A 144,179-nucleotide genomic window follows, 5' to 3' on the forward strand; every position below is an offset into this window, starting at 1 on the left:
CAAGAAAACAAAAATGAAGTTTCGGAGAGAGAGAGACGGAGGAGAGAAAATATAGGATAATACAAATAAATTCAGATGCAGAGACCCAATAGAAATTCAAAATAGATTAAAATTATTAGAATTGTCAGGCGTTGCTCTCCCCCACTAAACACAAGTTCTGGTTTTGAATTTGCCACATCTAACGGGTTAGTAACCTTTCTTGAGGAAAAGGAAGACTTCAATATTTTCATCACGTGTGAGTAAATTTATGAAAAGGTCAAAAAGGCTATGCACCTCGAAATTACAATGATAAAGGAGAACTAGTTTATAGTTTAGGCTCAGCAAAAATGGTTGATAAAAATAGTGATAAGATGGGAAAGCTCATTGTAAAGGAAGAGTTGAAGAAATGAATCTATATTGATGTCAAGTTTTATCTTGATGAAAGAAAACGTGAAAATTGTGGAAAATACTGCTCGCGCAGATGATGATTATTGACTCATAAAGTTTAAGTTGTCAAAAACTTTTCCTCCCAGAAGTCGTTTGGTCAAAACCCATTAGACGAGTACTTTCAAATCTCAGTATGCAACACGTTTTAGATATCCACGTTTTGAAAACAAAAACTCCTAGTGAGTCGTGCATCACATAGATATAAGACTGAATAGTAAATTATTTTTCAATAGTTTCACCAAAATGTTCCCTCTCTATAGTTTACATTGTTTTATTTTTGGACAACAAGAAACATCTACTTCACCTTGTGGGCATAAATCTACGTTAGTTTTGGTTCGAGTCTTCTATAGGTGGGAAATCGTACCTAAGGGAACGAAACAGCGTTGTATACTCCTATTTTGAGTAATTAAATTATTATTTCGTGTTTACACCTGACAGTTTTCTTTTCTTTTTGTGCGAGTATAACTACTTTTAATCGTGTAATGCAAATTTGTTGTAAAAAGAAAAATGTTAGAGTATAACCGGTGACCTTTAAATAAATCATTACCTTAAATATATTCGATCAATACCATTTCATGATGTGTCCAAACAAGTTGTTTTTAAAAAAAACAAGAAGACAATACAAATATTTTATATAAATAATTATGAAACTTTACAATTAACAAACTGGTATAGCACGTTGTTCTCGAAGTTATTCTTCGGAGACATGTTGTGCAAGAACAATATTTGCTCGAATCTATACTTATCATTTATTAGGGCACTAAATAACAAGTATTAATTGTTTTTAATGCTTGTGCATTATTATAATTATTATTACTATTATTATTATTATTATTATTATTATTATTATTATTATTAGAGAAAATTGAAGAGAAGAAAAAATGGCTATCACTTTTGATAAATATTTAAAGATATATCTGAAAGTATAAAATGCACAATTGACGATGGTAATACTATTTTTATGCATTTGATAAGAAAAATAGTTATATTACCTTCGTAAATAAAACCAAATAAAATTATACGAATACCATCTCAAATTAATACCTAAATAATATTTCATGACTTGAAAATGATCGGAAAAAAATTAACTAACTGCAAAAGTGAATAATTCTCCAAAATGAATCTTTGATTGCTAGTACAGTTAAGTTCGTGCATTCATAATATACCCTTACCACCGTAAACAAATAACAACTTAGTCGAAAAGCATTTTAAATGATGGAATTCAGTGTTACTGTCGTCAATGTATCCCCTCACCAACAAAGTCTCGTAATGGAACACGGTCCCCAAAGAGTGCGATTTTGTATATCGAAACGTTCAATAGGATACATTATGCATTGCAATATCTGCTTTAAGGTGACCCTTTAAGCACATCAACGTTTGTCATAAATAGAAGGACATTATAATATTTTGAAACTTGTCGGTTTCATAATTCTTTAGTTTACTTATATTAAGATCACAGAGGCGTGTATACATACATACATACATACATACATACATACATACATACATACATATAATCACTACTATGAAATATCTGTTGATGCGATGATTTTGATATTTCTCCTTTCATCTTTATATAGTGGGTAGTAAGTTTGTATAACAAAAACATTCATTAGTCATTTTCGTCTGCAAATTGTCAATACTTTGCAATATATAATTTACGTGTTTTTACAATTACTCAGTGTGCTAGAACTTCTGAAAGGTAGAACAGACATGAAAAACCCAAATGTTATTTGTTCTATGGAAATTGTGTTGCCTTTTATTAATAACATTGTACGAACGTCAAGTTTGCCCTGGGTAACGTGTTTCACTGGTTCTGTAAAAAAGTGCTTGCTTGGTTTTAATACTTTAAAAATTATAAAATGATTTTTATCAAGTATATTTGTGTTGATTTAGATTACAGACTCTTAAAATTAAACGTTAACCACATCTATATATCAACACCAATACACCCAGAAAGGTAAACTGGTGAATTAACACTAAACTGACAATTTAAGTAATTAATATTGCAGGCTGTGTTTTAGAACGAAAACTAATATTTTAACGGCACCTTTCCTTTTAAATACAGAAATATTGTAATATGAAATTGTCCACGCAGTTTGTTGATGTTTCTAAATTGTTACATTTAATTACTGTACTTGACAATTTTGCACAGACTACATTCTTCGATTTCACTCAGAACCTGAACAATGAATTAAACATAAAACTTCTGTATGATCGAATATTTTCACATGGTATTTATAACGACGTTTTAAAAATTATTCCATGGAGATAAAACTGTTGTAGTTATTATTATTATTATTATTATTATTATTATTATTATTATTATTATTGTTAATGTTATTATTGTTATTATTTTACTGTTCTTCTTTATATTACTATTATTCTTATCGAGAGATCAGAGACTCAGAGACTCAACTAAAATATATTAATTTATACTCAATAGGTCAAATGTTGGTTTTGGTTTGGTAATATTTTACGTGGTTCAAATTTCCAGATGCATAGTCCTACGATGAATGAGGATTCATCCATCCTTTCAAACCTCAAGCCAGACAGATAAATTACAGGTAGGCATATAGCATGGACATCACAGCTGATAACTGTATTATTATTACAAGTAGTAGCAGTAGTAGTAGTAGGCATAGTATTGTTTATTGTCTTTTCAAAAAGAAAAGAAATCAATGTATTTACACGATTTCCTTTCATTGTTCATTATCTATATTCATCGTCAATGCACAAATAAGTTATACATCCTCTGAAAAACTGTTAAAGTCTCTTTCAATCCTTATCTGCCATCAGTTGAGCTTGTCAGTAGATGACCACATAAGTAAAGTGTTTTTAAGATAAAATGTTATCGCTAGCAACGCTTTTCCTGCTTACGTCCTTAAACATATGCATACAAGAGTCACATTCTACTATAACTGAAATTGTGAAATGACTGTGACAACATATTTTGATACGTGATCTATCCTATTAAACAAAGAGACCTTTATCTCCTACTAATAGTTAAAGTGATGTTCGACGCTTTGAAAAAACAGGATATATGCCTGAATTTCAGTCTAAACATTATAAATTCATAACAAACATGGTTTACATATAAAGACTGAAAATTCGACAATTAAAAAGGAAGCTATATAAGATTCATTAATTGCATTACAAGTCCATGCTTCGCACTAAAAGTAGTGTTGTTTTTAAAAAAGAAATTCGAGAGAATTTTTAAACTTATTTCTTATTGTAATATGGAAACATATTTGCATTTAATAAGAGAATCAAGTCCATTTCGAACTTATGTTCATGAAACGAAACAAAATGAGCTCGACAACGCTAAACATAATGTAAGATTTGTTACATATTTTAGAATCCTTAAAAATATCGAAAATATTGGCTACCCGTTGGCTGTTATTTTGTGAAACTTAAAAGTCAGATCGACAAATCACGAGTCAGAAGTTTTCATTCGTGATCTTGTTTGGATATATCGATCTGTTTCATTAATAACTTTATTTTTGATTAGTTGTATCCATGTGTGGCATAATCAGCGGAAATGTAAAATTCCTTAACGTACACGTATTTCTTCAAAGAATATTTTAAATTCAAGTTTAACTCAAACATTTAATACCATGTTCTATACAATTCGCTGGAACCATTTTGCCTCGGACGAAAACATCTAAATTTATGAACGTTAGCAAATATACACATTTAAATAATGTTATGTCTTTTTAGCACCAATCTCTTTACTAAAAGTATTTTTTAAAAATAAAATGTTTCTTTTTATTACTCATATAGAGATTGCCCTCAGTTAATGTGGATGGATGAATATACCTCTTCCTATGTGTGTGGGTGAATGGGCATTTTACGCCACTATTTGACTCAGTATTGTTTTGCCCGTGTATTCGTAATCATTGCAGTAACGAATGTAACTTAACACGTCCTTTAGAGAAAGATCATTTACACGTTATAAATGAATCCAGCATTATGACCAATGTGGAGCACATCCCAACGTTTTAATGACCTTTCTGCGTCCCCAACGTCTACCTTTGTCTGTGTGTTTTTGTTTGTGTTTGAGTTCTTGTATGATGGAGAAATGTGGATGCTCTTAAATTATATTGATAGCTCTAAACGTATTCAACCGTGTGTGATTATTTGTATTTCTGGATGCACAATAGTATGTTGATTTTGAGACTAAGTCTTGGAGGTCTCGTCTTACCACCTCCTATAGATTAAAGATTCCATGGCATGGTCAAGTCATCAATCTCAGGAAATATTTGCATAGCAGATGGTGCAAAGAAATACAAATTGAATATTAACCAAAAAGTGATAAAATAACGTAAACATATATTCTCGATATTCTGCTGAGAGAATCTACTGACGGAATGCGTATGGTTTAACAATAGCATAACAATAAATTAAATATTATTTCAAGTGCATGCAAGTTATTAAAGATTCTCTCTTAATCAAACACTATTTCGGATGAAACATACATCCTACTCACAACAAGAGAAGAGATTTTTATGGTTTTAAGTTATTGACTCTAAAGTTTCCTAATTTCCCGCATACACCATCCCTGTCGATGAAGTTCAATTTAAAAATCCCATCTTATGAATGATGCTTTCTGATAGGTGTTTTCGATCTTGGTTGTTTGGCCAGACTTATCGATGTTAATCCTATCCCTAGAGGGAATGGCCCACGATGACAACTCCTATGAGGAACACTTATATCAACTCCAACTCTCACTCTCTCTCTCTCTCTCTCTCTCTCTCTCTCTCTCTCTCTCTCTCTCGATATATATATATATATATATATATATATATATATATATACATATTGACTCGAAAGTGTCCTACTTTCCCGCGTACACCATCCCTGCCGATGAAGTTCAATTTAAAAATCCCATCTTATGAATGATGCTTTCTGATAGGTGTTTTCGATCTTGGTTGTTTGGCCAGAATTATCAACTAAGTCTGCGTTTATTAATATTAACATAATTGATAAATACGAAGAAATAATATTACCATATAGTTTAGAGACTTTTTTCTTCTCAATGATAGTATCGATTTATATAGTTGGAATCTGGCTTATCTGTGTCCTTACGTGAGAGTTAACTACTGGGTCATTACGAGGATTTGTGTGCTACTCACTAATGCCTGAACCATTGACTTTATACAATAGCTTATGATGCTATGAGCATTTTCGAGAGGACAGAGGGATTGCTACGTGCAGGAAAAGTGATGAGTTCGGTACCACGTAAATTATAGATCTTCATTATTTTCTTTGTGAAATCTTGCAAGGGAAAATACAATGAATATTGCATATACTCTATGTTTTATAAAAATACAGCTCCAAAGAATTAAATGATTCTTTTATTTCATATTAGAAGAGAGCGTGCCCATGTGTGTGATTGCATGGCCATTTAACGCATGTTTCAGACAAGTTGCAACTGTTTTACTGAATATTGTTTTGCCTGTGTATTAGTAATCATTGCAATAACGTATGTCACTTAACACATCCTTTAGTGTCAGATCATTTACACTTTATAAATGAATCCAGCATTATGACCAATGTGGAGCACATCCCAACGTTTTAATGATCTTTCTGCGTCCCCAACGTCTGTGTTTGAGTGTGTGTTTTTGTTTATGTTTGAGTTCTTGTATGTTGGAGAAATGTGGATGCTCGTAAATTATATTGATCAGCTCTAAACGTATTTGAGCGTGTGTGATTATTTGTAGTTCTGGATGCACAATAGTATCTTGATTTTGAGACTCAGTCTTGGAGGTCTCGCCTTACCACCTCATATAGATTAAAGATTCCATGGCATGGTCAAGTCATCAATCTCAGGAAACATTTGTATAGCAAATGGTACACAGAAATAAAAATTGAATATTAACCAAAAAGTGAGAAAATAACGTAGACATTTATATTCGATATACTGCTGAGAGAATAAGCTGACTGAGTGTGTATGGTTTAACAATAGTTAACAGTAAATTAAATTTAAATATTATTTCAAGAGGATGCAAGTTTATTAAAGATTCTCACTTAGCCGAACACTATTCCGGATGAAACATACATCCTACTCACAATAAGAGAAGTGATTTTCATGGTTTTATGTTACTGACTCGAAAGTTTCCTAATTTCCCGCATACACCATCCCTGCCGATGAAGTTCAATTTAAAAATCCCATCTTATGAATGTTGCTTTCTGATAGGTGTTTTCGATCTTAGTTGTTTGGCCAGAATTATCAATGTTAATCCTATCCCTAAAGGGAATTGCCCATGATGACAACACTTTTAAGGATTAATTATATCAACCCTCCACTTTCTGGAGAATCCAAATATAGAATTGCCTCGAATTACGTTTTCAAGACTTACCGACATTGGTTTCACTTCACACTCTTTAAACGTTTAACGTTCCCTTGGAATAGTTGGAAAATTTGCTTTTCATACATTGCTTTTGATTAATGTTTAATGTCTTCGATGCATAGAGATTCGCTTCAATACTTGGTCCTCGATAATGTTTCAGTGTAATGTTTATACAGGAATGATTACAACTTGATTATCATGCAACCTTCCCACAGCTTCCACTCAGTCAGCGTCATCACATGTAATACAATATCTTCCCCTTGTGGACAACTGTAGTTTAAGTGAACATCACACTGGAATCCTATAGGTTGTGTATGTTTTCCCTTAGTAATATAGGAAAACACTTCTTAATATTAACATAATTTATAAATACGAAGAAATAATATTACCATATAGTTGTGATAGTCTCGATTTATATAGCTAGAATCTGGCTTAACTGTGTCCTTAGATGAGAGTTAACTACTGGGTCATTATGACGATGTGTGTGCTACTCACTAATGCCTGTATCATTGACTTTGTACAATACTTTATAATACCATGAGTATGTACGAGAGGACATAGGTGTTACTAACGGCAGAAAAAGAGACGAGTGTTTTAAAGATGTGGAATACTTTCTTTGTGAAATCGTGCATGGGTATAAATCTATAGTGCTTATCCTCTATCTTTTATCAAAACAAAGCTCAAAAGAGTTAAATGATTATTTTATTTCATACTGGAATTGTGCGTGCTTATATTTGTTACAGTAACATCTTTTACTTCGAATTTAATAATTCCTTTCATTAATAATGTATCATGTAAAAGCCCGAATGTTAGAGCTATTCAGTTAAGAGAAAGAGAGAGAGAGAGAGAGATGATTCTTGAAATATTTGTTCTCAAAACAATTTAACTCATGGGGAAAGCTGTCGAGGGATAGGTTAACATATGGATAAGACTGGTCAAACCCACGAACATCGAAAACGTATATTACAGTGCCATATTCAAAAGATGGGAACTATATGTATGTATGTATGTATGTATGTATGTATGTATGTATGTATCTATGTATGTATGTATGTATGTATGTTTTTTGAAACGGTAGTAGAGTATAGCGTTACATAGCGCAATCTTGACAACTGGGCGATATTCTTAGTAAATTGCAATACCCTTTCTATGATAACGACGACAATGTTTTCTGCAATTCTTTTCAACCTTTTGGTAGTTGTTACAGTCTGCTATTTGTAAATTAAAAGGGATATATTACTCAAAATATGAAAATCATTTGATATAACCGTATATGAAAGGCTCACGATGCAATTGTAAAATCACACAACGTATTTATTACAAATTGTTACGACTTGGAAGACCTCTACGGAAATTTGAACCTAGGTCTGCGGGTAAACGGCATCAATCGCCGTAGAGAACGAATTAGAAGCACTCTAACCTGTTTCATAGTATTATTTGCTTTAAATATTAATTCCACCTACTATTTTCAAACATTCTCCTATAGAATCCATGGATAGCACCTTCCGTTCTGTCTGGTGTATATTTAATATTCTCTTCAATTAATACTAGATACCTGGATTTATTTCATAGGAATCCGGAATGACTGTGCAGATAGATGCGAATTAATTGCTCGGTCGGAATTCGAGTGTGACTGCTACACACAAGTGCAAACGCTGATTATGTAGCATCAATATTTGGTGATGTGTGCTTAGTCGTGATGGAATATGGATGGTGTTTGGGTGTAAGGTGATGGGTGCGTTTACCCGCGGACCTGGGCTCGAATTTCCGTAGAGTACGCATGCAAATTCTCTTACCTGTATGATAGTATTATTTTTATTAAATAATTCTGCCAACTATTTTCAAACATTCTCCTACAGATTCCAGGAAAAGAAGTTTCCGTTCTATCTGGTGTGTGTGTGTGTGTGCAGGTATATATATATATATATATATATATATATATATATATATATATATATATATATATATATATATATATATAATTATTTCATAAACAAATAACTCTTGCAATTTAAAATTGCATCGCAGAAAATAAATAGAGCAAAATAAAGTAACTCACAATTACCGATAAAATGCTAGTGGCGGTACCGAAATGATTCGTAACGAGAACAGGGTGCTCATCAGCGCAGAGCAGCTACCGTTTTGTGAACTTCAGAAAGAAACGGTACCCAACTCCCTTCCGGAAGATATAATCTTCCTTTTTCGCAGTGCAGAAAATATCAAACCAAAAGAAAACGTAAACCATCACCTAATTTTATCAGCAGCATATCGGACAAAATTGTCTACGTCATTATCTCAGTGTTAAGTTAAATATTCCTTTTTTGCATTTCCTGCTAAGGGATGAACTTAAAGTTTGATTCTCAAAAGCAACATCCTATTCATCAAGCAAATCTACAAAGAAGGCATACAGACGATCACATATATGAAAAACAACATTTCGCTCTTATGCAAGAATGCATAGAATCAGACGCGGACACATAGGAAGATGTACTTCCATGCAAATTCACAGAGAAAACATCGATATCATTTATTGCAAGAAACTTCTAATATTTTTACAGTACTTTATTAAAGGAGTGCGTGATGGAAATAAATAAACAGATGATTATTTACAATGTGAATGCGAGCTAATGGTAATAAATTGACATGTTTCTCTGCAAGAGAATAAGATTCCATGGAATGATATATAACGTGGTATGACATATTAGAGATCATCTTGAAAATTTGCTTGAGAACATACGTGTACATCATTTCAACATATTCTGTCTCACGTGGATACAACCAATTAGAACTAAAAATGTCATAATCAAGGAATATTATGGCCAAACAACTTTTTAATCATAATTTGTTGATATGACCATTAAGCTTCAGTAATTAATGGTCGATTGACAATCAATACTTTAAATATTGTTAAGGATTCTAAAATAAGAATCAAATCAAACAAATCATTGCATTGGCATTATGCGTAACGTTGTGGAGATGAATATATTTGAAGAAATTTAATTCCAGAAAGGACTGGTGTTTTTTCTTATTAAAGAAAACAACGTGTCATATTCCAATATGAAATAGTACGGATTAACTATGACTTATCGAGATTTGTTTTTAAAACAAATATTCCCTTAGTTAGATGGATGGAACTTTGTATACAAGTAATCAGTCTTAAATAACTCCTATTAATTTAAATTTTTGAGATACTCATAGTTAAATGAAACTATCTGTTTTATGAATTTGCAATGTCACGTCTGATAGCTCAGTCAAATTTCCCGTTGTTTGAAAGTCTCGAAAACCTCTGTAACTGTTTGTGAGAAAATTAGGGCTATTTGTTTAATTGGATAGATAAGATTATGTTGTCACAGTAATTTCGAAATTTCAGTTCAAATAGAATTTGACTCTTTTCTAGATATATTTTAATAAATAATAAGGACAAACATTGATGTCCCTAAAATCTTTAACTTAAAAAAAATCAGTTTATAATAATTCCTTAATGTTATTAACAAAACTCACACAGTTTATTGCTTTCGACCAATTAAAATCTCGATGCAAATTTCAATTTAAACTTAAATTATTATTCACGAGGTTTTGCGAGGATAACAGTTTGAATTCAAAAGCAGTAGAATCGTTATAAGTTTTGTCAAAATTTAAAATAAGAGTGATAATATTGAAATGTAGCCAATATTAAAATTCATTTGTCGCAAGAATGAAGAATTAATCAACGCTACAATATTGAAGTACGGTTATAAAAGAATGATAGATGTCAATATCTTTACTCCTACAATAATGAAACAAAATATGTTAAAATAAAAAACGATTGAAACCGTTAACATTTGTAAGAACAGAGGTAAACGGTGAAAAGAAATTTCGAGAATGATAATGGTAGATGCTTATAGCTCAGTAACTGGAAGCATTAGCATCTTGTCGTGGTTTGTATATATCCTACTGCTGGTACTGATGCAAGAAATCATATGACTATATTATGCTTAGAATACGGTGAAATGTTTAAAACAAGGAAGACGTCAATATCGTAACTATCGGTTTTGGTGCGTCACTTACATATACATGATACTATATCAATTCATATTTTCGAACTAAAACCATAAGATATTTCTCTATATCTCTAAGGGCCCAATATTCCACACGCATTCTAGTTTCTTCTGTACTCCAGGATTGACAAAATCTCGCAACCGTATTCTGGCATGTGAGGTTCGTGCTCGGCACATTTCCGCTATTGGCCTGTATCCATTCAAAATCACACAGTATAGTGGCGAGTTTATCTGACAGACTCCTGAGATCTTTGCTCATCTGACAATTGGGGTTTGAAGATTGACCCTTGCGATCTTTTCTCATCTGACAATCGGGCATTGAAGAGTCTTCATTAAATCGTATTTGCTCTGCAAACATAATTGCTGCTACCATGGAATCGTAATCCGCCCTTATTATTTCCGTCTGAAAGATGTTATGAAAAGTCATGAATATTTTGTAGAAACGTATTTTGTATGGAGTGCTGTTTTGCATTGTATAATTTGTAGATGACAAATATATGATTAAGATTCTGTACGATGAATAAAAATACCTCCAGTGCCACTACAAAAACACAACATGATCATCATCATTCCCTGCTTAATGCTAATGTAACAACTGCTATAAATAACATATGTATCGCATCACCACTTTAAAAACTATTTTCAAGCTTTCTTACCACATTTGATGATTTGACCTTTGTTTCTTCCTCTTTGAAATTAATATTTCCGTTTCTGAACAAGTGGTCTCTCGCATCTTCAATTTCATTGACCAGACCTGTATTACGGATGCGGTCGATCCTCTGAAAAAAGATACAATATTATTGAGTAAACCACTAACAACTCCATCTTCTTTATTATTGTATTAGCACGTGACTAGTTACATTAAAGTTTCCAAGAAAAGGTGTGAAAAGATAAATTATATAAGCAAGCGAATAGACTAGAAAGTTTGTTAAGGTTTATTTATTTTTTAGATGGGCGGCAGGTTGTTATATTTACGTTGACGTGAAAGTGACTTGCAATGACCCCAAAACAACATTATATTAAATTCGAAGTGCACCAGATATACTATTTTGGAAGAAATTTAAAAATGAGAAGTATTATTGTCAGCTGTATCATGAAAAATTACATTAAAATAAACGCAGGAAATAATATTCTACGAATAACGTTCCGTTAATGGACATATACTATAGTAATATCCCCGTATATTTGTATCTTTCCTTTTAACGAGATTACGTTAAAATGGTGCAATATTTGCTAAATAGGTATAATATAACATATACATGTCTTAAAACTAAACCAGCTCTATCATTATCATCACTACCACCACAACCGACAGTCAGAATTCATTCAATGATGTTTTTTAAGGACAAAACATAATTGATGAACTGGTGACATCATTACCATAACAACTACTTCTACATTGAATAAAAAAGATAATAATAATAATAATAATAATAATAATAATAATAATGATAATAATAAAACAATGACGAAAATATGTAGAAAGTCTTACATATTTCATTTTCAAGTATTTTATCATGTCGAGTGCTTCCGCCATATTCATTAGTATGGTCCCCAACGTCTCACTAATCGCTGCCTTCTGTATGCCAAAATCTTTTTCGGGTGTGCATGTTTTACCACAAGGTAAATTCCAGTTTGTATAATCAGAATGTCCGCAGACAAGTGGAGCCATTGGATGAGGTGTAGAACTTGGTGCTCCTTGGATGACCCACATGCACAAGGTAAGGAAAACTATGCTTCCGAAATTCACTTGATCAACTGCAATCACAAAAATAAATGCGTTTAGTTTAAATATACACGTTTTACGTAATCTCTAAAAGTGAAATACTAATGTTGAAAATCAATACATCAATTAAACAACCAGTATCGAATCAAAACGTCCAATCGTTTAAACATTTGTAATCATCAGAGACTCTCTCTCTCTGATACACATTTTGAAAATGTATTTCCCCATCTCGAAAATAATTTAACATATTGGAAAGAACAGAATCGACTTTCTAAGAACTTTAGCGGAATTAATTGAGTGTCTTTGTATAACATCGAAAAATACATCGTCAAGTTTCAATGCCTACCTTTCATAATGTTCATCTTGTATTCATATTGCTTTCAAAAACAGTACGCAATATTTTCGGGTGATACTGTTTCTTCTAGCTAAAGGTCGGATTCTTTTGACACAATGTTCGTCTCAAATATTTATATACAACATAAATAGGAAACATCATAGGGATCGACAGTTTCTGGATATCATCGGAAAGTTGTGTCTGAACAAAAGCTGATCACAGTGTTATGATCCGTTAGCAGTCATCTAAATTTAGATGTTTTTATTAACTTCCAACGAATGTTCTTCCCGACGGGCAGATTTCAGGGTTTTACCACTGTACTGGAAAATTGCGATGCAGAAAAAATTCTTTAAGCTATCTGGCTACACATTTCTTTCGAAATGATTAGCTATGTTTCAGCGTGAATAACGTAGGTGTTAGAGATGAATCGACTACGAACGGAATACACATAATGCAAATGCATAATTATTTCGGTAAAAGACCATGAAAATTACTTCTTCGTTTTTCCTCATTTAGGAACTAAACTTTGCAGAATTGTTTTGCATTAAATAAAATAAGTATCTTGACGACAGCCGAATGCAAATTTTGCCGATTTTTTCTTTAAATTTTGTAATTTTTTGCGACAGCTGTAGCCCACAGCACGATACAGAAAATCCAGTCTCCTGAAAGTAAATTTCGCGTTATAGACACGTTGTGGTCTTTGCAATCACATCAACACAGTATGTAATAAATCGTCCTGAATTCTTTATTTGATCAATTTTGTACCAAATATACATTAATATTTGGATGTGTATACTCGAATTTACAACAGTAACTGACTGTATATATAATTAGACTGCATACAAATCAAAATCTAACAAAATGATAATGGGCGGTATCGATATACTCTCACCCCACCCCTCCCAAACCAAGAAAAAGGCAAGAAAACTGGTGTTCCAAAATGTTTAACTGAAGCTATTTGGAATATGTCACAACAAAATACAACTGATATGATAGGTGCTACTAAACATTGATAATAACAATGATAATAATAATAATAATAATAATAATAATAATGACAGTAAGAATAATAAGGGGCCACGTAGCAAAGTCTAAAGGCGTTGGGTCGACACCTCGTTGCATTTTATATGTATGGTTTGACGAATGCAATTTTGTACTGATTTTCACGCTAAAGCAGCTACACTGAGAACCCTTTAAATATAATTTTGGTAGTTTAAGCTATAACTTCTCATAAATAATAATAATAATAATAATAATAATAATAATAATAATAATAATAATAATAATTATTATAAAAATAATAATAACATAATACTAATGTCATAATATTAATAAGAAGAAGAAAAAGAAGAAGAATTCATAAAGCTGGAGTGGTACGTTTGTGATAAATATTTTGTATAAAAATTCGTTAAGAATACTTTATAAAGAAAATTCTATCCGACGACAGTATCATATTAGCAAAGTTTAGACTTTTTCAGATAAACAGTGTCGAAAGATACAGACCAGGATAAAAAGCAAATTACAGTAATTTTATTTGGCACTATAGAAAAATTTCTAGCGTCCTAGACAATGTCATATTACTATATTTCCGTATTTAGAAAACGACGCTTCTGTTAATTTATTTGTAGTCACCCTAAACCATATTGTGTGATATAGATTTGTTAACTCTGCTACTTAATATTAATTCCTCAGTTTATGGTTCTTTTCGTATTGATGTTGGAACATTAATGTGGTAATCGTACAATTATTTTCAATGGCCCTTAGTCTTATGGTAATGCTAGCATCCTTGTAAAGTCACCCCATTTTATCATTTGGAAATAGGAACAAAGTTCAGAAATACAATAACACGAACAAATCAATCTTTTAATGGAACTAGAGAAGGTTAAAACGAATCAATATAATGTGAATTCCGATAGAGAGAGGAGGGAGAGAGAAAATACAAAATGATGCAAATTGAGAGAGAGAAAGAGAAAAAAATACTGTTACAGAGGAGGAAACAAAACAAGAAAACAAAAATGAAGTTTCGGAGAGAGACAGACGGAGGAGAGAAAATATAGGATAATACAAATAAATTCAGATGCAGAGACCCAATAGAAATTCAAAATAGATTAAAATTATTGGAATTGTCAGGCGTTGCTCTCCCCCACTACACACAAGTTCTGGTTTTGAATTTGCCACATCTAACGGGTTAGTAACCTTTCTTGAGGAAAAGGAAGACTTCAATATTTTCATGACGTGTGAGTAAATTTATGAACAGGTCAAAAAGGCTATGCACCTCGAAATTACAATGATAAAGGAGAACTAGTTTATAGTTTAGGCTCAGCAAAAAAGGTTGATAAAAATAGTGATAAGATGGGAAAGCTCATTGTAAAGGAAGAGTTGAAGAAATGAATCTATATTGATGTCAAGTTTTATCTTGATGAAAGAAAACGTGAAAATTGTGGAAAATACTGCTCGCGCAGATGATGATTATTGACTCATAAAGTTTAAGTTGTCAAAAACTTTTCCTCCCAGAAGTCGTTTGGTCAAAACCCATTAGACGAGTACTTTCAAATCTCAGTATGCAACACGTTTTAGATATCCACGTTTTGAAAACAAAAACTCCTAGTGAGTCGTGCATCACATAGATATAAGACTGAATAGTAAATTATTTTTCAATAGTTTCACCAAAATGTTCCCTCTCTATAGTTTACATTGTTTTATTTTTGGACAACAAGAAACATCTACTTCACCTTGTGGGCATAAATCTACGTTAGTTTTGGTTCGAGTCTTCTATAGGTGGGAAATCGTACCTAAGGGAACGAAACAGCGTTGTATACTCCTATTTTGAGTAATTAAATTATTATTTCGTGTTTACACCTGACAGTTTTCTTTTCTTTTTGTGCGAGTATAACTACTTTTAATCGTGTAATGCAAATTTGTTGTAAAAAGAAAAATGTTAGAGTATAACCGGTGACCTTTAAATAAATCATTACCTTAAATATATTCGATCAATACCATTTCATGATGTGTCCAAACAAGTTGTTTTTAAAAAAAACAAGAAGACAGTACAAATATTTTATATAAATAATTATGAAACTTTACAATTAACAAACTGTTATAGCACGTTGTTCTCGAAGTTATTCTTCGGAGACATGTTGTGCAAGAACAATATTAGCTCGAATCTATACTTATCATTTATTAGGGCACTAAATAACAAGTATTAATTGTTTTTAATGCTTGTGCATTATTATAATTATTATTACTATTATTCTTATTATTATTATTATTATTATTATTATTATTATTATTAGAGAAAATTGAAGAGAAGAAAAAATGGCTATCACTTTTGATAAATATTTAAAGATATATCTGAAAGTATAAAATGCACAATTGACGATGGTAATACTATTTTTATGCATTTGATAAGAAAAATAGTTATATTACCTTCGTAAATAAAACCAAATAAAATTATACGAATACCATCTCAAATTAATACCTAAATAATATTTCATGACTTGAAAATGATCGGAAAAAAATTAACTAACTGCAAAAGTGAATAATTCTCCAAAATGAATCTTTGATTGCTAGTACAGTTAAGTTCGTGCATTCATAATATACCCTTACCACCGTAAACAAATAACAACTTAGTCGAAAAGCATTTTAAATGATGGAATTCAGTGTTACTGTCGTCAATGTATCCCCTCACCAACAAAGTCTCGTAATGGAACACGGTCCCCAAAGAGTGCGATTTTGTATATCGAAACGTTCAATAGGATACATTATGCATTGCAATATCTGCTTTAAGGTGACCCTTTAAGCACATCAACGTTTGTCATAAATAGAAGGACATTATAATATTTTGAAACTTGTCGGTTTCATAATTCTTTAGTTTACTTATATTAAGATCACAGAGGCGTGTATACATACATACATACATACATACATACATACATACATACATACATATAATCACTACTATGAAATATCTGTTGATGCGATGATTTTGATATTTCTCCTTTCATCTTTATATAGTGGGTAGTAAGTTTGTATAACAAAAACATTCATTAGTCATTTTCGTCTGCAAATTGTCAATACTTTGCAATATATAATTTACGTGTTTTTACAATTACTCAGTGTGCTAGAACTTCTGAAAGGTAGAACAGACATGAAAAACCCAAATGTTATTTGTTCTATGGAAATTGTGTTGCCTTTTATTAATAACATTGTACGAACGTCAAGTTTGCCCTGGGTAACGTGTTTCACTGGTTCTGTAAAAAAGTGCTTGCTTGGTTTTAATACTTTAAAAATTATAAAATGATTTTTATCAAGTATATTTGTGTTGATTTAGATTACAGACTCTTAAAATTAAACGTTAACCACATCTATATATCAACACCAATACACCCAGAAAGGTAAACTGGTGAATTAACACTAAACTGACAATTTAAGTAATTAATATTGCAGGCTGTGTTTTAGAACGAAAACTAATATTTTAACGGCACCTTTCCTTTTAAATACAGAAATATTGTAATATGAAATTGTCCACGCAGTTTGTTGATGTTTCTAAATTGTTACATTTAATTACTGTACTTGACAATTTTGCACAGACTACATTCTTCGATTTCACTCAGAACCTGAACAATGAATTAAACATAAAACTTCTGTATGATCGAATATTTTCACATGGTATTTATAACGACGTTTTAAAAATTATTCCATGGAGATAAAACTGTTGTAGTTATTATTATTATTATTATTATTATTATTATTATTATTATTATTATTATTGTTAATGTTATTATTGTTATTATTTTACTGTTCTTCTTTATATTACTATTATTCTTATCGAGAGATCAGAGACTCAGAGACTCAACTAAAATATATTAATTTATACTCAATAGGTCAAATGTTGGTTTTGGTTTGGTAATATTTTACGTGGTTCAAATTTCCAGATGCATAGTCCTACGATGAATGAGGATTCATCCATCCTTTCAAACCTCAAGCCAGACAGATAAATTACAGGTAGGCATATAGCATGGACATCACAGCTGATAACTGTATTATTATTACAAGTAGTAGCAGTAGTAGTAGTAGGCATAGTATTGTTTATTGTCTTTTCAAAAAGAAAAGAAATCAATGTATTTACACGATTTCCTTTCATTGTTCATTATCTATATTCATCGTCAATGCACAAATAAGTTATACATCCTCTGAAAAACTGTTAAAGTCTCTTTCAATCCTTATCTGCCATCAGTTGAGCTTGTCAGTAGATGACCACATAAGTAAAGTGTTTTTAAGATAAAATGTTATCGCTAGCAACGCTTTTCCTGCTTACGTCCTTAAACATATGCATACAAGAGTCACATTCTACTATAACTGAAATTGTGAAATGACTGTGACAACATATTTTGATACGTGATCTATCCTATTAAACAAAGAGACCTTTATCTCCTACTAATAGTTAAAGTGATGTTCGACGCTTTGAAAAAACAGGATATATGCCTGAATTTCAGTCTAAACATTATAAATTCATAACAAACATGGTTTACATATAAAGACTGAAAATTCGACAATTAAAAAGGAAGCTATATAAGATTCATTAATTGCATTACAAGTCCATGCTTCGCACTAAAAGTAGTGTTGTTTTTAAAAAAGAAATTCGAGAGAATTTTTAAACTTATTTCTTATTGTAATATGGAAACATATTTGCATTTAATAAGAGAATCAAGTCCATTTCGAACTTATGTTCATGAAACGAAACAAAATGAGCTCGACAACGCTAAACATAATGTAAGATTTGTTACATATTTTAGAATCCTTAAAAATATCGAAAATATTGGCTACCCGTTGGCTGTTATTTTGTGAAACTTAAAAGTCAGATCGACAAATCACGAGTCAGAAGTTTTCATTCGTGATCTTGTTTGGATATATCGATCTGTTTCATTAATAACTTTATTTTTGATTAGTTGTATCCATGTGTGGCATAATCAGCGGAAATGTAAAATTCCTTAACGTACACGTATTTCTTCAAAGAATATTTTAAATTCAAGTTTAACTCAAACATTTAATACCATGTTCTATACAATTCGCTGGAACCATTTTGCCTCGGACGAAAACATCTAAATTTATGAACGTTAGCAAATATACACATTTAAATAATGTTATGTCTTTTTAGCACCAATCTCTTTACTAAAAGTATTTTTTAAAAATAAAATGTTTCTTTTTATTACTCATATAGAGATTGCCCTCAGTTAATGTGGATGGATGAATATACCTCTTCCTATGTGTGTGGGTGAATGGGCATTTTACGCCACTATTTGACTCAGTATTGTTTTGCCCGTGTATTCGTAATCATTGCAGTAACGAATGTAACTTAACACGTCCTTTAGAGAAAGATCATTTACACGTTATAAATGAATCCAGCATTATGACCAATGTGGAGCACATCCCAACGTTTTAATGACCTTTCTGCGTCCCCAACGTCTACCTTTGTCTGTGTGTTTTTGTTTGTGTTTGAGTTCTTGTATGATGGAGAAATGTGGATGCTCTTAAATTATATTGATAGCTCTAAACGTATTCAACCGTGTGTGATTATTTGTATTTCTGGATGCACAATAGTATGTTGATTTTGAGACTAAGTCTTGGAGGTCTCGTCTTACCACCTCCTATAGATTAAAGATTCCATGGCATGGTCAAGTCATCAATCTCAGGAAATATTTGCATAGCAGATGGTGCAAAGAAATACAAATTGAATATTAACCAAAAAGTGATAAAATAACGTAAACATATATTCTCGATATTCTGCTGAGAGAATCTACTGACGGAATGCGTATGGTTTAACAATAGCATAACAATAAATTAAATATTATTTCAAGTGCATGCAAGTTATTAAAGATTCTCTCTTAATCAAACACTATTTCGGATGAAACATACATCCTACTCACAACAAGAGAAGAGATTTTTATGGTTTTAAGTTATTGACTCTAAAGTTTCCTAATTTCCCGCATACACCATCCCTGTCGCTGAAGTTCAATTTAAAAATCCCATCTTATGAATGATGCTTTCTGATAGGTGTTTTCGATCTTGGTTGTTTGGCCAGACTTATCGATGTTAATCCTATCCCTAGAGGGAATGGCCCACGATGACAACTCCTATGAGGAACACTTATATCAACTCCAACTCTCACTCTCTCTCTCTCTCTCTCTCTCTCTCTCTCTCTCTCTCTCTCTCTCTCTCGATATATATATATATATATATATATATATATATATATATATATATATATATATATACATATTGACTCGAAAGTGTCCTACTTTCCCGCGTACACCATCCCTGCCGATGAAGTTCAATTTAAAAATCCCATCTTATGAATGATGCTTTCTGATAGGTGTTTTCGATCTTGGTTGTTTGGCCAGAATTATCAACTAAGTCTGCGTTTATTAATATTAACATAATTGATAAATACGAAGAAATAATATTACCATATAGTTTAGAGACTTTTTTCTTCTCAATGATAGTATCGATTTATATAGTTGGAATCTGGCTTATCTGTGTCCTTACGTGAGAGTTAACTACTGGGTCATTACGAGGATTTGTGTGCTACTCACTAATGCCTGAACCATTGACTTTATACAATAGCTTATGATGCTATGAGCATTTTCGAGAGGACAGAGGGATTGCTACGTGCAGGAAAAGTGATGAGTTCGGTACCACGTAAATTATAGATCTTCATTATTTTCTTTGTGAAATCTTGCAAGGGAAAATACAATGAATATTGCATATACTCTATGTTTTATAAAAATACAGCTCCAAAGAATTAAATGATTCTTTTATTTCATATTAGAAGAGAGCGTGCCCATGTGTGTGATTGCATGGCCATTTAACGCATGTTTCAGACAAGTTGCAACTGTTTTACTGAATATTGTTTTGCCTGTGTATTAGTAATCATTGCAATAACGTATGTCACTTAACACATCCTTTAGTGTCAGATCATTTACACTTTATAAATGAATCCAGCATTATGACCAATGTGGAGCACATCCCAACGTTTTAATGATCTTTCTGCGTCCCCAACGTCTGTGTTTGAGTGTGTGTTTTTGTTTATGTTTGAGTTCTTGTATGTTGGAGAAATGTGGATGCTCGTAAATTATATTGATCAGCTCTAAACGTATTTGAGCGTGTGTGATTATTTGTAGTTCTGGATGCACAATAGTATCTTGATTTTGAGACTCAGTCTTGGAGGTCTCGCCTTACCACCTCATATAGATTAAAGATTCCATGGCATGGTCAAGTCATCAATCTCAGGAAACATTTGTATAGCAAATGGTACACAGAAATAAAAATTGAATATTAACCAAAAAGTGAGAAAATAACGTAGACATTTATATTCGATATACTGCTGAGAGAATCAGCTGACTGAGTGTGTATGGTTTAACAATAGTTAACAGTAAATTAAATTTAAATATTATTTCAAGAGGATGCAAGTTTATTAAAGATTCTCACTTAGCCGAACACTATTCCGGATGAAACATACATCCTACTCACAATAAGAGAAGTGATTTTCATGGTTTTATGTTACTGACTCGAAAGTTTCCTAATTTCCCGCATACACCATCCCTGCCGATGAAGTTCAATTTAAAAATCCCATCTTATGAATGTTGCTTTCTGATAGGTGTTTTCGATCTTAGTTGTTTGGCCAGAATTATCAATGTTAATCCTATCCCTAAAGGGAATTGCCCATGATGACAACACTTTTAAGGATTAATTATATCAACCCTCCACTTTCTGGAGAATCCAAATATAGAATTGCCTCGAATTACGTTTTCAAGACTTACCGACATTGGTTTCACTTCACACTCTTTAAACGTTTAACGTTCCCTTGGAATAGTTGGAAAATTTGCTTTTCATACATTGCTTTTGATTAATGTTTAATGTCTTCGATGCATAGAGATTCGCTTCAATACTTGGTCCTCGATAATGTTTCAGTGTAATGTTTATACAGGAATGATTACAACTTGATTATCATGCAACCTTCCCACAGCTTCCACTCAGTCAGCGTCATCACATGTAATACAATATCTTCCCCTTGTGGACAACTGTAGTTTAAGTGAACATCACACTGGAATCCTATAGGCTGTGTATGTTTTCCCTTAGTAATATAGGAAAACACTTCTTAATATTAACATAATTTATAAATACGAAGAAATAATATTACCATATAGTTGTGATAGTCTCGATTTATATAGCTAGAATCTGGCTTAACTGTGTCCTTAGATGAGAGTTAACTACTGGGTCATTATGACGATGTGTGTGCTACTCACTAATGCCTGTATCATTGACTTTGTACAATACTTTATAATACCATGAGTATGTACGAGAGGACATAGGGGTTACTAACGGCAGAAAAAGAGACGAGTGTTTTAAAGATGTGGAATACTTTCTTTGTGAAATCGTGCATGGGTATAAATCTATAGTGCTTATCCTCTATCTTTTATCAAAACAAAGCTCAAAAGAGTTAAATGATTATTTTATTTCATACTGGAATTGTGCGTGCTTATATTTGTTACAGTAACATCTTTTACTTCGAATTTAATAATTCCTTTCATTAATAATGTATCATGTAAAAGCCCGAATGTTAGAGCTATTCAGTTAAGAGAAAGAGAGAGAGAGAGAGAGAGATGATTCTTGAAATATTTGTTCTCAAAACAATTTAACTCATGGGGAAAGCTGTCGAGGGATAGGTTAACATATGGATAAGACTGGTCAAACCCACGAACATCGAAAACGTATATTACAGTGCCATATTCAAAAGATGGGAACTATATGTATGTATGTATGTATGTATGTATGTATGTATGTATGTATGTATGTTTTTTGAAACGGTAGTAGAGTATAGCGTTACATAGCGCAATCTTGACAACTGGGCGATATTCTTAGTAAATTGCAATACCCTTTCTATGATAACGACGACAATGTTTTCTGCAATTCTTTTCAACCTTTTGGTAGTTGTTACAGTCTGCTATTTGTAAATTAAAAGGGATATATTACTCAAAATATGAAAATCATTTGATATAACCGTATATGAAAGGCTCACGATGCAATTGTAAAATCACACAACGTATTTATTACAAATTGTTACGACTTGGAAGACCTCTACGGAAATTTGAACCTAGGTCTGCGGGTAAACGGCATCAATCGCCGTAGAGAACGAATTAGAAGCACTCTAACCTGTTTCATAGTATTATTTGCTTTAAATATTAATTCCACCTACTATTTTCAAACATTCTCCTATAGAATCCATGGATAGCACCTTCCGTTCTGTCTGGTGTATATTTAATATTCTCTTCAATTAATACTAGATACCTGGATTTATTTCATAGGAATCCGGAATGACTGTGCAGATAGATGCGAATTAATTGCTCGGTCGGAATTCGAGTGTGACTGCTACACACAAGTGCAAACGCTGATTATGTAGCATCAATATTTGGTGATGTGTGCTTAGTCGTGATGGAATATGGATGGTGTTTGGGTGTAAGGTGATGGGTGCGTTTACCCGCGGACCTGGGCTCGAATTTCCGTAGAGTACGCATGCAAATTCTCTTACCTGTATGATAGTATTATTTTTATTAAATAATTCTGCCAACTATTTTCAAACATTCTCCTACAGATTCCAGGAAAAGAAGTTTCCGTTCTATCTGGTGTGTGTGTGTGTGTGCAGGTATATATATATATATATATATATATATATATATATATATATATATATATATATATATATATATATATATATATATATATATATATATATATATATATATATATATATATATATATATATATATATATATATATATATATATATAATTATTTCATAAACAAATAACTCTTGCAATTTAAAATTGCATCGCAGAAAATAAATAGAGCAAAATAAAGTAACTCACAATTACCGATAAAATGCTAGTGGCGGTACCGAAATGATTCGTAACGAGAACAGGGTGCTCATCAGCGCAGAGCAGCTACCGTTTTGTGAACTTCAGAAAGAAACGGTACCCAACTCCCTTCCGGAAGATATAATCTTCCTTTTTCGCAGTGCAGAAAATATCAAACCAAAAGAAAACGTAAACCATCACCTAATTTTATCAGCAGCATATCGGACAAAATTGTCTACGTCATTATCTCAGTGTTAAGTTAAATATTCCTTTTTTGCATTTCCTGCTAAGGGATGAACTTAAAGTTTGATTCTCAAAAGCAACATCCTATTCATCAAGCAAATCTACAAAGAAGGCATACAGACGATCACATATATGAAAAACAACATTTCGCTCTTATGCAAGAATGCATAGAATCAGACGCGGACACATAGGAAGATGTACTTCCATGCAAATTCACAGAGAAAACATCGATATCATTTATTGCAAGAAACTTCTAATATTTTTACAGTACTTTATTAAAGGAGTGCGTGATGGAAATAAATAAACAGATGATTATTTACAATGTGAATGCGAGCTAATGGTAATAAATTGACATGTTTCTCTGCAAGAGAATAAGATTCCATGGAATGATATATAACGTGGTATGACATATTAGAGATCATCTTGAAAATTTGCTTGAGAACATACGTGTACATCATTTCAACATATTCTGTCTCACGTGGATACAACCAATTAGAACTAAAAATGTCATAATCAAGGAATATTATGGCCAAACAACTTTTTAATCATAATTTGTTGATATGACCATTAAGCTTCAGTAATTAATGGTCGATTGACAATCAATACTTTAAATATTGTTAAGGATTCTAAAATAAGAATCAAATCAAACAAATCATTGCATTGGCATTATGCGTAACGTTGTGGAGATGAATATATTTGAAGAAATTTAATTCCAGAAAGGACTGGTGTTTTTTCTTATTAAAGAAAACAACGTGTCATATTCCAATATGAAATAGTACGGATTAACTATGACTTATCGAGATTTGTTTTTAAAACAAATATTCCCTTAGTTAGATGGATGGAACTTTGTATACAAGTAATCAGTCTTAAATAACTCCTATTAATTTAAATTTTTGAGATACTCATAGTTAAATGAAACTATCTGTTTTATGAATTTGCAATGTCACGTCTGATAGCTCAGTCAAATTTCCCGTTGTTTGAAAGTCTCGAAAACCTCTGTAACTGTTTGTGAGAAAATTAGGGCTATTTGTTTAATTGGATAGATAAGATTATGTTGTCACAGTAATTTCGAAATTTCAGTTCAAATAGAATTTGACTCTTTTCTAGATATATTTTAATAAATAATAAGGACAAACATTGATGTCCCTAAAATCTTTAACTTAAAAAAAATCAGTTTATAATAATTCCTTAATGTTATTAACAAAACTCACACAGTTTATTGCTTTCGACCAATTAAAATCTCGATGCAAATTTCAATTTAAACTTAAATTATTATTCACGAGGTTTTGCGAGGATAACAGTTTGAATTCAAAAGCAGTAGAATCGTTATAAGTTTTGTCAAAATTTAAAATAAGAGTGATAATATTGAAATGTAGCCAATATTAAAATTCATTTGTCGCAAGAATGAAGAATTAATCAACGCTACAATATTGAAGTACGGTTATAAAAGAATGATAGATGTCAATATCTTTACTCCTACAATAATGAAACAAAATATGTTAAAATAAAAAACGATTGAAACCGTTAACATTTGTAAGAACAGAGGTAAACGGTGAAAAGAAATTTCGAGAATGATAATGGTAGATGCTTATAGCTCAGTAACTGGAAGCATTAGCATCTTGTCGTGGTTTGTATATATCCTACTGCTGGTACTGATGCAAGAAATCATATGACTATATTATGCTTAGAATACGGTGAAATGTTTAAAACAAGGAAGACGTCAATATCGTAACTATCGGTTTTGGTGCGTCACTTACATATACATGATACTATATCAATTCATATTTTCGAACTAAAACCATAAGATATTTCTCTATATCTCTAAGGGCCCAATATTCCACACGCATTCTAGTTTCTTCTGTACTCCAGGATTGACAAAATCTCGCAACCGTATTCTGGCATGTGAGGTTCGTGCTCGGCACATTTCCGCTATTGGCCTGTATCCATTCAAAATCACACAGTATAGTGGCGAGTTTATCTGACAGACTCCTGAGATCTTTGCTCATCTGACAATTGGGGTTTGAAGATTGACCCTTGCGATCTTTTCTCATCTGACAATCGGGCATTGAAGAGTCTTCATTAAATCGTATTTGCTCTGCAAACATAATTGCTGCTACCATGGAATCGTAATCCGCCCTTATTATTTCCGTCTGAAAGATGTTATGAAAAGTCATGAATATTTTGTAGAAACGTATTTTGTATGGAGTGCTGTTTTGCATTGTATAATTTGTAGATGACAAATATATGATTAAGATTCTGTACGATGAATAAAAATACCTCCAGTGCCACTACAAAAACACAACATGATCATCATCATTCCCTGCTTAATGCTAATGTAACAACTGCTATAAATAACATATGTATCGCATCACCACTTTAAAAACTATTTTCAAGCTTTCTTACCACATTTGATGATTTGACCTTTGTTTCTTCCTCTTTGAAATTAATATTTCCGTTTCTGAACAAGTGGTCTCTCGCATCTTCAATTTCATTGACCAGACCTGTATTACGGATGCGGTCGATCCTCTGAAAAAAGATACAATATTATTGAGTAAACCACTAACAACTCCATCTTCTTTATTATTGTATTAGCACGTGACTAGTTACATTAAAGTTTCCAAGAAAAGGTGTGAAAAGATAAATTATATAAGCAAGCGAATAGACTAGAAAGTTTGTTAAGGTTTATTTATTTTTTAGATGGGCGGCAGGTTGTTATATTTACGTTGACGTGAAAGTGACTTGCAATGACCCCAAAACAACATTATATTAAATTCGAAGTGCACCAGATATACTATTTTGGAAGAAATTTAAAAATGAGAAGTATTATTGTCAGCTGTATCATGAAAAATTACATTAAAATAAACGCAGGAAATAATATTCTACGAATAACGTTCCGTTAATGGACATATACTATAGTAATATCCCCGTATATTTGTATCTTTCCTTTTAACGAGATTACGTTAAAATGGTGCAATATTTGCTAAATAGGTATAATATAACATATACATGTCTTAAAACTAAACCAGCTCTATCATTATCATCACTACCACCACAACCGACAGTCAGAATTCATTCAATGATGTTTTTTAAGGACAAAACATAATTGATGAACTGGTGACATCATTACCATAACAACTACTTCTACATTGAATAAAAAAGATAATAATAATAATAATAATAATAATAATAATAATAATGATAATAATAAAACAATGACGAAAATATGTAGAAAGTCTTACATATTTCATTTTCAAGTATTTTATCATGTCGAGTGCTTCCGCCATATTCATTAGTATGGTCCCCAACGTCTCACTAATCGCTGCCTTCTGTATGCCAAAATCTTTTTCGGGTGTGCATGTTTTACCACAAGGTAAATTCCAGTTTGTATAATCAGAATGTCCGCAGACAAGTGGAGCCATTGGATGAGGTGTAGAACTTGGTGCTCCTTGGATGACCCACATGCACAAGGTAAGGAAAACTATGCTTCCGAAATTCACTTGATCAACTGCAATCACAAAAATAAATGCGTTTAGTTTAAATATACACGTTTTACGTAATCTCTAAAAGTGAAATACTAATGTTGAAAATCAATACATCAATTAAACAACCAGTATCGAATCAAAACGTCCAATCGTTTAAACATTTGTAATCATCAGAGACTCTCTCTCTCTGATACACATTTTGAAAATGTATTTCCCCATCTCGAAAATAATTTAACATATTGGAAAGAACAGAATCGACTTTCTAAGAACTTTAGCGGAATTAATTGAGTGTCTTTGTATAACATCGAAAAATACATCGTCAAGTTTCAATGCCTACCTTTCATAATGTTCATCTTGTATTCATATTGCTTTCAAAAACAGTGCGCAATATTTTCGGGTGATACTGTTTCTTCTAGCTAAAGGTCGGATTCTTTTGACACAATGTTCGTCTCAAATATTTATATACAACATAAATAGGAAACATCATAGGGATCGACAGTTTCTGGATATCATCGGAAAGTTGTGTCTGAACAAAAGCTGATCACAGTGTTATGATCCGTTAGCAGTCATCTAAATTTAGATGTTTTTATTAACTTCCAACGAATGTTCTTCCCGACGGGCAGATTTCAGGGTTTTACCACTGTACTGGAAAATTGCGATGCAGAAAAAATTCTTTAAGCTATCTGGCTACACATTTCTTTCGAAATGATTAGCTATGTTTCAGCGTGAATAACGTAGGTGTTAGAGATGAATCGACTACGAACGGAATACACATAATGCAAATGCATAATTATTTCGGTAAAAGACCATGAAAATTACTTCTTCGTTTTTCCTCATTTAGGAACTAAACTTTGCAGAATTGTTTTGCATTAAATAAAATAAGTATCTTGACGACAGCCGAATGCAAATTTTGCCGATTTTTTCTTTAAATTTTGTAATTTTTTGCGACAGCTGTAGCCCACAGCACGATACAGAAAATCCAGTCTCCTGAAAGTAAATTTCGCGTTATAGACACGTTGTGGTCTTTGCAATCACATCAACACAGTATGTAATAAATCGTCCTGAATTCTTTATTTGATCAATTTTGTACCAAATATACATTAATATTTGGATGTGTATACTCGAATTTACAACAGTAACTGACTGTATATATAATTAGACTGCATACAAATCAAAATCTAACAAAATGATAATGGGCGGTATCGATATACTCTCACCCCACCCCTCCCAAACCAAGAAAAAGGCAAGAAAACTGGTGTTCCAAAATGTTTAACTGAAGCTATTTGGAATATGTCACAACAAAATACAACTGATATGATAGGTGCTACTAAACATTGATAATAACAATGATAATAATAATAATAATAATAATAATAATAATAATAATGACAGTAAGAATAATAAGGGGCCACGTAGCAAAGTCTAAAGGCGTTGGGTCGACACCTCGTTGCATTTTATATGTATGGTTTGACGAATGCAATTTTGTACTGATTTTCACGCTAAAGCAGCTACACTGAGAACCCTTTAAATATAATTTTGGTAGTTTAAGCTATAACTTCTCATAAATAATAATAATAATAATAATAATAATAATAATAATAATAATAATAATTATAAAAATAATAATAACATAATACTAATGTCATAATATTAATAAGAAGAAGAAAAAGAAGAAGAATTCATAAAGCTGGAGTGGTACGTTTGTGATAAATATTTTGTATAAAAATTCGTTAAGAATACTTTATAAAGAAAATTCTATCCGACGACAGTATCATATTAGCAAAGTTTAGACTTTTTCAGATAAACAGTGTCGAAAGATACAGACCAGGATAAAAAGCAAATTACAGTAATTTTATTTGGCACTATAGAAAAATTTCTAGCGTCCTAGACAATGTCATATTACTATATTTCCGTATTTAGAAAACGACGCTTCTGTTAATTTATTTGTAGTCACCCTAAACCATATTGTGTGATATAGATTTGTTAACTCTGCTACTTAATATTAATTCCTCAGTTTATGGTTCTTTTCGTATTGATGTTGGAACATTAATGTGGTAATCGTACAATTATTTTCAATGGCCCTTAGTCTTATGGTAATGCTAGCATCCTTGTAAAGTCACCCCATTTTATCATTTGGAAATAGGAACAAAGTTCAGAAATACAATAACACGAACAAATCAATCTTTTAATGGAACTAGAGAAGGTTAAAACGAATCAATATAATGTGAATTCCGATAGAGAGAGGAGGGAGAGAGAAAATACAAAATGATGCAAATTGAGAGAGAGAAAGAGAAAAAAATACTGTTACAGAGGAGGAAACAAAACAAGAAAACAAAAATGAAGTTTCGGAGAGAGACAGACGGAGGAGAGAAAATATAGGATAATACAAATAAATTCAGATGCAGAGACCCAATAGAAATTCAAAATAGATTAAAATTATTGGAATTGTCAGGCGTTGCTCTCCCCCACTACACACAAGTTCTGGTTTTGAATTTGCCACATCTAACGGGTTAGTAACCTTTCTTGAGGAAAAGGAAGACTTCAATATTTTCATGACGTGTGAGTAAATTTATGAACAGGTCAAAAAGGCTATGCACCTCGAAATTACAATGATAAAGGAGAACTAGTTTATAGTTTAGGCTCAGCAAAAAAGGTTGATAAAAATAGTGATAAGATGGGAAAGCTCATTGTAAAGGAAGAGTTGAAGAAATGAATCTATATTGATGTCAAGTTTTATCTTGATGAAAGAAAACGTGAAAATTGTGGAAAATACTGCTCGCGCAGATGATGATTATTGACTCATAAAGTTTAAGTTGTCAAAAACTTTTCCTCCCAGAAGTCGTTTGGTCAAAACCCATTAGACGAGTACTTTCAAATCTCAGTATGCAACACGTTTTAGATATCCACGTTTTGAAAACAAAAACTCCTAGTGAGTCGTGCATCACATAGATATAAGACTGAATAGTAAATTATTTTTCAATAGTTTCACCAAAATGTTCCCTCTCTATAGTTTACATTGTTTTATTTTTGGACAACAAGAAACATCTACTTCACCTTGTGGGCATAAATCTACGTTAGTTTTGGTTCGAGTCTTCTATAGGTGGGAAATCGTACCTAAGGGAACGAAACAGCGTTGTATACTCCTATTTTGAGTAATTAAATTATTATTTCGTGTTTACACCTGACAGTTTTCTTTTCTTTTTGTGCGAGTATAACTACTTTTAATCGTGTAATGCAAATTTGTTGTAAAAAGAAAAATGTTAGAGTATAACCGGTGACCTTTAAATAAATCATTACCTTAAATATATTCGATCAATACCATTTCATGATGTGTCCAAACAAGTTGTTTTTAAAAAAAACAAGAAGACAGTACAAATATTTTATATAAATAATTATGAAACTTTACAATTAACAAACTGTTATAGCACGTTGTTCTCGAAGTTATTCTTCGGAGACATGTTGTGCAAGAACAATATTAGCTCGAATCTATACTTATCATTTATTAGGGCACTAAATAACAAGTATTAATTGTTTTTAATGCTTGTGCATTATTATAATTATTATTACTATTATTCTTATTATTATTATTATTATTATTATTATTATTAGAGAAAATTGAAGAGAAGAAAAAATGGCTATCACTTTTGATAAATATTTAAAGATATATCTGAAAGTATAAAATGCACAATTGACGATGGTAATACTATTTTTATGCATTTGATAAGAAAAATAGTTATATTACCTTCGTAAATAAAACCAAATAAAATTATACGAATACCATCTCAAATTAATACCTAAATAATATTTCATGACTTGAAAATGATCGGAAAAAAATTAACTAACTGCAAAAGTGAATAATTCTCCAAAATGAATCTTTGATTGCTAGTACAGTTAAGTTCGTGCATTCATAATATACCCTTACCACCGTAAACAAATAACAACTTAGTCGAAAAGCATTTTAAATGATGGAATTCAGTGTTACTGTCGTCAATGTATCCCCTCACCAACAAAGTCTCGTAATGGAACACGGTCCCCAAACAGTGCGATTTTGTATATCGAAACGTTCAATAGCATACATTATGCATTGCAATATCTGCTTTAAGGTGACCCTTTAAGCACATCAACGTTTGTCATAAATAGAAGGACATTATAATATTTTGAAACTTGTCGGTTTCATAATTCTTTAGTTTACTTATATTAAGATCACAGAGGCGTGTATACATACATACATACATACATACATATAATCACTACTATGAAATATCTGTTGATGCGATGATTTGGATATTTCTCCTTTCATCTTTATATAGTGGGTAGTAAGTTTGTATAACAAAAGCATTCATTAGTCATTTTCGTCTGCAAATTGTCAATACTTTGCAATATATAATTTACGTGTTTTTACAATTACTCAGTGTGCTAGAACTTCTGAAAGGTAGAACAGACATGAAAAACCCAAATGTTATTTGTTCTATGGAAATTGTGTTGCCTTTTATTAATAACATTGTACGAACGTCAAGTTTGCCCTGGGTAACGTGTTTCACTGGTTCTGTAAAAAAGTGCTTGCTTGGTTTTAATACTTTAAAAATTATAAAATGATTTTTATCAAGTATATTTGTGTTGATTTAGATTACAGACTCTTAAAAATTAAACGTTAACCACATCTATATATCAACACCAATACACCCAGAAAGGTAAACTGGTGAATTAACACTAAACTGACGATTTAAGTAATTAATATTGCAGGCTGTGTTTTAGAACGAAAACTAATATTTTAACGGCACCTTTCCTTTTAAATACAGAAATATTGTAATATGAAATTGTCCACGCAGTTTGTTGATGTTTCTAAATTGTTACATTTAATTACTGTACTTGACAATTTTGCACAGACTACATTCTTCGATTTCACTCAGAACCTGAACAATGAATTAAACATAAAACTTCTGTATGATCGAATATTTTCACATGGTATTTATAACGACGTTTTAAAAATTATTCCATGGAGATAAAACTGTTGTAGTTATTATTATTATTATTATTATTATTATTATTATTATTATTGTTAATGTTATTATTGTTATTATTTTACTGTTCTTCTTTATATTACTATTATTCTTATCGAGAGATCAGAGACTCAGAGACTCAACTAAAATATATTAATTTATACTCAATAGGTCAAATGTTGGTTTTGGTTTGGTAATATTTTACGTGGTTCAAATTTCCAGATGCATAGTCCTACGATGAATGAGGATTCATCCATCCTTTCAAACCTCAAGCCAGACAGATAAATTACAGGTAGGCATATAGCATGGACATCACAGCTGATAACTGTATTATTATTACAAGTAGTAGCAGTAATAGTAGTAGGCATAGTATTGTTTATTGTCTTTTCAAAAAGAAAAGAAATCAATGTATTTACACGATTTCCTTTCATTGTTCATTATCTATATTCATCGTCAATGCACAAATAAGTTATACATCCTCTGAAAAACTGTTAAAGTCTCTTTCAATCCTTATCTGCCATCAGTTGAGCTTGTTAGTAAATGACCACATAAGTAAAGTGTTTTTAAGATAAAATGTTATCGCTAGCAACGCTTTTCCTGCTTACGTCCTTAAACATATGCATACAAGAGTCACATTCTACTATAACTGAAATTGTGAAATGACTGTGACAACATATTTTGATACGTGATCTATCCTATAAAACAAAGAGACTTTTATCTCCTACTAATAGTTAAAGTGATGTTCGACGCTTTGAAAAAACAGGATATATGCCTGAACTTCAGTCTAAACATTATAAATTCATAACAAACATGGTTTACATATAAAGACTGAAAATTCGACAATTAAAAAGGAAGCTATATAAGATTCATTAATTGCATTACAAGTCCATGCTTCGCACTAAAAGTAGTGTTGTTTTTAAAAAAGAAATTCGAGAGAATTTTTAAACTTATTTCTTATTGTAATATGGAAACATATTTGCATTTAATAAGAGAATCAAGTCCATTTCGAACTTATGTTCATGAAACGAAACAAAATGAGCTCGACAACGCTAAACATAATGTAAGATTTGTTACATATTTTAGAATCCTTAAAAATATCGAAAATATTGGCTACCCGTTGGCTGTTTTTTTGTGAAACTTAAAAGTCAGATCGACAAATCACGAGTCAGAAGTTTTCATTCGTGATCTTGTTTGGATATATCGATCTGTTTCATTAATAACTTTATTTTTTATTAGTTGTATCCATGTGTGGCATAATCAGCGGAAATGTAAAATTCCTTAACGTACACGTATTTCTTCAAAGAATATTTTAAATTCAAGTTTAACTCAAACATTTAATACCATGTTCTATACAATTCGCTGGAACCATTTTGCCTCGGACGAAAACATCTAAATTTATGAACGTTAGCAAATATACACATTTAAATAATGTTATGTCTTTTTAGCACCAATCTCTTTACTAAAAGTATTTTTTAAAAATAAAATGTTTCTTTTTATTACTCATATAGAGATTGCCCTCAGTTAATGTGGATGGATGAATATACCTCTTCCTATGTGTGTGGGTGAATGGGCATTTTACGCCACTATTTGACTCAGTATTGTTTTGCCCGTGTATTCGTAATCATTGCAGTAACGAATGTAACTTAACACGTCCTTTAGAGAAAGATCATTTACACGTTATAAATGAATCCAGCATTATGACCAATGTGGAGCACATCCCAACGTTTTAATGACCTTTCTGCGTCCCCAACGTCTACCTTTGTCTGTGTGTTTTTGTTTGTGTTTGAGTTCTTGTATGATGGAGAAATGTGGATGCTCTTAAATTATATTGATAGCTCTAAACGTATTCAACCGTGTGTGATTATTTGTATTTCTGGATGCACAATAGTATGTTGATTTTGAGACTAAGTCTTGGAGGTCTCGTCTTACCACCTCCTATAGATTAAAGATTCCATGGCATGGTCAAGTCATCAATCTCAGGAAATATTTGCATAGCAGATGGTGCAAAGAAATACAAATTGAATATTAACCAAAAAGTGATAAAATAACGTAGACATATATTCTCGATATTCTGCTGAGAGAATCTACTGACGGAATGCGTATGGTTTAACAATAGCATAACAATAAATTAAATATTATTTCAAGTGCATGCAAGTTATTAAAGATTCTCACTTAATCAAACACTATTTCGGATGAAACATACATCCTACTCACAATAAGAGAAGTGATTTTTATGGTTTTAAGTTATTGACTCGAAAGTTTCCTAATTTCCCGCATACAACATCCCTGTCGATGAAGTTCAATTTAAAAATCCCATCTTATGAATGATGCTTTCTGATAGGTGTTTTCGATCTTGGTTGTTTGGCCAGACTTATCGATGTTAATCCTATCCCTAGAGGGAATGGCCCACGATGACAACTCCTATGAAGAACACTTATATCAACTCCAACTCTCACTCTCTCTCTCTCTCTCTCTCTCTCTCTCTCTCTCTCACTCTCTCTCTCTCGAGATATATATATATATATATATATATATATATATATATATATATATATATATATATATATATATATATATATATATATATATATATATACATATTGACTCGAAAGTGTCCTACTTTCCCGCGTACACCATCCCTGCCGATGAAGTTCAATTTAAAAATCCCATCTTATGAATGATGCTTTCTGATAGGTGTTTTCGATCTTGGTTGTTTGGCCAGAATTATCAACTAAGTCTGCGTCATCACATGGAGTACATTATATTCACATAACGGACAACTGTAGTTTAAGTGAACATCACAAAAAAATCCTATAGGTTGTTTATGTTTTCCCTTAGTAATATAGGACAACGCGTATTAATATTAACATGATTGATAAATACGAAGAAATAATATTACCATATAGTTTAGAGACTTTTTTCTTCTCAATGATAGTATCGATTTATATAGTTGGAATCTGGCTTATCTGTGTCCTTACGTGAGAGTTAACTACTGGGTCATTACGAGGATTTGTGTGCTACTCACTAATGACTGAACCATTGACTTTATACAATAGCTTATGATGCTATGAGCATTCTCGAGAGGACAGAGGGATTGCTACGTGCAGGAAAAGTGATGAGTGCGGTACCACGTAAATTATAGATCTTGATTATTTTCTTTGTGAAATCTTGCAAGGGAAAATACAATGAATATTGCATATACTCTATGTTTTATAAAAATACAGCTCCAAAGAATTAAATGATTCTTTTATTTCATATTAGAAGAGAGCGTGCCCATGTGTCTGATTGCATGGCCATTTAACGCATGTTTCAGACAAGTTGCAACTGTTTTACTGAATATTGTTTTGCCTGTGTATTAGTAATCATTGCAATAACGTATGTCACTTAACACATCCTTTAGTGTCAGATCATTTACACTTTATAAATGAATCCAGCAGTATGACCAATGTGGAGCACATCCCAACGTTTTAATGATCTTTCTGCGTCCCCAACGTCTGTGTTTGAGTGTGTGTTTTTGTTTATGTTTGAGTTCTTGTATGTTGGAGAAATGTGGATGCTCGTAAATTATATTGATCAGCTCTAAACGTATTTGAGCGTGTGTGATTATTTGTAGTTCTGGATGCACAATAGTATCTTGATTTTGAGACTCAGTCTTGGAGGTCTCGCCTTACCACCTCCTATAGATTAAAGATTCCATGGCATGGTCAAGTCATCAATCTCAGGAAATATTTGCATAGCAGATGGTGCAAAGAAATACAAATTGAATATTAACCAAAAAGTGATAAAATAACGTAGACATATATTCTCGATATTCTGCTGAGAGAATCTACTGACGGAATGCGTATGGTTTAACAATAGCATAACAATAAATTAAATATTATTTCAAGTGCATGCAAGTTATTAAAGATTCTCACTTAATCAAACACTATTTCGGATGAAACATACATCCTACTCACAACAAGAGAAGTGATTTTTATGGTTTTAAGTTATTGACTCTAAAGTTTCCTAATTTCCCGCATACAACATCCCTGTCGATGAAGTTCAATTTAAAAATCCCATCTTATGAATGATGCTTTCTGATAGGTGTTTTCGATCTTGGTTGTTTGGCCAGACTTATCGATGTTAATCCTATCCTTAGAGGGAATGGCCCACGATGACAACTCCTATGAGGAACACTTATATCAACTCCAACTCTCACTCTCTCTCTCTCTCTCTCTCTCTCTCTCTCTCTCTCTCTCTCTCTCTCTCTCACTCTCTCTCTCTCTCTCTCGAAATATATATATATATATATAGATATATATATATATATATATATAGATATATATATATATATATATATATATATATATATATATATATATATATATATATATATATATATATATATATATATATATATTGACTCGAAAGTGTCCTACTTTCCCGCGTACACCATCCCTGCCGATGAAGTTCAATTTAAAAATCCCATCTTATGAATGATGCTTTCTGATAGGTGTTTTCGATCTTGGTTGTTTGGCCAGAATTATCAACTAAGTCTGCGTCATCACATGGAGTACATTATATTCACATAACGGACAACTGTGGTTTCAGTGAACATCACAAAAAAATCCTATAGGTTGTTTATGTTTTCCCTTAGTAATATAGGACAACGCGTATTAATATTAACATAATTGATAAATACGAAGAAATAATATTACCATATAGTTTAGAGACTTTTTTCTTCTCAATGATAGTATCGATTTATATAGTTGGAATCTGGCTTATCTGTGTCCTTACGTGAGAGTTAACTACTGGGTCATTACGAGGATTTGTGTGCTACTCACTAATGCCTGAACCATTGACTTTATACAATAGCTTATGATGCTATGAGCATTTTCGAGAGGACAGAGGGATTGCTACGTGCAGGAAAAGTGATGAGTGCGGTACCACGTAAATTATAGATCTTGATTATTTTCTTTGTGAAATCTTGCAAGGGAAAATACAATGAATATTGCATATACTCTATGTTTTATAAAAATACAGCTCCAAAGAATTAAATGATTCTTTTATTTCATATTAGAAGAGAGCGTGCCCATGTGTGTGATTGCATGGCCATTTAACGCATGTTTCAGACAAGTTGCAACTGTTTTACTGAATATTGTTTTGCCTGTGTATTAGTAATCATTGCAATAACGTATGTCACTTAACACATCCTTTAGTGTCAGATCATTTACACTTTATAAATGAATCCAGCATTATGACCAATGTGGAGCACATCCCAACGTTTTAATGATCTTTCTGCGTCCCCAACGTCTGTGTTTGAGTGTGTGTTTTTGTTTATGTTTGAGTTCTTGTATGTTGGAGAAATGTGGATGCTCGTAAATTATATTGATCAGCTCTAAACGTATTTGAGCGTGTGTGATTATTTGTAGTTCTGGATGCACAATAGTATCTTGATTTTGAGACTCAGTCTTGGAGGTCTCGCCTTACCACCTCATATAGATTAAAGATTCCATGGCATGGTCAAGTCATCAATCTCAGGAAACATTTGTATAGCAAATGGTACACAGAAATAAAAATTGAATATTAACCAAAAAGTGAGAAAATAACGTAGACATTTATATTCGATATACTGCTGAGAGAATCAGCTGACTGAGTGTGTATGGTTTAACAATAGTTAACAGTAAATTAAATTTAAATATTATTTCAAGAGGATGCAAGTTTATTAAAGATTCTCACTTAGCCGAACACTATTCCGGATGAAACATACATCCTACTCACAATAAGAGAAGTGATTTTCATGGTTTTATGTTACTGACTCGAAAGTTTCCTAATTTCCCGCATACACCATCCCTGCCGATGAAGTTCAATTTAAAAATCCCATCTTATGAATGTTGCTTTCTGATAGGTGTTTTCGATCTTAGTTGTTTGGCCAGAATTATCAATGTTAATCCTATCCCTAAAGGGAATTGCCCATGATGACAACACTTTTAAGGATTAATTATATCAACCCTCCACTTTCTGGAGAATCCAAATATAGAATTGCCTCGAATTACGTTTTCAAGACTTACCGACATTGGTTTCACTTCACACTCTTTAAACGTTTAACGTTCCCTTGGAATGGTTGGAAAATTTGCTTTTCATACATTGCTTTTGATTAATGTTTAATGTCTTCGATGCATAGAGATTCGCTTCAATACTTGGTCCTCGATAATGTTTCAGTGTAATGTTTATACAGGAATGATTACAACTTGATTATCATGCAACCTTCCCACAGCTTCCACTCAGTCAGCGTCATCACATGTAATACAATATCTTCCCCTTGTGGACAACTGTAGTTTAAGTGAACATCACACTGGAATCCTATAGGTTGTGTATGTTTTCCCTTAGTAATATAGGAAAACACTTCTTAATATTAACATAATTTATAAATACGAAGAAATAATATTACCATATAGTTGTGATAGTCTCGATTTATATAGCTAGAATCTGGCTTAACTGTGTCCTTAGATGAGAGTTAACTACTGGGTCATTATGACGATGTGTGTGCTACTCACTAATGCCTGTATCATTGACTTTGTACAATACTTTATAATACCATGAGTATGTACGAGAGGACATAGGGGTTACTAACGGCAGAAAAAGAGACGAGTGTTTTAAAGATGTGGAATACTTTCTTTGTGAAATCGTGCATGGGTATAAATCTATAGTGCTTATCCTCTATCTTTTATCAAAACAAAGCTCAAAAGAGTTAAATGATTATTTTATTTCATACTGGAATTGTGCGTGCTTATATTTGTTACAGTAACATCTTTTACTTCGAATTTAATAATTCCTTTCATTAATAATGTATCATGTAAAAGCCCGAATGTTAGAGCTATTCAGTTAAGAGAAAGAGAGAGAGAGAGAGAGATGATTCTTGAAATATTTGTTCTCAAAACAATCTAACTCATGGGGAAAGCTGTCGAGGGATAGGTTAACATATGGATAAGACTGGTCAAACCCACGAACATCGAAAACGTATATTACAGTGCCATATTCAAAAGATGGGAACTATATGTATGTATGTATGTATGTATGTATGTATGTATGTATCTATGTATGTATGTATGTATGTATGTATGTATGTATGTATGTATGTATGTATGTTTTTTGAAACGGTAGTAGAGTATAGCGTTACATAGCGCAATCTTGACAACTGGGCGATATTCTTAGTAAATTGCAATACCCTTTCTATGATAACGACGACAATGTTTTCTGCAATTCTTTTCAACCTTTTGGTAGTTGTTACAGTCTGCTATTTGTAAATTAAAAGGGATATATTACTCAAAATATGAAAATCATTTGATATAACCGTATATGAAAGGCTCACGATGCAATTGTAAAATCACACAACGTATTTATTACAAATTGTTACGACTTGGAAGACCTCTACGGAAATTTGAACCTAGGTCTGCGGGTAAACGGCATCAATCGCCGTAGAGAACGAATTAGAAGCACTCTAACCTGTTTCATAGTATTATTTGCTTTAAATATTAATTCCACCTACTATTTTCAAACATTCTCCTATAGAATCCATGGATAGCACCTTCCGTTCTGTCTGGTGTATATTTAATATTCTCTTCAATTAATACTAGATACCTGGATTTATTTCATAGGAATCCGGAATGACTGTGCAGATAGATGCGAATTAATTGCTCGGTCGGAATTCGAGTGTGACTGCTACACACAAGTGCAAACGCTGATTATGTAGCATCAATATTTGGTGATGTGTGCTTAGTCGTGATGGAATATGGATGGTGTTTGGGTGTAAGGTGATGGGTGCGTTTACCCGCGGACCTGGGCTCGAATTTCCGTAGAGTACGCATGCAAATTCTCTTACCTGTATGATAGTATTATTTTTATTAAATAATTCTGCCAACTATTTTCAAACATTCTCCTACAGATTCCAGGAAAAGAAGTTTCCGTTCTATCTGGTGTGTGTGTGTGTGTGCAGGTATATATATATATATATATATATATACAGAAGAATGCTGCTATCGGGGGACTTACATGCATAACACCAATCATTTGGGGACATTTCCTTTTTAGATGGTTGAAACATAATTATCAAATGTTTATTTGGTGGCTGCCTTTTCAGTTACATAGTTGAATAGTAAAATTAAACCTCACTGATATTTTTTTTCATAATATTTCATATATATATAAATGTCCCCTGATAGTTGTCCCCCGATAGTCAAATCCTTTTTGTCCATGTTCATTACTGATCTTTAGGGTACAATGTATATATTATACATATACGATGTCATTGGGAGCCTTACTATATACATATCCACCTATTTGGGTACATTCACAAATATACAGAGGGTATTTGCTTGAAAGGAGTTTATACCAGATATATTTCATAGAGTGGGTGAAAAACTCAGTATTTTCATGAGCAAATACTCCTTTTATTTTATGTTATGTCATATTGTCTAATAATTTTATCAACACACTGAAGTAGCAGATTTCTTACCGCATCCCGCTTGATGTCAGTGGTTTACCATTTCCTGCACTGTTGTGTGTATATTTACACATAAAAAATCATTATTTACAAAACAGCAGATAAAAAAAAATGAAGAAAACAAACATGTTTATCACTGGTTGCATTTAAACCCCAGTCATTTAGCTTTCCAGATGGCCATCTTTACATTTACATTACACATCGCAAAACATTGAAATTTCTTGAATATAATATCTGGGCCCTGAGTGGCCGAGTGGTCTAAAGCGCTCTCCATTACGGATCACTGCCATCTCACCTATGTCTGTGTGAGTTCGAGTATTGGATTCGGCTAATGGGGCATGAGAAGCTTGCCAGTAGCTTCTCGTGGGTCGGTGGTTCTTTCCGGGTCCTCCACCATTAATACTGGCCGCCATGTATAGCCTATCGTGTGCTGAAAAATGGCGTTAAACCCTACAACAACAACAGCAATATAATATATATTGACAGCCAGTGAAAAGATATGTTTATTTTTCACCCTATCAGTTATTTCAGTCGGAAAATTCAGTAACTTACTGCCCAGCATAAAATAAATATATACATTTATTATGTATATATACCGACAACTATCTTACTCCCCTTTACAAAGTCCCTTATTCATTTGTGGTAACCAAATATGCTATCCTTTCTAAAGACTCTATATAGTGTTATAAACCTTTAGGTTATCCTTCATGTTACTGTAAAAGTTTTCTGTCTCATCACAGATACGCAATGAATCAGTATATTTATTTTTTCAAACCTGTTTTAGTAAAATTTACACATTAGCCATTTAGATAACTCTTACACTTTAAATGCATTGCAAATTGGTTTGGATATTTTAATTTTCATGTTTTGAAACTGAACATTAAATCAGTGTTAATAATTGTTTCCCTGTGCAAATGGTAAATCCTTCTGGAATTTGAAAATAAATTTTTAATCTTTATAGTGAAAATAAGGAGGAAAGAAAGGGGAAGAAACAAAGAAAGTTAGAAAAGAGGCAGATTTAAAGTGAACAGTATAGAGTGAGTTACATCACTGACATTGTATGTAGATGTTCAGATAGATAGGTCGACACACAAAAACACATTATTTTGCATCAAGTTTTCCTGGCTTTTTATATATATATATAAAACTATATTCATACGAGTCTTATGTACATGTCATTACACACATTTCAACAAAGCAATAAAAAAGAGCACACATTCAAATTAAGATTGTTTAATCAGCATATTTCATCCACAACCATATATGTGAACCTCATGGCCAGGTGAGCTAAAAATGTAAATGTACAATATGAATTTCTGCTCAAGGTACACAATTTATAAATGTCAATGCACAACAAATGCAGAACCACAATAAAAACTCAATTTTAAGAAAGCAATAGGATACTGTAAATATATTTAAATTTGTGGTTTAGTGAAAAATAAAATTTTCATGAATACCTAATTTTGTGAACTGGGTAAATTACATTTTCATGGATACTAAATTTTGTGTACTGGGTAGGGGTCCCATAATTTTCACAAAATGAAAAGCCTCTATCTGCACATAGTCAAAGTTAGACATAAAAATTAACTAAATGGTGTGTGTGAGAAGAATGTGTATTTGTTATTAGTGATTCGGACTGATTTTACATAGCAGAATCCAGTATATAAGACACAAAACATTTGCCAATTTCGTTTATCCTAGCATGAACTATGCTAGGGGTAAGAGGCTCATGTGGGTCTCAGATCACTCACCTGTCTGACAAAAGAATTAGGATACAAGGTTAGCTAGGGATAACTTTTTGAATCATATTCTGTAACTAGAGGAAGGAGTGATACAGCTAAAAAAACAAGGTTTCAGTACAGTTTTTTTGTGAGGTATACAAGTGTTTAAATGATACTGTGAATCTTGAAGCCCATTGTCTAATAGGTATGTACTTTTGTCACAGTTAATATCAAGCATAAGAGGGTCACTACCACTGCAACACACCTAAAAATTTTGGGGATTCTACAAACAAATGACAATTCAAAAAGTAAACGAGCTTCTCAAATTAACTGATGCTATACTGGTCAAAAATAATTTTCAGGACATCAATTGAAGAGCATTTTTTCTTTTTAACCAATAAGTGTTGAATTCATTGCTGTTATTCTTGAGCAATGAGATTTTCAAACTAGTTGCTGTGACAGCCATATTGGGCTCAAGATTGTTAACATTTACATTTTGGACCAACTAGATATCATCTGAAATCTTTTGGTGAAAACCCCATGTCAACATGACCATCATTTCAGTAGGAGTAGCTATAACAAGATTGCCAAGATGGACATCATACTTGATATAATTTTCATTTAGGACCAATAAGATATCGTAAGAAGTCTTTAAGTGAAAACCCTATGTCGATATGGCCATCCATTCAGAAGGAGTGGAGATAAGATTTTTAAGATGGCCATGTTGGTGACCATATCAGATGTCAGATCAGCAGCATTTTCATTCAGGACCTACAAGACATCATCAGAAGTCTTCTACTAAATCCTCCATGCTGATATTACTATCCATTTTGCAGAAGAAGCAATAAAATGATTTTCAAGATGGTGTCAAGTTTCAAGTCAATCCTCCAAGTAGTTTATGAGTAACGATAATAAATTTGTGCTCACAGATGGGCAATGGACAACAGGCCATCCCACAAGGTCTTTTGTTTTATGACCAGTAGAGCTAAAAATCAAAGGCCTTCCAAAAATATATATGTACATAATAAGATCAGTCTAGATCCTTTGAATCAAATAAATGAATCAGAGACTCCTTTTCAGCGTCAATTACATACATTACTGTCATTCAACACCCCCCACCTCAGTCTTGATCTTTGTCCGAGTGCCCTCTATCAACTTTATTGGAATACACTAAATACAAACTCTGCTCAAAATTCTCATTTGCATATGTAAGTAGGATTAATATATCATAAATACAGTAAAAACTATTGGTCAAACTAATATTTCCTAGTGAAGCTGGACAGCATAAGTAGCATACTGAACCTTCGACACACACAACAAAGTTTTGTTTCCCCTCTCCCATCATGTAAAAGAAAAATATTATCCTCATCGTTTCTGTAAAAGCAAAACTCAAGGAATTTTGTTATCATTCAACAGATTTTTTTTTTACGAGAATCTTAATACTCAAATGAAACCTATGGATCAGGCTTAAAGCATCTGGAACTGACAAGAGTTTATCAAGAATCAATTAAGCTGACCAGTGCTTTCAAACTTCACAATATGGTAATTAGCTTGCCATTGTAAGATTAAATAAAATAAAAATGTTGTCTCTGGCATTTTTTTTGGTAATAATGTACTTTTTTGTTTTAATGCTCCAATTTTACAAAATGTGTATAATGGTGTCTCCTGCAGGTGTAAATTCTGATTAATGCCCATACTGAATTGCAAGTCCACATGCCACATTTTTACTCAAGTGTGAAAAAATAGCAAAGACATACACTCTGCATTTTTCTACAAAAGAAAATGGCCAAGTTCAGTGTTATGTTTTCCATATGAAAAAATAAGAGTTCCCCAGGGACTGATGTTCTACTGGCCAAAAATAATTTCCAGGATTTCAAGAGAAGAACATTTCATAATAATTTTAACTGCTGAGTATTGAAACCATCTCTAATATTCTTCAGCAATAACAAGATTTTCAAAATTAGCTGTTGTGGTGGACATACTGTTTGTCATATTTGCAACATTTAAATTTAGGACTAACAAGACATGATAAGAAGTTTTCTGTTGGAAACCTCAAGCTGACAAGACTTATTGTTCTTTTTGGAGTAATGATAACAAAATTTTCAAGATGGCTGCCATGATGGTTCAGATCAGCCAATCTTGAGACGGTAAGAAGTTGTTTAGTGAAAACCCAATGCCAATATGACCATTCATTCAGGAGTAGTGATAACAATATTTTTAAGATAGTAACTGCTGCAGCCCTATAGGATATCTAAGCAGCAGCATTTTCATTTAGGACCAACTAGATATTATAAGAAGTCAATTAGTATAAAAACAAAAACAGGCTAATACGACCATCCATTCCGGAAGATCAGAGATAGGATTTGAAGAAGGCTTCTGTGGTTGCCATATTGGATGTAAAAGTGACACCATTTTAATTTAAGACCAACTAGAAGACTTTTAGAGAAAATCCAATATAATATAACCTTTTAGTCAGAAGGAGTAGCGATAACAAGATTTTCAAGATGGGTGTGGTTGTGGTCATAATGGACTCTAGATCGGCACCATTTTCATTTAGGTCCAACTAAGCATCATTAAGAAGATTTATAGTGAAAACCTGTCCATCCATTCAGTAGGAGTAGTGATAAGATTTTTAAGATGCCCATAGTGGTAGCCGTACTGGATTTCCAAATGGCACCACTTTCATTTAGGACCAGCTAGTATGAGGGTTGAAGGTGTGTGTAAAGTTTCATGGCAGTAGTTTAGGTGTAGCGACAACAAGCTTGTGCTAATGGATGGACTGATGACATACCACCCCATAGAGGAAATGTGGCAATCCATATTGTATATGGAGATCTGCGCTATGGCAAGTACAAAAATACAAGATACGACCTTCACTGGAACCCAAGATCAATTATGTCTGGTTTTCAAACTTCTTCACAAAAGTATGGACATAATTGTTTTCATATCTGCACCATATTTACACTATATGTACCAAAAATTCACAGTGATGCATCCAAAACGGCAGGACGAGTCACATGCATAAGAATCTGTCACTGTATGACAAAATAGGGCAATAATTCAACGACAAGAATTGCAGGAGGTCAGTAATTTGGTGAAATGTGCATCTTCAAATTATCTTTCCTGGAGATGAACTTAAAGCTTGGACAGTAGTTGCATTCAAAAGATTCAATCATGCACTACCTCAAGCTGCAAGTTAAAGACAATAATTCAAGCAACTATTGCAGGAGTAAAGTAATTTGTTGACATGTGCATCTTCAGATGATGACCATAATATGTATCAAGTTTACAGTGATCTATCAGAAACAGACTGTTTGCATTTACAAGATTATGACATACAATGTATTTAATTAATAAAAATGGCAATAACTGAAGAGCGAAGTTATTTGTTGATATGCACATGTTAAGTTGATGACAAAAACATTTACCATGCTTCATGGCAATCCACTGAAAAATGTATGATAATTGTGTTTAGAATACTTTGCCATACATGGAATTAAACTGCAAGAAACTTATCAAAATGCGGAACAAAGTAATATGTCTATCTGACCATCACTGAGTGATGCCAAGAATATTTACAAGATTTCATGGCCATTCATTGAAAACCAGGACTAGCTGAATTAATGAGTGTGTGCCAGATGGATGGATGGAAGGATGAATGGATTGACATGAGGGTTCCAAGAAGAGGCACTTTAAGGTACACCAATTTTCTGCAGCTGATGCTTGATTTTTTCTTGTTGAAGCCTCTTCATGTTCATTAGTTTTGTTCTGACTTTGTTGTAAGGTGCATTGATTTTGCTTTTCAGTATCCATTGTTCCACTGCTCTTTTGCCTGAAAGATAGAGACCAGAGACTAATACTGCATCCCAATGCTTGTACTCCAAACTGCCCATATATCTTGGAAGTTCTCTCTCTGTGATTAATTTTGGATTCATATTTAATCAGTTTTCTTTGTAGTTTGCATGAATGAATACTAAATTCTAAATGCTGAAACCAGTTTTAATGATTTCATAAATAACATAGGAAGAACATTATTTATATTTTATTGTCATTTACGAACAACTTTATTTTAAATCTGTGAAGACCAGTCGATTAGCAACAAAACTCTTGATCCCAATGTTAAATAACTTCAAGAATTCTTATAATTTCTTTGATATAACTTTATAAAAAGGCATGTTTTTGTTCAGTGTTAGAAAATATATGGATACTCGATCACTCATTCACAAAACAAGCCTATGTCACACAATCAAATATGCCTTAATCCTAGGGAGTCTAATGAATGCCAGGATGAATAAATGGATTGGATGAAAAAATGAACTACAGAGTATCATCATAAAACAGGTGTATAACCAGATAGAATGTACACGAACATGTAGACTCACAGCACAGCATTTTATGTTCAGGTTTCAGCAATTTTTCAAAACATTACATTGATCAATGCAATCTTTTTGAAAATGAAACAAACCAGCTGCAGCAAAAGAATTAAAAAAAACAACTTCTGACAACTTTACATATGCAAACACTTTATGAATAGATCTGGTTCATGTGGCTGTTTGATTTAATTACCCTTTGCAGAGTTTCCTTGGTCACCACTGTTGCTCCCAGTAACCATCTGCCAAGTTCTGTTGATATAGGTGTGTACTTCATGCAGCACATTTGTTGTAAATAAAAATTAATGTAGTTTCTGGATTAATAGTTTTCACTCATAGGTATCTATTTTCATCAACCAGGTCACTGACAATAATGTGCATTATTCACTGAACATTCTTTGCAAAGAGGAGTGTAACTCAGTAGCTACAACATGGATGCAAGTGATATATGGCCATACACTCTGTGATCACTATGTAAATTAAACAGACCTCTTTTTTTCTCCTTACTATCCACATTTCTAAATAACAATGACAAATTCATCTCACTGATTTGTTTTTCCCAATTCAAAAGAATGCAGATTTTTTATATGGTTAGATCTTTATTTGTTGCTCATTCTGTGATGTAGGCATGTATAGATAAGCAAAATAGTGAGCAGGAGAGAAAACAAAGGAGAGTGAGCTTGTGTACCTAGCTGTATTTTTCACTGTTAGTGATATAAAACAATTCTTTTTGTCACTGTTTAACAGCCAACACTAGATTTGTGTTTGTAAAATATGCCTGAACTATAAAAAGTCAAAGTCTAAAAAGTTTTAAAAAATGCATAAAATTGTGACAGAATGTTCCAATGGGCGTACATATCAAACCAGGTTGTCTACATATGCTTACAAACATTTCATTAGTCTATCTTATCTGGTTTTGGTTTAATCTTGGTCAGAAATGTTTCATGGAAAAAGTCCATGTCCATGGCAGCAGCTTACTTAGCAGTACTCATAATCCAAAGGTCAGAGGTTTTGATAACAGCTGAGGCCAGTCTAGATCAGCTGCCTTGGTGTGTTCTTGGGAATGGCACTTAGTTCCCATTTCCCTGGCATGCAATAACCAATAATGTCTTGAAAGAGCAGCTACAAGCCAATCAACGATCAAAAATGTATAAAATACTGACCTTATGACTCCAAAATCAATAGCTTTATTCCTTCACCCAGTACAAACCACCCATGTTTGGTTGAGGTATGTTGTGTAGAACTAATGTTTTTATGCAGAAACTCTTTTTTCAATTCTTTCGGTCAGTGACCTTGATCTTTTGAATAACAAATCAGTATGTTTCTACCTCACCCCAAGTGCAAACTATCCACGAAGTTTGGTAACTGTAACTTGAGATATTGTGCAGAAACTGTTTTCCTTCTTTCAGTTAGTCACCTTGACCTCTGAACTTTTTGCCCCAAAATCAGTAGAGTTCTTCCAGACTGTAAGTGGAAAACATCCACAAAGAATGGTAATTGCTGATGGTGGACAACTAAAGTTATTGTGCAAAAACCAAACTAGCCTTATGGCAGCCATACACAAATTGCTATAAGTTTCTATCTGAACCTTATCTATATAACAACATGAGATGAGAAACAGACCCTGTCCATGTTAGTGATCTTTGTGTTGATTTCATCCCACAAAGTCTTTCCAGAGACCTGCTGATACACTTGGGTCTGTATGATCACAAAATAACCAAACAACCAAATAAAACAGTGTATATTTATTTCATAGATTTCCCCTAGTTTGCATTACTGGGAGAAGGGCTAACAAGGAGCTACTATAACTATGCCTCAACACTTTAAACATCAAATCAGCATAACTGAAAAGGAGCTAAATTAGTCCAAGTGAGCAAATCCAGCAGATACAAGATGATCCTTACATTATTTGCATACATCTTCTTCCTGAACAAAACTGAAGTAGAAAAGAACAACAAGATCCAGATGAATATACCTAGATAATTTTACAACTCAATACAGGACCATTTCTGAATTTGCAATAAAACCAACCTGTTCACAGAGATAGCTGCTGGGGGCACTGCAGTAGCTCTGCTTTAAGAATGGGTATTCAAAACCAAGAAAAACTAGTACAAACAATGTATGCAAGGTTGTACTGGACAAAATGTATACAATGTATAAGCAGTACCTGGAAGGCTGCAGCCATAAGGCATTTTAATCCAGTCAATGAATGCATCTTTTAAAACTTTCGTTGTTGGGGCATCCCAGTGAAACCTTTGATCTGTAATAACAATTGAATATTTAAATATATTTCTTGCTGCATACATGTACTTGGTAAAATTGTTATACAATGGTAGAAGTTAAATCAAATGAAACAAAATGAATAGTCACCCTTCTTCTTCATTTGTTACTCTTTTGATCCAGATAAACTAGAAGCATAAAAACCAAGGCAATTTAGTTGGCTTGCCATTGCAAATCCCTTTTCTTTATAAAGCATATTCCATACCCCACCCCATACTCACCCTCACCTGCAAACAGTGACCCAGACATTAAAATGCAAAATCTGTCACATACATGACGTGTCTTCTTCCTATATATTCAGTTTGGTCAAATGTCACTATATAGGCAATTTTTGTATATTTTAGCTGCATCCCTCCCTGGGACCCATTTAGAGGGAGGTAGGAATGATAGCACTCTTGCTCAAAGTCATCAGATGGGCAAGATAATTAATAAGTTGTGTGGATTTCCAAACAGCCATTAGGAAGAAAGTGCAGTTACAGATGGACTGACAGACAGGAAGGACAATATAATATATATGGCACTTTACAAAGCATATGGATATTAACAGATACTTCTCTTTAAAAGCATTGGGTTATTAACAGATATTTCCCTTAACAGAAATTAGGAACATTGATTTATCACCACTCTACCATGTTTTGTTTTAGTTGTGGGAATATAATTGGTATTTCCCTAAACATAAAATGGGGATACTAACCTATCACCACTCTATTATGCTCTGCTTTAGTTGCTGGGAAACCATTGAGATTTTTCAAGATTTATCATTAAAACCAATATAGCCATTAATATAGTTCTTAATCAGAACCCTGCTTTTTGTGTATGTCAAGATAATTAATTAATTTCAAGCTCTCCTGTTCAGACTATACTTTCAATACTTCATCATCCGTAGCCTCTAAAGATGGGTTGTGGTTTCAAGTCATCATGGGTTCAACACCAACAGTGGGTCACTGACCTACTTTGCACAATTGGCTCCAAATATTTTGCAAAACACGTGTGAAGATGATAGTATATCTTGAGGTAAATAACTCTCCATCATGCATGCCATTGAGGGATCATTATTACCTACTTTTTAGTGTACCAATTTTTACAACTTAAGGTAGGGCATTATTTGATTATTTGATAAAAGCTGGGGTATTGAGCAAGTTCTTCAGCTCTGTAATGACTCTTGTAATAATTAACAGCTTCCCAGCTAATATTTCAAGCAGAATTTTAACTTGTGCTCAAACATTTGTAGGGGAAACCTTCATTTTTATTTTATAGACAAAAACATGACTTTCTAGTATTATCTTAGTTCACTTTCATGTGCATACTATTAATATACCCATACGTATAAACCAGTCATGGATATGTAACATGTACTGCAAAATATCATAATTTTATATCATATTTTAGTCAGCTGTCCATATCATTATATTCTTATTTTATACTGAACTTAATATCAAGAAAAACCAGATTAGATCACGTTTAATATTCATCTTTCTTGTCAATATTTTACTATGTCACCAGGGGCCTCGAGTGGCTGGGTGGTCTAAAGCACTCTCCATTAAGGATCACTGCCATCTCACCTCTGTCTGCGTGGGTTCGAGTCTCGGATTCGGCCAATGTGGGTATGCAAGAAAGCTTGCCAGTAGCTTCTTGAGGGTTGATGGTTCTTTCTGGGGATTTCCCAGGTTCCTCCTCCACCATTAATACTGGCCGCCATGTATAGCCTATTGTGTGCTGAAAAATGGCATTAAACCCAACAACAACAACAACTACTATGTCATCATGTGGGACTTGTCTTCTTGGGTTGCAAGATATAGACAGCCCAGTTTTCTAGTTTTTTGGTTTCATAATATTTAATATTGTCTAAAAATAGCAAGCCACCTGTCACACTGACCCAGTTATTTGAAAATCATAGCAGCAAATTTCTCTGGAAGTGTGACAAATGTTTACATCAGGATTCACCCCCGCTTAAACTTTAGTAGTAACAGGTTTAAAAGTTAAAATATAGTTCAAACAATTTATTTAAACTTAAAACATATACCTGCTTGATTGGTCATATTAGCTATGTCTCTGAGAGGGACACTAGAAGTGTCAGCTGAAGCAGCTGACACTAGCAGTGTCAGCTGAAGCAGCTAGGTTCACAGTCCCTGTCGGAATGGATGCCTCTTCACATGGGAGGGCACTGGTAATGCTATTTGTTGGACTGCTATTGGTGTCACTTGGAGGGGTATTCAAGGTGTCACTTAAGGGGTCAATTTCATGTGTAGGGGTATCAGATGCAGCAAAGTTGGTGACTGTATGAGACATACCTGTAAAACAAACCATAATGAAATTCTCAAGGTCCACAATCCATATATGCATTTGCAGACCAAACACTATACAAAGATGCCCTCCACTAACTTTGCTTGACAAACTCTCTTGACAGGTAATTTTGAAGTAAATGGTACAAACAATACTATTACTGATAAATGAACTACCCTTTACCATAATACTACCAAAGTGCCAGTATTAAAACAAGAGCATGTGACTAATTATTAGTGGCACTTGAATTTATTCCAGAATACTACAACAGTTACTTTAAAACACAGAGATACATACCATTGTCAAAACTCTGCAAATGCAATCCCACTTTGGCGATAGTCATAACTGGCAATGGTCTTTGGTAGACATTTTCATTTACTTCCTTTGCATGCCCCATGTGCTGGTAAAAATAGGTTCTATCTTCTGGTTTGACTTCAAGTGCTGCATACATGGTACTTAACCTAGCTCTGTTGTTTGTGGCATTGATGTTTGAATTTTCAATTCCAGCCTTTTTACACATGTAATCTATGCAGTCCCATCCAATGACATGGTTTGGTGAAGACTCAGTATTTGGAAAGATGAATTCATTTGCTGATAAAATACCGGCATCCATACGAATATTTCTGTCACAGAGGATGTCCATTGCCTTCTTGCAATCGCCAGGTATCAAACATGATACAAGTCGTGTCCCTTTTCCCTGTTGGAAAGTGACCTCCATGTCACAAAACACTTTCCTCTCAACTGGTGAAAGATAATCCAAATTCTTCATCTGGGACTCAATAATCCACTGATTTCTCTTGCACCATTGATCAATCTTCAATCGACTGGGTTCTCCACCTCGGCGAGCATTGAAAAGAGTTAGTCTGGAACTAACTGCATTACGCAGTTCTACAAAGTCATGTTTTCCAATGAAATCAAATTTTCCCTCCGTGTGTTTTGATATCACTTGCAGTGTGTATTTTCGAAGCTTTTCCACGGGTTCATCCTCTGGTAGTCTATCTGGCAATCGAAGCCTTTCTTGCCTACTTTGGGTAATCATGTATCTTGCATCACCAAAAACTGTTCGTCTGTTCAACTTTAAAACTGAGACAAAGTAGTCCAACTCTGTTGCTTTTACTTCTCCGTGTTTACCCTGTAATGCTTCTCCTTTCAAGATTTCTGCACTTGTCATCAGTAAATAGTAGATATTCTCCTTTAAGCCATACTTGATGCTGGAATCTTCTTTGTCTGTTATTTTGTAGATAGCTCTTTTAAGAGAACTAAATTTTTCACGGTTAAACATTTCTACAGATTCTATGCATTCATTTTTCTCAAAAGATTTGAATTCTACATAAAGTCTTCCCAATGTTCTGATGTCTGAGCGAACACTTTTTCTCACTTCCATTGTTTTTTCTGTTTTTGTTTTGTTTTTTTCCCACAAACGTGCTCCTATCAGCTTTATAGTAAAATCTCTTTGGCATACAGATCCTACTTCATCTGTCCTCAAAGACTTCAACAGGTCTTGAAAGCTGGTATCTACTGTATCACCTTCAGTAGCTAGCATTGCCATTGGAATGGGTTTTGAAAATGCACATTTGTCCAAGAGACATTTATCCCTATGCATAAAGAAGAATTTCTTTGCATAAAATCCCTTACAATTTGGACAACAAACTATATTCCCCATACAATATTTCTGAGACTGAAATGATGGGTTTTCCTTTGTGCACTGCAGCTTGTTCTGTTCAAAGATACCCTCTTTTCTAATTGTGCTCATAGCTGCTCTTTGCTGACCAGGATTTTCTATTATAGGTTTCACTTCCTTACAATCTTTATGAACCTGGATTATATGTCTCTTCAGTTTTGAATAGAACTGTCCACAGAATTTGCATAGCCTCTTTGGTTTGCAGTAAACAGTGGAAACTGAAAATGAACATGTGATCCCTTTAATATAATGTAAGCCCAAATACAAAGTCCAAATTCTTCACATAACCTCTAGAAATGTAACAAGCTCAGCTAACAGAAACTAAAGACGATTTAAACTACAACTTCCCCCAACAAATCTCTGAGTATCAGTCATATTCTTGCTGATAGAAGCTACTTGTAAAGTTTGATCAAAATTTATTCATATATTTGACAACAATAGTGCTAAGAATCTGAAGCAACCCAAGCTTAGATGCCATCTTTTTGATGTTTTCTTGTTTCTACTGGACAACAGCTTTTTGGGGGAGTTCAGTAAATTATAACATATCAAAATCCTTATAGTTTTATATGGAACTGTATAGCATAATTTGTTGTCTATAAGTCAATTTTTTTCATTTACTATAAGTTTTAGTATACCTATAACTTTTTTGTTGTCTACTGATTGACTGGCATATTTTATCTATCATAACCTCATGTAACATAAACATGATTTTTTGGGTGTATGGCATCTTCACAATTTTGTCTTTACATTTTTTCTGTGTCTACAAGTTTTGGGACACCAAAACCTGTATATATTTTACCTACATATAAGCCTTAGGATGCATACATTTATTTATGTTCAAGACTTATTGCTATTATGGTATCACAGCATTAGAACTTTAAAAACTCTATGTAGTTTGGGGGTAGATGTATCAGTCAAAAATTCAATTGTTTCAAGTTTTACAGGGTAAAAAGTCATTGAGATACACCAGGACCAGAGCATCTGAACAGTTTATATTGCAGTTATCAAAATTTACAATGTACAACATAAAAATAAAATAACAAGAACACCCCAAACAACATGCACACCTTGTGAGTTTTTTTCTCCAACTTTGAACTTTGAGCTAGGGATTAGACTCTGGTATGATACGGTGTGAACCCGGATAAAGTTTCATCAGAATATCTGTACGGGTTAAAAGTGACAGCCTGGAAACTAGCAACTGGCTTACATTATTCATTGTTGTGACCTTGACTTTGAAAGGAAGAGTGGTATGACTGAATGCACAAGACAATGTAAGACCATTTTTATATAACAGGCTAAAATTACATTCAAATATCTTCAATGGTTAAACAGTTCTACCTTATACATCAATACATGAAGATAGGTCATTAGTGTATATTCCCCCTTGCAGTAACCTTGACCTTGAGGTAGGGGTCATTGCAATGGTATGTAACACAGTCTAGTCATAATATATAACATGTTAAAGGTTTTATTGCAATATCTTAAGTAGTTCAAAGTTATAGTGGGGACAAGGATACAAGTCAGAGTTGCATTTGATCTTTACCTGGGGTTAGAGGTCCTGGCTAAGGTATGTGACATACCATCTATACAAGATATATAACTGGCAAACGTTTCATTATAATATCTTCAGTGGCTACAAAGTTATATTCCAGACATAGATTATCATTTGCAAATTTATATTTCCATTACAGTGAACTTGCCCTTGAGACGGGGGCATGGCTATGGTACCTGACACACCATCTAGTTATGATATAAAATTGGCTAATTTTATTAACATATCTTCAGTGGTAGAAAAGCAGACCTGCCAAGACTAAATGTACCTCAGTAAGGCAGCTAATATTTTCTCCAAGTTAGACCAAGTTTTAATAAGGTGCAACAAAGTATCATGTACTGCTATTGTCAATGTAGAAAATATGCTTTGGAAAAGTTGAGAAGTGTAGTCCAATGAAGGGAAAGCAATATTACATTAAACGCTTCAGCCTAAATGACATTCATTTCAGTTTCAGAAACTGCATCTACAAACCACGTGGCAGTCAATGACTTCTTGATGGATCAACTTGATGTAATCTTTTTGTGTTTTTAATTTTCATTCTTGCAGCAGCAGTAATCATCTTTCCATCCATGCTTGACAAAGTATCTGAATATTATTTTCCATACTTTTGTCCCAAGTACTTGGACTTGCTAAGAGGTTGATTGTCCCATTCAATTTCAACATGTTTTCACTCGATGGACAGCATAAAAACCATGCCATAAAGTATATGAAAAAGTTTTGCTGGTTATGGGAATTTGGTTGATTAAAGTGTCTAAGATACACCATGTAAAGTTTAGTCTGTTTCACTGACCAACTCCAGTGTGATCTGGACCAAACCTAGACAAGCCATTATTTAGATTTGACTGCAACAACGGTATTTTAAACGTTTTGGCTATTGTTCCACAAATCTATAATTTAGGGGTATTTTCAGTAAACTGTATGACAAAATCATATGAGTCGGCAGGTGTGCAAACGTTGAATTCTGGACAAAGATACAAAAAAGTTACAGAGTTACATTTTTCTTTGATCTTGACCTACAGGCTGGGCCTGACTATGGTACATGACACACAAAGTCTGACTGGTCAAGATATATACATGAGCAAAGCTTCAAGAAAATTTATCCAACAGTTACAAAGTTATGGGCCAGACTAGCAAATATTAACAGATGGATAATCAATACCTTGAAGACAGGTGTAATCAAGTGATTTTGATTTTCTATGAACCAAGAAAGCACAATGAATGCATATTAAGAAATAACAAACAAGTTTTGATAAATGTTTAAAACATTATTGGTATCTTTCGGTGTTTCTGCAGTACAGTTTAGAGAAAGCTTTTCTCTGTTGCAAGCAAAATACACAATAAAATTCTACAAAATAAAATTACAACAAAACATTTAAATCTTGTTCAAACAAGCTCAATTTTCAAATCTTACAGTACCTGTCCATCAACAAATTTCCTTTTGAAAAGTGCCTGATGTGCCCCAAAACCTTTTGTAAAGTGTATTGTCTTTATATAAAAAAATGATAAGAGAAAAGAATAAGAAATTCAAACAAATTTTGTTAAATTTTCTTTTTCCTGTTGTTTTTATACATCTTACCAAGCATTCATTTCACAAAGAAGAGTTACCTAGCTGGAATGCCATTTAAACAGACACTGGTCCCTTGGACAAATACCTGGGAAAAAGTCTGCTACTTAACCTCTTGAATATTTCATGTGAGCAAGCATGAAAATTGAACTGTGTGAAAGAAGCCCAAACATTTTGTTAATTCTACACATGTTCCTAAATGAGATATCAGTGGTGGTAAACAAATTGTGTGCCTTATCAGTTTTTGTTTCAATTTGTCCATCTGTGTATAAAGCCACTAAACAAAGCATTAGATTAAGTTTATTGGCATACATCACGATCAGTCTCATAATTTTTAAATATCTGTATATAGAAGTACAATTACAGTACTGTACTGGAGGGTTGGTAGACATCGCAATTCAATATATATATATATATATATATATATACTGGATGGTTGGGGGACATGGCAATTCAGTATATATACTGGATGGTTGGGGGACATGGCAATTCAGTATATATACTGGATGGTTGGGGGACATGGCAATTCAGTATATATACTGGATGGTTGGGGGACATGGCAATTCAGTATATATACAATAGATGATTGAGATACATGGTAATTCAATATTTATACTGGATGGTTGGGGGACATGGCAATTCAGTATATAAACAATAGATGACTGAGATACATGGTAATTCATTATATATACTGGATGGTTGGGGGACATGGCAATTCAGTATATATACAATAGATGATTGAGATACATGGTAATTCATTATATATACTGGATGGTTGGGGGACATGGCAATTTAATATAATATACTGGATACTGAACTCTATCTCTGTGTGTAAATGTGCATGCATCTTTCTGTGTCTGTATGCTTATCTATTATTGTTTAGATAGCCCAGGTGAGCTTTTCTAAGGACTTTGCAAGGACTTTCAAAAATGTCAGGACTTCCAAAAGTTTTTGCAGAGTACTTTATCTTACAGAAAATGGGTTATGCACCCATTTTGAACTGCATACAGCTCATTGCTAGTTGGGCGCCATTCTTAATAAATTAGTTATCCTTTTATAAATGTAATTAGCAAGGCACTAATGCAAAGTGACTTTACTCCTTCTAGCAACTGTTGTTTCATTTGATACTCACAATTTTATCCCATTTCATTACTTTTGGAAAGCATGTAAACAAAAGGCTTACATTAAGAAACTGATATATTTTATACAATATTGATGTTTGTATTCCCTCACATAACTCAAGGAGCTATGCAGTTTTTAAAGTAACTCCTCAGATGCAAGGATTGTTCAAGGTTGTGTGAACCACGCTAGTGTATAAGACACTAAATAGATGGGGGACATATGACAATATAACAATTTACAGCCTATACTGAATGATGTGGGGACACAGTAATGCAATAAGTACAGCACCCCATGACTACTGGGCCATTTAGTGTTACACATTTACTGCTATACTGTGGGTATAGTAACAGATCTCATTTTTATATGCAAAATGTATTTCATTTAAGGTTGTCTAACTATAAAGTGGTATTCCATGCCTCCCACCAACAGCTTTAGAGGAATACTATATATTGGATAATAATAGGATATACAAAAATGGTATGTCTTTCAGAAAGTAATGTAGGCAGGCATGTATGTATGGATGTATGTATATGGTTTAGGGCTTGTCAGCACAGTACTGGATACATGGTGCCAATTTAAAAGTAAGTTCTAAAACAAAGAATTGCAAAAAAATAAATTAAATAAAATGACAGACAAACCTGTCCAAAAACATGTAAACAAGATAAAAGATATAGAGTAGTGTTACAACTCTGTAAAAGGTAAATAAAAGATAAAGGACTTTTTTAAATTATAAAATCCTTACATTATAGGATCAAAACTTATTATATATCCCCCCCCCCCAATCTATGATTTTCTCTGGTGGTACATCACCATTAAATTTATTCATCTTAGTTCACATAAAAAAACTCCTGCCTTGCCAGTTGGAAGTTGATACACTTGACATAAATGTATTCCAATGCCAGTAGACAGGAAGGGTTTGCACTCTAGTACAGGTTCACCCATTGAGAACCAATGACCCTGCCCTTTGATCACATTCTTTCATGAAAATTTAGCACATACCGTAAGCAAAGTTCTTATGTGGTGTGACCTGCATATGGTAGGGTGTACATAAACATATAAAAGGCATTCCATAAAACTGGAAGTAGCAGATAAAGATTTTAAGGTAACATGAGTGGTTTGGTTGTCCCCCAACAGGGGTACAGGGTAACTGGTTGCTCTGACAGATTTAGGTGGTTAAATTACTCGGCTAATGGTGCTTAGGGAATGTCCTACACTAACATAGGGCAACAATGAACAGGTACTCATCCAATTATCCAACTATGGGAACAATCAAATTCAAGTAACTGATGTCCCCCTACTCCCCAAACACATACCCGTTTTCAAAGGCCATAATGGAAAGAGTTCTATCAAGGATCACTTGTTTCAAATTAGATTATATAAAGCTAAATTATGAATAACACACAGTGTACTCTGGTCATTTAAACCTTCTTGATATAATGCTAAATATCACAACTGACTTAAATCTAATATTGGGTCAAAACAAAACAGGTGGCAATAACTACTATAAAATAATGAATAACAAGTTAAAACATTGACAATAAATTTCTTTACAAGTCTGATTGGTATCACGCTGTATACCAAGTTGGGTCGTGATCCAAGGATAATAATTAAGAGTTACTGTTGAGAAACAAAGGTGGGTAGGTCAGATACTCAGTGGCTATCACTTCACCAAATAATAATGCAGACAGCTGACAATCAAACCCAGTCCAAGTCTCATTAATATCAAACTGTATACCCACCTAATCTGAATTAAATCCAATGATGATAACAGAAGATCTTGCGAAAGTGGGTGAGTGAGACAATCTGGGGCTTCAAAAATGTTAAATTTGGATGTGTAACCTGAAAATCTAACCTGGCCATCAATTTCAAGCTAATTACTAGATTAATTAAAGCTCCAGCCATAATTAAGGAAATTAATGCACAGAAATGAAACTGGGACAGACGGTAAAAGAATGAAATGAACAAAAGGAAAGGCACCATTACATATTCCCTATCGTCCATAAAAAAAACATTGACCCTTGGTAAAAAAGTTAAAATTATCAAGTTTTTCAACTTCATTAGAGGTTTATTAAAAATTACCTTTTGTATGAGACTTTACATGATTTGAGAAACCCCCTTTCGTTTTGAATCTGCGCTCACACTGGACACAATGAAAATCTGAAAAGAAAAAGAAAAAGAAAAACCAATGCCATGAGATATGTAGGTGGGTATTATATAACGTTTTTTTTTTCCCTCTGCAGGCATAACAAGGATTTTTATTTTAATGATGACCAAAAGAAATTGTCACATGTCCAAAATGAAACTGATACCAACCAGGGCTGCTGAGCTGCCATTTTTTTCTAACCAAACAGACCTGAAACAAAATCATTTGAGTAGAGAGTCAATATTTCTCTGCTAAGTCAGACGAATTTTCGATAAGGTGTAGCAAAACAACATGTACTATTACAGTCAACTTGGAAAACATGCATTTGAGAAGTTCAGAAGCGTGATTTGAGTTAGCAAAGGCAACATTAGTTTTTACTAAAAGGTTTGTAAAGAATAATTAGGCCTTTCTTAATCAATATTTTGCTATGTAGGACTTAATCTTCTCAGGGTGAATCATATAGATAGTCCTAGTTATTTTAGTTTCATAAGATCTAATATGGTCTGAAAACAAGTTTAAAAGACGGCAAATTGCCTGTCACACTGACCCAGTTATGGAATGCAAACGTGTTTACCCTGACAGATGTCGATCAGTACAAAAGTGACCTGTCCATCAATTTAGCCAGTTGTCCAGTATTTGTCATCCTAACACTGACAGCTGGAATGTCTAACACGCAGTTCGATGAACTTTGCAAAATATGTTGTTTAGTTGTTTTTAGCCTTGCTGATCCTCTAATCAGCTGACCCATCCACACCCAAACCATATTTTTCACAAACTGGCATATTTTAATTTCTATTAGGCTCCCTCCCCTTTATGTGTTCAGAGATGTAGAATATACCCAATACACCGCTCCCTCGATAACTCGCACACAACGGGGTCCAAAAACATCGACCGCACTATAAGCGAGGGCACAAGTTACCGAGGGACCTATAAAAAAAACTAATAAAGAGATGGAGATCGACAGAGAGAGGCGAAAGGGGGGGGTTTGCATTGTTAAATACTCGTTTTATAATCGCGCTGAAAATAACTGAATAAATATTTCTTTATAAAGGTGTTGTTCGTTTGTCTTTATAAATTACCTTTAATTTCTGGATAAACTATCTTGAAAAGATCGTAAAAACAAACATTATTCCACGAGGTATCAGTACTCTTAACATGTGTATCGCTAAACCATTGTGTATTACGTCACTGCTTTTTGTATTGATTTGGATACATTCTAGTTTTATTGTTTGTTCAAAAGGAATAGAGTTTTCTTTTATCAAAAAAGATAACATTCACATCGAAAAATGACAACGTCGAAACTTGTGTTGCTCTAAAAGAAATGTTCTGCTATCACTAGATAGATAGATAGATAGATAGATAGATAGATAGATTTAGATGGATAGACAGATAGAGTAAAATGTAAAAAAATAAATTCACAAGGATAAACCATGACCAACCATGAATTTAATGGGTCTAAACGTCAGACATGTAAAAAAAAAAAAAAAAAATACAAATACGCAAGTGAGAATACGACAATACTTGCAGTTTTTGACACAGTTAACAAATATAAATTCACAGTTTGAAAAAATCTGTTAATTTTTTGTGTGTTGTCAGTTGATTTTTCTGCCGCTGAGCAAAATCTCTTAGGTTTCTCAACTGAATTATCTTCACAGAGTCAACATTTTGGGTCTCCAGTCACCGGATGGCAACATTAAAAGATTCTATCGCTTCCTGTGCAGAGGGGGGAGGTGGAGCAACATCTGAATCGGCTTCACTCTCGACACTAGGGGTGCTCCAATTGAAGTCGTCTTCCAATGCGACTGTTTGTTACAGAATGTACAATCTGTTCCTCTGTCATGTACTCAGCTGTGGGACAGTCATTGTCAGCACATAACCACCCCTCCACATCGTCGCGATTAACATCCATCTGAGCACCATGGGTCTGTATAAATTTCTCCCAAACAGCCTCTGCCCGAACGACATCCATTTCGCTGAAACCTTCAAAGTCGCTCTCGTCATCACTGTCTTGGTCAGTGTCTTGCTTTATATCAAAGGCAGCTCCAAGACCCTTCATCCAGCACCCCTCTATTATCTTAGGTGTGATCAATCTCCATGCTTGACCACCCATGAAAACAGTCTCCTTCAAACTCACGCTCTTGAGAAAGGTTGTAACACCTTCTCCACTGTCCAGCATGGACTGTATTAACAGCCGACAGTAATTTTGTTTAAAAGTGCTTATAATTCCCTGGTCTAGTGGCTGGATTAATGATGTTATGTTTTTAGGGAGATAATCCACCCGGATCTTTCCGTCGCTTGTTTGTAGTGAATCAGCAGGGGGGTGTGCTAGGCAATTGTCTAATAGCAGTAGAGCTTTCTCCTCTAAGCCCCTGGATCACAGGTGGTTTCTGACGGCGGGGACAAACATCTTAGAAAACCACTCCGTAAATATTGTTGCAGTCATCCATGTATTTCCACTATTTCTATATACAAATGGAAGGCTGTCCATATTCATGTGATGAAAACAATGGGGAGACTTGTATTTGCCAACACATAATGGCTTCATTTTATGTGTGCCAGTTTTGTTAACACAAAACAAAAGTGTTACTCTCTCTTTGTTCAGCTTGAAACCCTCCTTTATGTGTATATCATCTCTGGTAGCTAGACTTTTGTCTGGCATCATCCAATAGCATAGACCAGCCTCATCACAATTATAAACTTGGTCGTCTGTATATCCATCACGGGTCAGTATCTCTCGGAGTTGGTTGGGATAACTAGATGCGGCCGCCTGATTTGCTGAGCGTATCTCTCCTGACAAAGAATTTTGTTTTATTCCATGTCGGCGCTGGAATCTCCAAAGCCATCCATGGCTTGCCATGAAATCTGAATCAGTATCCATAGTTTTGGCCATTTTCTCTGCCTGGGCCTTGAGAATTGTTCCCGAAATCGGAACACCTTGTTCACGTTGCTGTGTGAACCAGGTGTACACAGCATCATCTAATTCTGTGTCGTTTGCAGTGCGTGCCCGTTTCCGTTTAAATCCATCATCAGAATCAACTTCATGCAAATAATCCCGAAATTTCTGCTCATCCTTGAGCCAACCTCTGAGTGTCGACTCGGCAAGTTTAAGTTCACTACAAACTTTTGATCTTGATTCACCATTATGAACCCTCTCTATGGCAGTAAGCTTTTCATTCACCGAGTACGCCTTTCGCTTGATTCCCTTGCTCTCCATGATCACATTTACAAATGATTAGGATAAATTACTGATTAATATATACTTTAATGACAATAAGTACATACTATTTGAAACCATGTTCAATTGGTTCAATTAAATTGATTGATGTTGAGACATGATATTGACCACAAGAGTTTATGCATGTAGGATTTGCATTCCTTTGAACTGTTGTATTGTACGTCTTTTATCCGATTTCATACAAAAGACCGACTTAACGTGATAAAACAAAGCAGGTCTATTTTAATTGATTTTTACAATGCAAGAAACACTTCTCCAAGTCGTCGATCAAAACGCAGCCGGCACTTAATTAGGTTCTCACAGATGTGCTCGCGGGCATCGATGTGACGGTCAATTGACTCTGTTCATGTCTGAATAGAAGAGAACATGCAACGATTATACTGCTTACACTGCAACACAATGAAAAGATTAAAACGCTAATTTTCCGTAATAAGACATATTTAATTAGTGTTCATTTCATTCAGTGTTGCCACCTGTTAGCATTTACTATAATTCATTGATGGCTGTTTCGCCATACACATATACATTATTATTATTTACAGTGAACTGAGAAAATATTTTTTCCGATAAAATCTAACAAGATATGTGATTTCTTATTAAAACCTGAAAATTTCACGATGTTGATTCTAACTTTTTGGGCACTAACTGCCATTTTCAATGATAAAACGGGCGATTTATCAAGTTTCATTCACATGTTCTGATCACAATTTTCTTCATTTTTAAAAAATATACTTCTTTTAAAAAAAACGGGATCCATGCCGGACACCACGTTATAAGCGGGTTCGCAAGTTATTGAGGGAGCGGTGCACATCCTCCTGTATGTCAAAAGAGTTGACTGAATGAGGCAGGAGCTGCAGTGACTAGTACAAGGTTAGTGTGCCAGACTGGCGACCAAACAGGTTCAGGTTTGAGTACCATGGTGTCCTTTGGTTAGGCACTTTACTCCAACTGCCTCAGCAGTAAATAACCTGTGTTTCTGTGCTGTAAAATACCAAAGTCAACCAAATCATTTCTATCAGGACTATCTCATCTATTATTCAGAGTGATCATATATCACATAGGCATTATTTTATCTACATGTCAACAGTTCATCATGGAATCACACTTGCAAGCTTGACCTTGCTCACCTTACTGATGCTAAAAGTTAGTGCCATAAAGCCTTCTCAAGCACTTCAGTGATATTGCTAAAAAGTCTAATGACTGAATAGAACTGGGGTATAATTTGACCTCACTCATCCTACAGATGCTGAAATTTATGCCAAAGAGCATTCTCAAGCACTTCAGTGACAGAACTGTGGAACTTAATAAATGGAATGAAAGGCAAACTACATCTTCAAGGAAAGGGGCCCCAAATGGCCCAAGAGGTCTGAAGTGCTCACCGTTACAGATCACTGCCATCTCACCTCTGTCTGTGTGAGTTCGAGTCTCAGCCTCGGCTAACATTGGTACGTGAGAAAGCCTGCCAGTAGCTTCTCGTGGGTTGGTGGTTCTTCCCGGGGTTTTCCAGGGTTCTTCCTCCACCAATTATACTGGCCGCCATGTATAGCCTATCTTGTGCTGAAAAATGGCGTTAAGCCCTACAACATCAACATCATCTTCAAGGAAAATGACAGCCCATAAAATAAATACCCTGAACTAAAGCTGACATGTTTGTAAAATATTTCCCAGCAACAACAGTGAAATTAGAGCAGTAAATAGCTCTGGAAGTGTGACAAATGTTTACCTCAAGATTCATCCACACTTAAACCTTAGTACAGGTTTAACAGTGAAAATATAATCGAAACAATTTATTTAATCTTAAAACATATACCTGCTTCATTGGTCACATTAGCCATGTCACTGAGAGGGGCACTAGCAGTATCAGCTGAAGCAGCTTGGTTTGCAGTCCCTGTTGGAATGTATGCCTCTTCACATGGGAGGGCATTGGTAGTGCTATTTGTTGGACTGCTATCAGTATCACTTGGAGGGATTTTTGAAGGGTCACTTAAGGGGTCAACTTCATTTGTAGGGGTGTATGAAACAGCAGAGATGGTGACTGTATGAGACATACCTGTAAAACAAACCATAATGAAATTCTCAAGGTCCACAATCCATATATGTTTTTACAAGCCAAACACAATAAAGAAGCCCTATATTAAATCTGACAGGTAATTTTTAAGTAACTGGTAAAGACAAAACTACTACTGATAAATAAGTAATCTTTCAACATAATACCCCCAAGGCAACAGTATTACAACAACATGTGATTAGTCATTTAGTGGCCTTGAATGTATTCAAGATTTTCAGCATACCCCAGGTATACTGAGGGTATGTTAGGAATGGTCCCTATGGACAGCTGGAAAAACTGAAAATTGTCTTACTGACTCCAATACCAAAACAGTGCATAAAGTCTAGGAAGTTACAGATGTCATTTAAAGTTCAAACATACCAGCTGGGTTGGTGTCCAGTGAAGCAGTTATGTCCATGTTCTCTGGGGTAGTGGTGGTAATGTCATATGGGGGAGCAGGGGCATTTGGTGTATTCCTTGTATGTATGTTGGCTATATCACTGGTTATTTCACTTTTGGAGATCCAATGAGGAGAAATGCTGATTTCATCAGACATATCTAGACAGTAAGCTGTAAATAAATGTTAAAGATCCACTATTTATTTAGGCTTTGCTCAGTTGGCTTATGCAAGGCCAAAAGCCAACTGTTTATTCTTTGATAGATTTCTGGCTCTACGAAGCATAATCTACTAGGAGGGAAGACAATATCAGACAAATTTCTCAAAATGCCATGTCATGTAATGAATTTAAGTTTATGACCATGTTTAAATAATTGGCTAATTAGAGTTGTTTTGTATAAATTCAAGTTTTAATAAGGGGTTCCTATGCATACCTAAATTCAACCTGCATGATATATGGTCATTTCTGTATGATTTGCACACTCTTACTGACTGATGGCATCATTACTGTCTTATTCAGATAATACAAAGATGCATCAAGATACATTATGTAACCCTATATTTTTAATATACGAAACAAGCGTTTGAGAAATTGGAAAACTGCAAAGTAAGAGAAACAGTTTCTAAATATGCTATAACTGAAAGTGTGGTTTGAACACACCCCCATCCAAATTTAAATTTATGGGGTAATTTTCTAAATATTGGAGATATTTATTTAAGTAAACAAGGTATACCTTGCAAAATAAAATGAACAATTATTGCACATTCAGTTAATTTTTTGGCATGATGCATTGTAATTTGTATGAATCTTGCAATTTGTACATCCTAGAACAGACCCTGTGTTATGCCATATATTTATAAGGTGTGTACCAGCATATAGTGTTTTGAGTTCGAGAGAATAAAATTGTACGCCCTGAAATAAAGGAAGTGTAAATGTTGTATAGATCTTGAAGTGAGAAAAAAGCTTTTAAAACAAGTTTTCAAATGTTAATCAATTATGCAATGTTTCTATACTTACTACTTAACATGTTGATACACGTTGATTGGTTGCTTGATGTAATGCTGTCAGAAACATAATCTGAAATGAACAAGAGATCGTTTATTAAACAAGACCTATCAAAGAAAAACCTTTACACCCTATCTTACACAAAATGAGTTATTTCAACCCTATTTAAATTAAATTCAGGACATACATACTTTGGGATAAACAGGGATAACACTATATGCTCATTGACAGTATTTAAAAAGAGTACTTTGAACAACACATTATGTACCCACCCCATGTTTAATAGTCTATATCGATAACTTAAATATATGCAGAAACCACTTTTCTTTTTTAGTCAGTGACCCTGACCTTTGAATTTCAGACCCCAAAATCAATAACCTTCTTCCTTACACCAAGTGCAAGCTGTCCAAAACACTTTTTTGAGGTATGTCATTTAGAACTAATGTTACTATGAAAAAAATAATTTTCTTCTTGATGCCACAGTGACCTTGATTTTTGTCCTTTTGATTTGAAAATTAATAGGTTTTCCCTTATGCCAAGTGCAAGCCATACCCAAAGTTTGGTAACCATAGATGATGGAGATCTTAAGTAACTGTTCAGAAACCATTTTTCTTGTCTCAGTCAAAAGGATCGTGACTTTTGGACCCTGAAATCGATAAATTTCTTTCTTATCCCAAGTGCAAGCTATCCACAGAGTCTGGCAACTGGAGAACTTGGCTTATTGTTCAGAAAACATTTTCCTTTTTTCAGTCAGTAATCTTGACATTTAAGCTTTTGAACATGAAATCGATAGGGTTCCCCCTTACCCCAAGCGTAAGTTATCAACAAAATTTGGCAGCTCTTGAATGTGGACAACTAAACTTATTGTGCAGAAACCAAAATTGTAACAGGTGGATAACATCATAACATAATACACTCTGCCTTAATGCACATGCATAAAAAAACTTGAGCTGACCCAAATCAGCTAGGCTTGTCTTAGATCCTGAATAGTTCAAACTCTCCTGTGTGTAATACCCTTGTGAGTACAGTGTTGCTGACATATGTTCATGTACAATGAAATGGGTGGCATTTATTCAGTCTTGTAGTATAAAAAAAAGCCTTGACAATGATTGCAAGTTTTAAAATGAAAGGTTGTGACTTTAGCTCTGTAAAAGTGTTCCTGCACTGAAATGGGTTTGACCCTGCAGTAGGAATAGTTTCAACACCAGCTGAGAATACCATTTATTAGTTATTTATACTGAAAAGTTATAAAAACTAAGAGACTGAAACTTCTGGGCATATCTTGTCTCTGAAGAACCAACTTACCACTACTTGCATCAGGAATATATGTCTTGTCAAGATCAAATGGATCATCATCAGAGACTGAAATTCACAAAAATAATCAGCCAATTATAAGAGTGATCAAAATGTTTTTAATAAACATCTGTTAAAGCAGTTAAAGGAAATTTATAAAATAATCGCTTGCTTGCAATATCATAAACTAAGCACCAAGCTAACCATTTTAAATGAACTTTAGAGATATCCATTGGATCATTTTCAATTTTTTTTCCCGTCTTTTATGTCAACAAACTCAGCATATAAACTAGTTCAATTACCTATTTAAGAAAGTAATGACTTCAAAAGAGGTATCCATCTCACTAGATAAATATCTCTTTTAAAATTCAAAATTGGGCATATAATATACTGATTAGCTCATGCAAAACTCACTTAAGATAAACAAATAAAATTTGGTAGGCATGTCTGTATGTATCGAGATGACCATAATAAATTTTGATGCCATGGACATATAGGCTGAGAGATTTAGGTAGTCATGTGCCAAGCCATGAAAATGGCGAGTACCAGCCTGAGGTCAAATTTCATTAATGCTGTAGATTCATCTCATCTGTCAGGTATTTATGTACGTATTGTTTATGGTTTATGGCACGTCAGCACAATATTGACCACATGGTTCCTATTTAAAAGCTATATAACAATAATAAAGAACTGCAACAAAATAAATCAAATAAAACAACTTGGACCAACCTGTCCGAAAACATGTAAACAATATAAAAGATAAAAAGATAATACTAAAACTTTGTAAAAGGTATATAAAATAAAAGATAAAGGTAAAAATTATAAAATTCTTACAATATTTCTAATAAACACTGCATTTCCCCCATTAAGGCTATGATTTTCTCTGGTGGTACATAAATTTAAAACTAATATGACCATCAAGTTCTTTGTTGGTCATTTCTATTTAAAGTGAATGTCTAAGCACCAAAGTCCACCTAGAATGGGGGCCCGGAGTGGCCGAGTGGTCTGAAGCGCTCTCCGTTACAGATCACTGCCATCTCACCTGTCTGCGTGGGTTCAAGTCTCGGATTCAACCAATGTGGGTATGTGAGAAAGCTTGCCAGTAGCTTCTCGTGGGTCAGTGGTTCTTCCCAGGGTTTTCCCGGATTCTTCCTCCACCATTAATACTGGCCGCCATACATACCCTATCATGTGCTGAAAAATGGCGTTAAACCCCACAACAAAAATAACCACTTAGAATGACCACTTTAGCCTAAAAATAGTGTTGATTACACTCAGTTACATGGAGATTGTAAAAAACGAGACTCCCTTTTCCCAGATTGTAAACATGCACTGTACTCTTACTTTGGATTGGGACTATTACATTTTCCAAGGTAGAACTGGTTTTAGGTCGAAAAAAATTGATACCTAGGGGACAAGTGATAGCATACACTTGACACCTTGTTTTCCCATGATGCACTGCCTGTTTTGCCAGTGTGATTATGTGTTTATGATAGTACATGCTGGAAGTCACCAATGTGACAATAAATGCCACTTTTAGAATGTTTTCATTATTCTTGATGGGGAGCACCATTATGAGCATATCATGATCTACCTTTCTGTGACATTTGCCATGGAAGAAAATTAACGGCATGAACAATAAAGAAGACCTCTGACTGCTGTATGGTCGGACTGCGAAGTGTGTTTCATCATAATCAAATGTTCTGAAGTAATTGAAATGAACAATCTCATCCTGTTAAATGACCTTGAAAAAGTGGAAAGAAAAACTAAATACAAGAAGAAACCAGGGTAAAAAAAAAGTCTGAATATCGGTTACAGAGTGACCTATTCTATGTTGTATAAACACATCCCCAAACCATTTTAATGCCACTGGTTATTATGAAATATAAAATCAAGACATGAAATTTAAGACAAAGGTTAATCATGATCAGTGTAACATGAAATATAGGTCAATGTGACTTACTTTTAAGATGATGTTGCATTACTCACAGATATATTTTATCAGCAAAATAGAACTTGAAGTGCAAAATGTTCCCATGAGTCGGATTAACAGACACCATCAATCTGTAGGTTGGAACCTGCTTTGCAATCCGGCCAACAGCAAAGAAGTGAAGCAACTGCTTTGTGGTAAATCAAATAGCTATCTTTGATAAAGTTTTGTATTTACCAGTGCAGCTGCAAATATTTTAAAAATAAATATTAAAAAGAAAACAACAAAAACAAAACCAAGAGATCCCTTTTTGTCGAGCTCACCTTTTATTTAACAATGTAAAAAAACACTAATAGTGAAGTTAATCTATATTTTAACATTGAGGTTAATCTAGGGTCTGGTCAGACATATGGCCACGAAAGTGAATGCTTATTCAAGCTTCAGCCAAAGTGGCTCGACAAAAAGCTCCAGCAGTTACCTATAAATGAGAGCATCTCATTATTCTTTCCTCGGTTTTTCTACATTAGAAAAACAAACAAAAAATATACAAGTATGTTCAATGAACATGAATGCAAAACCACAACTTTGTTGGACCCTAATCCTTGAGAAATGACATAGGTGCAAAAGTTAACAATTGTTTGACAGATGGATGGTAGGATGAACAGACATGGGTAACACCATATGCTTCTTCCACATTCATGGTGGGGCATAAAACAATGGAAATACAACGAAACCGGCCAACAAAAACAAGACAAAATATTTATGTTGCTTTGATTTAAGACATACATGATATTGGGCTTTCATTCTGCAACTATAAATACACTCAGAAATTTCTTAAAACTTTAGAAAATTAATGAGATTTTCATGTGGCATGTAAGAGTTTATTTTCTGCAAAACATTTATTGTAACTTTATATCAATGAATGTGAACATACAGTTACTTTAAAAATGATGATAAAATGGTGACGCCATCATCAGCGTTGCTGTTGAAGTGATACAAACTCTTTGGACTCAAGCAAGTACATCAACATGTGGCTCAAAGTGAAGCCCTGACAAAACAGCTTTCACAAATTAAGAATGTCAATATGCACTAACTGTTGTATAATACATATTATTGATAACCTCAAAACATACCTTCTTCCTCCACCACAGATTTCTTGTTTCATCCCCATAGTCATAAATCAGTTCCTCCCCTTTCTTTAAATCCCTTAGAGCAAAAAGGCATAATCGTGGTTTCTTCTGCTTTTGAAACTTTTTCAACTTCATGACACAGTTTGGTGGCTCCGGATAAGCGTCATTTACATACTGACAGAGTCTGCCCTGTGTGCATGTAGCATCTATGCTATAATATAGAAAGCAGACGCTAAATTCACAAAGTACCACTTTATTTTATCAAATAATAAAGGTTCAATGGAAGATCCTATCTTGCCAATATTTTTTAAAGTAAGTCGGTAATAAACAAGGATCTGTTTGCAATTATTCTGAGGGTCAAAATTTTAATGTGGATTCAATTTTAAGGTCACAGTTAAAAAGTTATGGATCACCATGTTATGGCTGATGTGTAAAATCAACATACAAGTACAAATGTCAACTCCTGTTATGATGTAATTTTTTGTTTAATGAATATTCTGTTTCTGACATAACTCCAGATGAACGAACATACACTGGACATTGTGGTAAATTTGATTCTTTAGATTCTAATCAAATGCACTAAAACATGTAAATCAGGTCAGAGTGACCTGGTTTTGATATTGTTGTGTAGCACTCATCAGTTATAACACATAAAGATTCTGTTTTATAGGCAAAGTATCAAGTACATATTAAATACCAAAACAAACTTAACCAAACTCAGTGATGCAAAATATGAAAACAGGTTCACAGTACGAAATCTACTTTTCATATAATTACAAATTGATCAAGATGCATCCAGATGTTTTACATAAACTCTGACAAAGAGAAACTAAACACTGCTTATCATTAAACTATATGCTTTATCACTTCATAAGCAATCTAAATCTATCAGTTCCCTTCACCTCCATGTGGTTATCACCCAGGGTCTATTCTAGATGCAAGATTAGTAGGCAAATTCTGCCCAATATCAGATAACACATTATTTCCATGTCATGTCTTCGACAAGTTTCTAGACCTGAAACGAATATCTAAACTTTCAAAATAAAATACATTTTAGCAAATGTTTTAGTAGAAAACAGGTATTAGAATATTCATTTTGTTATCTTAGTAAGTTTGGCAGAATTCTGTAAAAGAAACAAAAGAAGGTGAAATGCGAACTATGCAACGTTGAATTAATTTACAAGGGATTAATTTCATACCTTCCAAATCACCTCAATTTCAAACTTGCAAGATAATCATGTCAACATTCAGAATAGTCATATTACTCACAACATCACTTTAAAAGATAACATGTATTCATGCAAGCTGGTGAAGAACATGGTATAGAATAGAGTTTAAAAGGCTTTTATGCATCAATCAAACCAAACTCCCCCCAATATTTTTCCTTTTTTTGGCCATTTGTTCTGTCAGACCAGCTGTAGTCTAAAGTAACAAACTATTACCACCACCACCAACAACTGATCAAATTGCCTTGGAAAGTTAACTCCAATACATTTCTGCATTTGTTTCTTCTTTTTAAAGTTTTGAAGCCATTAGGTAGCTGTGGAATTAATATGCTTAAAATCTGACACCATCATTTTAATTATTTACTTAAAACTCAGTAATGCATATGTCAGCTCTGTATCATTAAAACATACATGGGTCAACTGATATGACTTTGGAACAGAACCATTTATGCTGTAAGATTTGTAAGCTTCTGTTATAATAAAGCTTGCTACTCTGTTTTGCTGTTTTTAGAGATAGTCACAGCATTTAAATGAACAAGTAATCAAGTCTCACCTCTTTACCATCTGTCTTCAGCATAAAAGGAACATTCATACTGAGTTTGAAGATAAACTGGAAAAATAACACTTACACCGATTCGATTTTTACATCCTCAAAAATGTTCTCAAGACGCCTAGTGTCATTTAATTAGATTTAGATGACATAGTTCACTTGTTTTCAATGCAGCTTAAATAGGGAGTGGGATTGATGGGGGTGTCCATTAATACCAAAGTAGGCAAAGAAAAGAGAATGAATTTGATACTTTCATTATCATCAATTCAAATCATATCCAAATACTTCAATGAATATTCAAATAGGAAAATGTGGTATTTGTTTCAGCTCTAGAAGTTTCCATTGTTTAACAGTTTTTTTGTGTGGTTCTTCATGTAGTATGCAAAAACAAATGTTAAATGACAAAAGATGTTCTCAACACACATCAATGTTATAAATATAAACCCCCTAATTTGAGCATGTACTCCTCAAAATTTGGCCATGGGTGTTTAATGTGTAATGTCCGTGCCCAGAAGATTTGAAAGCATGTAAAAAATGTGTGCCCAAGCAGAGAGATGAAGTACAAAAATCTTGCACAATGTGGGTGTATCTCAAAGACTTTGGCTACTGAATCTTATTTCTAAACATATAAACACAATATTAATACACATACCACTCTTGTTTTCCATCAAATCTGTATAAAAAGATATAGAACATTTTCATCCCATCTTTAACATATTTTCTCTCACGTTCTTCTGCCTCTTGGATATTTATGCGCTCTCCAAAATACTCTAACAAAAAATCCCCTCTTTTCCATTTCTCATCAGTGAAAACACCATAACCTGAAAAATACCAAATGGATCTAGATTGCTTCCTGTTTTCTCTTCAAAAGGCTCATGTATATACTTAGAGACTGCTATTATTTGGTAATCTGCAATTTATGCCCTATTCAAATACATGCTTATTTTCATTTCAAGAATTCAGTAAAACAATACCAGTGTATTGTTAAGCAATAGAAATGCAATAATAAGCAAGTAGCAACAGGACTCAAATTTCAAACCCACTCTGGGACCTTCTAGAATCCAAAATTTTCTTCATCGACAGTAGTGCGAAAATAATGTACCTAACATGAGTACCATAGATGGCATTCTTTGTATCACAGTGACTTTCTCTTTTGACCGTTTGGCCAACAATGTTGGTGACAAACATACATTTCACTTAAGTTTATACCCAATCCATGGTGGTTTGCCTACCCTCCCTTGTATTACTTACATTTCTTTTCCACCTGCTTTACTTTATTCAAAATGGTCATATTTAATTTTATTTTTAAAAGACATATTTGCAAAACTTTTAGCGTGATGAGATGTGATGTGATTTGGATTTTAACTTAGCTTTAAATAATGTTAGTAATATCGTTATGATGTCTCCAATGTGTCAGTTTATAGTGATATCCCACCAAGTCACATTATTCTGATACCAGGCTGACCAGTCCTAACACTAACCTCTTAATGCTGAACGCCAAGCGAGGCAGCTGTTAGTACCATTTTTATAAGTTGTTGGTATGACTTGTCCAAGGATCGAATCCACGACCTCCCACATCCAAGGCGGATGTTATAGCCACTAGGCCACCAGAGCAGTAAAACTTCAAGTGTAGAAGGTTTATTGCTATCGTCGATTCACTACATACTGCATTCAGCCCTCAAATTTGTTTATATTTCAAAAATATCAATTAACTATTATGTTCCGGCACAGGGATTTCTCAATTGATCATCACAATAAAGGGTCCCAATCAATAAAGGGTCTCAATCAAACCTGGTAGCTACCAATTTTTCACCACATAGGGTGTATCTCCAAGGCTCCAATGATATAAAAAAATCCATCAACATGTTGCTTCATGGTAATGTAGAACCAATGCAGACCAGCCAACCCTGACACGTCCATCTCAGTAGGGCAGTTGATTTTTTTCCCGTAAGATTGACCAGTTTTCAGTAAGGTGTAACAAAATATCAATAACAGTACTGCTATTGTAAAGCTGAAAAACATAATTAAAAGTTTGACGCATCGATGATAAATGTTATGTTCAACCGAAATTTTGCAAAGTATGTGTATACTTTATTTTGCTTTGTACAGTTGCATAAATTTGTGTATACTTTATTTTACTTTGTACAGTTGCATAAATTCTAGTTCCAAACCCTATGCAGCTCAATTGCTTGTTTCTATCTCTTGACTTGACATAAATCTTGGAATGTTTTTCCATTTCACATGACGACAGCAATCATATCTCCCGCCACGAGACATACTCAAATTGGCAAGTGATGTCCAAAAAAACGTAATTGTGTCCTTTCCAGCATTTATTCACAAGAATCTGAACTCTCCTTTTTATTTTTCTGTGTTGATTATTAACACTTTTCGAGACACTTATTTTTCCTTTAACATGCATCGCTTTCTGGAAGCCATTTTTAAAAATTCTACAATCAACAGTTTGATCATGCAGATGCTTCACATGAACAAATAGGTGCAGTTTAAAGCGTCTAGGTGCCACAGTAAAGTTAGTCTCTTTCCCTGACTAATTTCACTAATTCTAAGATGAAACCTGGATCACAATAAAACACGGATGAACCTATTATCCGGATTTTTTCCGGCAATGATCATTTTTCCATAGTTTTTGCTAGTATGCCGTAAGTCTGTATTTTAAGGGCAATTTTTGTAAGACTTACAGCAGAATCGTAAGAGCTGGCAGGTCTGCCAATGTCTTGCAAAATTGGCTAAGGGTTACAGTTTTCATCATGATTATGCTTATGTTTTGACATGGTGAGTAGTGCTCTCTCTCAAGCAGTAAAAGTAGGACTGATATTTATTATTGTCTCATCTAGGCATATAAAGCCTACCCATATAAATACAAAATTATAGAATAACAAACAAAAAATTTACCACATTATTGTTCACTAAAAGTATAAGTTGCCTTTCTTAACTTCCATTTAACCAGCTAAATGTCTGGAATATATCCTTGATACAGTTGAGCTGTAACAAGCTCACCTTAAAATTAGGTTTAGTTGGCGACCCCTTTAATGTTTGTCTGACAAAGAAACAGTCTGTAAACTATACATAGTGACATTTATTTTTTTAAAGTATTTTTGTAAGTTTCATGGACAAACAAATCAAAGACAGTTTGATATGATTTTATGGAATATCCTATGACCAATGTCTGGTTGCTCAGAGAATATGCTAGTCAAAACCTTTGAACTAATGGACATATCTGACAAATACCGGGATTTATGGGAGCCTGCTCTTCTACATCAAAACAAATAACAAAAGGATTTACCTAAATCTTAATTTATGCAATACTACCTTTGTAGTCAGAAATATATTTGAGGCTAAAGCCATCTTTGTCCAGTCCCACATGGCACCACCATTCTGCATCTTTTCCTGGGTCCACACACTTGCTTCTTTTCTGCAATCAAAAGTATATTATTATAGATCATAAAATAACAAACTATATCAGATGTAAATATACATTGTTATTCATTACTCTATCAATGTATGCTGCATGCAGTCTCAATACAAAGACTCACATACTTATCTATCATTGGCATACTAACAATGCTTGCACTGAAAGCCCTACATTAATATAACAATCCATCGAGTCCAAGGACCAATCCAGATTTTCAAGATGGCTGCCCTGGTGCTATATTGGAAAATTTACACTAAGCATTACAACTACACTATGAATACTAGGTTTTTGCATTGGGCATGTTTTATACTTAATGCTGGCATTTCTATGTGATTGCATGCTTCAGTCTGCAGACTATGGGCTTTCTGAACCCTTTACATGTAGATTTCAAAATGGCCACCATGGCAGCCATAAGCCATATCTGAGGTCAAATCTGCACCATTTTAATTTTGGACCAACTAAAAATCATTCAAAGCCTTCTGGTAAAAACCCCATGTCAATATGACTTTCTATTCAGGTGAAGCAGCAATAACAAGATTCTGAACATCAGTGATGTGACGGTCATACTGGTTTTCAGATTTGCACCATGTTCAGTTAAGACCAACTAGACATCATACAAAGCTTTTTAATGAAATCCCATGCTGACTATGACTATTCATCTAGAAGTAACATTAATATTTTCAAGATAGTTGCTGTAGTTGCCATATGGGACATTCCAGCAGCACCATTTTCATTTAGGACCAGCTAGATAGACTTTGGGGTGAATGTGTGTGTAACGTTTTATGGTAATCTTCCAAGTAGTTTAGAAGAAGCAGTGATAACGTGAGCCAACAGACAGACAGATGATGAACAACAGGCCATCCCATAAAATCTACTCTATGACCAGTACAGCTAATAGGATATCAATGAACAAGGGATGATTTGGCCCATTCTGGAAAGGTCACTTGCAGTAAATATTCAAGGCATTGAATTCAAATGCAATTATTTCCAAAAAATACAACATCACCTATTATGATTTGTTTTACATGCAGCATCCAAGTTAGTGCCCAACATAAGCATGAAAAGTGTTGGTGCAATCGAACTATATAATACCTAAAATATCTTGAACCCATAATTATGCATGCATTTAAGTAATACCTGGCATGATTCTTTTCAGCTGCACATAAGCTTTCACATCAAAATAATTTAAACGTGACAAACCCTCCACTCTGCATTGTTGCAGGTGCTGTCCATCCTATTAAACTCAACGAAAATGTACCAGTTAGAGCAAAAACTCATATCACTCATTCAAATGTACATATATTTCTCATAAAATTGTATGAATACATTATTGTTATCATCTACGTTCTGTTATCAATGCAAAACCTAACTTACAGAAATAAGCAAACTTTACACGCTTGACAGCCAACTAGATAACTGGGAAATATCAACTTTACTCATTAAACTCACTGAAGGTGATGCTTACTTGAACTTAAACTCTAAAAGTAATGGGTTGTAATATCAGATTCCCTATTGTATGATATACCAGTCTTCTCTAATTAACTGATCATGACTTTTTACTTCATCATTTCTTGCCATATTAATAATACAAAAAATGTTAAAAGAAAAATTCCATGCCTTCACAAAGTGGTCATTTACTTGGATCCCAAACTGCAAACATCACACCACTATGATATTTGAAGACCACCATACAACAGAAATTAATGATAGAAAGTAAAGTTATGTACCTCTGGTGAATAAGCATTCTTTTCCTCTTGTTTCTTGAGGCTGGCTCTAAGCTGAAAAAAAAGAAGGGAAAAAAGTCATACCCAGCAAAAATAATAGGTTAAAACTAAGAACTAGATATAATTATTTATTACACTTTTATAACAAAAACACATTATAACAAGAACTGAGTGTTCTTTGGAAAACTATTTTTTATGCTGCTATTGTGTACAACTGGTAATGATATATTTCCAGGAGAAGGAACCTGTGCATTCAATACATGTAGAACAGCATGTAAACCACACTTTGTTGCAATTCTTCCAGGAGGAAACCATAAAGAATATTTTTAGGGTATCTGATCTAATGATAAATTGGACAAATTGGAAACAGAGTAATGGTAGATAAATTGCCAAAAATTGGGAATTCTGCATTTATAAGCATTTTTCATTGGAATAAAGACCCATTTTTAGCCTCCTACACCCCTGCAATCCCAGACTATTGCATGTCTCTTCCCCACAAATACAGAACTTTTGTTTAGATTTTTATCTTTGCTTGCACCTTAAAACCATATGTCGATAATTAGAGTTATCCAAAAAATAGCATATGTAGATAGATAAATAAATGAGGGGATAAAAAGGAAGGGAATTCAGATATAGTTAGAAAAGCAAAGAGAAACTTACACATGTATCAAAATAGACAGATAAATGGATAGGTAGAAAATGGTTTTGGAAATGGCTAGATTTTTAAGAGAGAGAGAAAGAGACGTTTAGGTACAAAAAAAAAACGAACTTAAAAATTAAACAGCAAAGAACAAAACCATTTGAACTTAATTTTAATGATGTTTCAATATATCATGACATATTTCTGTATCTACTTTTCATTTAAAGATCAACTGATCATTCAGCTTTAAGTTTCCATCCAGCAAGAAAACAGTTAAAACCGATTCCCTCATTATATAGTCCAATATTAATGAATTCACTCTTTATTTTTCTTCTGGGGAGTGTTGTGTCCACTCATATGTCTGCTTCCACTTCCAGGTCATCCAATTTTCACTGTGAATTCGCAACATGTATCTAAACAATCTTTGACAAGCCAACTTTGCAAAGATTTGTTTTTATCCATTTAACTATTTGCCTACAGCAACTATGCATCAGTGACATATAATAATCACATAAACAATAGATTAATAAATACTAATTGTGAGCTCTAGACTTCAAAGTGAATAATCATTAGAGATGAGTGCCTTTTATTTGCAAACACAACTGTGACAGAAATATCAAGAGTTATATTATTAACAATAATCACCTCATCAATTTCAAATTAGTGACAGGCATTAAAACAATCTTTGACAAGCAGACTGTTTAGAGTGAGTATTCTTTCACCTCGAACTCACACACTGCCAATGGCCAGGTTAGGACTTTAAAGTCGGAAAATCTGTATACTTACAAATATTAAAACTGAAATATAACTGACAAGTTAAAATATCAATGTTTATTTCCTACTGTCAAAACTTGCCTTAAATAGTAAATATTCATATGAGGCATCTGAAAATGTGAGGCTGACCTTAACATTGACTACAAGATGAAAATGGCAGACTTTGACAGTATATTGTGTGGATTAATGGCTCGATATGTTATTGAAGACTGCAGTACATATCATTGCAAACAAAGGTGTTGATATATGTACTGATACTGTGGAGAGATTGCAGAGTGTCAAACTATTGTTACAAAGCAATATTAATTGAACACGACCTCTCTCTTTCTAAATATTTTTACCTTGGAAACTTGAGCTTGCCCAAGCCAAATTTGAGCTTGTCTTGGATGTGAGGCAAGTGGATTTGTAAAGCCTTACAGGCTGGATAATTCACTAACCAAGGTTTATTGATACATTAATTCCACACTGACAATGAATTAACTGGATTAATGACCATTGGTTTGCAAAGATAGGCTTGATAATCTTGATCCATGTCAGCTGTGTACTACCTAAAATCAAATGTTTTGTTGACAGAATTCAGTGATTTGATGACAGAAAGTAGGAAAATTGAAATTAAGTTATTAAATGATCATGGGTGGGTATTTATCAATGTGTAACTTGTACCTATTCACTCACAAAATTAACAGAAAGTCTGGACTGTATGTTCATTTTGTGAGTGATTAGGTAAAATTTACACTTTGATGAATATCCACCCATAATCATTTAATCCTATAGTATTTCTAAAATAATATAAAATCAATCAGTCTTGATTTGCTTATACTGAAAAACAAGAAAATAGATGCGACCTTTCTTTCTACAAAAATCTGCAATGTGCACATTGTCCAGAAATTTCTTTCAAACGGCAAAGATCATAATGCTGGATATGATGTTAGTAATAAGGGAAAACAATTTCACATACCATAAACAGACTGCAATATAATTTCAAACCCATGGACATAGTTTGTTCATTCATGTATGACAGAGAAAGCCATCTTTCTTACCATTCTCTTTCCGCGCGTGAGCACAGCTGCCATGGTTCTGCCTTTTCCGTGAGTCTGTTATAAATGGCAGGTACAAGTCTAGAGACACAGAATATAAAAATGTGAAATTTAAAGTATCATTTTTTTTTATAAATCAATGTTTTGTGGATGCTGCAACTTTTTGAATTCTGATTCATATTTATTACTTTCTGAAGTCTGTTTAATGTATGGTCTTTATTGATACCGATTATTCTGGATGTGAAGAAAGAAAAACAGTTACTTTCTGACCTGCTAGGAGACCAATTAAATTCATTCACAACACTTATAACTGTTATAATTACTGTCATCTATATTAAAGCTTCTTTGTTAATTTATGCTAATTTATATATATATATATATATATATATATATATATATATATATATACACATAATAGGCATTTTAAATCACAGTCATGAAATTTAATTTGCAAAACTAGGCTAAGAGACTCAGGCCCCTGCAAAATGGAGTTCTTGAAATTATGAACAGTTTATGAACTTTATTAACTATTCTTGAACTGAACATGAATACCATAAAGAACAAATTAAGTACCATTCAAGAACAATAATACATCAGAAGAGTTCAAGAAATGTTCATTTGTTCTCTCTAGGGATTAAAGTGGAAACATCTCATCAAATCTTGATAAGTGATCTAAATTTGAGACAAGTGAAAAAGGTAGGTGGGACAAGTGAATTTTCTAAACCATCATGTCCAGGACAACTGGACGAAGAAAAAGAACTGCTCAGTTAATACATGAAACCATTGTTTTTGTATATCTTAATGATTCCTTATAATTTTGATCCCACACCCCTCCTTCAGCTAAGTCACTAAAGTTTCTCCAAGATCGAGAGAATGATGTATTTTTTTAAAGGGGAGGGGGAACAAACCAACATTAAATGTAAATGCATAACCTTTAAAATGATGCAATCTCAGGTCTAGTGCTTCATATAAAAAAGACACACACCAAGGCCTGAGGTAAAGGGGTTCTCCAAATATATTCAAGGCATGTTTATTTTTTATTTTAAAAATTGCTATTTCTGTTTTCTTCTTATGTTTTTCTTTCCAAATTATCGATTTAACATGCTTTTTTACAGACTTTCGGGCAAACAAACATGGTAATTGCTATCAGTTACACACAAGTTTCAACTACCTTATACTCGCGTATAAGCTGAATAATTTATGAGAAAAAGGGGGATCGGCTTATCCAATGGCCATTGTCTAATCTAAAAAAATTTAAAGTCTTTTTGTTGACTACTATAATGGCTGTAAATCGTGAGACACGTAAAAATAGTCTTTTTCCATGTCCTAAGACATATGCATGTAAAAAAATAATTTTTGGTGTCCTGACACTTATTAAACTGTTAAAAAGTACCATGATTGATTTTGTTATTACTTTGCACGTGCATATTTTCTGATTTCTCCAACAAGAAATTAAATAAAGGTAAATACAGACTTCATAATTTGCTGGCCGGTTGAGTTTACCCAGGAGACCAGGCTCACCTATAATGTACAGTACTTACACAGTGCAAAGTGTGCATAGCGTCACTTAAATCCCTGTTATTCCCAAGTATATTAGATGCAGATTTTGCTTTATTCCTTTTTTCGACCAAACTGCATTCTTCCAGATAACATTCCAGCTAGTCCTTAATAGCTGTTTCATTTATGTTGAATCACACCCATAAAAGCTACTTATTTTCAATGATATAAGCGATCCTACAAGTGGAGGTAATATTTATGAAAAGGTATGCATGTTTAATTGTACAAGGCACATAATCAGCATAATTTACAAGCTCACAAAGAGTGGTAATAATAAAGGCTAAAATGCTCATTATAAATCAACAAAGATCATCATCAATCTATTTTAGTTTTGTGTTTTGGCTGAACATCATAACTTTCCACACAAAGGACAGCTTTATGTTTCAGCGTCTCCTTTGTTGATAGTTGGCGAATTTGTCTTTTGTTAACCAGTTAATCATTAAAACACTGAAATTGGCTTATGTTAAGATGGAATTTTAACTGGCAACTATACGAGTACATTGATGTGCAATTGCCTTTTATTCCATAATATTAGCAAGATTACCGTAGTTTTGTAAAATGGGGAGTACAGCATACCTGTCAACTTCTCAAAAGCCAAGTAGGGAGATTGAAAAAAATATAGGGATATTGGGACCTAAAACAGATCTTCTGGGTCCAATATGTGTGAAATTCGCAAATGATGCGCAGTTTCTCCCTGTGACGCGCCTTATGTTCCCCAAGTACGTGCCCTATTTTCATATTCTGGTCAGCTGTGGCCAAAATGCATAGTAACTAAAGGTTAGTCTTAAATAAACAAGTAAGAAAGCCAACACAACTTAAAGTTAATCCTTATCGATGCAACTATTTTGTGAAAGCGACTAGCCCTCTTAAAGTTAATCCTTATCGATGCAACTATTTTGTGAAAGTGACTAGCCCTCCATCATAATTCAAAGAAACCATGTTCTACACTACTGTCTGTTATGCAAGCACCAGCAACTGACTGGCAAATAAAGGATTTTGTTTTACTGAGGAGGCAGCCTCACAGAACCTTACATGTGGCAACTATTTTTCCCTGGTTGTATATCTGACCTTATTTCCTTATTGTCAACTCGTAAGGCATTTATTATTGTTTACTATAAAACATGTATTCTGAAAGTTTTTTGAGCACACGTTTTATGTGTGGAAGGTATTTTTATTCCTTCTTTTATTTTTTTAATGGTAATTAATATTCGTATATACAGTACAAAAATGCCAGATGTTCACTCGTACAAGTTTCTTCGATGGGAATGGCGCAATAGCATATAGTTTTATTGTTGGGGTTTATTTTTTTGTTTTGATTAAATTTGATTTTTGTATTGTTGTAGAGATAATTTCTGTGAAAAATGTTTAAACTTAACATTCTATTTAGTGAAGAAGCGAATTCTTTCTGGTAAAGTAATATATTATTTCATCACAACAATATTCACAGGTGATACAATAGAACGTGGCTTTCATGGATTGCATACGATATATCTAAATATGTAGGACTTTGATTCTTTAGGAGAAATGAAAATCAAAGACATTGAAATAATTGGAAGTTCTCTGCAAAAATCGGGAGATATTAAATCAGGAGGTAGGCATGGAGCGACCCCAAAAATCAGGATTTTTTTCTCTATTGGCGATAAAGTTGTCACGTCCGCTGTAATGTCACTTACATCAAAGCAAACTACAACTCAGCTTTTATGGTATTAGCATAATTTTTAAAGCATTATTTCTGAAACCTGATCATTGTATTTTGGAGATATCATTAAAGTTTAGTGCAGTGGTGCCCATGATTCTACTCTAAGGGGTGTACATCATCAAATGGAATGTACTTCATTAATGCGTGTTCAAACCTACAATGTACATGCGGTGGTGCAATTATTTAAACACATTCAGTAGCCTAATTATGAGCGTTGAATCAAACAGTAGTGTTGTTCATTGTACTGTCATACTGGGATCACATTTTAGTGAGTCAGGTATTTACAATTTCAAGGCAAAATAAAAACACAATTACTACTGCAATGAGATAAAATATCCAATGCAATAATGCATAAACAAACAATAATTGAGTCAAAAGAGAGATGTAGTGTTACTGCAACTTGTGAATGCACAATTCTTGTCATTGTTCGATCAAATTAGAAACAAAATCTAAATTAAGCAGAAACAATAATAAAAAAAACAGAAAATTACTTTTCAAACAAGTTTATACCATTTCATTTTATTAATCATACATGCCAATCTCAAGATAAGTATATGCATAATATTTGTTAATATAAGTTTGCCTAAATAAATGCATCTAGAACTTGCCGCGTGCATCATGTGATGCCTCAGAATTGTGGGTTGGCTTATATGTGGGTCATGCACTTTTTAGTGTTTTTTCCTATTTAGTTTTTAGGGGTTGGCTTATACGCGAACGGGCTTATATGCGAGTATATATGGTAGGATGTGGGAAAACAAATAAATCTAACTCCTCCAATTAGATCATATGTATGTTATCTTTCAGAATAACAAAGCCCCTTTTGACACCTTTTCACAATTAGGGTGTATCATCAGCATATTTTACTATAGTTGAGACAGGGTCTGCATTCAATATTCCTGTAGTTCTCTTTGTTGTCTTAATTGTGCTGTAACTCTTGTATATTTAACGACTGTTATTAACATTTGTGTCGTTTTCATTGTAAGTTCATTTTCCTAAATATGAAAAAAGGTTTTGGTGACTCATTTTTATGAGTCAAAGCATTTTTCTGCACCCTTTAAAAAGTGCCTACTGATACTGTAGTGCCCTAGTCTAAAGTCACTGCAGTAGCAGTTATTATTATTATTGTCACATAATAATGATTGGACAGTACTGTCCAACTCAAACTCAGAGAAAGCCTTGATCACTTTCATGATTTATATATGCATCAATACCAACTTAAACAGGATTTAAACAATGAGGGGCATCTTTTATGTGCCAAACAAATGCAGGTGCTTACATGTAAATACACATTCAATAGACTATCAGTCATCACATCAGAGAAGGATTAGCTCTTAATTAGTCAAATTGGGTTCATGCCTGTTTACCTAAGTCTCATCATTAGCTATTCTGCAGATCGGCCATGGCTAACAAAAAATATAAAAAGAGGCGTATTATGATGGAAACTGAGGCACATCGTGGAGATGCATTAAACACACAAAAGGTGCATCCCTGGAGAATTTGATGTGTATTTGATGCGGAAGCTCACATCCCTGAAAGCCTTCAATGTGTTCCATGGAGAGGCACATAATTCTAAGAACTGTTCAGTGGCTTACAATCTTAAAATGGTGTTTTGAAATAATAAAATGCTATTCATGATCATCAGACCGTGGTTCTGTTTATGAACATGTTTTTTCAAAGACAAACAGGTCAAATGTAGTTTACAGGCATTTTAACCAACCTTATAACCCACCAGATGGAAGTAGCCCATTCTAAAAGTTTCTACCCTGCAGTAAATATGTGTTAGGCTCTAATAATCATACCAAACACAGCGCAGAATCTGTGTTATCTTTTAATACTGGGGAAATTTAATAATGCAGTATCAACAGATTAGTTGCATTTCCTCAGAATAATGAACGCATCATGACAATGATATTTACAGCATTACATTATTACTATTTTCAAAAGTTGGAAATAAAATGCTCTCACTCTGCACATACATGCATACATACATACATACATACATACCCACACACACACATGCATCCATACATACATCCATCCATACATACATACATACATGTGTATTTGACAGAGAAAGAGAGAGAGGAGGGCGGTAGTTTTGAAGATTGAATACTGTAACCTTTCCGGACCTTTTAAAGAAATTTTCAGGTATTAGATGAACTATTAACAATTTCAGTACAAATCTTTATATCACTCGCACGAGCAAGGTATTAAACAGTAAAACATGTTTCTCTTTTCCACCTTCTTCACTGTCATCATCATTATTAACTATGGTAAATCTCTAGTAAACAATATTGTACTCACAAGTGTGTCTTCTTTCTCGTCGTCATATGTGATAAATGTATCATTCACTGTCCTTTTTTTTATTCTTCATCATCACCATGTTTTTCACCTCATCATGGTATAATTATCAGGTAAAATATCATTTGTACCTCTCTAACGCCAGTGTTACCAATGCTAAATATAAGTAATTTTTTCATTTGTCATCTGCCTTTGTTCTCTCACTCATCATTGGTAAATCATAATAGAATCATTTGTTCTCTCTTGCACCATCATTAATTTTATATTACGTATTGATAATATCCATCACAACTATTTTCTCTCCCTCTCTCTCTCATACACAATCACCATCATCATCAATGGTTAATATGTGGTATAAGTATCAGCTTTTCTCCTTTCCTACTTTTATTTTATTTTTATCATCATAATAAATAGTTCATCTCTCATGCAAGTATATTTTCTTCTTCACTTTTATTTTTTGTTATGAAAAAACATAAGTACAAACAACAGATGATCTTATCAGGTAGCCAGCTGTAGAAAGTCGATCAAACACATTTTTTAATCTACCGGGTCCAGCATCTGTCTTTAATATTTGAAGTATGATAATGTCATCACCGTTATTTCTACAATCCGAACTTAATCTACATATTTCTGTTTTGGAAATTTATATAAAATTATAAAATGATACAATCTGAAATAAAAAAGCAAGCTAAACGTATTATCTTGTGAAATTACTTTCTACTTTCTGTGGTAGAATGGGCTACTTCCGTCTGATGGATTATGTTAGAAAGGGTTTGTAACCGTAATGGTAAAAATAAAGGTTACTTCGCCGGATTGGATTCATATGAGTGATGGTGGTCCGAGAGTTATGCGTTGGTACGTCACTGTCTTTTGAATGTATATGTGTAGCTTTTCAGTCTTTTTGCGATTCTGAAGCGATAAAAGACGCGTGAGAAAAGACGAATGGAGCGAAGGACTGTGGTCACGCTTGCAGTCCTTGTTTTCATTTATATTACCGACAAGGTGATTTCATATTGTCAGAGATTTCGCCCTACTTTATTGATAAAACGTCAGACTCCTTTACTTTTTCCTAGAGATGCCATATTCAATTTGAAATCATACAACCTGATACTACCAGAGGTGTCATTTTCCTTCGTACGACTATTATATTCGAATACAGTAAACACTTATCTGGCAACACAACAAATATTAATTTAACTCGCGTGTCATTCCATAAAATTGGAAATAACATACAGATTTGACAGTAACAGGTGGGTGTTTCTCCAACAGTAGCCGGTTGCTATAGTTTAAAATATAGGCTTGTAAATTACCCGGCTACCGGCGCGTAAGTTAGGACGCTTTTTTAATGGATTTCGCAGTTCAATTTAATAATTATATTAAAGAGATGGTGATTTTCAAAACTACTTTAGAGCATGTTTTAAACTAGTACTAATATTAGTACCCTTACTCGTACCTCGTCAACCACAACAAATCAAGTTGAGGCTACGACATCGTAGCTAGTTTTAAACTCTTCGGCAAAGACTTCGACGCGTCTGCCGCGCATGTGTGAATGACATCAACTGGCATTTAATCCATTACTGTTAACAATCAAACTTAAAACTATAAAGTTAAAAGATGCATGTTATTTTCAATGTACATACCATTCTTTCATCAAAGCTTAATTCTGCGCCCACAGGAGTACAACATCTGCATTACCGTGTGCCACCATTTTCCTTTATAGTTAACCTAATACGCATGCGTGTAATATTTGATCTTGGAAGACAAATAGTTTTTAATTCAGACCATGTTTTGTTCACCTTCGAAATAATATATTTTGAACAGTTCTTCTGTCATGAATATTTTTATATTGTCACTTTGGATTTAAATATAGGTCTTCTTTATATACTATGGTACAAAATTCTAACCATATTATATATAGACTGTACAACAGAAAATGTTAAAAAATTAAAGGTACCCCGAAGGTCGCTATTTCTAGAAGAAGCAAATATATACGGCTTTTCGAACATTCTATTTATTTTTCAAATGTGACTAACTAAACTCTAAATATTTATAAACTTAAGTTAATTAAGCCTGTTTTGTTAATTAACACATAAACAAAGTTGTTTTTTCCATTTATTTTCCCGTAAATGTGTTTTGACCATTAGGGTACCAACAATTTCAAGGTTCGGGGACATAGTCCCCCAATGATCGCACATTTGTCCCCGTATGGTATCATTCTGACTAATATATATATATATATATATATATATATATATATATATATATATATATATATATATATATATATATATATATATATATATATATATATATATATATAATTATTTCATAAACAAATAACTCTTGCAATTTAAAATTGCATCGCAGAAAATAAATAGAGCAAAATAAAGTAACTCACAATTACCGATAAAATGCTAGTGGCGGTACCGAAATGATTCGTAACGAGAACAGGGTGCTCATCAGCGCAGAGCAGCTACCGTTTTGTGAACTTCAGAAAGAAACGGTACCCAACTCCCTTCCGGAAGATATAATCTTCCTTTTTCGCAGTGCAGAAAATATCAAACCAAAAGAAAACGTAAACCATCACCTAATTTTATCAGCAGCATATCGGACAAAATTGTCTACGTCATTATCTCAGTGTTAAGTTAAATATTCCTTTTTTGCATTTCCTGCTAAGGGATGAACTTAAAGTTTGATTCTCAAAAGCAACATCCTATTCATCAAGCAAATCTACAAAGAAGGCATACAGACGATCACATATATGAAAAACAACATTTCGCTCTTATGCAAGAATGCATAGAATCAGACGCGGACACATAGGAAGATGTACTTCCATGCAAATTCACAGAGAAAACATTGATATCATTTATTGCAAGAAACTTCTAATATTTTTACAGTACTTTATTAAAGGAGTGCGTGATGGAAATAAATAAACAGATGATTATTTACAATGTGAATGCGAGCTAATGGTAATAAATTGACATGTTTCTCTGCAAGAGAATAAGATTCCATGGAATGATATATAACGTGGTATGACATATTAGAGATCATCTTGAAAAATTTGCTTGAGAACATACGTGTACATCATTTCAACATATTCTGTCTCACGTGGATACAACCAATTAGAACTAAAAATGTCATAATCAAGGAATATTATGGCCAAACAACTTTTTAACCATAATTTGTTGATATGACCATTAAGCTTCAGTAATTAATGGTCGATTGACAATCAATACTTTAAATATTGTTAAGGATTCTAAAATAAGAATCAAATCAAACAAATCATTGCATTGGCATTATGCGTAACGTTGTGGAGATGAATATATTTGAAGAAATTTAATTCCAGAAATGACTGGTGTTTTTTCTTATTAAAGAAAACAACGTGTCATATTCCAATATGAAATAGTACGGATTAACTATGACTTATCGAGATTTGTTTTTAAAACAAATATTCCCTTAGTTAGATGGATGGAACTTTGTATACAAGTAATCAGTCTTAAATAACTCCTATTAATTTAAATTTTTGAGATACTCATAGTTAAATGAAACTATCTGTTTTATGAATTTGCAATGTCACGTCTGATAGCTCAGTCAAATTTCCCGTTGTTTGAAAGTCTCGAAAACCTCTGTAACTGTTTGTGAGAAAATTAGGGCTATTTGTTTAATTGGATAGATAAGATTATGTTGTCACAGTAATTTCGAAATTTCAGTTCAAATAGAATTTGACTCTTTTCTAGATATATTTTAATAAATAATAAGGACAAACATTGATGTCCCTAAAATCTTTAACTTAAAAAAAATCAGTTTATAATAATTCCTTAATGTTATTAACAAAACTCACACAGTTTATTGCTTTCGACCAATTAAAATCTCGATGCAAATTTCAATTTAAACTTAAATTGTTATTCACGAGGTTTTGCGAGGATAACAGTTTGAATTCAAAAGCAGTAGAATCGTTATAAGTTTTGTCAAAATTTAAAATAAGAGTGATAATATTGAAATGTAGCCAATATTAAAATTCATTTGTCGCAAGAATGAAGAATTAATCAACGATACAATATTGAAGTACGCTTATAAAAGAATGATAGATGTCAGTATCTTTACTCCTACAATAATGAAATAAAATATGTCAAAATAAAAACGTTTGAAACCGTTACCATTTGTAAGAACAGAGGTAAACGGTGAAATGAAATTTCGAGAATGATCATGGTAGATGCTTATAGCTCAGTAACTGGAACCATTATCATCTTGTCATGGTTTGTATGTATCCTACTGTTGGTACTGATGCATGAAATCATATGACGACATTATGCTCAGAATACTGGAAAATTCTTAAAACAAGGAAGACTTCAATATCGTAACTATCACAGATGCGGTTTTGATGTGTCACTTACATATACTTGATACTATATCAATTCATATTTTCGAACTAAAACCATAAGATATCTCTCTATATCTCTAAGGGCCCAATATTCAGCAAGCGTTCTAGTTTCTTCTGTACTCCAGGATTGCCAAAGTCCCGCAACCGTATTCTGGCATGTGAGGTTCGTGCTCGGCACATTTCCGCTAATGGCCTGTATCCATTCAAAATCACACAATATAGTGGCGAGTTTATCTGACAGACTCCTGAGATCTTTGCTCATCTGACAATCGGGGCTTGAAGATTGATCCTTGCGATCTTTGCTCATCTGACAATCGGGCATTGAAGAGTCTTCATTAAATCTTATTTGCTCTATAAACATAATTGCTGCTGCCATGGAATCGTAGTCCGCCCTTATTATTTCCGTCTGAAAGATGTTATGAAAAGTCATGAGTATTTTGTAGAAACGTATTTTGTATGGAGTGCTGTTTTGCATCGTATAAATTGTAGATAACAAACATTATGATTAAGATTCTGTACGATGAATAAAAATACTTCCAGTGCCAATACAAAAACACAACATGATCATCATCATTCTCTGCTTAATGCTAATGTAACAACTGCTATAAATAACATCTGTATCGCATCACCACTTTAAAAACTATTTTCAAGCTTTCTTACCACATTTGATGATTTGACCTTTGTTTCTTCCTCTTTGAAATTAATATTTCCGTTTCTGAACACGTGGTCTCTTGCATCTTCAATTTCATTGACCAGGCCTGTATCACGGATGCGGTCGACCCTCTGAAAAAGATACAATATTGTTGAGTAAACCATTAACAACTCCATCTTCTTTATTATTGTATTAGCACGTGACTAGTTACATTAAAGTTTCCAAGGAAAGGTGTGAAAAGATAAATTATATAAGCAAGCGAATAGACTAGAAAGTTTGTTAGGGTTTATTTATTTTTTAGATGGGCGGCAGGTTGTTATATTTACGTTGACGTGAAAGTGACTTGCAATGACCCCAAAACAAGATTATATTAAATTCGAAGTGCACCAGATATACTATTTTGGAAGAAATTTAAAAATGAGAAGTATTATTGTCAGCTGTATCATGAAAAATTACATTAAAATAAACGCAGGAAATAATATTCTACTAATAACGTTTCGTTAATGGACATATACTATAGTAATATCCCCGTATATTTGTATCTTTCCTTTTAACGAGATTACGTTAAAATGGTGCAATATTTGCTAAATAGGTATAATATAACATATACATGTCTTAAAACTAAACCAGCTCTATCATTATCATCACTACCACCACAACCCACAGTCAGAATTCATTCAATGATGTTTTTTAAGGACAAAACATAATTCATGAACTGGTGACATCATTACCATAACAACTACTTCTACATTGAATAAAAAAGATAATAATAATAATAATAATAATAATAATAATAATAATAATAATAATGATAATAATAAAACAATGACGAAAATATGTAGAAAGTCTTACATATTTCATTTTCAAGTATTTTATCATGTCGAGTGCTTCCGCCATATTCATTAGTATGGTCCCCAACGTCTCACTAATCGCTGCCTTCTGTATGCCAAAATCTTTTTCGGGTGTGCATGTTTTACCACAAGGTAAATTCCAGTTTGTATAATCAGAATGTCCGCAGACAAGTGGAGCCATTGGATGAGGTGTAGAACTTGGTGCTCCTTGGATGACCCACATGCACAAGGTAAGGAAAACTATGCTTCCGAAATTCACTTGATCAACTGCAATCACAAAAATAAATGCGTTTAGTTTAAATATACACGTTTTACGTAATCTTTAAAAGTGCAATACTAATGTTGAAAATCAATACATCAATTAAACAACCAGTATCGAATCAAAACGTCCAATCGTTTAAACATTTGTAATCATCAGAGTCTCTCTCTCTCTGATACACTTTTTGAAAATGTATTTCCCCATCTCGAAAATAATTTAACATATTGGAAAGAACAGAATCGACTTTCTAAGAACTTTAGCGGAATTAATTGAGTGTCTTTGTATAACATCGAAAAATACATCGTTAAGTTTCAATGCCTACCTTTCATAATGTTCATCTTGTATTCATATTGCTTTCAAAAACAGTACGCAATATTTTCGGGTGATACTGTTTCTTCTAGCTAAAGGTCGGATTCTTTTGACACAATGTTCGTCTCAAATATTTATATACAACATAAATAGGAAACATCATAGGGATCGACAGTTTCTGGATATCATCGGAAAGTTGTGTCTGAACAAAAGCTGATCACAGTGTTATGATCCGTTAGCAGTCATCTAAATTTAGATGTTTTTATTAACTTCCAACGAATGTTCTTCCCGACGGGCAGATTTCAGGGTTTTACCACTGTACTGGAAAATTGCGATGCAGAATAAATTCTTTAAGCTATCTGGCTACACATTTCTTTCGAAATGATTAGCTATGTTTCAGCGTGAATAACGTAGGTGTTAGAGATAAATCGACTACGAACGGAATACACATAATGCAAATGCATAATTATTTCGGTAAAAGACCATGAAAATTACTTCTTCGTTTTTCCTCATTTAGGAACTAAACTTTGCAGAATTGTTTTGCATTAAATAAAATAAGTATCTTGACGACAGCCGAATGCAAATTTTGCCGATTTTTTCTTTAAATTTTGTAATTTTTTGGGACAGATGTAGCCCACAGCACGATACAGAAAATCCAGTCTCCTGAAAGTAAATTTCTCGTTATAGACACGTTGTGGTCTTTGCAATCACATCAACACAGTATGTAATAAATCGTCCTGAATTCTTTATTTGATCAATTTTGTACCAAATATACATTAATATTTGGATGTGTATACTCGAATTTACAACAGTAACTGACTGTATATATAATTAGACTGCATACAAATCAAAATCTAACAAAATGATAATTGGCGGTATCGATATACTCTCACCCCACCCCTCCCAAACCAAGAAAAAGGCAAGAAAACTGGTGTTCCAAAATGTTTAACTGAAGCTATTTGGAATATGTCACAACAAAATACAACTGATATGATAGGTGCTACTAAACATTGATAATAACAATGATAATAATAATAATAATAATAATAATAATAATAATGACAGTAAGAATAATAGGGGGCCACGTAGCAAAGTTTAAAGGCGTTGGGTCGACACCTCGTTGCATTTTATATATATGGTTTGACGAATGCAATTTTGTACTGATTTTCACGCTAAAGCAGCTACACTGAGAACGCTTTAAATATAATTTTGGTAGTTTAAGCTATAACTTCTCATAAATAATAATAATAATAATAATAATAATAATAATAATAATAATAATAATAATAATAATAATAATTATAAAAATAATAATAACATAATACTAATGTCATAATATTAATAATAAGAAGAAAAAGAAGAAGAATTCATAAAGCTGGAGTGGTACGTTTGTGATAAATATTTTGTATAAAAATTCGTTAAGAATACTTTATAAGGAAAACTCTATCCGACGACAGTATCATATTAGCAAAGTTTAGACTTTTTCAGATAAACAGTGTCGAAAGATACAGACCAGGTTAAAAAGCAAATTACAGTAATTTTATTTGGCACTATAGAAAAATTTCCTAGCGTCCTAGACAATGTCATATTACTATATTTCCGTATTTAGAAAACGACGCTTCTGTTAATTTATTTGTAGTCACCCTAAACCATATTGTGTGATATAGATTTGTTAACTCTGCTACTTAATATTAATTCCTCAGTTTATGGTTCTTGTCGTATTGATGTTGGAACATTAATGTGGTAATCGTACAATTATTTTCAATGGCCCTTAGTCTTATGGTAATGCTAGCATCCTTGTAAAGTCACCCCATTTTATCATTTGGAAATAGGAACAAAGTTCAGAAATACAATAACACGAACAAATCAATCTTTTAATGGAACTAGAGAAGGTTAAAACGAATCGATATAATGTGAATTCCGATAGAGAGAGGAGGGAGAGAGAAAATACAAAATGATGCAAATTGAGAGAGAGAAAGAGAAAAAAATACTGTTACAGAGGAGGAAACAAAACAAGAAAACAAAAATGAAGTTTCGGAGAGAGAGAGACGGAGGAGAGAAAATATAGGATGATACAAATAAATTCAGATGCAGAGACCCAGTAGAAATTCAAAATAGATTAAAATTATTAGAATTGTCAGGCGTTGCTCTCCCCCACTACACACAAGTTCTGGTTTTGAATTTGCCACATCTAACGGGTTAGTAACCTTTCTTGAGGAAAAGGAAGACTTCAATATTTTCATCACGTGTGAGTAAATTTATGAAAAGGTCAAAAAGGCTATGCACCTCGAAATTACAATGATAAAGGAGAACTAGTTTATAGTTTAGGCTCAGCAAAAATGGTTGATAAAAATAGTGATAAGATGGGAAAGCTCATTGTAAAGGAAGTGTTGAAGAAATGAATCTATATTGATGTCAAGTTTTATCTTGATGAAAGAAAACGTGAAAATTGTGGAAAATACTGCTCGCGCAGATGATGATTATTGACTCATAAAGTTTAAGTTGTCAAAAACGTTTCCTCCCAGAAGTCGTTTGGTCAAAACCCATTAGACGAGTACTTTCAAATCTCAGTATGCAACACGTTTTAGATATCCACGTTTTGAAAACAAAAACTCCTAGTGAGTCGTGCATCACATAGATATAAGACTGAATAGTAAATTATTTTTCAATAGTTTCACCAAAATGTTCCCTCTCTATAGTTTACATTGTTTTATTTTTGGACAACAAGAAACATCTACTTCACCTTGTGGGCATAAATCTACGTTAGTTTTGGTTCGAGTCTTCTATAGGTGGGAAATCGTACCTAAGGGAACGAAACAGCGTTGTATACTCCTATTTTGAGTAATTAAATTATTATTTCGTGTTTACACCTGACAGTTTTCTTTTCTTTTTGTGCGAGTATAACTACTTTTAATCGTGTAATGCAAATTTGTTGTAAAAAGAAAAATGTTAGAGTATAACCGGTGACCTTTAAATAAATCATTACCTTAAATATATTCGATCAATACCATTTCATGATGTGTCCAAACAAGTTGTTTTTAAAAAAAACAAGAAGACAATACAAATATTTTATATAAATAATTATGAAACTTTACAATTAACAAACTGTTATAGCACGTTGTTCTCGAAGTTATTCTTCGGAGACATGTTGTGCAAGAACAATATTTGCTCGAATCTATACTTATCATTTATTAGGGCACTAAATAACAAGTATTAATTGTTTAATGTTTGTGCATTATTATAATTATTATTACTATTATTCTTATTATTATTATTATTATTATTATTATTATTATTATTAGAGAAAATTGAAGAGAAGAAAAAATGGCTATCACTTTTGATAAATATTTAAAGATATATCTGAAAGTATAAAATGCACAATTGACGATGGTAATACTATTTTTATGCATTTGATAAGAAAAATAGTTATATTACCTTCGTAAATAAAACCAAATAAAATTATACGAATACCATCTCAAATTAATACCTAAATAATATTTCATGACTTGAAAATGATCGGAAAAAAATTAACTAACTGCAAAAGTGAATAATTCTCCAAAATGAATCTTTGATTGCTAGTACAGTTAAGCTCGTGCATTCATAATATACCCTTACCACCGTAAACAAATAACAACTTAGTCGAAAAGCATTTTAAATGATGGAATTCAGTGTTACTGTCGTCAATGTATCCCCTCACCAACAAAGTCTCGTAATGGAACACGGTCCCCAAAGAGTGCGATTTTGTATATCGAAACGGTCAATAGCATACATTATGCATTGCAATATCTGCTTTAAGGTGACCCTTTAAGCACATCAACGTTTGTCATAAATAGAAGGACATTATAATATTTTGAAACTTGTCGGTTTCATAATTCTTTAGTTTACTTATATTAAGATCACAGAGGCGTGTATACATACATACATACATACATACATACATACATATATATAATCACTACTATGAAATATCTGTTGATGCGATGATTTGGATATTTCTCCTTTCATCTTTATATAGTGGGTAGTAAGTTTGTATAACAAAAGCATTCATTAGTCATTTTCGTCTGCAAATTGTCAATACTTTGCAATATATAATTTACGTGTTTTTACAATTACTCAGTGTGCTAGAACTTCTGAAAGGTAGAACAGACATGAAAAACCCAAATGTTATTTGTTCTATGGAAATTGTGTTGCCTTTTATTAATAACATTGTACGAACGTCAAGTTTGCCCTGGGTAACGTGTTTCACTGGTTCTGTAAAAAAGTGCTTGCTTGGTTTTAATACTTTAAAAATTATAAAATGATTTTTATCAAGTATATTTGTGTTGATTTAGATTACAGACTCTTAAAAATTAAACGTTAACCACATCTATATATCAACACCAATACACCCAGAAAGGTAAACTGGTGAATTAACACTAAACTGACAATTTAAGTAATTAATATTGCAGGCTGTGTTTTAGAACGAAAACTAATATTTTAACGGCACCTTTCCTTTTAAATACAGAAATATTGTAATATGAAATTGTCCACGCAGTTTGTTGATGTTTCTAAATTGTTACATTTAATTACTGTACTTGACAATTTTGCACAGACTACATTCTTCGATTTCACTCCGAACCTGAACAATGAATTAAACATAAAACTTCTGTATGATCGAATATTTTCACATGGTATTTATAACGACGTTTTAAAAATTATTCCATGGAGATAAAACTGTTGTAGTTATTATTATTATTATTATTATTATTATTATTATTATTATTGTTAATGTTATTATTGTTATTATTTTACTGTTCTTCTTTATATTACTATTATTCTTATCGAGAGATCAGAGACTCAGAGACTCAACTAAAATATATTAATTTATACTCAATAGGTCAAATGTTGGTTTTGGTTTGGTAATATTTTACGTGGTTCAAATTTCCAGATGCATAGTCCTACGATGAATGAGGATTCATCCATCCTTTCAAACCTCAAGCCAGACAGATAAATTACAGGTAGGCATATAGCATGGACATCACAGCTGATAACTGTATTATTATTACAAGTAGTAGCAGTAGTAGTAGTAGGCATAGTATTGTTTATTGTCTTTTCAAAAAGAAAAGAAATCAATGTATTTACACGATTTCCTTTCATTGTTCATTATCTATATTCATCGTCAATGCACAAATAAGTTATACATCCTCTGAAAAACTGTTAAAGTCTCTTTCAATCCTTATCTGCCATCAGTTGAGCTTGTTAGTAAATGACCACATAAGTAAAGTGTTTTTAAGATAAAATGTTATCGCTAGCAACGCTTTTCCTGCTTACGTCCTTAAACATATGCATACAAGAGTCACATTCTACTATAACTGAAATTGTGAAATGACTGTGACAACATATTTTAATACGTGATCTATCCTATTAAACAAAGAGACCTTTATCTCCTACTAATAGTTAAAGTGATGTTCGACGCTTTGAAAAAACAGGATATATGCCTGAACTTCAGTCTAAACATTATAAATTCATAACAAACATGGTTTACATATAAAGACTGAAAATTCGACAATTAAAAAGGAAGCTATATAAGATTCATTAATTGCATTACAAGTCCATGCTTCGCACTAAAAGTAGTGTTGTTTTTAAAAAAGAAATTCGAGAGAATTTTTAAACTTATTTCTTATTGTAATATGGAAACATATTTGCATTTAATAAGAGAATCAAGTCCATTTCGAACTTATGTTCATGAAACGAAACAAAATGAGCTCGACAACGCTAAACATAATGTAAGATTTGTTACATATTTTAGAATCCTTAAAAATATCGAAAATATTGGCTACCCGTTGGCTGTTATTTTGTGAAACTTAAAAGTCAGATCGACAAATCACGAGTCAGAAGTTTTCATTCGTGATCTTGTTTGGATATATCGATCTGTTTCATTAATAACTTTATTTTTTATTAGTTGTATCCATGTGTGGCATAATCAGCGGAAATGTAAAATTCCTTAACGTACACGTATTTCTTCAAAGAATATTTTAAATTCAAGTTTAACTCAAACATTTAATACCATGTTCTATACAATTCGCTGGAACCATTTTGCCTCGGACGAAAACATCTAAATTTATGAACGTTAGCAAATATACACATTTAAATAATGTTATGTCTTTTTAGCACCAATCTCTTTACTAAAAGTATTTTTTAAAAATAAAATGTTTCTTTTTATTACTCATATAGAGATTGCCCTCAGTTAATGTGGATGGATGAATATACCTCTTCCTATGTGTGTGGGTGAATGGGCATTTTACGCCACTATTTGACTCAGTATTGTTTTGCCCGTGTATTCGTAATCATTGCAGTAACGAATGTAACTTAACACGTCCTTTAGAGAAAGATCATTTACACGTTATAAATGAATCCAGCATTATGACCAATGTGGGGCACATCCCAACGTTTTAATGACCTTTCTGCGTCCCCAACGTCTACCTTTGTCTGTGTGTTTTTGTTTGTGTTTGAGTTCTTGTATGATGGAGAAATGTGGATGCTCTTAAATTATATTGATAGCTCTAAACGTATTCAACCGTGTGTGATTATTTGTATTTCTGGATGCACAATAGTATGTTGATTTTGAGACTAAGTCTTGGAGGTCTCGTCTTACCACCTCCTATAGATTAAAGATTCCATGGCAAGGTCAAGTCATCAATCTCAGGAAATATTTGCATAGCAGATGGTGTAAAGAAATACAAATTGAATATTAACCAAAAAGTGATAAAATAACGTAGACATATATTCTCGATATTCTGCTGAGAGAATCTACTGACGGAATGCGTATGGTTTAACAATAGCATAACAATAAATTAAATATTATTTCAAGTGCATGCAAGTTATTAAAGATTCTCACTTAATCAAACACTATTTCGGATGAAACATACATCCTACTCACAATAAGAGAAGTGATTTTTATGGTTTTAAGTTATTGACTCGAAAGTTTCCTAATTTCCCGCATACACCATCCCTGTCGATGAAGTTCAATTTAAAAATCCCATCTTATGAATGATGCTTTCTGATAGGTGTTTTCGATCTTGGTTGTTTGGCCAGACTTATCGATGTTAATCCTATCCCTAGAGGGAATGGCCCACGATGACAACTCCTATGAGGAACACTTATATCAACTCCAACTCTCACTCTCTCTCTCTCTCTCTCTCTCTCTCTCTCTCTCACTCTCTCTCTCTCTCTCGATATATATATATATATATATATATATATATATATATATATATATATATATATATATATATATATATATATATATATATATATACATATTGACTCGAAAGTGTCCTACTTTCCCGCGTACACCATCCCTGCCGATGAAGTTCAATTTAAAAATCCCATCTTATGAATGATGCTTTCTGATAGGTGTTTTCGATCTTGGTTGTTTGGCCAGAATTATCAACTAAGTCTGCGTCATCACATGGAGTACATTATATTCACATAACGGACAACTGTAGTTTAAGTGAACATCACAAAAAAATCCTATAGGTTGTTTATGTTTTCCCTTAGTAATATAGGACAACGCGTATTAATATTAACATAATTGATAAATACGAAGAAATAATATTACCATATAGTTTAGAGACTTTTTTCTTCTCAATGATAGTATCGATTTATATAGTTGGAATCTGGCTTATCTGTGTCCTTACGTGAGAGTTAACTACTGGGTCATTACGAGGATTTGTGTGCTACTCACTAATGCCTGAACCATTGACTTTATACAATAGCTTATGATGCTATGAGCATTTTCGAGAGGACAGAGGGATTGCTACGTGCAGGAAAAGTTATGAGTGCGGTACCACGTAAATTATAGATCTTGATTATTTTCTTTGTGAAATCTTGCAAGGGAAAATACAATGAATATTGCATATACTCTATGTTTTATAAAAATACAGCTCCAAAGAATTAAATGATTCTTTTATTTCATATTAGAAGAGAGCGTGCCCATGTGTGTGATTGCATGGCCATTTAACGCATGTTTCAGACAAGTTGCAACTGTTTTACTGAATATTGTTTTGCCTGTGTATTAGTAATCATTGCAATAACGTATGTCACTTAACACATCCTTTAGTGTCAGATCATTTACACTTTATAAATGAATCCAGCAGTATGACCAATGTGGAACACATCCCAACGTTTTAATGATCTTTCTGCGTCCCCAACGTCTGTGTTTGAGTGTGTGTTTTTGTTTATGTTTGAGTTCTTGTATATTGGAGAAATGTGGATGCTCGTAAATTATATTGATCAGCTCTAAACGTATTTGAGCGTGTGTGATTATTTGTAGTTCTGGATGCACAATAGTATCTTGATTTTGAGACTCAGTCTTGGAGGTCTCGCCTTACCACCTCATATAGATTAAAGATTCCATGGCATGGTCAAGTCATCAATCTCAGGAAAATATTTGTATAGCAAATGGTACACAGAAATAAAAATTGAATATTAACCAAAAAGTGAGAAAATAACGTAGACATTTATATTCGATATACTGCTGAGAGAATCAGCTGACTGAGTGTGTATGGTTTAACAATAGTTAACAGTAAATTAAATTTAAATATTATTTCAAGAGGATGCAAGTTTATTAAAGATTCTCACTTAGCCGAACACTATTCCGGATGAAACATACATCCTACTCACAATAAGAGAAGTGATTTTCATGGTTTTATGTTACTGACTCAAAAGTTTCCTAATTTCCCGCATACACCATCCCTGCCGATGAAGTTCAGTTTAAAAATCCCATCTTATGAATGTTGCTTTCTGATAGGTGTTTTCGATCTTAGTTGTTTGGCCAGAATTATCAATGTTAATCCTATCCCTAAAGGGAATTGCCCATAATGACAATACTTTTAAGGATTAATTATATCAACCCTCCACTTTCTGGAGAATCCAAATATAGAATTGCCTCGTATTACGTTTTCAAGACTTACCGACATTGGTTTCACTTCACACTCTTTAAACGTTTAACGTTCCCTTGGAATGGTTGGAAAATTTGCTTTTCATACATTGCTTTTGATTAATGTTTAATGTCTTCGATGCATAGAGATTCGCTTCAATACTTGGTCCTCGATAATGTTTCAGTGTAATGTTTATACAGGAATGATTACAACTTGATTATCATGCAACCTTCCCACAGCTTCCACTCAGTCAGCGTCATCACATGTAATACAATATCTTCCCCTTGTGGACAACTGTAGTTTAAGTGAACATCACACTGGAATCCTATAGGTTGTGTATGTTTTCCCTTAGTAATATAGGAAAACACTTCTTAATATTAACATAATTTATAAATACGAAGAAATAATATTACCATATAGTTGTGATAGTCTCGATTTATATAGCTAGAATCTGGCTTAACTGTGTCCTTAGATGAGAGTTAACTACTGGGTCATTATGACGATGTGTGTGCTACTCACTAATGCCTGTATCATTGACTTTGTACAATACTTTATAATACCATGAGTATGTACGAGAGGACATAGGGGTTACTAACGGCAGAAAAAGAGACGAGTGTTTTAAACATGTGGAATACTTTCTTTGTGAAATCGTGCATGGGTATAAATCTATAGTGCTTATCCTCTATCTTTTATCAAAACAAAGCTCAAAACAGTTAAATGATTATTTTATTTCATACTGGAATTGTGCGTGCTTATATTTGTTACAGTAACATCTTTTACTTCGAATTTAATAATTCCTTTCATTAATAATGTATCATGTAAAAGCCCGAATGTTAGAGCTATTCAGTTAAGAGAAAGAGAGAGAGAGAGAGATGATTCTTGAAATATTTGTTCTCAAAACAATCTAACTCATGGGGAAAGCTGTCGAGGGATAGGTTAACATATGGATAAGACTGGTCAAACCCACGAACATCGAAAACGTATATTACAGTGCCATATTCAAAAGATGGGAACTATATGTATGTATGTATGTATGTATGTATGTATGTATCTATGTATGTATGTATGTATGTATGTATGTATGTATGTATGTATGTATGTATGTATGTATGTATCTATGTATGTATGTATGTATGTATGTATGTTTTTTGAAACGGTAGTAGAGTATAGCGTTACATAGCGCAATCTTGACAACTGGGCGATATTCTTAGTAAATTGCAATACCCTTTCTATGATAACGACGACAATGTTTTCTGCAATTCTTTTCAACCTTTTGGTAGTTGTTACAGTCTGCTATTTGTAAATTAAAAGGGATATATTACTCAAAATATGAAAATCATTTGATATAACCGTATATGAAAGGCTCACGATGCAATTGTAAAATCACACAACGTATTTATTACAAATTGTTACGACTTGGAAGACCTCTACGGAAATTTGAACCTAGGTCTGCGGGTAAACGGCATCAATCGCCGTAGAGAACGAATTAGAAGCACTCTAACCTGTTTCATAGTATTATTTGCTTTAAATATTAATTCCACCTACTATTTTCAAACATTCTCCTATAGAATCCATGGATAGCACCTTCCGTTCTGTCTGGTGTATGTTTAATATTCTCTTCAATTAATACTAGATACCTGGATTTATTTCATAGGAATCCGGAATGACTGTGCAGATAGATGCGAATTAATTGCTCGGTCGGAATTCGAGTGTGACTGCTACACACAAGTGCAAACGCTGATTATGTAGCATCAATATTTGGTGATGTTTGCTTAGTCGTGATGGAATATGGATGGTGTTTGGGTGTAAGGTGATGGGTGCGTTTACCCGCGGACCTGGGCTCGAATTTCCGTAGAGTACGCATGCAAATTCTCTTACCTGTATGATAGTATTATTTTTATTAAATAATTCTGCCAACTATTTTCAAACATTCTCCTACAGATTCCAGGAAAAGAAGTTTCCGTTCTATCTGGTGTGTGTGTGTGTGTGCAGGTATATATATATATATATATATATATATATATATATATATATATATATATATATATATATATATATATATATATATATATATATATATAATTATTTCATAAACAAATAACTCTTGCAATTTAAAATTGCATCGCAGAAAATAAATAGAGCAAAATAAAGTAACTCACAATTACCGATAAAATGCTAGTGGCGGTACCGAAATGATTCGTAACGAGAACAGGGTGCTCATCAGCGCAGAGCAGCTACCGTTTTGTGAACTTCAGAAAGAAACGGTACCCAACTCCCTTCCGGAAGATATAATCTTCCTTTTTCGCAGTGCAGAAAATATCAAACCAAAAGAAAACGTAAACCATCACCTAATTTTATCAGCAGCATATCGGACAAAATTGTCTACGTCATTATCTCAGTGTTAAGTTAAATATTCCTTTTTTGCATTTCCTGCTAAGGGATGAACTTAAAGTTTGATTCTCAAAAGCAACATCCTATTCATCAAGCAAATCTACAAAGAAGGCATACAGACGATCACATATATGAAAAACAACATTTCGCTCTTATGCAAGAATGCATAGAATCAGACGCGGACACATAGGAAGATGTACTTCCATGCAAATTCACAGAGAAAACATCGATATCATTTATTGCAAGAAACTTCTAATATTTTTACAGTACTTTATTAAAGGAGTGCGTGATGGAAATAAATAAACAGATGATTATTTACAATGTGAATGCGAGCTAATGGTAATAAATTGACATGTTTCTCTGCAAGAGAATAAGATTCCATGGAATGATATATAACGTGGTATGACATATTAGAGATCATCTTGAAAAATTTGCTTGAGAACATACGTGTACATCATTTCAACATATTCTGTCTCACGTGGATACAACCAATTAGAACTAAAAATGTCATAATCAAGGAATATTATGGCCAAACAACTTTTTAACCATAATTTGTTGATATGACCATTAAGCTTCAGTAATTAATGGTCGATTGACAATCAATACTTTAAATATTGTTAAGGATTCTAAAATAAGAATCAAATCAAACAAATCATTGCATTGGCATTATGCGTAACGTTGTGGAGATGAATATATTTGAAGAAATTTAATTCCAGAAAGGACTGGTGTTTTTTCTTATTAAAGAAAACAACGTGTCATATTCCAATATGAAATAGTACGGATTAACTATGACTTATCGAGATTTGTTTTTAAAACAAATATTCCCTTAGTTAGATGGATGGAACTTTGTATACAAGTAATCAGTCTTAAATAACTCCTATTAATTTAAATTTTTGAGATACTCATAGTTAAATGAAACTATCTGTTTTATGAATTTGCAATGTCACGTCTGATAGCTCAGTCAAATTTCCCGTTGTTTGAAAGTCTCGAAAACCTCTGTAACTGTTTGTGAGAAAATTAGGGCTATTTGTTTAATTGGATAGATAAGATTATGTTGTCACAGTAATTTCGAAATTTCAGTTCAAATAGAATTTGACTCTTTTCTAGATATATTTTAATAAATAATAAGGACAAACATTGATGTCCCTAAAATCTTTAACTTAAAAAAAATCAGTTTATAATAATTCCTTAATGTTATTAACAAAACTCACACAGTTTATTGCTTTCGACCAATTAAAATCTCGATGCAAATTTCAATTTGAACTTAAATTGTTATTCACGAGGTTTTGCGAGGATAACAGTTTGAATTCAAAAGCAGTAGAATCGTTATAAGTTTTGTCAAAATTTAAAATAAGAGTGATAATATTGAAATGTAGCCAATATTAAAATTCATTTGTCGCAAGAATGAAGAATTAATCAACGATACAATATTGAAGTACGCTTATAAAAGAATGATAGATGTCAGTATCTTTACTCCTAAAATAATGAAACAAAATATGTCAAAATAAAAACGCTTGAAACCGTTACCATTTGTAAGAACAGAGGTAAACGGTGAAATGAAATTTCGAGAATGATCATGGTAGATGCTTATAGCTCAGTAACTGGAACCATTATCATCTTGTCATGGTTTGTATATATCCTACTGTTGGTACTGATGCATGAAATCATATGACGACATTATGCTCAGAATACTGGAAAATTCTTAAAACAAGGAAGACTTCAATATCGTAACTATCACAGATGCGGTTTTGATGTGTCACTTACATATACTTGATACTATATCAATTCATATTTTCGAACTAAAACCATAAGATATCTCTCTATATCTCTAAGGGCCCAATATTCAGCAAGCGTTCTAGTTTCTTCTGTACTCCAGGATTGCCAAAGTCCCGCAACCGTATTCTGGCATGTGAGGTTCGTGCTCGGCACATTTCCGCTAATGGCCTGTATCCATTCAAAATCACACAATATAGTGGCGAGTTTATCTGACAGACTCCTGAGATCTTTGCTCATCTGACAATCGGGGCTTGAAGATTGATCCTTGCGATCTTTGCTCATCTGACAATCGGGCATTGAAGAGTCTTCATTAAATCTTATTTGCTCTATAAACATAATTGCTGCTGCCATGGAATCGTAGTCCGCCCTTATTATTTCCGTCTGAAAGATGTTATGAAAAGTCATGAGTATTTTGTAGAAACGTATTTTGTATGGAGTGCTGTTTTGCATCGTATAAATTGTAGATAACAAACATTATGATTAAGATTCTGTACGATGAATAAAAATACTTCCAGTGCCAATACAAAAACACAACATGATCATCATCATTCTCTGCTTAATGCTAATGTAACAACTGCTATAAATAACATCTGTATCGCATCACCACTTTAAAAACTATTTTCAAGCTTTCTTACCACATTTGATGATTTGACCTTTGTTTCTTCCTCTTTGAAATTAATATTTCCGTTTCTGAACACGTGGTCTCTTGCATCTTCAATTTCATTGACCAGGCCTGTATCACGGATGCGGTCGACCCTCTGAAAAAGATACAATATTGTTGAGTAAACCATTAACAACTCCATCTTCTTCATTATTGTATTAGCACGTGACTAGTTACATTAAAGTTTCCAAGGAAAGGTGTGAAAAGATAAATTATATAAGCAAGCGAATAGACTAGAAAAATTGTCAAGGTTTATTTATTTTTTAGATGGGCGGCAGGTTGAGATATTTACGTTGACGTGAAAGTGACTTGCAATGACCCCAAAACAACATTATATTAAATTCGAAGTGCACCAGATATACTATTTTGGAAGAAATTTAAAAATGAGAAGTATTATTGTCAGCCGTATCATGAAAAATTACATTAAAATAAACGCAGGAAATAATATTCTACGAATAACGTTTCGTTAATGGACATATACTATAGTAATATCCCCGTATATTTGTATCTTTCCTTTTAACGAGATTACGTTAAAATGGTGCAATATTTGCTAAATAGGTATAATATAACATATACATGTCTTAAAACTAAACCAGCTCTATCATTATCATCACTACCACCACAACCGACAGTCAGAATTCATTCAATGATGTTTTTTAAGGACAAAACATAATTCATGAACTGGTGACATCATTACCATAACAACTACTTCTACATTGAATAAAAAAGATAATAATAATAATAATAATAATAATAATAATAATAATAATAATAATAATAAAACAATGACGAAAATATGTAGAAAGTCTTACATATTTCATTTTCAAGTATTTTATCATGTCGAGTGCTTCCGCCATATTCATTAGTATGGTCCCCAACGTCTCACTAATCGCTGCCTTCTGTATGCCAAAATCTTTTTCGGGTGTGCATGTTTTACCACAAGGTAAATTCCAGTTTGTATAATCAGAATGTCCGCAGACAAGTGGAGCCATTGGATGAGGTGTAGAACTTGGTGCTCCTTGGATGACCCACATGCACAAGGTAAGGAAAACTATGCTTCCGAAATTCACTTGATCAACTGCAATCACAAAAATAAATGCGTTTAGTTTAAATATACACGTTTTACGTAATCTCTAAAAGTGCAATACTAATGTTGAAAATCAATACATCAATTAAACAACCAGTATCGAATCAAAACGTCCAATCGTTTAAACATTTGTAATCATCAGAGTCTCTCTCTCTCTCTGATACACTTTTTGAAAATGTATTTCCCCATCTCGAAAATAATTTAACATATTGGAAAGAACAGAATCGACTTTCTAAGAACTTTAGCGGAATTAATTGAGTGTCTTTGTATAACATCGAAAAATACATCGTTAAGTTTCAATGCCTACCTTTCATAATGTTCATCTTGTATTCATACTGCTTTCAAAAACAGTACGCAATATTTTCGGGTGATACTGTTTCTTCTAGCTAAAGGTCGGATTCTTTTGACACAATGTTCGTCTCAAATATTTATATACAACATAAATAGGAAACATCATAGGGATCGACAGTTTCTGGATATCATCGGAAAGTTGTGTCTGAACAAAAGCTGATCACAGTGTTATGATCCGTTAGCAGTCATCTAAATTTAGATGTTTTTATTAACTTCCAACAAATGTTCTTCCCGACGGGCAGATTTCAGGGTTTTACCACTGTACTGGAAAATTGCGATGCAGAAAAAATTCTTTAAGCTATCTGGCTACACATTTCTTTCGAAATGATTAGCTATGTTTCAGCGTGAATAACGTAGGTGTTAGAGATAAATCGACTACGAACGGAATACACATAATGCAAATGCATAATTATTTCGGTAAAAGACCATGAAAATTACTTCTTCGTTTTTCCTCATTTAGGAACTAAACTTTGCAGAATTGTTTTGCATTAAATAAAATAAGTATCTTGACGACAGCCGAATGCAAATTTTGCCGATTTTTTCTTTAAATTTTGTAATTTTTTGCGACAGCTGTAGCCCACAGCACGATGCAGAAAATCCAGTCTCCTGAAAGTAAATTTCTCGTTATAGACACGTTGTGGTCTTTGCAATCACATCAACACAGTATGTAATAAATCGTCCTGAATTCTTTATTTGATCAATTTTGTACCAAATATACATTAATATTTGGATGTGTATACTCGAATTTACAACAGTAACTGACTGTATATATAATTAGACTGCATACAAATCAAAATCTAACAAAATGATAATTGGCGGTATCGATATACTCTCACCCCACCCCTCCCAAACCAAGAAAAAGGCAAGAAAACTGGTGTTCCAAAATGTTTAACTGAAGCTATTTGGAATATGTCACAACAAAATACAACTGATATGATAGGTGCTACTAAACATTGATAATAACAATGATAATAATAATAATAATAATAATAATAATAATGACAGTAAGAATAATAAGGGGCCACGTAGCAAAGTTTAAAGGCGTTGGGTCGACACCTCGTTGCATTTTATATATATGGTTTGACGAATGCAATTTTGTACTGATTTTCACGCTAAAGCAGCTACACTGAGAACGCTTTAAATATAATTTTGGTAGTTTAAGCTATAACTTCTCATAAATAATAATAATAATAATAATAATTATAAAAATAATAATAACATAATACTAATGTCATAATATTAATAATAAGAAGAAAAAGAAGAAGAATTCATAAAGCTGGAGTGGTACGTTTGTGATAAATATTTTGTATAAAAATTCGTTAAGAATACTTTATAAAGAAAACTCTATCCGACGACAGTATCATATTAGCAAAGTTTAGACTTTTTCAGATAAACAGTGTCGAAAGATACAGACCAGGTTAAAAAGCAAATTACAGTAATTTTATTTGGCACTATAGAAAAATTTCCTAGCGTCCTAGACAATGTCATATTACTATATTTCCGTATTTAGAAAACGACGCTTCTGTTAATTTATTTGTAGTCACCCTAAACCATATTGTGTGATATAGATTTGTTAACTCTGCTACTTAATATTAATTCCTCAGTTTATGGTTCTTGTCGTATTGATGTTGGAACATTAATGTGGTAATCGTACAATTATTTTCAATGGCCCTTAGTCTTATGGTAATGCTAGCATCCTTGTAAAGTCACCCCATTTTATCATTTGGAAATAGGAACAAAGTTCAGAAATACAATAACACGAACAAATCAATCTTTTAATGGAACTAGAGAAGGTTAAAACGAATCGATATAATGTGAATTCCGATAGAGAGAGGAGGGAGAGAGAAAATACAAAATGATGCAAATTGAGAGAGAGAAAGAGAAAAAAATACTGTTACAGAGGAGGAAACAAAACAAGAAAACAAAAATGAAGTTTCGGAGAGAGAGAGACGGAGGAGAGAAAATATAGGATAATACAAATAAATTCAGATGCAGAGACCCAATAGAAATTCAGAATAGATTAAAATTATTAGAATTGTCAGGCGTTGCTCTCCCCCACTACACACAAGTTCTGGTTTTGAATTTGCCACATCTAACGGGTTAGTAACCTTTCTTGAGGAAAAGGAAGACTTCAATATTTTCATCACGTGTGAGTAAATTTATGAAAAGGTCAAAAAGGCTATGCACCTCGAAATTACAATGATAAAGGAGAACTAGTTTATAGTTTAGGCTCAGCAAAAAAGGTTGATAAAAATAGTGATAAGATGGGAAAGCTCATTGTAAAGGAAGAGTTGAAGAAATGAATCTATATTGATGTCAAGTTTTATCTTGATGAAAGAAAACGTGAAAATTGTGGAAAATACTGCTCGCGCAGATGATGATTATTGACTCATAAAGTTTAAGTTGTCAAAAACTTTTCCTCCCAGAAGTCGTTTGGTCAAAACCCATTAGACGAGTACTTTCAAATCTCAGTATGCAACACGTTTTAGATATCCACGTTTTGAAAACAAAAACTCCTAGTGAGTCGTGCATCACATAGATATAAGACTGAATAGTAAATTATTTTTCAATAGTTTCACCAAAATGTTCCCTCTCTATAGTTTACATTGTTTTATTTTTGGACAACAAGAAACATCTACTTCACCTTGTGGGCATAAATCTACGTTAGTTTTGGTTCGAGTCTTCTATAGGTGGGAAATCGTACCTAAGGGAACGAAACAGCGTTGTATACTCCTATTTTGAGTAATTAAATTATTATTTCGTGTTTACACCTGACAGTTTTCTTTTCTTTTTGTGCGAGTATAACTACTTTTAATCGTGTAATGCAAATTTGTTGAAAAAAGAAAAATGTTAGAGTATAATCGGTGACCTTTAAATAAATCATTACCTTAAATATATTCGATCAATACCATTTCATGATGTGTCCAAACAAGTTGTTTTTAAAAAAAACAAGAAGACAATACAAATATTTTATATAAATAATTATGAAACTTTACAATTAACAAACTGTTATAGCACGTTGTTCTCGAAGTTATTCTTCGGAGACATGTTGTGCAAGAACAATATTTGCTCGAATCTATACTTATCATTTATTAGGGCACTAAATAACAAGTATTAATTGTTTAATGCTTGTGCATTATTATAATTATTATTACTATTATTATTATTATTATTATTATTATTATTATTAGAGAAAATTGAAGAGAAGAAAAAATGGCTATCACTTTTGATAAATATTTAAAGATATATCTGAAAGTATAAAATGCACAATTGACGATGGTAATACTATTTTTATGCATTTGATAAGAAAAATAGTTATATTACCTTCGTAAATAAAACCAAATAAAATTATACGAATACCATCTCAAATTAATGCCTAAATAATATTTCATGACTTGAAAATGATCGGAAAAAATTAACTAACTGCAAAAGTGAATAATTCTCCAAAATGAATCTTTGATTGCTAGTACAGTTAAGTTCGTGCATTCATAATATACCCTTACCACCGTAAACAAATAACAACTTAGTCGAAAAGCATTTTAAATGATGGAATTCAGTGTTACTGTCGTCAATGTATCCCCTCACCAACAAAGTCTCGTAATGGAACACGGTCCCCAAAGAGTGCGATTTTGTATATCGAAACGGTCAATAGCATACATTATGCATTGCAATATCTGCTTTAAGGTGACCCTTTAAGCACATCAACGTTTGTCATAAATAGAAGGACATTATAATATTTTGAAACTTGTCGGTTTCATAATTCTTTAGTTTACTTATATTAAGATCACAGAGGCGTGTATACATACATACATACATACATACATACATACATATATATAATCACTACTATGAAATATCTGTTGATGCGATGATTTGGATATTTCTCCTTTCATCTTTATATAGTGGGTAGTAAGTTTGTATAACAAAAGCATTCATTAGTCATTTTCGTCTGCAAATTGTCAATACTTTGCAATATATAATTTACGTGTTTTTACAATTACTCAGTGTGCTAGAACTTCTGAAAGGTAGAACAGACATGAAAAACCCAAATGTTATTTGTTCTATGGAAATTGTGTTGCCTTTTATTAATAACATTGTACGAACGTCAAGTTTGCCCTGGGTAACGTGTTTCACTGGTTCTGTAAAAAAGTGCTTGCTTGGTTTTAATACTTTAAAAATTATAAAATGATTTTTATCAAGTATATTTGTGTTGATTTAGATTACAGACTCTTAAAAATTAAACGTTAACCACATCTATATATCAACACCAATACACCCAGAAAGGTAAACTGGTGAATTAACACTAAACTGACAATTTAAGTAATTAATATTGCAGGCTGTGTTTTAGAACGAAAACTAATATTTTAACGGCACCTTTCCTTTTAAATACAGAAATATTGTAATATGAAATTGTCCACGCAGTTTGTTGATGTTTCTAAATTGTTACATTTAATTACTGTACTTGACAATTTTGCACAGACTACATTCTTCGATTTCACTCCGAACCTGAACAATGAATTAAACATAAAACTTCTGTATGATCGAATATTTTCACATGGTATTTATAACGACGTTTTAAAAATTATTCCATGGAGATAAAACTGTTGTAGTTATTATTATTATTATTATTATTATTATTATTATTGTTAATGTTATTATTGTTATTATTTTACTGTTCTTCTTTATATTACTATTATTCTTATCGAGAGATCAGAGACTCAGAGACTCAACTAAAATATATTAATTTATACTCAATAGGTCAAATGTTGGTTTTGGTTTGGTAATATTTTACGTGGTTCAAATTTCCAGATGCATAGTCCTACGATGAATGAGGATTCATCCATCCTTTCAAACCTCAAGCCAGACATATAAATTACAGGTAGGCATATAGCATGGACATCACAGCTGATAACTGTATTATTATTACAAGTAGTAGCAGTAGTAGTAGTAGGCATAGTATTGTTTATTGTCTTTTCAAAAAGAAAAGAAATCAATGTATTTACACGATTTCCTTTCATTGTTCATTATCTATATTCATCGTCAATGCACAAATAAGTTATACATCCTCTGAAAAACTGTTAAAGTCTCTTTCAATCCTTATCTGCCATCAGTTGAGCTTGTTAGTAAATGACCACATAAGTAAAGTGTTTTTAAGATAAAATGTTATCGCTAGCAACGCTTTTCCTGCTTACGTCCTTAAACATATGCATACAAGAGTCACATTCTACTATAACTGAAATTGTGAAATGACTGTGACAACATATTTTAATACGTGATCTATCCTATTAAACAAAGAGACCTTTATCTCCTACTAATAGTTAAAGTGATGTTCGACGCTTTGAAAAAACAGGATATATGCCTGAACTTCAGTCTAAACATTATAAATTCATAACAAACATGGTTTACATATAAAGACTGAAAATTCGACAATTAAAAAGGAAGCTATATAAGATTCATTAATTGCATTACAAGTCCATGCTTCGCACTAAAAGTAGTGTTGTTTTTAAAAAAGAAATTCGAGAGAATTTTTAAACTTATTTCTTATTGTAATATGGAAACATATTTGCATTTAATAAGAGAATCAAGTCCATTTCGAACTTATGTTCATGAAACGAAACAAAATGAGCTCGACAACGCTAAACATAATGTAAGATTTGTTACATATTTTAGAATCCTTAAAAATATCGAAAATATTGGCTACCCGTTGGCTGTTATTTTGTGAAACTTAAAAGTCAGATCGACAAATCACGAGTCAGAAGTTTTCATTCGTGATCTTGTTTGGATATATCGATCTGTTTCATTAATAACTTTATTTTTTATTAGTTGTATCCATGTGTGGCATAATCAGCGGAAATGTAAAATTCCTTAACGTACACGTATTTCTTCAAAGAATATTTTAAATTCAAGTTTAACTCAAACATTTAATACCATGTTCTATACAATTCGCTGGAACCATTTTGCCTCGGACGAAAACATCTAAATTTATGAACGTTAGCAAATATACACATTTAAATAATGTTATGTCTTTTTAGCACCAATCTCTTTACTAAAAGTATTTTTTAAAAATAAAATGTTTCTTTTTATTACTCATATAGAGATTGCCCTCAGTTAATGTGGATGGATGAATATACCTCTTCCTATGTGTGTGGGTGAATGGGCATTTTACGCCACTATTTGACTCAGTATTGTTTTGCCCGTGTATTCGTAATCATTGCAGTAACGAATGTAACTTAACACGTCCTTTAGAGAAAGATCATTTACACGTTATAAATGAATCCAGCATTATGACCAATGTGGGGCACATCCCAACGTTTTAATGACCTTTCTGCGTCCCCAACGTCTACCTTTGTCTGTGTGTTTTTGTTTGTGTTTGAGTTCTTGTATGATGGAGAAATGTGGATGCTCTTAAATTATATTGATAGCTCTAAACGTATTCAACCGTGTGTGATTATTTGTATTTCTGGATGCACAATAGTATGTTGATTTTGAGACTAAGTCTTGGAGGTCTCGTCTTACCACCTCCTATAGATTAAAGATTCCATGGCAAGGTCAAGTCATCAATCTCAGGAAATATTTGCATAGCAGATGGTGTAAAGAAATACAAATTGAATATTAACCAAAAAGTGATAAAATAACGTAGACATATATTCTCGATATTCTGCTGAGAGAATCTACTGACGGAATGCGTATGGTTTAACAATAGCATAACAATAAATTAAATATTATTTCAAGTGCATGCAAGTTATTAAAGATTCTCACTTAATCAAACACTATTTCGGATGAAACATACATCCTACTCACAATAAGAGAAGTGATTTTTATGGTTTTAAGTTATTGACTCGAAAGTTTCCTAATTTCCCGCATACACCATCCCTGTCGATGAAGTTCAATTTAAAAATCCCATCTTATGAATGATGCTTTCTGATAGGTGTTTTCGATCTTGGTTGTTTGGCCAGACTTATCGATGTTAATCCTATCCCTAGAGGGAATGGCCCACGATGACAACTCCTATGAGGAACACTTATATCAACTCCAACTCTCACTCTCTCTCTCTCTCTCTCTCTCTCTCTCACTCTCTCTCTCTCTCTCGATATATATATATATATATATATATATATATATATATATATATATATATATATACATATTGACTCGAAAGTGTCCTACTTTCCCGCGTACACCATCCCTGCCGATGAAGTTCAATTTAAAAATCCCATCTTATGAATGATGCTTTCTGATAGGTGTTTTCGATCTTGGTTGTTTGGCCAGAATTATCAACTAAGTCTGCGTCATCACATGGAGTACATTATATTCACATAACGGACAACTGTAGTTTAAGTGAACATCACAAAAAAATCCTATAGGTTGTTTATGTTTTCCCTTAGTAATATAGGACAACGCGTATTAATATTAACATAATTGATAAATACGAAGAAATAATATTACCATATAGTTTAGAGACTTTTTTCTTCTCAATGATAGTATCGATTTATATAGTTGGAATCTGGCTTATCTGTGTCCTTACGTGAGAGTTAACTACTGGGTCATTACGAGGATTTGTGTGCTACTCACTAATGCCTGAACCATTGACTTTATACAATAGCTTATGATGCTATGAGCATTTTCGAGAGGACAGAGGGATTGCTACGTGCAGGAAAAGTTATGAGTGCGGTACCACGTAAATTATAGATCTTGATTATTTTCTTTGTGAAATCTTGCAAGGGAAAATACAATGAATATTGCATATACTCTATGTTTTATAAAAATACAGCTCCAAAGAATTAAATGATTCTTTTATTTCATATTAGAAGAGAGCGTGCCCATGTGTGTGATTGCATGGCCATTTAACGCATGTTTCAGACAAGTTGCAACTGTTTTACTGAATATTGTTTTGCCTGTGTATTAGTAATCATTGCAATAACGTATGTCACTTAACACATCCTTTAGTGTCAGATCATTTACACTTTATAAATGAATCCAGCAGTATGACCAATGTGGAACACATCCCAACGTTTTAATGATCTTTCTGCGTCCCCAACGTCTGTGTTTGAGTGTGTGTTTTTGTTTATGTTTGAGTTCTTGTATATTGGAGAAATGTGGATGCTCGTAAATTATATTGATCAGCTCTAAACGTATTTGAGCGTGTGTGATTATTTGTAGTTCTGGATGCACAATAGTATCTTGATTTTGAGACTCAGTCTTGGAGGTCTCGCCTTACCACCTCATATAGATTAAAGATTCCATGGCATGGTCAAGTCATCAATCTCAGGAAAATATTTGTATAGCAAATGGTACACAGAAATAAAAATTGAATATTAACCAAAAAGTGAGAAAATAACGTAGACATTTATATTCGATATACTGCTGAGAGAATCAGCTGACTGAGTGTGTATGGTTTAACAATAGTTAACAGTAAATTAAATTTAAATATTATTTCAAGAGGATGCAAGTTTATTAAAGATTCTCACTTAGCCGAACACTATTCCGGATGAAACATACATCCTACTCACAATAAGAGAAGTGATTTTCATGGTTTTATGTTACTGACTCAAAAGTTTCCTAATTTCCCGCATACACCATCCCTGCCGATGAAGTTCAGTTTAAAAATCCCATCTTATGAATGTTGCTTTCTGATAGGTGTTTTCGATCTTAGTTGTTTGGCCAGAATTATCAATGTTAATCCTATCCCTAAAGGGAATTGCCCATAATGACAATACTTTTAAGGATTAATTATATCAACCCTCCACTTTCTGGAGAATCCAAATATAGAATTGCCTCGTATTACGTTTTCAAGACTTACCGACATTGGTTTCACTTCACACTCTTTAAACGTTTAACGTTCCCTTGGAATGGTTGGAAAATTTGCTTTTCATACATTGCTTTTGATTAATGTTTAATGTCTTCGATGCATAGAGATTCGCTTCAATACTTGGTCCTCGATAATGTTTCAGTGTAATGTTTATACAGGAATGATTACAACTTGATTATCATGCAACCTTCCCACAGCTTCCACTCAGTCAGCGTCATCACATGTAATACAATATCTTCCCCTTGTGGACAACTGTAGTTTAAGTGAACATCACACTGGAATCCTATAGGTTGTGTATGTTTTCCCTTAGTAATATAGGAAAACACTTCTTAATATTAACATAATTTATAAATACGAAGAAATAATATTACCATATAGTTGTGATAGTCTCGATTTATATAGCTAGAATCTGGCTTAACTGTGTCCTTAGATGAGAGTTAACTACTGGGTCATTATGACGATGTGTGTGCTACTCACTAATGCCTGTATCATTGACTTTGTACAATACTTTATAATACCATGAGTATGTACGAGAGGACATAGGGGTTACTAACGGCAGAAAAAGAGACGAGTGTTTTAAACATGTGGAATACTTTCTTTGTGAAATCGTGCATGGGTATAAATCTATAGTGCTTATCCTCTATCTTTTATCAAAACAAAGCTCAAAACAGTTAAATGATTATTTTATTTCATACTGGAATTGTGCGTGCTTATATTTGTTACAGTAACATCTTTTACTTCGAATTTAATAATTCCTTTCATTAATAATGTATCATGTAAAAGCCCGAATGTTAGAGCTATTCAGTTAAGAGAAAGAGAGAGAGAGAGAGATGATTCTTGAAATATTTGTTCTCAAAACAATCTAACTCATGGGGAAAGCTGTCGAGGGATAGGTTAACATATGGATAAGACTGGTCAAACCCACGAACATCGAAAACGTATATTACAGTGCCATATTCAAAAGATGGGAACTATATGTATGTATGTATGTATGTATGTATGTATGTATCTATGTATGTATGTATGTATGTATGTATGTATGTATGTATGTATGTATGTATGTATGTATGTATGTATGTATGTATGTATCTATGTATGTATGTATGTATGTATGTATGTTTTTTGAAACGGTAGTAGAGTATAGCGTTACATAGCGCAATCTTGACAACTGGGCGATATTCTTAGTAAATTGCAATACCCTTTCTATGATAACGACGACAATGTTTTCTGCAATTCTTTTCAACCTTTTGGTAGTTGTTACAGTCTGCTATTTGTAAATTAAAAGGGATATATTACTCAAAATATGAAAATCATTTGATATAACCGTATATGAAAGGCTCACGATGCAATTGTAAAATCACACAACGTATTTATTACAAATTGTTACGACTTGGAAGACCTCTACGGAAATTTGAACCTAGGTCTGCGGGTAAACGGCATCAATCGCCGTAGAGAACGAATTAGAAGCACTCTAACCTGTTTCATAGTATTATTTGCTTTAAATATTAATTCCACCTACTATTTTCAAACATTCTCCTATAGAATCCATGGATAGCACCTTCCGTTCTGTCTGGTGTATATTTAATATTCTCTTCAATTAATACTAGATACCTGGATTTATTTCATAGGAATCCGGAATGACTGTGCAGATAGATGCGAATTAATTGCTCGGTCGGAATTCGAGTGTGACTGCTACACACAAGTGCAAACGCTGATTATGTAGCATCAATATTTGGTGATGTTTGCTTAGTCGTGATGGAATATGGATGGTGTTTGGGTGTAAGGTGATGGGTGCGTTTACCCGCGGACCTGGGCTCGAATTTCCGTAGAGTACGCATGCAAATTCTCTTACCTGTATGATAGTATTATTTTTATTAAATAATTCTGCCAACTATTTTCAAACATTCTCCTACAGATTCCAGGAAAAGAAGTTTCCGTTCTATCTGGTGTGTGTGTGTGTGTGCAGGTATATATATATATATATATATATATATATATATATATATATATATATATATATAATTATTTCATAAACAAATAACTCTTGCAATTTAAAATTGCATCGCAGAAAATAAATAGAGCAAAATAAAGTAACTCACAATTACCGATAAAATGCTAGTGGCGGTACCGAAATGATTCGTAACGAGAACAGGGTGCTCATCAGCGCAGAGCAGCTACCGTTTTGTGAACTTCAGAAAGAAACGGTACCCAACTCCCTTCCGGAAGATATAATCTTCCTTTTTCGCAGTGCAGAAAATATCAAACCAAAAGAAAACGTAAACCATCACCTAATTTTATCAGCAGCATATCGGACAAAATTGTCTACGTCATTATCTCAGTGTTAAGTTAAATATTCCTTTTTTGCATTTCCTGCTAAGGGATGAACTTAAAGTTTGATTCTCAAAAGCAACATCCTATTCATCAAGCAAATCTACAAAGAAGGCATACAGACGATCACATATATGAAAAACAACATTTCGCTCTTATGCAAGAATGCATAGAATCAGACGCGGACACATAGGAAGATGTACTTCCATGCAAATTCACAGAGAAAACATCGATATCATTTATTGCAAGAAACTTCTAATATTTTTACAGTACTTTATTAAAGGAGTGCGTGATGGAAATAAATAAACAGATGATTATTTACAATGTGAATGCGAGCTAATGGTAATAAATTGACATGTTTCTCTGCAAGAGAATAAGATTCCATGGAATGATATATAACGTGGTATGACATATTAGAGATCATCTTGAAAAATTTGCTTGAGAACATACGTGTACATCATTTCAACATATTCTGTCTCACGTGGATACAACCAATTAGAACTAAAAATGTCATAATCAAGGAATATTATGGCCAAACAACTTTTTAACCATAATTTGTTGATATGACCATTAAGCTTCAGTAATTAATGGTCGATTGACAATCAATACTTTAAATATTGTTAAGGATTCTAAAATAAGAATCAAATCAAACAAATCATTGCATTGGCATTATGCGTAACGTTGTGGAGATGAATATATTTGAAGAAATTTAATTCCAGAAAGGACTGGTGTTTTTTCTTATTAAAGAAAACAACGTGTCATATTCCAATATGAAATAGTACGGATTAACTATGACTTATCGAGATTTGTTTTTAAAACAAATATTCCCTTAGTTAGATGGATGGAACTTTGTATACAAGTAATCAGTCTTAAATAACTCCTATTAATTTAAATTTTTGAGATACTCATAGTTAAATGAAACTATCTGTTTTATGAATTTGCAATGTCACGTCTGATAGCTCAGTCAAATTTCCCGTTGTTTGAAAGTCTCGAAAACCTCTGTAACTGTTTGTGAGAAAATTAGGGCTATTTGTTTAATTGGATAGATAAGATTATGTTGTCACAGTAATTTCGAAATTTCAGTTCAAATAGAATTTGACTCTTTTCTAGATATATTTTAATAAATAATAAGGACAAACATTGATGTCCCTAAAATCTTTAACTTAAAAAAAATCAGTTTATAATAATTCCTTAATGTTATTAACAAAACTCACACAGTTTATTGCTTTCGACCAATTAAAATCTCGATGCAAATTTCAATTTGAACTTAAATTGTTATTCACGAGGTTTTGCGAGGATAACAGTTTGAATTCAAAAGCAGTAGAATCGTTATAAGTTTTGTCAAAATTTAAAATAAGAGTGATAATATTGAAATGTAGCCAATATTAAAATTCATTTGTCGCAAGAATGAAGAATTAATCAACGATACAATATTGAAGTACGCTTATAAAAGAATGATAGATGTCAGTATCTTTACTCCTAAAATAATGAAACAAAATATGTCAAAATAAAAACGCTTGAAACCGTTACCATTTGTAAGAACAGAGGTAAACGGTGAAATGAAATTTCGAGAATGATCATGGTAGATGCTTATAGCTCAGTAACTGGAACCATTATCATCTTGTCATGGTTTGTATATATCCTACTGTTGGTACTGATGCATGAAATCATATGACGACATTATGCTCAGAATACTGGAAAATTCTTAAAACAAGGAAGACTTCAATATCGTAACTATCACAGATGCGGTTTTGATGTGTCACTTACATATACTTGATACTATATCAATTCATATTTTCGAACTAAAACCATAAGATATCTCTCTATATCTCTAAGGGCCCAATATTCAGCAAGCGTTCTAGTTTCTTCTGTACTCCAGGATTGCCAAAGTCCCGCAACCGTATTCTGGCATGTGAGGTTCGTGCTCGGCACATTTCCGCTAATGGCCTGTATCCATTCAAAATCACACAATATAGTGGCGAGTTTATCTGACAGACTCCTGAGATCTTTGCTCATCTGACAATCGGGGCTTGAAGATTGATCCTTGCGATCTTTGCTCATCTGACAATCGGGCATTGAAGAGTCTTCATTAAATCTTATTTGCTCTATAAACATAATTGCTGCTGCCATGGAATCGTAGTCCGCCCTTATTATTTCCGTCTGAAAGATGTTATGAAAAGTCATGAGTATTTTGTAGAAACGTATTTTGTATGGAGTGCTGTTTTGCATCGTATAAATTGTAGATAACAAACATTATGATTAAGATTCTGTACGATGAATAAAAATACTTCCAGTGCCAATACAAAAACACAACATGATCATCATCATTCTCTGCTTAATGCTAATGTAACAACTGCTATAAATAACATCTGTATCGCATCACCACTTTAAAAACTATTTTCAAGCTTTCTTACCACATTTGATGATTTGACCTTTGTTTCTTCCTCTTTGAAATTAATATTTCCGTTTCTGAACACGTGGTCTCTTGCATCTTCAATTTCATTGACCAGGCCTGTATCACGGATGCGGTCGACCCTCTGAAAAAGATACAATATTGTTGAGTAAACCATTAACAACTCCATCTTCTTCATTATTGTATTAGCACGTGACTAGTTACATTAAAGTTTCCAAGGAAAGGTGTGAAAAGATAAATTATATAAGCAAGCGAATAGACTAGAAAAATTGTCAAGGTTTATTTATTTTTTAGATGGGCGGCAGGTTGAGATATTTACGTTGACGTGAAAGTGACTTGCAATGACCCCAAAACAACATTATATTAAATTCGAAGTGCACCAGATATACTATTTTGGAAGAAATTTAAAAATGAGAAGTATTATTGTCAGCCGTATCATGAAAAATTACATTAAAATAAACGCAGGAAATAATATTCTACGAATAACGTTTCGTTAATGGACATATACTATAGTAATATCCCCGTATATTTGTATCTTTCCTTTTAACGAGATTACGTTAAAATGGTGCAATATTTGCTAAATAGGTATAATATAACATATACATGTCTTAAAACTAAACCAGCTCTATCATTATCATCACTACCACCACAACCGACAGTCAGAATTCATTCAATGATGTTTTTTAAGGACAAAACATAATTCATGAACTGGTGACATCATTACCATAACAACTACTTCTACATTGAATAAAAAAGATAATAATAATAATAATAATAATAATAATAATAATAATAATAATAATAAAACAATGACGAAAATATGTAGAAAGTCTTACATATTTCATTTTCAAGTATTTTATCATGTCGAGTGCTTCCGCCATATTCATTAGTATGGTCCCCAACGTCTCACTAATCGCTGCCTTCTGTATGCCAAAATCTTTTTCGGGTGTGCATGTTTTACCACAAGGTAAATTCCAGTTTGTATAATCAGAATGTCCGCAGACAAGTGGAGCCATTGGATGAGGTGTAGAACTTGGTGCTCCTTGGATGACCCACATGCACAAGGTAAGGAAAACTATGCTTCCGAAATTCACTTGATCAACTGCAATCACAAAAATAAATGCGTTTAGTTTAAATATACACGTTTTACGTAATCTCTAAAAGTGCAATACTAATGTTGAAAATCAATACATCAATTAAACAACCAGTATCGAATCAAAACGTCCAATCGTTTAAACATTTGTAATCATCAGAGTCTCTCTCTCTCTCTGATACACTTTTTGAAAATGTATTTCCCCATCTCGAAAATAATTTAACATATTGGAAAGAACAGAATCGACTTTCTAAGAACTTTAGCGGAATTAATTGAGTGTCTTTGTATAACATCGAAAAATACATCGTTAAGTTTCAATGCCTACCTTTCATAATGTTCATCTTGTATTCATACTGCTTTCAAAAACAGTACGCAATATTTTCGGGTGATACTGTTTCTTCTAGCTAAAGGTCGGATTCTTTTGACACAATGTTCGTCTCAAATATTTATATACAACATAAATAGGAAACATCATAGGGATCGACAGTTTCTGGATATCATCGGAAAGTTGTGTCTGAACAAAAGCTGATCACAGTGTTATGATCCGTTAGCAGTCATCTAAATTTAGATGTTTTTATTAACTTCCAACAAATGTTCTTCCCGACGGGCAGATTTCAGGGTTTTACCACTGTACTGGAAAATTGCGATGCAGAAAAAATTCTTTAAGCTATCTGGCTACACATTTCTTTCGAAATGATTAGCTATGTTTCAGCGTGAATAACGTAGGTGTTAGAGATAAATCGACTACGAACGGAATACACATAATGCAAATGCATAATTATTTCGGTAAAAGACCATGAAAATTACTTCTTCGTTTTTCCTCATTTAGGAACTAAACTTTGCAGAATTGTTTTGCATTAAATAAAATAAGTATCTTGACGACAGCCGAATGCAAATTTTGCCGATTTTTTCTTTAAATTTTGTAATTTTTTGCGACAGCTGTAGCCCACAGCACGATGCAGAAAATCCAGTCTCCTGAAAGTAAATTTCTCGTTATAGACACGTTGTGGTCTTTGCAATCACATCAACACAGTATGTAATAAATCGTCCTGAATTCTTTATTTGATCAATTTTGTACCAAATATACATTAATATTTGGATGTGTATACTCGAATTTACAACAGTAACTGACTGTATATATAATTAGACTGCATACAAATCAAAATCTAACAAAATGATAATTGGCGGTATCGATATACTCTCACCCCACCCCTCACAAACCAAGAAAAAGGCAAGAAAACTGGTGTTCCAAAATGTTTAACTGAAGCTATTTGGAATATGTCACAACAAAATACAACTGATATGATAGGTGCTACTAAACATTGATAATAACAATGATAATAATAATAATAATAATAATAATAATAATGACAGTAAGAATAATAAGGGGCCACGTAGCAAAGTTTAAAGGCGTTGGGTCGACACCTCGTTGCATTTTATATATATGGTTTGACGAATGCAATTTTGTACTGATTTTCACGCTAAAGCAGCTACACTGAGAACGCTTTAAATATAATTTTGGTAGTTTAAGCTATAACTTCTCATAAATAATAATAATAATAATAATAATTATAAAAATAATAATAACATAATACTAATGTCATAATATTAATAATAAGAAGAAAAAGAAGAAGAATTCATAAAGCTGGAGTGGTACGTTTGTGATAAATATTTTGTATAAAAATTCGTTAAGAATACTTTATAAAGAAAACTCTATCCGACGACAGTATCATATTAGCAAAGTTTAGACTTTTTCAGATAAACAGTGTCGAAAGATACAGACCAGGTTAAAAAGCAAATTACAGTAATTTTATTTGGCACTATAGAAAAATTTCCTAGCGTCCTAGACAATGTCATATTACTATATTTCCGTATTTAGAAAACGACGCTTCTGTTAATTTATTTGTAGTCACCCTAAACCATATTGTGTGATATAGATTTGTTAACTCTGCTACTTAATATTAATTCCTCAGTTTATGGTTCTTGTCGTATTGATGTTGGAACATTAATGTGGTAATCGTACAATTATTTTCAATGGCCCTTAGTCTTATGGTAATGCTAGCATCCTTGTAAAGTCACCCCATTTTATCATTTGGAAATAGGAACAAAGTTCAGAAATACAATAACACGAACAAATCAATCTTTTAATGGAACTAGAGAAGGTTAAAACGAATCGATATAATGTGAATTCCGATAGAGAGAGGAGGGAGAGAGAAAATACAAAATGATGCAAATTGAGAGAGAGAAAGAGAAAAAAATACTGTTACAGAGGAGGAAACAAAACAAGAAAACAAAAATGAAGTTTCGGAGAGAGAGAGACGGAGGAGAGAAAATATAGGATAATACAAATAAATTCAGATGCAGAGACCCAATAGAAATTCAGAATAGATTAAAATTATTAGAATTGTCAGGCGTTGCTCTCCCCCACTACACACAAGTTCTGGTTTTGAATTTGCCACATCTAACGGGTTAGTAACCTTTCTTGAGGAAAAGGAAGACTTCAATATTTTCATCACGTGTGAGTAAATTTATGAAAAGGTCAAAAAGGCTATGCACCTCGAAATTACAATGATAAAGGAGAACTAGTTTATAGTTTAGGCTCAGCAAAAAAGGTTGATAAAAATAGTGATAAGATGGGAAAGCTCATTGTAAAGGAAGAGTTGAAGAAATGAATCTATATTGATGTCAAGTTTTATCTTGATGAAAGAAAACGTGAAAATTGTGGAAAATACTGCTCGCGCAGATGATGATTATTGACTCATAAAGTTTAAGTTGTCAAAAACTTTTCCTCCCAGAAGTCGTTTGGTCAAAACCCATTAGACGAGTACTTTCAAATCTCAGTATGCAACACGTTTTAGATATCCACGTTTTGAAAACAAAAACTCCTAGTGAGTCGTGCATCACATAGATATAAGACTGAATAGTAAATTATTTTTCAATAGTTTCACCAAAATGTTCCCTCTCTATAGTTTACATTGTTTTATTTTTGGACAACAAGAAACATCTACTTCACCTTGTGGGCATAAATCTACGTTAGTTTTGGTTCGAGTCTTCTATAGGTGGGAAATCGTACCTAAGGGAACGAAACAGCGTTGTATACTCCTATTTTGAGTAATTAAATTATTATTTCGTGTTTACACCTGACAGTTTTCTTTTCTTTTTGTGCGAGTATAACTACTTTTAATCGTGTAATGCAAATTTGTTGAAAAAAGAAAAATGTTAGAGTATAATCGGTGACCTTTAAATAAATCATTACCTTAAATATATTCGATCAATACCATTTCATGATGTGTCCAAACAAGTTGTTTTTAAAAAAAACAAGAAGACAATACAAATATTTTATATAAATAATTATGAAACTTTACAATTAACAAACTGTTATAGCACGTTGTTCTCGAAGTTATTCTTCGGAGACATGTTGTGCAAGAACAATATTTGCTCGAATCTATACTTATCATTTATTAGGGCACTAAATAACAAGTATTAATTGTTTAATGCTTGTGCATTATTATAATTATTATTACTATTATTATTATTATTATTATTATTATTATTATTATTAGAGAAAATTGAAGAGAAGAAAAAATGGCTATCACTTTTGATAAATATTTAAAGATATATCTGAAAGTATAAAATGCACAATTGACGATGGTAATACTATTTTTATGCATTTGATAAGAAAAATAGTTATATTACCTTCGTAAATAAAACCAAATAAAATTATACGAATACCATCTCAAATTAATGCCTAAATAATATTTCATGACTTGAAAATGATCGGAAAAAATTAACTAACTGCAAAAGTGAATAATTCTCCAAAATGAATCTTTGATTGCTAGTACAGTTAAGTTCGTGCATTCATAATATACCCTTACCACCGTAAACAAATAACAACTTAGTCGAAAAGCATTTTAAATGATGGAATTCAGTGTTACTGTCGTCAATGTATCCCCTCACCAACAAAGTCTCGTAATGGAACACGGTCCCCAAAGAGTGCGATTTTGTATATCGAAACGGTCAATAGCATACATTATGCATTGCAATATCTGCTTTAAGGTGACCCTTTAAGCACATCAACGTTTGTCATAAATAGAAGGACATTATAATATTTTGAAACTTGTCGGTTTCATAATTCTTTAGTTTACTTATATTAAGATCACAGAGGCGTGTATACATACATACATACATACATACATACATACATACATACATACATACATACATACATATAATCACTACTATGAAATATCTGTTGATGCGATGATTTGGATATTTCTCCTTTCATCTTTATATAGTGGGTAGTAAGTTTGTATAACAAAAGCATTCATTAGTCATTTTCGTCTGCAAATTGTCAATACTTTGCAATATATAATTTACGTGTTTTTACAATTACTCAGTGTGCTAGAACTTCTGAAAGGTAGAACAGACATGAAAAACCCAAATGGTATTTGTTCTATGGAAATTGTGTTGCCTTTTATTAATAACATTGTCCGAACGTCAAGTTTGCCCTGGGTAACGTATTACATTGGTTCTGTAAAAAAGTACTTGCTTGGTTTTAATACTTTAAAAATTATAAAATGATTTTTATCTAGTATATTTGTGTTGATTTAGATTACAGGCTCTTAAAAATTAAACATTAACCACATCTATATATCAACACCAATACACCCAGAAAGGTAAACTGGTGAATTAACACTAAACTGACGATTTAAGTAATTAATATTGCAGGCTGTGTTTTAGAACGAAAACTAATATTTTAACGGCACCTTTCCTTTTAAATACAGAAATATTGTAATATGAAATTGTCCACGCAGTTTGTTGATGTTTCTAAATTGTTACATTTAATTACTGTACTTGACAATTTTGCACAGACTGCATTCTTCGATTTCACTCCATATCTGAATAATGAATTAAACATAAAACTTCTGTATGATCGAATATTTTCACATGGTATTTATAACGACGTTTTAAAAATTATTCCATGGAGATAAAACTGCTGTAGTTATTATTATTATTATTATTATCATTATTATCATCATTATTAATGTTATTCTTGTTATTATTTTACTGTTATTCTTTATATTACTATTATTCTTATCGGGAGATCAGAGACTCAGAGACTCAGCTAAAATATATTAATTTATACTCAATAGGTCAAATGTTGGTTTTGATTTGGTAATATTTTACGTGGTTCAAATTTCCAGATGCATAGTCCTACGATGAATGAGGATTCATCCATCCTTTCAAACCTCAAGCCAGACATATAAATTACAGGTAGGCATATAGCATGGACATCACAGCTGATAACTGTATTATTATTACAAGTAGTAGCAGTAGTAGTAGTAGGCATAGTATTGTTTATTGTCTTTTCAAAAAGAAAAGAAATCAATGTATTTACACGATTTCCTTTCATTGTTCATTATCTATATTCATCGTCAATGCACAAATAAGTTATACATCCTCTGAAAAACTGTTAAAGTCTCTTTCAATCCTTATCTGCCATCAGTTGAGCTTGTCAGTAGATGACCACATAAGTAAAGTGTTTTTAAGATAAAATGTTATCGCTAGCAACACTTTTCCTGCTTACGTCCTTAAACATATGCATACAAGAGTCACATTCTACTATAACTGAAATTGTGAAATGACTGTGACAACATATTTTGATACGTGATCTATCCTATTAAACAAAGAGACTTTTATCTCCTACTAATAGTTAAAGTGATGTTCGACGCTTTGAAAAAACAGGATATATGCCTGAACTTCAGTCTAATCATTATATATTCATAACAAACATGGTTTACATATAAAGACTGAAAAATCGACAATTAAAAAGGAAGCTATATAAGATTCATTAATTGCATTACAAGTCCATGCTTCGCACTAAAAGTAGTGTTGTTTTTAAAAAAGAAATTCGAGAGAATTTTTAAACTTATTTCTTATTGTAATATGGAAACATATTTGCATTTAATAAGAGAATCAAGTCCATTTCGAACTTATGTTCATGAAACGAAACAAAATGAGCTCGACAACGCTAAACATAATGTAAGATTTGTTACATATTTTAGAATCCTTAAAAATATCGAAAATATTGGCTACCCGTTGGCTGTTATTTTGTGAAACTTAAAAGTCAGATCGACAAATCACGAGCCAGAAGTTTTCATTCGTGATCTTGTTTATATATATCGATCTGTTTCATTAATAACTTTATTTTTTATTAGTTGTATCCATGTGTGGCATAATCAGCGGAAATGTAAAATTCCTTAACGTACACGTATTTCTTCAAAGAATATTTTAAATTCAAGTTTAACTCAAACATTTAATACCATGTTCTATACAATTCGCTGGAACCATTTTGCCTCGGACGAAAACATCTAAATTTAAGAACATTAGCAAATATACACATTTAAATAATATTATGTTTTTTTAGCACCAATCTCTTTACTAAAAGTATTTTTAAAAATAAAATGTTTCTTTTTATTACTCATATAGAGATTGCCCTCAGTTAATGTGGATGGATGAATATACCTCTTCCTATGTGTGTGGGTGAATATGCATTTTACGCAACTATTTGACTCAATATTGTTTTGCATGTGTATTCGTAATCATTGCAGTAACGAATGTAACTTAACACATCCTTTAGTGTCAGATCATTTACACTTTATAAATGAATCCAGCATTATGACCAATGTGGAGCACATCCCAACGTTTTCATGACCTTTCTGCGTCCCCAACGTCTACCTTTCACTGTGTGTTTTTGTTTGTTTTAGTTCTTGTATGATGGAGAAATGTGGATGCTCTTAAATTATATTGATAGCTCTAAACGTATTTAACCGTGTGTGATTATTTGTATTTCTGGATGCACAATAGCATGTTGATTTTGAGACTAAGTCTTGGAGGTCTCGCCTTACCACCCCCTATAGATTAAAGATTCCATGGCATGGTCAAGTCATCAATCTCAGGAAATATTTGCATAGCAGATGGTGCAAAGAAATACAAATTGAATATTAACCAAAAAGTGATAAAATAACGTAGACATATATACTCGATATTCTGCTGAGAGAATCAACTGACGGAATGCGTATGGTTTAACAATAGCATAACAATAAATTAAATATTATTTCAAGTGCATGCTAGTTTTTAAAGATTCTCACTTAACCAAACACTATTTCGGATGAAACATACATCCTACTCACAATAAGAGAAGTGATTTTCATGGTTTTATGTTATTGACTCGAAAGTTTCCTAATTTCCCGCATACACCATCCCTGTCGATGAAGTTCAGTTTAAAAATACCATCTTATGAATGACGCTTTCTCATCGGTGTTTTCGATCTTGGTTGTTTGGCCAGAATTGTCGATGTTAATCATATCCCTAGAGGGAATTGCCCATGATGACAACTCTTGTAAGGAACAATTATATCAACCCGCCTCTTTCTGGAGAATCCAATTATAGAATTACCTCAAATTACGTTTTCAAGACTTACCGACCTTGGTTTCACTGGATACTCTTTAAACATTTTATGCACTCTTGGAGTGGTTAGAAAATTTGCTTTTCATACATTGCTTATGAGTAATGTTTAATGTCTTCGATGATTTGAGATTCGTTTCAATACTTGGTCCTCGATAATGTTTCAGTATATTGTTTATACAAGAATGATTACAACTTTATTATAATGCAACCTTCCCACATCTTCAACTAAGTCTGCGTCATCACATGGAGTACAATATATTCACATAACGGACAACTGTAGTCTCTGTGAATATCACAAAAAAATCCTATAGGTTGTTTATGTTTTCCCTTAGTAATATAGGACAACGCTTATTAATATTAACATAATTGATAAATACAAAGAAATAATATTACCATATAGTTTAGAGACTTTTTTCTTCTCAATGATAGTATCGATTTATATAGTTGGAATCTGGCTTATCTGTGTCCTTAGATGAGAGTTAACTACTGGGTCATTACGAGGATTTGTGTGCTACTCACTAATGCCTGAACCATTGACTTTATACAATAGCTTATGATGCTATGAGCATTTTCGAGAGGACAGAGGGATTGCTACGTGCAGGAAAAGTGATGAGTGCGGTACCACGTGAATTATAGATGTTGATTATTTTCTTTGTGAAATCTTGCAAGGGAAAATACAATGAATAGTGCATATACTCTATGTTTTATAAAAATAAAGCTCCAAAGAATTAAATGATTCTTTTATTTCATATTAGAAGAGAGCGTGCCCATGTGTGTGATTGCATGGCCATTTTACGCATGTTTCAGACAAGTTGCAACTGTTTTACTGAATATTGTTTTGCCTGTGTATTCTTAATCATTGCAGTAACGTATGTCACTTAACACATCCTTTAGTGTCAGATCATTTACACTTTATAAATGAATCCAGCAGTATGACCAATGTGGAGCACATCCCAACGTTTTAATGATCTTTCTGCGTCCCCAACGTCTGTGTTTGAGTGTGTGTTTTTGTTTATGTTTGAGTTCTTGTATGTTGGAGAAATGTGGATGCTCGTAAATTATATTGATCAGCTCTAAACGTATTTGTGCGCGTGTGGTTATTTGTAGTTCTGGATGCACAATAGTATCTTGATTTTGAGACTCAGTCTTGGAGGTCTCGCCTTACCACCTCATATAGATTAAAGATTCCATGCCATGGTCAAGTCATCAATCTCAGGAAATATTTGTATAGCAAATGGTACACAGAAATAAAAATTGAATATTAACCAAATGGTGAGAAAATAACGTAGACATTTATATTCGATATACTGCTGAGAGAATCAGCTGTCTGAGTGCGTATGGTTTAACAATAGTATAACAGTAAATTAAATTTAAATATTATTTCAAGAGGATGCAAGTTTATTAACGATTCTCACTTAGCCGAACACTATTCCGGTTGAAACATACATCCTACTCACAATCAGAGAAGTGATTTTCATGGTTTTATGTTACTGACTCGAAAGTTTCCTAATTTTCCGCATACACCATCCCTGCCGATGAAATTCAATTTAAAAATCCCATCTTATGAATGTTGCTTTCTGATAGGTGTTTTCGATCTTAGTTGTTTGGCCAGAATTATCAATGTTAATCCTATCCCTAGAGGGAATTGCCCATGATGACAACACTTTTAAGGATTAATTATATCAACCCTCCTCTTTCTGCAGAATCCAAATATAGAATTGCCTCGTATTACGTTTTCAAGACTTACCGACATTGGTTTCACTTCACACTCTTTAAACGTTTAACGTTCCCTTGGAATGGTTGGAAAATTTGCTTTTCATACATTGCTTTTGATTAATGTTTAATGTCTTCGATGCATAGAGATTCGCTTCAATACTTGGTCCTCGATAATGTTTCAGGATAATGTTTATACAGGAATGATTACAACTTGATTATCATGCAACCTTCCCACAGCTTCAACTCAGTCAGCGTCATCACATGTAATACAATATCTTCACCTTGTGGACAACTGTAGTTTAAGTGAACATCACAATGGAATCCAATAGGTTGTGTATGTTTTCCCTTAGTAATATAGGAAAACACTTCTTAATATTAACATAATTTATAAATACGAAGAAATAATATTACCATATAGTTGTGATAGTCTCTATTTATATAGCTAGAATCTGGCTTAACTGTGTCCTTAGATGAGAGTTAACTACTGGGTCATTATGACGATGTGTGTGCTACTCACTAATGCCTGTATCATTGACTTTGTACAATAGTTTATAATACCATGAGTATGTACGAGAGGACATAGGGGTTACTAACGGCAGAAAAAGAGACGAGTGTTTTAAAGATGTGGAATACTTTTCTTTGTGAAATCGTGCATGGGTATAAATCCATAGTGCTTATCCTCTATCTTTTATCAAAACAAAGCTCAAAACAGTTAAATGATTATTTTATTTCATACTGGAATTGAGCGTGCTTATATTTGTTATAGTAACATCTTTTACTTCGAATTTAATAATTCCTTTCATTAACAATGTATCATGTAAAAGCCCGAATGTTAGAGCTATTCAGTTAAGAGAAAGAGAGAGAGAGAGAGAGATGATTCTTGAAATATTTGTTCTCAAAACAATCTAACTCATGGGGAAAGCTGTCGAGGGATAGGTTAACATATGGATAAGACTGGTCAAACCCACGAACATCGAAAACGTATATTACAGTGCCATATTCAAAAGATGGGAACTATATGTATGTATGTATGTATGTATCTATGTATGTATGTATGTATGTATGTATGTATCTATGTATGTATGTATGTATGTATGTATGTTTTTTGAAACGGTAGTAGAGTATAGCGTTACATAGCGCAATCTTGACAACTGGGCGATATTCTTAGTAAATTGCAATACCCTTTCTATGATAACGACGACAATGTTTTCTGCAATTCTTTTCAACCTTTTGGTAGTTGTTACAGTCTGCTATTTGTAAATTAAAAGGGATATATTACTCAAAATATGAAAATCATTTGATATAACCGTATATGAAAGGCTCACGATGCAATTGTAAAATCACACAACGTATTTATTACAAATTGTTACGACTTGGAAGACCTCTACGGAAATTTGAACCTAGGTCTGCGGGTAAACGGCATCAATCGCCGTAGAGAACGAATTAGAAGCACTCTAACCTGTTTCATAGTATTATTTGCATTAAATATTAATTCCACCTACTATTTTCAAACATTCTCCTATAGAATCCATGGATAGCACCTTCCGTTCTGTCTGGTGTATATTTAATATTCTCTACAATTAATACTAGATACCTGGATTTATTTCATAGGAATCCGGAATGACTGTGCAGATAGATGCGAATTAATTGCTCGGTCGGAATTCGAGTGTGACTGCTACACACAAGTGCAAACGCTGATTATGTAGCATCAATATTTGGTGATGTGTGCTTAGACTCGTCACGAATCATTTTGGTACCGCCACTAGCATTTTATCGGTAAATGTGAGTTACTTTATTTTGCTCTATTTATTTTCTGCGATGCAATTTTAAATTGCAAGAGTTATTTGTTTATCAAATAATTATATATATATATATATATATATATATATATATATATATATATATATATATATATATATATATATATATATATATATATATATATATCTTCATGTATATATATATATATATCTTTATGTATATATATATATATCTTTATGTATATATATATATATATATATATATATATATATATATATATATATATATATATATATATATATTGCTTGAGAACATACGTGTACATCATTTCAACATATTCTGTCTCACGTGGATACAACCAATTAGAACTAAAAATGCCATAATCAAGGAATATTATGGCCAAACAACTTTTTAACCATAATTTGTTGATATGACCATTAAGCTTCAGTAATTGATGGTCGATTGACAATCAATGCTTTAAATATTGTTAAGGATTCTAAAATAAGAAGCAAATCAAACAAATCATTGCATTGGCATTATGCGTAACGTTGTGGAGATGAATATATTTGAAGAAATTTAATTCCAGAAAGGACTGGTGTTTTTTCTTATTAAAGAAAACAACGTGTCATATTCCAATATGAAATAGTACGGATTAACTATGACTTATCGAGATTTGTTTTCAAAACAAATATTCCCTTAGTTAGATGGATGGAACTTTGTATACAAGTAATCAGTCTTAAATAACTCCTATTAATTTAAATTTTTGAGATACTCATAGTTAAATGAAACTATCTGTTTTATGAATTTGTAATGTCACGTCTGATAGCTCAGGCAAATTTCCCGTTGTTTGAAAGTCTCGAAAACCTCTGTAACTGTTTGTGCGAAATTTAGGGCTATTTGTTTTATTGGATAGATAAGATTATGTTGTCACAGTAATTTCGAAATTTCAGTTCAAATAGAATTTGACTCTATTCTAGATATATTTTAATAAATAATAAGGACAAACATTGATGTCCCTAAAATCTTTAACTTAAAAAAATCAGTTTATAATAATTCCTTAATGTTATTAAGAAAAATCACAGTTTATTGCTTTCGACCAATTAAAATCTCGATGCAAATTTCAATTTGAACTTAAATTGTTATTCACGACGTTTTGCGAGGATAACAGTTTGAATTCAAAGGCAGTAGAATCGCTATAAGTTTTGTCAAAATTTAAAATAAGAGTGATAATATTGAAATGTAGCCAATATTAAAATTCATTTGTCGCAAGAATGAAGAATTAATCAACGATACAATATTGAAGTACGCTTATAAAAGAATGATAGATGTCAGTATCTTTACTCCTAAAATAATGAAACAAAATATGTCAAAATAAAAACGCTTGAAACCGTTACCATTTGTAAGAACAGAGGTAAACGGTGAAATGAAATTTCGAGAATGATCATGGTAGATGCTTATAGCTCAGTAACTGGAACCATTATCATCTTGTCATGGTTTGTATATATCCTACTGTTGGTACTGATGCATGAAATCATATGACGACATTATGCTCAGAATACTGGAAAATTCTTAAAACAAGGAAGACTTCAATATCGTAACTATCACAGATGCGGTTTTGATGTGTCACTTACATATACTTGATACTATATCAATTCATATTTTCGAACTAAAACCATAAGATATCTCTCTATATCTCTAAGGGCCCAATATTCAGCAAGCGTTCTAGTTTCTTCTGTACTCCAGGATTGCCAAAGTCCCGCAACCGTATTCTGGCATGTGAGGTTCGTGCTCGGCACATTTCCGCTAATGGCCTGTATCCATTCAAAATCACACAATATAGTGGCGAGTTTATCTGACAGACTCCTGAGATCTTTGCTCATCTGACAATCGGGGCTTGAAGATTGATCCTTGCGATCTTTGCTCATCTGACAATCGGGCATTGAAGAGTCTTCATTAAATCTTATTTGCTCTATAAACATAATTGCTGCTGCCATGGAATCGTAGTCCGCCCTTATTATTTCCGTCTGAAAGATGTTATGAAAAGTCATGAGTATTTTGTAGAAACGTATTTTGTATGGAGTGCTGTTTTGCATCGTATAAATTGTAGATAACAAACATTATGATTAAGATTCTGTACGATGAATAAAAATACTTCCAGTGCCAATACAAAAACACAACATGATCATCATCATTCTCTGCTTAATGCTAATGTAACAACTGCTATAAATAACATCTGTATCGCATCACCACTTTAAAAACTATTTTCAAGCTTTCTTACCACATTTGATGATTTGACCTTTGTTTCTTCCTCTTTGAAATTAATATTTCCGTTTCTGAACACGTGGTCTCTTGCATCTTCAATTTCATTGACCAGGCCTGTATCACGGATGCGGTCGACCCTCTGAAAAAGATACAATATTGTTGAGTAAACCATTAACAACTCCATCTTCTTTATTATTGTATTAGCACGTGACTAGTTACATTAAAGTTTCCAAGAAAAGGTGTGAAAAGATAAATTATATAAGCAAGCGAATAGACTAGAAAGTTTGTTAAGGTTTATTTATTTTTTAGATGGGCGGCAGGTTGAGATATTTACGTTGACGTGAAAGTGACTTGCAATGACCCCAAAACAACATTATATTAAATTCGAAGTGCACCAGATATACTATTTTGGAAGAAATTTAAAAATGAGGAGTATTATTGTCAGCTGTATCATGAAACATTACATTAAAATAAACGCAGGAAATAATATTCTACGAATAACGTTTCGTTAATGGACATATACTATAGTAATATCCCCGTATATTTGTATCTTTCCTTTTAACGAGATTACGTTAAAATGGTGCAATATTTGCTAAATAGGTATAATATAACATATACATGTCTTAAAACTAAACCAGCTCTATCATTATCATCACTACCACCACAACCGACAGTCAGAATTCATTCAATGATGTTTTTTAAGGACAAAACATAATTGATGAACTGGTGACATCATTACCATAACAACTACTTCTACATTTAATAAAAAAGATAATAATAATAATAATAATAATAATAATGATAATAATAAAACAATGACGAAAATATGTAGAAAGTCTTACATATTTCATTTTCAAGTATTTTATCATGTCGAGTGCTTCCGCCATATTCATTAGTATGGTCCCCAACGTCTCACTAATCGCTGCCTTCTGTATGCCAAAATCTTTTTCGGGTGTGCATGTTTTACCACAAGGTAAATTCCAGTTTGTATAATCAGAATGTCCGCATACAAGTGGAGCCTGAGGTGTAGAACTTGGTGCTCCTTGGATGACCCACATGCACAAGGTAAGGAAAACTATGCTTCCGAAATTCACTTGATCAACTGCAATCACAAAAATAAATGCGTTTAGTTTAAATATACACGTTTTACGTAATCTCTAAAAGTGCAATACTAATGTTGAAAATCAATATATCAATTAAACAACCAGTATCGAATCAAAACGTCCAATCGTTTAAACATTTGTAATCATCAGAGTCTCTCTCTCTCTGATACTCTTTTTGAAAATGTATTTCCCCATCTCGAAAATAATTTAACATATTGGAAAGAACAGAATCGACTTTCTAAGAACTTTAGCGGAATTAATTGAGTGTCTTTGTATAACATCGAAAAATACATCGTTAAGTTTCAATGCCTACCTTTCATAATGTTCATCTTGTATTCATATTGCTTTCAAAAACAGTACGCAATATTTTCGGGTGATACTGTTTCTTCTAGCTAAAGGTCGGATTCTTTTGACACAATGTTCGTCTCAAATATTTATATACAACATAAATAGGAAACATCATAGGGATCGACAGTTTCTGGATATCATCGGAAAGTTGTGTCTGAACAAAAGCTGATCACAGTGTTATGATCCGTTAGCAGTCATCTAAATTTAGATGTTTTTATTAACTTCCAACGAATGTTCTTCCCGACGGGCAGATTTCAGGGTTTTACCACTGTACTGGAAAATTGCGATGCAGAATAAATTCTTTAAGCTATCTGGCTACACATTTCTTTCGAAATGATTAGCTATGTTTCAGCGTGAATAACGTAGGTGTTAGAGATAAATCGACTACGAACGGAATACACATAATGCAAATGCATAATTATTTCGGTAAAAGACCATGAAAATTACTTCTTCGTTTTTCCTCATTTAGGAACTAAACTTTGCAGAATTGTTTTGCATTAAATAAAATAAGTATCTTGACGACAGCCGAATGCAAATTTTGCCGATTTTTTCTTTAAATTTTGTAATTTTTTGCGACAGCTGTAGCCCACAGCACGATGCAGAAAATCCAGTCTCCTGAAAGTAAATTTCTCGTTATAGACACGTTGTGGTCTTTGCAATCACATCAACACAGTATGTAATAAATCGTCCTGAATTCTTTATTTGATCAATTTTGTACCAAATATACATTAATATTTGGATGTGTATACTCGAATTTACAACAGTAACTGACTGTATATATAATTAGACTGCATAGAAATCAAAATCTAACAAAATGATAATGGGCGGTATCGATATACTCTCACCCCACCCCTCCCAAACCAAGAAAAGGGCAAGAAAACTGGTGTTCCAAAATGTTTAACTGAAGATATTTGGAATATGTCACAACAAAATACAACTGATATGATAGGTGCTACTAAACATTGATAATAACAATGATAATAATAATAATAATAATAATAATAATAATAATAATAATAATAATAATAATAATAATGACAGTAAGAATAATAAGGGGCCACGTAGCAAAGTCTAAAGGCGTTGGGTCGACACCTCGTTGCATTTTATATATATGGTTTGACGAATGCAATTTTGTACTGATTTTCACGCTAAAGCAGCTACACTGAGAACCCTTTAAATATAATTTTGGTAGTTTAAGCTATAACTTCTCATAAATAATAATAATAATAATAATAATAATAATAATAATTATAAAAATAATAATAACATAATACTAATGTCATAATATTAATAATAAGAAGAAAAAGAAGAAGAATTCATAAAGCTGGAGTGGTACGTTTGTGATAAATATTTTGTATAAAAATTCGTTAAGAATACTTTATAAAGAAAACTCTATCCGACGACAGTATCATATTAGCAAAGTTTAGACTTTTTCAGATAAACAGTGTCGAAAGATACAGACCAGGTTAAAAAGCAAATTACAGTAATTTTATTTGGCACTATAGAAAAATTTCCTAGCGTCCTAGACAATGTCATATTACTATATTTCCGTATTTAGAAAACGACGCTTCTGTTAATTTATTTGTAGTCACCCTAAACCATATTGTGTGATATAGATTTGTTAACTCTGCTACTTAATATTAATTCCTCAGTTTATGGTTCTTGTCGTATTGATGTTGGAACATTAATGTGGTAATCGTACAATTATTTTCAATGGCCCTTAGTCTTATGGTAATGCTAGCATCCTTGTAAAGTCACCCCATTTTATCATTTGGAAATAGGAACAAAGTTCAGAAATACAATAACACGAACAAATCAATCTTTTAATGGAACTAGAGAAGGTTAAAACGAATCGATATAATGTGAATTCCGATAGAGAGAGGAGGGAGAGAGAAAATACAAAATGATGCAAATTGAGAGAGAGAAAGAGAAAAAAATACTGTTACAGAGGAGGAACAAAACAAGAAAACAAAAATGAAGTTTCGGAGAGAGAGAGACGGAGGAGAGAAAATATAGGATAATACAAATAAATTCAGATGCAGAGACCCAATAGAAATTCAAAATAGATTAAAATTATTAGAATTGTCAGGCGTTGCTCTCCCCCACTACACACAAGTTCTGGTTTTGAATTTGCCACATCTAACGGGTTAGTAACCTTTCTTGAGGAAAAGGAAGACTTCAATATTTTCATCACGTGTGAGTAAATTTATGAAAAGGTCAAAAAGGCTATGCACCTCGAAATTACAATGATAAAGGAGAACTAGTTTATAGTTTAGGCTCAGCAAAAAAGGTTGATAAAAATAGTGATAAGATGGGAAAGCTCATTGTAAAGGAAGAGTTGAAGAAATGAATCTATATTGATGTCAAGTTTTATCTTGATGAAAGAAAACGTGAAAATTGTGGAAAATACTGCTCGCGCAGATGATGATTATTGACTCATAAAGTTTAAGTTGTCAAAAACGTTTCCTCCCAGAAGTCGTTTGGTCAAAACCCATTAGACGAGTACTTTCAAATCTCAGTATGCAACACGTTTTAGATATCCACGTTTTGAAAACAAAAACTCCTAGTGAGTCGTGCATCACATAGATATAAGACTGAATAGTAAATTATTTTTCAATAGTTTCACCAAAATGTTCCCTCTCTATAGTTTACATTGTTTTATTTTTGGACAACAAGAAACATCTACTTCACCTTGTGGGCATAAATCTACGTTAGTTTTGGTTCGAGTCTTCTATAGGTGGGAAATCGTACCTAAGGGAACGAAACAGCGTTGTATACTCCTATTTTGAGTAATTAAATTATTATTTCGTGTTTACACCTGACAGTTTTCTTTTCTTTCTGTGCGAGTATAACTACTTTTAATCGTGTAATGCAAATTTGTTGTAAAAAGAAAAATGTTAGAGTATAACCGGTGACCTTTAAATAAATCATTACCTTAAATATATTCGATCAATACCATTTCATGATGTGTCCAAACAAGTTGTTTTTAAAAAAAACAAGAAGACAATACAAATATTTTATATAAATAATTATGAAACTTTACAATTAACAAACTGTTATAGCACGTTGTTCTCGAAGTTATTCTTCGGAGACATGTTGTGCAAGAACAATATTTGCTCGAATCTATACTTATCATTTATTAGGGCACTAAATAACAAGTATTAATTGTTTTTAATGCTTGTGCATTATTATAATTATTATTACTATTATTATTATTATTATTATTATTATTAGAGAAAATTGAAGAGAAGAAAAAATGGCTATCACTTTTGATAAATATTTAAAGATATATCTGAAAGTATAAAATGCACAATTGACGATGGTAATACTATTTTTATGCATTTGATAAGAAAAATAGTTATATTACCTTCGTAAATAAAACCAAATAAAATTATACGAATACCATCTCAAATTAATGCCTAAATAATATTTCATGACTTGAAAATGATCGGAAAAAATTAACTAACTGCAAAAGTGAATAATTCTCCAAAATGAATCTTTGATTGCTAGTACAGTTAAGTTCGTGCATTCATAATATACCCTTACCACCGTAAACAAATAACAACTTAGTCGAAAAGCATTTTAAATGATGGAATTCAGTGTTACTGTCGTCAATGTATCCCCTCACCAACAAAGTCTCGTAATGGAACACGGTCCCCAAAGAGTGCGATTTTGTATATCGAAACGGTCAATAGCATACATTATGCATTGCAATATCTGCTTTAAGGTGACCCTTTAAACACATCAACGTTTGTCATAAATAGAAGGACATTATAATATTTTGAAACTTGTCGGTTTCATAATTCTTTAGTTTACTTATATTAAGATCACAGAGGCGTGTATACATACATACATACATACATACATACATACATACATATAATCACTACTATGAAATATCTGTTGATGCGATGATTTGGATATTTCTCCTTTCATCTTTATATAGTGGGTAGTAAGTTTGTATAACAAAAGCATTCATTAGTCATTTTCGTCTGCAAATTGTCAATACTTTGCAATATATAATTTACGTGTTTTTACAATTACTCAGTGTGCTAGAACTTCTGAAAGGTAGAACAGACATGAAAAACCCAAATGGTATTTGTTCTATGGAAATTGTGTTGCCTTTTATTAATAACATTGTCCGAACGTCAAGTTTGCCCTGGGTAACGTGTTACATTGGTTCTGTAAAAAAGTACTTGCTTGGTTTTAATACTTTAAAAATTATAAAATGATTTTTATCTAGTATATTTGTGTTGATTTAGATTACAGGCTCTTAAAAATTAAACATTAACCACATCTATATATCAACACCAATACACCCAGAAAGGTAAACTGGTGAATTAACACTAAACTGACGATTTAAGTAATTAATATTGCAGGCTGTGTTTTAGAACGAAAACTAATATTTTAACGGCACCTTTCCTTTTAAATACAGAAATATTGTAATATGAAATTGTCCACGCAGTTTGTTGATGTTTCTAAATTGTTACATTTAATTACTGTACTTGACAATTTTGCACAGACTGCATTCTTCGATTTCACTCCATATCTGAATAATGAATTAAACATAAAACTTCTGTATGATCGAATATTTTCACATGGTATTTATAACGACGTTTTAAAAATTATTCCATGGAGATAAAACTGCTGTAGTTATTATTATTATTATTATTATCATTATTATCATCATTATTAATGTTATTCTTGTTATTATTTTACTGTTATTCTTTATATTACTATTATTCTTATCGGGAGATCAGAGACTCAGAGACTCAGCTAAAATATATTAATTTATACTCAATAGGTCAAATGTTGGTTTTGATTTGGTAATATTTTACGTGGTTCAAATTTCCAGATGCATAGTCCTACGATGAATGAGGATTCATCCATCCTTTCAAACCTCAAGCCAGACATATAAATTACAGGTAGGCATATAGCATGGACATCACAGCTGATAACTGTATTATTATTACAAGTAGTAGCAGTAGTAGTAGTAGGCATAGTATTGTTTATTGTCTTTTCAAAAAGAAAAGAAATCAATGTATTTACACGATTTCCTTTCATTGTTCATTATCTATATTCATCGTCAATGCACAAATAAGTTATACATCCTCTGAAAAACTGTTAAAGTCTCTTTCAATCCTTATCTGCCATCAGTTGAGCTTGTCAGTAGATGACCACATAAGTAAAGTGTTTTTAAGATAAAATGTTATCGCTAGCAACACTTTTCCTGCTTACGTCCTTAAACATATGCATACAAGAGTCACATTCTACTATAACTGAAATTGTGAAATGACTGTGACAACATATTTTGATACGTGATCTATCCTATTAAACAAAGAGACTTTTATCTCCTACTAATAGTTAAAGTGATGTTCGACGCTTTGAAAAAACAGGATATATGCCTGAACTTCAGTCTAATCATTATAAATTCATAACAAACATGGTTTACATATAAAGACTGAAAAATCGACAATTAAAAAGGAAGCTATATAAGATTCATTAATTGCATTACAAGAGCAGCAGAGGGGGCGAATCCGACATTTTGTCCAATCGTTATTTTGCTTAATTATTACTTCTGCACTCAACGGATCCGGTGTAGTCAGCGCTGGTAAAAAAAAAACGACGACGTCGTTGGGGGATCGTCGCGTCGTCATTTGGTTTAATTAACACCTTCTGCGCGCCGATTCCCAGCGTCGTCAGCGTCCGGTAAGCACGTCGACGACCGCGTCGATGTCATCGCCCCCTCTGCTGCTAAGAAGTTATTTACAATGAAAATTATTTACAACTAACCGAATATTTGGTCAAGTCCGATACGATATCGTGTCCGAGGATCATGTAAATTTATCGTTATGAATCCATGTGGGGTCGACTGAGCATGACTAAAAAGGTTTCGAAAAACATTAAAGTCCATGTCACCGCCGCACCATGTCTGCCAAATATTTCGTAGCGTGTGTGTATCAACGCCGTTGAATACAGCAAGAATATTGCAGTTATCTCTGATTACTTTTGGAATCTGAGTGTATCGTTGAGTGACATATATCACGTCAGTGTTTTTATGCCTGCCTCTGGAAAATATCCTAGCTGGGTTCTTTTGATTGTCTAACATAACATCATCGTACACGACTAGATTGTTAACGTCGCCATCAATATCATCAATACCCGGTGCATCATTGATATCCGTAATAAACTCAATAACATTCTTTTTAGCGATCGCTGATGCATTCTCGTTGAAATCTTTCAACACCTCGTAGCATCGTTGATCATCTACGCTAGGAGCAACCAAATACAACTTATCCCACTTCATCCATCTCATTATTAAATTGAGTAACAATTGCGTCTTGCCGGATCCAGATGGTCCGATGATAATCATCCGGATCGAGTTTGGTAACGCTGCAACATGCTTAACTGGTTCTCTTGTTTTAGTCGCCGAAAAATCAATTATATTCATATCTCTATACATAAATTATGGATCTATATTGTGTGAAGTGTAGAGTGCGTACTGGCACAAATGATATGACAACCGTTACGACAAGAAATAACAGATCGGCGCTTACTGGTAAGTGTGTACAATGCGGTACAAAGAAATTTAGATTTATTTCTATTAGACCCGGAGATGTTTTAAAAAAAAGCGAGGAGGTGACATCGCAGCCAAATTGGCAAAACTCCCCGGAACACCGTGGGCAAAGTATCCAGGAGAAAAACACCTCCCAGGATATAACTACTGTGGCCCCGGAACACGATTAGATATTAGACTCGATGATCAAAATCAGCCCAAACCCGGTGAGTATCCAATAAACGCTATCGATAAGGCGTGTCATGCTCATGATGTTGCTTACAAAAGTAGCGATCTGCAACAGCGTCATATCGCGGATGTAAAATTAATTCACGCGCTAAATGCTATTCCTGATAAATCCGTCAAAGAAAAATTGGCCTCATGGTTGGTAAAATCGGCTATGAAAGGTAAATTAATGATTGGCGCTGGTAATTAATAACAATCATCCAAGAAAAACGATGGATTCCATCTATTATTCTCCGAGAGGATACTGGAAGGGGAAGGCCGCAATTGGTAAGCTTGCAAGCGCTGCAAAGGTAACAAAGACCACTGCGGCTAATTGGTTATCCAAACAGGCTATATGGCAAATTTATCTACCACCGCCTAAACAAATCAACTTCTCGCGCTTTGATGTTAGCGTACCTAATGAAGTTCATCAGGCTGATATACTATTTCTGCCGCATGACAACGGTTACAAATACGCGCTAACCGTAGTTGATGTTGCGAGTCGATACAAACAAGCGGAGCCGTTAAAAACAAAGTCAGCAACTGAAGTAGCCGATGCGTTTGAGCGGATTTATCAAAGAGGTCCTCTGCGCTGGCCAAATCTATTACAAGTTGATCCCGGTAGTGAATTTCGCGGCGCTGTTTTATCAACGCTGAAACATCATAGCGTCGCGGTACGACGAGGTCATACTGCGCTACATCGTGATCAGGCAATTGTTGAACGATTCAATCGGACTCTCGCTGAACGGTTATTTGGATATCAATACG

At 33.0% G+C, this 144,179-nt stretch overlaps 2 protein-coding genes and 2 long non-coding RNA genes across 4 annotated transcripts; all 4 read right to left on the reverse strand.

Annotated features, from left to right (window-relative positions):
- Positions 1-42,519: 42,519 nt before the first annotated feature.
- On the reverse strand, positions 42,520-51,449 carry LOC149795753 (uncharacterized). Its single transcript, XR_016422397.1, has 3 exons — positions 51,391-51,449; positions 49,255-49,347; positions 42,520-46,549 (listed from the first exon to the last, which is right to left on the reverse strand). It is a non-coding gene; the product is annotated as an uncharacterized LOC149795753 (long non-coding RNA).
- LOC149795754 (uncharacterized) lies at positions 51,441-70,770 on the reverse strand. Its single transcript, XM_089963845.1, has 8 exons — positions 70,754-70,770; positions 67,703-67,759; positions 66,410-66,469; positions 65,376-65,564; positions 64,758-64,997; positions 59,649-59,726; positions 51,948-53,549; positions 51,441-51,658 (listed from the first exon to the last, which is right to left on the reverse strand). The coding sequence occupies exons 3-8, from the start codon at positions 66,417-66,419 to the stop codon at positions 51,441-51,443; spliced, it is 2,337 nt and encodes a 778-aa protein (XP_089819971.1). The 5' UTR covers positions 66,420-66,469; positions 67,703-67,759; positions 70,754-70,770.
- LOC149795755 (N-lysine methyltransferase KMT5A-like) lies at positions 70,061-77,189 on the reverse strand. Its single transcript, XM_089963846.1, has 5 exons — positions 77,157-77,189; positions 75,854-75,956; positions 73,179-73,347; positions 70,754-70,961; positions 70,061-70,138 (listed from the first exon to the last, which is right to left on the reverse strand). Exons 1-5 carry the CDS (start codon positions 77,187-77,189, stop codon positions 70,061-70,063), a joined length of 591 nt encoding a protein of 196 aa, XP_089819972.1.
- A 498-nt stretch (positions 77,190-77,687) lies between these two features.
- LOC149795756 (uncharacterized) lies at positions 77,688-87,720 on the reverse strand. The gene is made up of 3 exons (XR_016422141.1): positions 87,329-87,720; positions 80,135-80,212; positions 77,688-77,734 (listed from the first exon to the last, which is right to left on the reverse strand). It is a non-coding gene; the product is annotated as an uncharacterized LOC149795756 (long non-coding RNA).
- Between the last annotated feature and the right edge of the window lie 56,459 nt (positions 87,721-144,179).

The sequence above is a fragment of the Sinohyriopsis cumingii genome, chromosome 7, assembly GCF_028554795.1.
Source record: "Sinohyriopsis cumingii isolate HCF-2022 chromosome 7, ASM2855479v2, whole genome shotgun sequence".
Lineage (NCBI taxonomy): Eukaryota > Metazoa > Mollusca > Bivalvia > Unionida > Unionidae > Sinohyriopsis > Sinohyriopsis cumingii.

Excerpts from the sequence above, each read along its gene's own strand:
- LOC149795754 (XM_089963845.1), bottom strand. Across the intron at positions 64,998-65,375 it reads ACTGGACACCAACCCAGCTG|GTATGTCTCATACAGTCACC; the intron begins GTATGTTTGAAC and ends TTTGTTTTACAG. Across the intron at positions 59,727-64,757 it reads TAATGTGACCAATGAAGCAG|ATTTTCATTGTGTCCAGTGT; the intron begins GTATATGTTTTA and ends TTTTCTTTTCAG.
- LOC149795755 (XM_089963846.1), bottom strand. The coding sequence starts at position 77,189 with ATGGACAGCACCTGCAACAATGCAGAGTGGAGG. Across the intron at positions 73,348-75,853 it reads ATATATTTCTGACTACAAAG|GTTATGGTGTTTTCACTGAT; the intron begins GTAGTATTGCAT and ends GGTATTTTTCAG. Across the intron at positions 70,139-70,753 it reads ATCTGTGGTGGAGGAAGAAG|AAAAACCGAGGAAAGAATAA; the intron begins GTATGTTTTGAG and ends TTTCTAATGTAG.